Raw genomic sequence first — 126,605 nt, forward strand, 5'->3', positions numbered from 1 at the left:
TGTTCAAGTAAATGCATTGTAATGGAATAGAATCAATTTAACATGATTTGGTAAAGCTAATTTTATTTGAATTAAATGTGTAGCTTCAAATGGATTTGATCATTTTCCCTAAACCTGATCACTACTTAAAAATGTTGATGATATTAGTCATAATTATGTAGAACTTTGTCCATCATTTATATTATGGACAAGGTTCTATATAATTATTAATGTAAGCATGAAATGCTGCCATTTTCTACCTTTGTGCTTGTATTTATACTAATGAATAGGGAAGTGTAAAGTATACGCTAAGGATGTGTAACCAAGGAGCAAGAGACCATGTACAGTGACAGACCATGTGCATCAGTGACAAAGAACGCAAAAGGCATGTGCTAAAAAAGTTACTGTATTTTGTGTAACGGTTCAGCTCTTTGGAATGACAAATGCCCATTGCCTGACATTCAGTGTGCAATGAATTGCACAGGTCTAAATCACAGTAATGTAGGCTTTATATAAAAAGAGTTGTCCTAACAATGATTGGGCATTCTCTAATGCATTTTGTCACAAAATTAGGTAGTTATTTATCATGAGGAGCAATAGACAAAATATGAGGTATGTATGTGTACATATTGATGCATGTTAATTATATTATAAGCAGCAAAGAACATTAAGGGCATATGCTCAAAACACCGTACAAAAATATCTAACAAATAGCAATAGCTCCATCTTTGAACATGCTCATTCTGTTTAGAGCTTTTGTAAACAATCTAACAAGTTCAACATAAGTCAAACATACAGTCTGAAACACACAACAAAACAGTTCACTGAAACAGCCTGTTTTTAAATGCAACAGATTTGTTAGAAAGTTTCTCAGTCAGTTCCATAAAAACCTTTTGAAATACTTAAGGTGTAGCGGAGCTCATTAGGGTAACTGAGGTTCATGGCATTCATGAGGCTGTTAATTGCAACAGCAAATGCTACATTGCCCCAATCCTGCAGCACCTTGACGGTTCCAGGACAATCCCAGTGTCATCTGGTTCCTCACTCGTAGCATGGTCTTTGAGAATACACAGTAGTGTCCAAAAGTTTTGAGAATGACACAAATATTAATTTTCACAAAGTCTGCTGACTCAGTTTGTATGATAGCAATTTGCATATACTCCAGAATGTTATGAAGAGTGATCAGATGAATTGCAAAGTCCCTCTTTGCCATGCAAATGAACTGAATCTCCAAAAAACACTTCCACTGCATTTCAGCCCTTCCACAAAAGGACCAGCTGACATCATGTCAGTGATTCTCTCATTAACACAGGTGTGTGTTGATGAGGACAAGGCTGGAGATCACCATTTCCTGCTGATTGAGCGCAAATAACAGACTGGAAGCTGCAAAAGGAGGGTGGTGCTTGGAATCATTGTTCTTCCACTGTCAACAATGGTTACCTGCAAGGAAACACATGCCGTCATCATTGCTTTGCACTGAAATGGCTTCACAGGCAAGGAGATTACTGCCAGTTGTTACGCACGCCTCCAAGAAGAGGGAACGCAACACCCTGCTACAACTCAACTCTCCGTGAAGTGAAAGAGGTATGGACTGTAGGTGTGAGTAAGGATGACAAAGGCAGAGAATTTACCGTTACTAGAAATTAATCCTTCACACAGTAATATGGGGAAAAGGGGCTGGACGGAACCAAAGCAAAGAAAGTACATCTCAAAGCCCCCTCTCCTACCTTACCTGCCTACCCACTACTTGCCTAATTTAGCACCACCTGGTGCCCTAACCAAAAAACAGGGAGGGGGGGGGGGTCTGCCCAGGTCTTACCTAGTGTGCCTAGACAGTGAATATACTACGGGTATATGCATGTCCGCGGGCCTCTTGCCTAAGCACTCCCTAGGTGCCTTTCCCTTCTCCCCTGGGAACAAATGAAAAATGAAACAGAATATTAAACAATCCACTTCACAACAAAACTGAGAAAAACTAACTCAGGCCATTAAAGAAGCTCTGACAAAGCAACAAACACAGAACATACCAAAACTGCTACCAAAAACAACTAACATAGTACATACCAACGACCAACATGCTATAACCCTCAGCCATCAACCTCCTCTCTCAGCAATGATCTATATCACAATCAATCTCTCTCCTGAACAACAGAATACTGGCTTTTATAACTGGAGACGGAGTCTAATGGGATACAGCTGTAACTTGACAAGGGGGCGGGGTCAGCTCCAGTTAGCCATGGAGTCAACCAATCAGCAGCTTGGGGGATTTCAGGAAGCCATTTCCTGAAATACACACATGCAAATACACAAACTACAACACAGAAACTGGGGAATGTAACACCAGTAAGATTGCACCTAAATCAAACATTTATTGTATCATCAAGAACTTCAAGGAGAGCGGTTAAAATGTTGTGAAGAAGGCTTCAGGGCGCCCAACAAAGTCCAGCAAGCGCAAGGATCGTCTCCTTAAGGTGATTCAGCTGCGGGATCGGGGCACCACCAGTACAGAGCTTGCTCAGGAATGGCAGCAGGCAGGTGAGTGCATCTGCACGCACAGTTCGGCGAATACTTTTGGAGGATGGCCTGGTGTCAAGAAGGGCAGCAAAGAAGCCACTTCTCTCCAGGAAAAACATCAGGGACGGACTGATATTCTGCAAAAGGTACAGGGATTGGACTGCTGAGGACTGGGGTAAAGTCATTTTCTCTGATGAATCCCCTTTCCGGTTGTTTGGGGCATCCGGAAAAAAGCTTGTCCGGAGAAGACAAGTTGAGCGCTACCATCAGTCCTGTGTCATGCCAACAACAAATGCTCTTCTCCCACACTAACTTTACAAAATTCAAAATTGTAATGCTTTTCTTTCATTATATGGTATTTTATGCATGAATGTGATGGCTCCCGGTTTGATGTTAGCATTTCATGTCTGAGTTTGCAATGGCATAAAGCCATTTAAATAATTTGCCACATCAAAAGGTTTTATGATGAATGAGCCATCTGATTCAATGAAAGTCTTTCTGCCCATAATTATATGTCAGGTACTCCAATGTTTTTTTTCCATCATTCTTTATATCACTGTTCCATCTTCAATTTGTTGAGTTTAGTAACATCATTTCTAAACATACAGTAAGTTTGCCAATCAGATGTGCAGCCAGACTTCTAGCCACTCCTTTCGCCTCTCATCTCTAACATTTTTCAATTCCTCATCAATCCATGGAGCCTTAACAGCGCTATCAGTCAGTTTCTTAACTGGTGCCTGCTTCTCAATGACTGGAAGAAAGGATTTTAAAAATGCATCAAGTGCAGCATCTGTATGCTCCTCAATACACACATCAGAACAACATTTTCAACATAGGAATCATTACAAAACATTGTGTATGATCTCCAGCGGTTCAGTTGAACTGAAATAGTCTCTGTTAATCATTTTGGGAGGTGGTAATAGAACAGCAGCGTTGACTGTGTGTGTGTGTGTGTGTATATATATATATATCTATAACTCTCTCTATATACAACTCTATATACTGTATATACAGTGCCTTGCGAAAGTATTCGGCCCCCTTGAACTTTGCGACCATTTGCCACTTTTCAGGCTTCAAACATAAAGATATAAAACTGTATTTTTTTGTGAAGAAGCAACAACAAGTGGGACACAACCATGAAGTGGAACGACATTTATTGGATATTTCAAACTTTTCTAACAAATCAAAAACTGAAAAATTGGGCGTGCAAAATTATTCAGCCCCCTTAAGTTAATACTTTGTAGCGCCACCTTTTGCTGCGATTACAGCTGTAAGTCGCTTGGGGTATGTCTCTATCAGTTTTGCACATCGAGAGACTGAAATTTTTTCCCATTCCTCCTTGCAAAACAGCTCGAGCTCAGTGAGGTTGGATGGAGAGCATTTGTGAACAGCAGTTTTCAGTTCTTTCCACAGATTCTCGATTGGATTCAGGTCTGGACTTTGACTTGGCCATTCTAACACCTGGATATGTTTATTTTTGAACCATTCCATTGTAGATTTTGCTTTATGTTTTGGATCATTGTCTTGTTGAAAGACAAATCTCCGTCCCAGTCTCAGTTCTTTTGCAGACTCCATCAGGTTTTCTTCCAGAATGGTCCTGTATTTGGCTCCATCCATCTCCCCATCAATTTTAACCATCTTCCCTGTCCCTGCTGAAGAAAAGCAGGCCCAAACCATGATGCTGCCACCACCATGTTTGACAGTGGGGATGGTGTGTTCAGCTGTGTTGCTTTTACGCTTAACATAACGTTTTACATTGTTGCCAAAAAGTTAAATTTTGGTTTCATCTGACCAGAGCACCTTCTTCCACATGTTTGGTGTGTCTCCCAGGTGGCTTGTGGCAAACTTTAAACAACACTTTTTATGGATATCTTTAAGAAATGTCTTTCTTCTTGCCACTCTTCCATAAAGGCCAGATTTGTGCAATATACGACTGATTGTTGTCCTATGGACAGAGTCTCCCACCTCAGCTGTAGATCTCTGCAGTTCATCCAGAGTGATCATGGGCCTCTTGGCTGCATCTCTGATCAGTCTTCTCCTTGTATGAGCTGAAAGTTTAGAGGGACGGCCAGGTCTTGGTAGATTTGCAGTGGTCTGATACTCCTTCCATTTCAATATTATCGCTTGCACAGTGCTCCTTGGGATGTTTAAAGCTTGGGAAATCTTTTTGTATCCAAATCCGGCTTTAAACTTCTTCACAACAGTATCTCGGACCTGCCTGGTGTGTTCCTTGTTCTTCATGATGCTCTCTGCGCTTTTGACGGACCTCTGAGACTATCACAGTGCAGGTGCATTTATACGGAGACTTGATTACACACAGGTGGATTGTATTTATCATCATTAGTCATTTAGGTCAACATTGGATCATTCAGAGATCCTCACTGAACTTCTGGAGAGAGTTTGCTGCACTGAAAGTAAAGGGGCTGAATAATTTTGCACGCCCAATTTTTCAGTTTTTGATTTGTTTAAAAGGTTTGAAATATCCAATAAATGTCGTTCCACTTCATGATTGTGTCCCACTTGTTGTTGATTCTTCACAAAAAAATACAGTTTTATATCTTTATGTTTGAAGCCTGAAATGTGGCAAAAGGTCGCAAAGTTCAAGGGGGGCGAATACTTTCGCAAGGCACTGTATGTATACACAGTTGAAGTCGGAAGTCTACATACACTTAGATTGGAGTCATTAAAACTATTTTTTCAACCACTCCACAAATTTCTTGTTAACAAGCTATAGTTTTGACAAGTCGGTAAGGACATCTACTTTGTGGATGACACAAGTAATTGTTCTGACAATTGTTTACAGACAGTTTATTTCACTTATAACTCACTGTATCACAATTCCAGTGGGTCAGAAGTTTACATACACTAAGTTGACTGTGCCTATAAACAGCTTGGAAAATTCCAGAAAATTATGTCATGGCTTTAGAAGCTTCTGATAGGCTAATTGACATATTTTGAATCAATTGGAGGTCTACCTGTGGATGTATTTCAAGGCCTACCTTCAAAATCAGTGCTTCTTTGCATGACATCATGGAAAAATCAAAATAAATCAGCCAAGACCTCAGAATAAAAATTGTAGACATCCACAAGTCTGGTTCGTCCTTGGGAGCAATTTCCAACTGCCTGAAGGTTTAAAAAATATATATATATATTTCACATTTATTTAACCAGGTAGGCCAGTTGAGAACAAGTTCTCATTTACAACTGTGACCTGGCCAAGATAAAGCAAAGCAGTTTGACACAAACACAGAGTTAAACATGGAATAAACAAACATACAGTCAATAACACAATAGAAAAGTATATATACAGTGTGTGCAAATGAGGTAAGATAAGGGAGGTAAGGCAGTAAATGGTGGCGAAAATATTACAATTTAGATATTAAACCCTGGAATGATAGATGTGCAAAGGATGAATGTGCAAGTAGAGATACTAAGGTGCAAATGAGCAAAAAATTACATTATGGGGATGAGGTAGTTGGATGGGCTATTTACAGATGGACTATGTACAGGTGCAGTGATCTGTGAGCTGCTCTGACAGCTGGTGCTTAAAGTTAGAGAGGGCGATATGAGGCTCCAGCTTCAGTGATTTTTGCAATTCGTCATTGGCAGCAGAGAACTGGAAGGAAAGGCAGCCAAAGCAGGAATTGGCTTTAGGGGTGACCAGTAAAATATACCGCTGGAGAGCAGATATAGATGACCTGGAGCCAGTGGGTTTGGCAACGAATATGAAGTGAGGGCCAGCCAACGATAGCATACAGGTCGCAGTGGTAGGTAGTATATGGGGCTTTGTTGACAAAACCGATGGCACTTTGATAGACTGCATCCAATTTGCTGAGTAGAGTGTTGGAGGCTATTTCGTCAATTTTATCACCTGAAGTCAAGAATCAGTAGGATAGTCATTTTTATGAGGGTATGTTGGGCAGCATGAGTGAAGGATGCTTTGTTGCGAAATAGGAAGCCAATTCTAGATTTAATTTTGGATTGGAGATTAATGTGAGTCTGGTTGGAAAACCAGTTTGAAATATAAACTGGCAAACTTCCGCACTCGCCTGAGAAGACTGGGATGTCCAGAGGTGACAATAAACTCCTTGAAGCACAAACCTGCCTGTAAAGTCAAGTGCAGGCTATGGAACCAAAGTGAACTTTTCCCCACATATCCCTCAGGAGAAACACAAGAGAGCCTCTAGGACATGCGGAAAGCTCTGCTGTCTGATGTGAACAAAAGGAACAGCAGAAAGACAGTGAAGTTCAAAATGGAGAAGATGTTTGCATACAGGAGACAAGAAGTTGTCCTATGGTAGAGGACTTCATGGCAAGATGGCCTGCTCTCTTTGAAGTCATTGAGGTAAATTAGCTATGCTTGTCTTAGTGTTGATCTATTGGGTATGTTATTTGGATTTGTTAGTGAAGGTAGAAGATTATTTTTCTTCAGCTTGCCACATAAGTAAGTCTTATTCAGAGTTATCACCATTTTTGCTGACTGCCTAGTTATTTTTCTCCCTATAGAGAACCCTCTAGTTTGCTGCTTGTGTGATCATCTCCAGTCTATTTTCCTACATGCAGTTTTTAGTCTAATTTTTTTAACTACTATTTTCAGGTCAATGCTGAGTTTAATTAAAAAGTTCTTAGGGATAGACACTTTTTTTTTTCAATTTTTCCCTAAATGACATACCCAAATCTAACTGCCTGTAGCTCAGGCCCTGAAGGATATGCATATTCTTGGTACCATTTGAAAGGAAACACTTTGAAGTTTGTGGAAATGTGAATTGAATGAAGGAGAATATAACACAATAGATCTGGTAGAAGAAAATTCTACCACCATCTTTGAAATTGAAGAGAAATGTCATAGTTGTAGCCATCACTCTGGTTTTAATTCCGATAGTGTCCAGAAGATGGCAGCAGTGTATGTGCAATGATTCAGATGGATAACTTGAAAAATGAGTGAACAACAATAATGTGAATATTGTGAAGTCCCCAGGTTTATTTGGGCAAATCGTGAAGGAGACATTCGCATGCATATTCCATTTTTCTGCAAGAATATCGTCATATTTGTATACTTGGACTTTTATTTAGCTTTTCAAGTATTAGAAGCCATATTTTAATTTCAGCAGTTTCAAAACAACCAGTTTTTATAACTTTATAACTCTTAAAAAACGTCTTATGGCTGGGGGGCAGTATTGAGTAGGTTGGATGAATAAGTTGCCCAAAGTAAATGGCCTGCTCCTCAGTCTCAGTTGCTAATATATGCATATTATTATTAGTATTGGATAGAAAACACTCTAAAGTTTCTAAAACTGTTTGAATGATGTCTGTGAGTATAACAGAACTCATATGGCAGGCAAAACCCTGAGGAGAAAGGAAACCAAGAAGTGAGACATCTGAGCTTGGTATGTATTCACCACAGTTCCCAATGAAATCCCCTTGCGATATTAATGATCTTTACTTCCTAGGGCTTCCTAGGGCTTCCACTAGGGCTTCCACTAGATGTCAACTGTCTATAGAAATTTGAATGAGACTTCTACTGTGTTGTGGGACTGAATGAGAGCAGAATCTATCAGGTGACTGGCAGTCAGCCATTTTCTGATCACGCGCATTCCTTGTGGTATCCACTTGCGTTTCATTGCTCATCAAGACACAAAAGGAATTGGAACTTTATTGAAGCTATATGTTAAAAACATCCTAATGATTGATTCTGTACTTAGTTTGAAATGTTTCTTCAACCTGTAATATAACCTTTTGAAGTTTTTGTCCGACGTAACGCTGACCAGAATGAGCGTTTGGATATGTATAACAAACATTTATTGTGGACCTGGGATTCTTGGAGTGCTTTCTGATGAAGATCATCAAAGGTAAGGGAATATTTCTCATGTCATTTCTTGTTTATGTTGACGCCAACATGGCGGCTATTGTGACTATTTTTCTGAGCGCCGTCACAGATTATTGCATGGTTTGCTTATTCCGTAAAGTTTTTCTGAAATCAGACACAGGGGTTGCATTAAGGAGAGGTATATCAATAATTCCATGTGTGTAACTTGTATTATTATCTACATTTATGATGAGTATTTCTGTGGAATGATGTGGATATGCAAAATCACTGGATGTTTTTGGAACTAGTGAATGTAACTCGCCAATGTAAACTCATATCTTGATATGAATATGAACTGTATCAAACAAAACATACATGTATTGTGTAACTTGAAGACCTATGAGTGTCATTGGATGAAGATCATCAAAGGTAGGTGATTAATATTATCTCTATTTGTGCTTTTTGTGACTGCTATCGTTGGCTGGAAAAAATTGCTGTGTTTATTGTTGTTTGATGGTGATCTAACATAATCGTTTGTGGTGCATTTGCTGTAAAGCATATTTGAAATCGGGACACTGTGGTGGGATTAACAACAAGATAACCTTTAAAATTGTATAAAATACATGTATGTTTGAGGAATTTTAATGATCAGATTTGATGTTTTGAATTTGGCGCCCTGCACTTTCACTGGCTGCTGTCATATCGATCCCGTTAACAGGATCGCCCTAGTTAATATTCTTATATGTTGTGTCCAAAAGGAAAAGGCATGCTGTCGCAAAAGGTTAGCTCCTACATTTTGAGACCGAGACAGGGTTTCCTGAGACTCCCGTAAAGCCCAGCTCATTGGCTAGCTAGAAAGCTTTATTTGACAAAGATACAGTTGTTCAAGTGATGTCACGCCGCGTCATCGCCGCTCTCTGACCAAATATGGTGTCCTATACGATATATTACACCCCTAATGAATTAGTGAAACAATTGTTTTTTATAAGAAGAAGATTGTGGAAGCTGTATTGTTCGATTTCAGTGCAGTCTTTGATATTATTGACCATAATTTGACCTAATGCATTATGGCTTTTCATCGCCTGCTATGGATAATGAGCTATCTGTCTAATAGAACACAGAGGATTGTCTTTAATGGGATCTTCTCTGATGTAAAACATGTAAAGTGTGGTATTCCACATTGCAGCTGTCTTGGTCCTTTACTGTTCTTTATTTTTTATTCATGATTTATCATTAGCATTAAACAAAGCCTGTGTGTCTATGTGTGCAGATGATTCAACACTATAAATGTCAGCAACCACAGCTAGTGAAATCACTGCAACCCAAAGAGTTGCAGTCAGTTTCATAATTGGTGGCTAGGAACAAACTAGTCCTGAACATATCTAAGTATTGTACTTGGTACAAATCATTAAGTTCTTAACCTCCGCTGAATCTGGTAGTGCATGATGTAGGTTTTGAGCAAGTAGAGGAATATAAACTAATTGGTGTTACCTTGGCTTAGATTGTAAACTGTCATGGTCAAGACATATGGATTCTATTGTTTTAAAAATGGGGAGCGGTCTGTCTGTGATAAAGATATTCTCAGCTTTTTTGATCACATTAGACCAAACAAGTCTGGTTTTATCATATCTTGACTATTGCCCGGTTATTATGGTCGAATTGTATAGAACCATGGTTACATGGAACTGCCTTCCATCTACAGGACTGTAGCTCTCCAGGAACAGGGTTAGAGGGAAAACCTACAGGACGGTAGCTCTCCAGGAACAGGGTTAGAGGGAAAACCTAGCTCTCCAGGAACAAGGTTAGAGAGCCCTGACCTTTTGTATAGATATCAGACTATTACTTCACATACTGCTGTTTCTATTGTCATTATCCATCAGACTTTCTATTATGGATATTGGTTATGGAACTGCAATGTTGAGGGAGCTAGCACACAAGCATTTAGCTGTGTACGTGACGAATACAATATGATTTGATGCATCTGTGATCTATTTACATGGCTCCTGGGAACCTTCCCAGCAGCATTTATAAAGCATTCACTTATACAAACATACATATGAGCACACTCGCACAGACGCACACACACACACACAAAAAAGCTTCTAGACACAAGGGAAGAGGTTATCACTACCAGTGGAAATGCGTGGTTTGTGATTGATCCATTGGAATGTCATGATACATTTATGAGCTTAGGGGAAAGCGAGTTAATGATCAGTGGCATATGGGCGATCTGTCTTACGGCATTGATAATTTCCTAACCACAATGCTTCCCCCATGAGGATGCAGTCAGTGCTGGATGGGTTTCAACCACTCTGGGGGACGTCTGAGATGAGTGATGTTTTAGCAGCTTACTGGAACAAGACCGAAAAGAGAGCTGGTGCATTCAGCAAGAGTTTTTTATTGGAACAGGGCCATACATATTTGAATGGCACATTTGCATTGATAGTTATGCCACTGTAATCCCCATTCAATAATAATGTAAAGCAATCGTATATCAATACAAGCATACATTAATAGTACAACCCCGTGTACTGCTCCTGAGTGGGGCAGCGGTCAAAGGCACTGCATCGCAGTGCTAGCGGCATCACTACAGACCCTGGTTCAATCCTGGGCTGTATCACAACCGGCCGTGAGCAGCGCACAATTGGCCCAGGGTCGTCCGGGTTAGGAGAGGGTTATCCGGAGTAGGCCGTCATTGTAAATAAGAATTTGTTCTTAACTGACTTAGTTAAATAAATAAAGGTTAAATAAATAAAGGTTAAATAAAATAAAATAAATACATCACTGAAGTACATTTAAATATATTTCCCTTACATTGGGGCACCTACAGCCCTGGGACAGATCCTGCTGAATTTCACATCACAATCACATGTGTCTGCCTGTACACACAAAAGCCAGGAAAAACTATCACTGGAATCCTCTTAAATGTAATCGAAAATGTAATCTATGTAATCCCCAAAACGTATTATTTATCATGAGAAGGCCATAAACAACAACTAGTCATGCTCCATACTACAATAAAGGTTAAAATCTCACCTTTCAGGTAAAAATAGTTAAAAATAGCTGGTGTAGTCACTTTTGTGGACACAAGCTCAAGAACACTGTACAAATATGAAAAAACTATGAAAATATTAATTATTTTATATGATGAACTTCCTATTCAACAAAACAGTATGAATAAGGCTTGAAATGTCATATTTTTTCTAAATATAGTATAATATAGTATAACATTTCACCTTCCTTATAACTGTAAAATACATATTTGTATATTTACTGTTAAAGAAAATGTGGATATTTTCTAAAGGCCTTTCTTGATTAAAACCTCTGCCCCCATCGCTGTGAATGTCTCACAGAGCTCACCTTTCATCTCATATTGATCTTGTCTGTGTATGACAAACAGAAAGTGTTTTTTATTTCAAATCTATGAATTATTTTAGATTACGGGCTATAAATCGATCTCTGAATGTGCTACAGAGACATGGCCACTCTCTCCTGGTGCTTTACACAGTAAGTATTATGGGCATATGCGTTGTTAGGGGCTCTGACAGGGTTTAGCCAGAAGTTGATGGACAGTAGGAAGAGCGAATTAAATGGTAGGAGGGACATCCCAGCTTGAAGTGGCGTCAGATTTCATGTCCTGCTTCATTTAGTCAGAAGAGACATTCTCCTTTGTCCATGAGAATCAGAGCTACCGCTCAATACAAGCCATTTTGTTTCCACAGATCGATTTATAAAAGAAAATGTCGGTCAGAACCAGTACCAGAACCATGCAGGTCCCCTACACAGGGGACTTTACCTTCGAAGATGTTTAAGAGGAGACGAAACCATTATTTACCTCAATTATTGCAGACATTTTTCAGTTTCCTGAGAGGATTGACATCACAGCATCATCAATCAGGCCAACACAAAGAGTCCCTGAGGGGAGTAATAGTACTGTGATGGGAAGGGAAAATGCTTCCCCCCTAAGAAGACATGCCTTAAAGATGAACAAACACACACACAGTAACTGGGTACCTCTCAGATAGAGAGAGAGAGAGAAAAAAGAAGATAACACGAATATAAAAGGAAAATGTAAGATCTGAGTGGAACTCTACCCTCTTTTACAAGAGTCACAATTGATAGAACAGCTAGCACCTTGCCATACACCATTGTGGTTGTTTACAAGTGATAACATTAGCTAGAGTTTATGGTACCAAGCAATATGAGTGTTTGGCCAGTAACAGAAAGGTAACAGGAAGTTTTGAATCCCCGAGCCGACAAGGTGAACAATGGATCAATGTGCCCTAGAGCAAGGCACTTAACCCTAATTGCCCAAGGGTCGCCGTTGACAATGGCCGACCCTGCATGACCCCACTCTCCAAGGGTGTCTCAGGGGGCGATGGGATATGAAAAATAACACATTTCCATTTCACACGTGCGTGTTAATACACATGCGTGAAACAGGACAAATATAAACACCCACCATGTTATTACTAATGTTATTCACCCTCTAATAAAAGGTCAAATTAGGTTCTTGTGAAAGGGAAATGTGGCACAGTTTTGGAACACAAACCCTAATTCCATCAACTTATTGACCTATAACATTTATGAACTATCCCATTGCTTCCTATCCTGTCCATTTTACCTGACCTTGCTTTCTGGTGTGTTATTGTGATCAACACAAACAGTTATTGAAGGTTAAAAAGCAAAGTAGAGCTGTCAGATGTTCCTATGCAGGAATCTCAGACCCTAAAATGTACATCACTCACAGTTGGCCATTCAGTTTTATGCAAGAAGCTGTTTCCTCCACAATATGAATAAATAATGATGAAACGTCAAGATACATTGAGACAAAGAGAAATACAGATATAGACAAAGATCCACCTCAGCAGACTTGGCAAAATAGTTCCTGCAGGTACAGTATCTGCTAAATTAGCTCTAAAAGTAAATAAAGCAGTCTAAGCATCAGAAGAAAGTTTTGTTTCTGACCATTTTGAGTCTGTAATTGAACCCACAAATGCTGATACTCCAGATACTCCACTAGTCTAAAGAAGGCCAGTTTTATTGCTTCTTTAGTTAGGACAACATTTTGCAGCTGTGCTAACATAATTGCAAAAGGGTTTTCTAATGATCAATTAGCCTTTCAAAATGATAAACTTGGATTCGATAACACAATGTGCCATTGGAACACAGGAGTGATGGTTGCTGATAATGGGCCTCTGTACGTCTATTTAGACATTCCATATAAATCTGCTGTTTCCAGCTACAATAGTAATTTACAACATTAACAATGTCTACACTGTATTTCTGATCAATTTGATGTTATTTTAATGGGCAAAAAAAAAGTGCTTTTCTTTCAATAACAAGGACCTTTCTAAGTGACCCCAAACTTTTGAATGGTAGTGTACATGTGTGAATAACAAACTTACTAACATTTACAAATGCGGTAGTAATGATTCATAAATGGTGAGCAAACAGTTTGTAATTGTCACGGCTGATTGAAGAGAAGGTGTAGCAGGGATCAGACCAAAATGCAGCGTGGTAAGTGTCCATAGTTGTTTTTAATTAATAAACCGAAACACTACAAAACAATAACCGAAACGTGAAATAACCAAAACAGTACAGTACAGTGTAGTGTAGTGTAGTGTAGTGTAGTGTAGTGTAGTGTAGTGTAGTGTGGTGTGGTGTAGTGTGGTGTAGTGTGGTGTAGTGTAGTGTGGTGTGGTGTGGTGTGGTGTGGTGTGGTGTGGTGAAACAGACGCGGAAACAATCACCCACAAAGTACCCACAGAATATGGCTGCCTAAATATGGTTCCCAATGAGAGACAACGATAGACAGCTGCCTCTAATTGAGAACCAATCTAGGCAACCATAGACATACATTATACCTAGAAAGGAAACAGCCCCATAAACATACAAAACCCCTAGACAAGACAAAACACATACATCACCCATGTCACACCCTGACCTAACCAAAATAACAAGGAAAACAAAGAATACTAAGGTCAGGGTGTGACAGTAATTGCCTTAAATGTTTTAAAAATGGTTTAATATGGACCCTTAAAATAAAGTTTTGCCAACGCTTAATTCATAGTCCACAAATTTAGTGGTACGTAAAGTTAGATAGAGGCTGAACTGATTTATTCAGTTTGAAAACAACCCTTTCAAGTCATTTAGTACTTATATAACCCTCAACTCTCCTCCTCCTCATCCTTCCATCATCCTCCCTCCCTCTCTCCCCTCAGAAATCAATATCAGTTCAACAAGTGCGAGCCCCTGTTAGAGGATTTAGTGGGTAATGGAACTGGTAACTCCTGACAGCTTCTCCTGTGTGTTTGGGCAGACCAGTAATGAATCCAAGGAACAAAGGCAGAAGGGCAAGTATTTACCCTGGCTATAAGGCAGCAAGCTGCCTGCAGCACGTCCTGTCCATCTAAAAGGCTTTGCTCCTTCCCTAACTGAAATTAAACCTCAGTAATGAGCTGACAGGTGCAACGTTTGTGCTTGATACCAGCAAGGCAAATGTGTAGGGGGATTCACATGATGTATGATGCATATTAGGAGTTCATATTCATTAATGCCTCTCTCATCTCATCCAAGCCAGATGTGTACCCTTCAAAATGTGTTCAGTGGCTTCTGCAGCATTAAAGGTGCAGTGCAGTCAAAAACATAATCATTTTTTTAATGATAGTTCCACTCTGAGGTCAAAGTAACATTAATAATGACATTTTAGTGTAATCACTTACTGTTCATGTGGGATGGAGTTTTTGGGCCACAGCATGACATCACAATCAGATTTGATTATTCTGACCAATGACCAAATATTGTTTAATCAAAAATATTAAATAAATACATAAACATTGAAAAAAGATTTATAGAATACCAGTCAAAGGTTTGGACACCTACTCATTCAAGGTTTTTATTTATGTTTTACATTTTAGAATAATATTAAAGACATCACAACTATGAAATAGCACATATGGAATCATGTAGTAACAAAAAAAATATATATTTTATAGTTGAGATTCCTTGAAGTAGCCACCCTTTGCCTTGATGACAGCTTAGCACACTTTTGGCATTCTCCACACAGCTTCACCTGGAATCATTTTCCAACAGTCTTGAACGAGTTCCCACATATGCTGAGCACTTGTTGGCTGCTTTTCCTTCACTCTGCGGTTCAACTCATCCCAAAACATCTCAATTGGGTTGAGGTAGGGTGATTGTGGAGGCCAGGTCATCTGATGCAGCACTCCATCATTCTCCTCCTTGGTAAATAGCCCTTACACAGCCTGGAGGTGTGCTGGGTCATTGTCCTGTTGAAAAACAAATGATAGTCCAAATAAGTGAAAACCAGATGGGATGGTGTATTGCTGCAGAATGCTGTGTTAGCCATGCTGGTTAAATGTGCCTTGAATTCCAAATAAATCATTGACAGTGTCACCAGCAAAGCACCACCACACCATCACACAACCTCCTCCATGCTTCACAGTGGGAACTACACATGTGAGATCATCTGTTCATCTACTCTGCGTCTCACAAAGACACAGCGGATGGAACCAAAAATCTCAAACGTGGTTTCATCAGACCAATGCTCATGTTTCTTGGCCCAAGCAAGTCTCTTTATCACGTTCGTCATAATGAGGAGACGAAGGTGCAGCGTGATAAGCGTACATAACGCGTTAATTATAGAGAGAACACTGAACAAAACTATACAAAACAACAAAACACACCGTGAAGCTATATGACTAGTGCAAACAGGCAACTAAACATAGAATAACAAACCACAAACTATCCAAGGAATATGGCTACCTAAATATGGTTCCCAATCAGAGACAACGATAAACAGCTGCATCTGATTGAGAACCAATCTAGGCAACCATAGACATAAAAACACCTAGACTAGAAAACCCCATAAACATGCAAAAACCCATAGACAATACAAAAACTACACAAACCACCCTTTTCACACGCTGACAAGGGAAGACTATGGGTCTTCCTTTCCTGTGGCTATTGTTCTACAATGTAGAAAGTAGTAAAGATAGAGAAAAACCCTGGAATGAGTAGGTGTGTCCAAACTTTTGACTGGTACTGTAATTGTCTCATGTAGTTCTAGTTCAGAAACTACCCCTTGACTTTTTCCACATTTTGTTGTGTTTCAGCCTTTTTTTTTGTTATTGATCAAATGTAGATTTGTTTGTCACTGGCCTACACACAATACCTCATAATGTGAAATTGGAATTATGTTTTTCAACATTTTTACAAATGAATAAAAAATAAAAAAGTACAATGTCTTGAGTCAATAAGTATTCAATCCCCTTTGTTATATCAAGCCTAAATAAGTTCAGCAGTAAAGATGTGCTTAACAAGTCTCTTAATAAGTTGCAGGGACTCACTGTGTGCAATAATGGTATTTAATATAATCCTTTAATGACTACTTCATCTCTGTGCCCCACACATACAATTATTTGTAAGGTCTCTCAGTCGAGCAGTGAATTTCCAACACATATTCAACTACGAAGAGCAGGGAGGTTTTCCAATACATCTCAAAGACGGGCACTCAAAAAAAAGCAGACAATGAATATCCCTTTGAGAATGGTAAAGTTATTAATTACATTTTGGATGTTGTATCAATGCACCAAGTCACTCCAAAGATACAGACGTCAATCCTAACTCAGTAGCCGAAGAGGAAGAAAACCTCTCAGGGATTTCATCATGAGGCCAATGGTGACTTTAAAGCAGTTACAGAGTTTAATGATAAGAGAAAACTGAGGATGGATTAACAACATAGTTACTCCACAATGCTAACCTACACTGAAAAAAAAATGTGGCAAATAAATTCGGGGCAAATCCAACAACACATCACTGAGTAGCATTCTTCATATTTTCAAGCATGGTGGGGGCTGCATCATGTTATGGGTATGCTTGTCATTGGCAAGGACTAGAAAAATCTTCACGATCAAAAGAAACAGCATACAGCTAAGCACAGGCAGAATCCTAGGGGAAAACAAGGTTCAGTCTCCTTTCCAGGTTCAGTCTCCTTTCCAACAGACACTGGGAGACAAAGTCACCTTTTAGCAGGACAATAACCTAAAACACAAGGCCAAATCTACACAGGAGTTGCTTACCAGGATGACATTTAATGTTTCTGAGAAACGTAGTATACATTTTGGTCTTAAATCGGCTAGGAATCTACAGCAAGACTTGAAAATGACTTTCTAGCAATGTCAACAACCAACTTGAGAAGCTTGAAGAATTTTAAAAATAATAATGGGCAAATATTGCACAATCCAGGTGTGCAAAGCTCTCAAAGACTTCCTCAAAGAGACTCACAGCTGTATTAGAATTCTTCTTCCACTTTGACATAAAGTTTTTTGTGTAGATAGTTGATCAAAAATGACAATTTAATAAATATTCATCCACTTCGTAACATCAAAATGTGGAAAAGTCAAGAGGTGTGAATACTTTATGAAAGCACTATATGTTGCCTTTTGAGGTCAGGATTGTGTTCCGTTCACAAGAAAGAAACCTCTAAAAAGTCTTACTTCTTGTTGGCACCTGCTGGTCCTCACTCCCACACCCTCGCCCACTCCCAGTGTTTGCCACAAACCTTTTGCATCTCCTCTGCAGCTGGTGAGTGGACCTCATCACCATCCTCACCATGCCTCCCTCCCTCCATCCTCGAAACCCCCTCCCTCCATCCTCAAACACCCTCACTCCCTCCCTCCCTCCATCTTCGAACCCCCCCTACCTTCATCTTAAAACCCCCTACCGCAAACCCCCTGCCTCCTTCCTCCCTAACGCCATTATTTGCCACAGGCCAGTTTGTAGCTCTGTGTCTGGTGAGTGGGCCAGTTTGTATCTCTGTCTGGTGAGTGGGCCAGTTTGTAGCTCCTCCATGGTGGGTGGGTGGTGAGTGGGCTAATACCCCTCATTAGAGAGGTGACCTTTCTGGGAATTGCAGCTGTGCTCTCATCCTCGGCTCATAACCCCCTGACTACCTGTGTTACTGCAGCTCAAATCAAATATCCCAGTCGGCAGTCACTGTTCGTGGCGCTCACAGACCAGGCCAGAAAAATAATGCATTTTATTGATGCCTCTCCTGGCAAGCTTACTGGAAATGGTTGAGGTGGTTGAAGGATACACAATACCCCGTAATGATAAAGTCAAAACATATTTTTTGAAATGTTTGCAAATGTATTGAAAATGAAATACAGAAATATCTAATTCACATAGGTATTCACACCCTTTTACTATGACACTCCAAATTGACGTCAGGTGCATCCAATTTCCATTGATCATCCTTGAAATGTCACTACAACGTGATTGGAGTCCACCTGCAGCCAAATCAATTGTTTGGACATTATTTCTTAAGAAGCACACCTGTCTAGGTATATAAGGTCCCACAGCAGAAACTATACTATGAAGTCCAAGGAACTGTCCGTAGATCTCCAAGACAGAATTGTAATGAGGCATACAGTGCCTTAAGAAAGTATTCGTACCCCTTGACTTATTCCAAATTGAGTTGTGTTTCAGCCTGAATTCAACATGAATTATGTATTTTTTTCACAACCATCTAAGACAATACCTCATAATGACAAAGTGAAAACATGTTCTTATATTTTTTTGCACATTTATTGAAAAGGAAATACAGAAATATCTAATTTACATAAGTGTTCACACCCCAGAGTCACTAATTTGTAGAAGCACCTTTGGCTACGATTACAGCTTTGAATTGTCTTGGGTATGTCTGTATCGGATTTTCTCCCATTGCAGATTTTCTCAAGTTCTGTTATTTTATATGGGGAGAGGCAGTGAACAGAAATCTTCACGTCTTTCCACAGATTTTCAATGGGATTCATGTCTGCGCTTTGGTTGGGCCACTCGAGGACTTTTACATTCTTGTTCTGAAGCCATTCCAGTGATGCTATGGCTGTATGCTTGGGGTCATTGTCCTGTTGGAACGTCAATATTCTACCCCAGTCTAATGTTGTTTGCACTCCTGAGCAGGTTCTCATTAAGGATTTGCCTGTATTTGGCCCCATTCATTATTCCCTCTATCCTTATCAGTCTCTCAGTCCCTGCCCCTGAAGAGCATCCCCATTGCATGATGCTGCCACCACCATTATTCATTGTAGGGAATGTGTTAGATGGGTGATGAGATGAGCCTGATTTTCTCCAGAAATAGCACTTTGCACTCAGGCCATAATAGTAGTTTTTTGTCTCATCAGACGACATAATCTTTTGCCTTATGATCTTAAAATATTTCACGTGCGTTTTTTCAAACTCCAAGCTAGGTGTCATGTGCATTTTTCTCAGGCATGGCTTCTATCTGGCCACCAACTTATTGTGGGAAGCTTGTGGAAGGCTATCCGAAACGTTTGACCCAAGTAAAACAATTTAAAGGCAATGCTACCAAATACTAATTGAGTGTATGGAAACCTCTGACCCACTGGGAATGTGATGAAATAAATAAAAGCTGACATAAATCATTCTCTCTACTATTATTCTGACATTTCACATTCTTAAAATAAAGTGGTGATCCTAACTGACCTAAGACAGGGAATTTTTACTAGGATTAAATGTCAGGATTTGTGAAAAACTGAGTTTAAATGTATTTGGCTAAGGTTTATGTAAATTTCCGACTTCAGCTGTAACTGAGTACCACTCTTCATATTTTCAAGCATGGTGGTGGCTGCATCATGTTATGAGAACACATGTCATTGGCAAGGAGCCAAGCACAGGCAGCATCCTAGAGGAAAGCATGGTTCTGTCTGCTTTCTAACAGACACTGGGAGATGAATTCACCTTTCAGTGAGAAAATAACCTAAAACACAAGGCCAAATTATACACTGGAGTTGCTTTCCAAGTCAACATTGAATGTTCCTGAGTGACGTACTTCCAGTTTTGATTTATTAAATCGGCTTGAAAATCTATGGCGAGACCTGAAAATGGCTGTATAGCAATGATCAACAACCAACTTGACAGAGCTTGAAGATAAAAAATAAAAATGATGTCAAATATTGTACATTCCAGGTGTGCAATGGTCTGAGACACTTACATTTGAGTCATTTAGCAGACACTCTTTTCCAGAGAGACTTACAGGAGCACTTAGTGTTTAGTGACTTGCTCGAACCTGGCACAATACTCTTAACCGCTAGCCTACCTGTCTATCTTACCCAGAAAGAGTCACAGCTTTAATCACTGCCAAAGATGCTTCGACAGAGTGTGAATACTTATGTAAATTAGATATTTATGAATTAAATGTTCAATAAATATGCAAACAATTCTAAAACATATTTTCACTTTGTCATTATGGACTAGTGTTTGTAAATGGATGAGAGAAGAAATCAATTTAATCCATTTTAAATGCAGGCTGTATGCAGCAAAATTTGGAATTAGTCAAGGGGTATGAATACTTTCTGAAGGCACTGTATATAATAGACCTGGACTGCATGGAGTAATTTTGTAATCGTACTAGATGTACAGTACTCAAGAACTTTGAATTGCATAACTTCATTAGCGGTTCCTGAGAACCGAAAGGGGAATAAGTCACTGGAAATGTTTTAGTAAGTTGAAAAATCCCCAATTATAGGATTTACTGAGTCAGGGCTACTGCAGGGGAAAAAGACATGAACAGAAATGCAGGCTAAACATTGTCAATGTTATCCCAAATGAAGTGTAGTATGACTTGAACGTCACCCTTTCGTTCCTGGATCAGTTCTAGATTTTCAGCAACTGTGTATATGTCCTTTATGTTTTCTGTCCAGTTACAACTTATCATTCATTATTAATTAATTATTAAGTACAATTATTCAAGAATAACATTCAGTAGTATATCAAGAGGAAAATGAGCACACACAAAGCTGACCTCGGTAAGAGTGAAGTCCAAACACTGTAGTTATCGTCCAATTTCTGTCTTATTTCTTGTTTTGAGCCTGGTTTTCTTCAGACAGATCTGGATGATGTTGGGGCCAATCATAACTTTTCTGACATATCGTGATATTTGAGCTTATAGAAAGCCCCTACAACAGCTACAACATTACAGTGAAATGCTTACTTACAAGCCCTTAACCAACAATGAGAAGTTCTAAGAAAAAGAAGTGTTAAGAAAGTATTTACTAAAATAAACTGAAGTAAAAAATAAGAAAATAGAAAAATAACTAATTATTAAAGACAACAAAATAACAGTGCAAATCATAGTGCGAGTGGACCAGTACATCACTGGTGCCAAGCTTCCTGCCATCCAGGAACTCTAGACCAGGCGGTGTCAGAGCAAGGCCCTGAAAATTGTCAAAGACTCCAGCAACCCTAGTCATAGACTGTTCTCTCTGCTACCTCACGGCAAGCGGTACCGGAGCGTACCAAGTCGAGATCCAAGAGGTTTCTAAACAGCTTCTAACCCCAAGCCATAAGACTCCTGAAAACTTAATCAAATGGCTACCCAGACTATTTGCATTGCCCCCCCCCCCTTTTACACCGCTGCTACTCTCTGTTGTTATCATCATTGTATAGTCACTTTAATAACTCTACCCACATGTACATACTACCTCAACTAACCGGCGCCCCCGCACATTTACCCTGCACCGGTACCCTGAACCCTGAACCTAGCTATTAGTAGTCTAGCTATTGTTATTTTTCTGCTGCTCTTGAATTACTTGTCACTTGTATTTCTTATTCTTATAAGTATTTTTTTTAACTGCATTGTTGGTTAGGGGCTCGTAAGTAAGCATTTCACTGTTGTATGCGGCGCATGTGACAAATACAATTTGATTTGATTTGTTACATCTTATGGAGCTACACTTCATTTCTGTATGATCAGATCAGAAATCCCATGGTTGGACTTAGCTTGTGCGTTGTAATGTATGAAGCCATTTAGAGCTGTCTCCTGGTGATACAGCATGTGTGGCTTGGCAACGATGCGTACCTTTGTGTATACATACACGTCGGTATGTTTGTATTAGTGTAGCACGGTGTTAGATGAGGCTTGGCTCAGTACAATGAAACTCCCATCGCCGCCTCAAAAGGTCTGTCCAATACTACAAATAGGAGCATACTGCCTTGAACCCATAATCAAAAGCAACGTCAGAAAGTAGATGGACTTTATTGAACGTAAGATGTTTATGTTGCACAATGCAACGCACTCAATGTGTAATTGGACTTTACAGATCCAAGTAAAACTGTTTTACACCTAATTTCAAAGTTTCTCATTATGATTGGATAATTGTCCTGGAACCTTCCCAAAAACAGGGGTGCATTGACCGGTCAATAGCGTCTAGACAATGGATGTACAGTAAATGTGTCCCTTTAGAGTGAAGGTAAAGTTGCTAATCAGTGGAGGCTGTTTAAAACCTTTCACCTCAGATGATGCACCAGTGAACTGGGAATCTATGGTAAGTGTCATTTACACATGAACCAGATACACAGATTGTAAACTATGGAAATACTGCATGTAATGAAACCTAAGATTACCTGAGATAACAATGTAAGAAATAACACGTAAAAAAAAACTAAAAACTGCATAGTTTCCTAGGAACGCGAAGCGAGGCGGCCATCTCTGTTGGCGCCGGAAGTAGACAACACTGAAAGGAACGATACCTGCAGCGAGATCATAATTAATATCACGGTAAATCTGCCTTGTGTGCCACCAGGAATTGTAGCTGACCTCAGAAGAGGGGTGAAAGTAAGACCATGGCTGGTGCTTTCTTCCACATGCTGAACCCCACAAATACACACAGTAGATAATTTTGTACCTGTTTCCTCCAGCATCTTCACAAGGCCCTTTGCTGTTGTTCTGGGATTGATTTGCACTTCTCGCACCAAAGCATGTTCATCTCTAAGAGACAAAACGCGCCTCCTTCCTGAGCGGTATGAAGGCTGCGTGGTCCCATGGTGTTTATACTTGTGCACTATTGTTTGAACAGATGCATGTGGTACCTTCATGTTTTTGTAAATTGCTCCCAAGGATGAACCAGACTTGTGGAGGTCTACAATTTTGTCTTCTCTAAGTTCTTTTGATTTTCCCATGATTTCAAGCAAAGAGGCACTGAGTTTGAAGGTAGGCCTTGAAATAAGTCCACAGGTACACCTCCAATTGACTCAAATGATGTCAATTAGGCTACCAGATGCTTCTAAAGCCATGACATCATTTTCTGGAATTTTCCAAGCTGTTTAAAGGCACAGTCAACTTAGTGTATGTAAAAATTGTATCTACTGGAATTGACAGTGAAATAATCTGTCTGTAAACAATTGTTGGGAAAATTACTTGTGTCATGCACAAAGTAGATGTCCTAACCGACTTGCCAAAACTATAGCTCATTAACAAGAAATTTGTAGAGTGGTTGAAAAACGAGTTTCAATGACTCCAACCTTGTCAAGTGTATGTAAACTTCCGACTTCAACTGTATTTCACTGATTTTACAAACACGCAGGGACATGCACCGGCCCCAATCTTTCTGTCAACACCTATAGTTGAGTTACTGTACTATACTCAACTCTACTGTACTGAGCTGTTACTGTACGTCATTAGCTGACTCACTGTTCCCCCAGAGTCTACAGCTCACTCTCTCAGTGTCCCTAAATCAGATGTCACTTACCTACATTGTAAATAATTATACAACATAGTATTAATAGAAGACATCCATGATGTTGGTGATGAAGAGGAGGAGGGGGAGGAGGTTCGGGAGAAGGAGAAGGAGGAGGAGCAGGGGAAGAGGAGGAGGGGGAGGAGGAGGAGGAGGAGGAGGAGTAGACGAAGGAGGAGTATGTTAGGAGGAGAAGCAGGGGGAGGAGGAGAAGGAGGAAGATGGGGGAACGTGTAAAGAATGTGTATATTGACTACCTTTTATTTGTGTTTGTGGCTCTTTGAGTAATATGTTTTCACTGTGATAAAATACATAACATGACAAGGATTGATTTGTAGCAGTGTCCCATTTTCTACTGGACCTTTTTTGTCTAGCAGCTAGTCAACACAGTCAACATGATTTTGTTCAAGTGCCAAGCTTGAGTGTGATGTTAAACCAAGCCAGCGATCTACAAAATACTTTCCAGCCGAAGCCTTCAATATGCGACGGACTTAAACTCCCGGCACCGTCTGTGTGTAATAAAGCAGGCTCAGACAGTAGTAAAATATAGATGCTTCTGGAACAATCGGCCTTGTTTACCAAAAGCCCTTGGCCCCGGAGGACCAGAAACATTCTGCTGTGAATTCTGATGTTCTAAATCCCAGTCCAATAAATTGCCTACATTTTTGTCAAACATCAAAACACCTCCGGTCGATGTGCCACGGGCTGTATTTTTTTAAGTAAGTGAGAGAAAAGAGAAAGGGCCTGAGAAAGACATGTAGGACTCGGAGTTTAGTTTAATCATGTCTCTCTCTCACGTCTATTTCTATGACTCCTCCAATAATCTCTGTACGTACAGTGGCTTGCGAAAATATTCACCCCCTTGGCATTTTTCCTGTTTTGTTGCCTTACAACCTGGATCTAAAAAATATTTTATGGGGGTTTGAATCATTTGATTTACACAACATGCCTACCACTTTCAAAATGCTAAATATTTTTTATTGTGAAACAAACAGGAAATAAGACAAAAACATAACTATTCACCCCCCAAAAACATAACTATTCACCGCCCAAGGTCAAAACATTGTAGAGCCACATTTTGCAGAAATTACAGCTGCAAGTATCTTGGGGTATGTCTCTGTAAGCTTGGCATATCTAGCCACTAGGATTTGTCCCATTCTTCAAGGCAAAACTGCTCCAGCTCCTTCAAGTTGGATGTGTTCCGCTGGTGTACAGCAATCTTTAAGTCATACCACAGATTCTCAATTGGATTGAGTTCTGGGCTTTGATTAGACCATTGCAAGGTATTTAAATGTTACCCCTTAAACCACTTAAGTGTTGCTTTAGCAGTATGCTTAGGGCCATTGTCATGCTGGAAGTTGAACCTCAGTGCTAGTCTCAAATCTCTGGAAGACTGAAGCAGGTTTCCGTCAAGAAGGTTTCTCTCAAGAACATCCCTGTATTTAGCGCCATCCATCATTCCTTCAATTCTGACCAGTTTCCTAGTCCCTAATGATGAAAAACATCTCCACAGCATGATGCTGTCACCACCATGCTTCACTGTGGGGATAGTTTTCTCAGGGTGAGGAGAGGTATTGGGTTTGCGCCAGACATAACATTTTCCTTGATGGCCAAAAAGCTCACTTTTAGTCTCATCTGACCAGAGCACCTTCTTCCATGTTTTGAGGGAGTCTCCCACGTGCCTTTTGGCAAACACCAAACGTGTTTGCTTATTTTTTTCTTTAACTTCTTGGTGACAGGGGGCAGTATTTTCACGTCCGGATGAAATGCATGCCCAAATTCAACTGCCTGCTACTCATTCCCAGAAGATAAGATGTGCATATTATTAGTCGACTTGGATGGAAAACACTCTGAAGTTTCTAAAACTGTTTGAATCATGTCTGTGAGTAAAACAGAACTTACAGTAATTAGCAGGCGAAACCCCGAGGACAAACCATTCAGATTTTTCTTTTTGAGGTCACTCTCTTTTCAATGAGTTTTCATTGGGAATCCAGATTTCTAAGGGACCTTCTTGAGGTAACTCCTTCACGGTTATGTTTGGTCTCTTTGTTGCCTCTCTGATTAATGACCTCCTTGAGTTTTGGTGAGCGGCCCTCTCTTGGCAGGTTTGTTGTGGTGCCATACTTTTTCAATTTTCTAACAATGAATTTAATGGTGCGCAGTGGGATGTTAAAAGTTTCTGATATTTTTTTATAACTCAACCCTGATCTGTACTTCTCCATAACTTTGTCCCTGACCTGTTTGGCGAGCTCCTTGGTCTTCATGGTGCCGCTTGCTTGGTGGTGCCCCTTGCTTAGTGGTGTTGCAGACTCTGGGGCCTTTAAGATCTTTCATGACGGCGACAACAGAGATGGTCGCCTCGCTATGGGTTCTTCAAAAACTATGCAGTATTTTGTTTTGTTATGTATTATTTCTTACACTGTTACCCCAGGAAATCTTAAGTCTATTACATACAGCTGGGAGGAACTATTGGATATAAGAGCAACGTCAACTTACCAACATTACAACCAGGAATACGACTTTCCCGAACTGGATCCTCTGTTGGACCACCACCCAAGACAATGGATCACATCCCATTAGGCGACCCAAAACAACGGCGCCGCAGAAGGAGCAGAAGGAGCGATCTTCTGGTCAGGCTCCGTAGACTGGCACATCGCTCACCGCTCCCGAGTATACTACTCGCCAATATCCAGTCTCTTGTGTCGTGTCTTTACTATCATTAAATTGAAGACTTAGTTTTTATCAAAGATTCTCTGTAATTATTATTACGCAATCAAACTGATTAATCATGTAACTGTAATTAACTGGGAAGTCAGGGCACCAAGGAAAATATTCAGATTTCAGATATTTTATATCTGATCAGTAGTCCTCACGTTAGTCTCATTCCAAACGTCGTAAATTGTTGGTTATCTCCACGAACCCAGTCTTCACTATGAGTCATCCATACATCAATTGTCTTAAATCATTTATTTATTAACTAACTAAACAATCACAGAAGTGCACACACAAACAAACAAAGTAAATATGGTTACAAGAAATTATAGGGAAATGTGCCCTAGTGGGCTGAACCGGCATGACGGCTTGTTGGACAAATGGGGTCGACTAAGAAGTCACTACAGAGTTAATAATTATAACAATTGAAATGCTAATCCTTTACACATGAACGCTCACTCATTCGGGAACAATTGCAATCAATATATATATTTACGCTCAGTGTGTCGTCTTGATCGCTGTTGAAAAGTTCGTTTCTTTTGTAGAATTGTCTTTCTCTCTCTCTCTGTCATGGTTATATTGGATAGTTCAGAGTGACATTCATTCATGTTGTTGTAGAATGGATGTTTCGGCGGTTGTCGTTCTTCGTGTTCAATGATACCGAATTCCTAGCTGCAGACTAGTAATTAATATCAAAGGCTTGTTCTTATTCTGTCGGTATCGATAGTCTAAGAGTTTAACCAAGTGGTATGGTTAAAAGATTCAGCAATGGTCTGCAACCTTTGTCCTCCAGTGATTGAGAGAAACATGGTCTACTGAGAATTTCTCAAAGTTGGGTTTTATTCGGATTTGCAGAAAAGGGGCTGTCCCAGGATGCCTGACCCTAACTGGGCTCATGGGCGGTCCTCTGATTTAGTTAAACTCTAAAGGGAATTGGAGTTTCCTTCATTAAACAGTCCAAAATCACATTACACAATTTTACAAACAGGCTCATACTCACTCATTTATCTTATACAACAATTAGATGTAAACCTCATTTCTGAGGCTATTATACAAACAGCGTTATGGTAATGTGGCCACACCGTCTCCCATGAGCTTCCCCAAGTTGTAGCAAATGGACCAGTTTGTAGCTGGATTCTTCACCAATCTTTGATACCTTCTCCGGAACGTAAACGTTGTTCGGACCTCAAGTTCTGTGAGGAGGAAGAAATTCCTTTGTTTTCTATGAAACTTCACTCTCTCTCTATACTGTGTGGCCATGAGGCAGGGTCTCCCCTATGAATTTACGACCTCACTCTGACCACAGCAGTCTGCTTGTAGAAGCAGAGAGCGGGGGATGGTGCTCGCTGTACCCAAAGAGGGCAACGTCATGACACTTGACAACAAGGTAGACGAAATTCGAGCAAGGGTTGCTTTCAAGAGAGACATCGAAGATTGTAACATTTTCTGTTTCTCGGAAACATGGCTCACTCGGGATACGTTATCAGAGTCGGTACAACCACCTGGTTTCTTCACACAACGCACTGACAGAAACAAACATCTCTCTGGTAAGAAGAAAGGTGGGATTGTATGCCTTATGATTAACGAGTTTTGATGTAATCATTACAACATACAGGAACTCAAGTCCTTTTGTTCACCTGACCTAGAATTCCTTACAATCAAATGCAGACCGCATTAACTACCAAGAGAAATCTCTTCGATTATAATCACAGCCAAGCAGACGCCTCGACGGCCCTGGACTCTATGTAAACTGTAAAGCATATATCCTGAGGGTCCATTTATTGTAGCTGGGCATTTTAACAAGGCTAATCTGAAAACAAGGCTCCTTAAATGTTATGAGATGCGCATTTTATCAAATGTGCATCCCGGGCTGGCAAAATTCTGGATCATTGCTACTCTAACTTCCACAACGCATACAAAGTCCTCCCTCGCCCTCCTTTTGGCAAATCTGACCACGACTCCATTTTGTTGCTCCCAGCCTATAGACAGAAACTAAAACAGGAAACGCCCATGCTCAGGTCTGTTCAACGCTCGTCTGACCAATCTGATTCCACGCTTCAAGAAGATTGCTTCGATCACGTGGACTGGGATATGTTCCGGATAGCCTAAGACAACAACATTAATGTACATGCTGATTCAGTGAGCAAGTTTATTAGCAAGTGTATCGGTGATGTTGGACCCACGGTGACTATTAAAACCTTCTCCAACCAGAAACTTTAGATTGATGGCAGCATTCGAACAAAACTGAAAGCGCAAACCACTGCTTTTAATCATGGCAAGGCGACCAGAAACATGACCGAATACAAACAGTGTAGCTATTCCCTCCGCAAGTCCATCAAACAAGCTAAGCGACAGTATAGAGCCAAAGTAGAGTCTCAATTCAACGGCTCAGACACGAGACGTATGTGGCAGGGTCTACAGTCAATCACGGATTACAAAAAGAAAACCAGCCCCGTCGCAGACACTGATGTCTTGCTACCAGACAAACCAAACAGTGCCACTGACACGGCCCGCTACCAAAGCCTGCAGGCTCTCCTTCACCACCGTCAATGTGAGTAAACTCTTTAAATGTGTTAACCCTCACAACGCTGCCGGACCAGACTGCATCCCTAGCCGCATCCTCAGAGCATGTGCAGACCAGCTGGCTGGTGTGTTTACGGGCATATTCAATCAATCCCTAAACCTGTCTGAAGCATCCCACATGCTTCAAGAGGGCCACCATTGTTCCTGTACCCATGAAAGTTAAGGTAACTGAGCTAAACAACTATCACCCTGTAGCACTCACTTCCGTCATCATTAAGTGCTTTGAGAGACTAGTCAAGGATCATATCACCTCCACCCTACCTGACACCCTAGACCCACCCCAATTTGCTTACCACCCCAATAGTTCCACAGACGACGCAATCACAATGCACACTGCCCTAACCCATCTGGACAAGAGGAATACCTATGTAAGAATGCTGTTCATCGATTACAGCTCAGCATTTAACACCATGGTATCCTCCAAACAGCGTGGTGAAGGAGGCGCAACAGGCTGAAGAAATTTGGATTGTCACCAAAAACACTCACAAACTTTTACAGATGCACAATTGAGAGCGTCCTGTTGGGCTGTATCACCGCCTGGTATGGCAACTGCTCCGCCCACAACCGTAAGGCTCTCCAGAGGGTAGTGAGGTCTGCACAATGCAAACTACCTGCCCTCCAGGACACCTACACCACCTGATGTCACAAGAAGGCCAAAAATATCATCAAGGACAACAACCACCCGAGCCACTGCCTGTTCACCCCACAATCATCCAGGAGGCGAGGTCTGTACAGGTGCATCAAAGCTGGGATTGAGAGACTGAAAAACAGCTTCTATCTCAAGGCCATCAGACTGTTAAACAGCCACCACCAACATTGAGTGGCTACTGCCAACATACTGACTCAAATCTCTAGCCACTTTAATAATAAAAAATTGGATGCAATAAATGTATCTCTAGTCACTTCAAAACAATGCCACTTTATATAATGTTTACATACACTACATTACTCATCTCATATGTATATACTGTTCTCCATAACATCTACTGCGTATTTCCTATGCCGTTTGGCCATCGCTCATCCATATATTTATATGTACATATTCTAATTCATTCCTTTACACTTTTGTGTATAAGGTAGTTGTTGTGAAATTGTTAGATTCCTTGTTAGATATTACTGCACGGTCGGAACTAGAAGCACAAGCATTTTGCTACACTCACATTAACATCTGCTAACCATGTGTATGTGACCAATAAAATTTGATTTGATTTGAACAGGTGTATAGGTATACTGAGATCATGTGACAAATCATGTGACACTTAGATTGCATACAGGTGGACTTCATTTAACTAATTATGTGACTTCTGAAGGTAATTGGTTGCACTAGATCTTATTTAGAGGCTTCATAGCAAAGGGGTGAATACATATGCACGCACTACTTTTCAGTTTTTTCACTTCACCAATTTGAACTATTTTGTGTATGCTCATTATATGAAATCCAAATAAAAATACATTTAAATTACAGGCTGTAATGCAACAAAATAGAAAAAACACCAAGGGGGATGAATACTTTTGCAAGGCACTGTATAGTGCCCTGGTCACTCGCTGAGCGTTGAACACTGACATGCATTTTTTGATGTAGGGCCTGTGCACCACTTTCTTAATTCTCCAGCTGGTAGTTAAGAATGAATACAAGAAGATTATCTTTGAGTCAACTTTCAACCATTGTCTTCATCTTACTGAATTGTTTTCACCGAAGTGTCATTTGTGAAAGTAAGTTCTTTGAGAGAAGTAGTTTTTAGTGTAACAGCCAGACTGCATACAATTCCATATCTGGAATGAATAGCAAGGATGTGTTTGTTAGGCTCCATTTCTTGATTAAACCATTGTCGTGTGTGTGAAATCTCGATTTTACCGCTCCTCTGTCCTTTTGCCGGCTAATTTAGTCAGATAAAAGTGGGAAGTAAAAGTGTCAGATTGAGCTGTTAAAAAGTGATTAATAGCTCAAAGCTACAGTTACTGTTTGGGACATCTGCTTGCTTGTTATTTTCTCTAATTAAAATGATAAATAATTAGTCATGTAAATCCATCAGCATATCTTTGGATTTTTCCTGCTACAACAAAATGTGTGGTTGGATTCAAACCACTCCTCTCATCTGCATATATTAGATACACTTGGAATGGAATATGCCAATAGGATGTTGAGTAATTAGTGATGTTTCCACTGGCGAAGCTTAGGCTGCACAAACACCAGAACCAGAGGTCCAGAGGAGGGTCATACAGCATGTGGGTGTTAGCAAGGCTTTCATTGTAATACTAGTCAGGTTCAAGTGGTGGGCCTAGTGCTTGTTATGATTTAGTTCAAACTATTAGCTAACATCCTACATGAATTTAAATATTAAAACATACCGATCTATCCTTTGTAATGTGTGCACTTTAGTTGTTCTGCCATCACAAGATGCTGCCTTGTTCTCAAAGATGGTCCTTCAACCTGGACTATGGAAACCCAGAGCCTCTGAGCAAAAGGCAGGATTTGACCCCCATTTTACCTAGTTTCCGGTGAGATACATTTTGTCCTGATTAGCCAGTATTCTATAATATGTGTATAAGGTTTCAACTGAACAGATGGGTGCCAAATGCTCTGACAACAGCAAATAACCTTTTTTTCAACATCAGAGAACTATGACACCCAAACTTGGGCTTATCCAACATTTCAGCAGATTATAGCAGTAAAAAAAACAAGTTTAGATATGTAAAATATAGTTGCATTTCCTGTGTGCATATTTAACGATTGTACACTATATATTTGCCGCCATGTATGTGTTACATCTGCTCCTGCCACGCCATCTACTGCTCGTCCTGTCTCTTTGACCTGCAGCCCACTCCCCCAGTGCTCTCTCCCTCTCGCTCTCCCTCTCTCTCTGTTTGTGTGAGTTTGTGGGTGGAGACAGGTGTGCTGGAGTCAGAGCAGATCCCCACCAGCTGCAACCTGTTCCATAATCAAGAGCTCTACAAATACTCAGTCTTGCCACTTCCACACTGCCAGATTGCAATCTTTGCTTCGTCAGTCTACGTTTCTAGCCGTTTATTACTATTTAGATCCTGTTATCCTGTTGTGCCTCTTTTCCTTGCTAGACAAGGTTTTCCTCTCTGCTACAGTTCTGCCCGCTCTGATCTCTGGTCCCACGTCCCAGTCCCACGTCTCCTCATCCTGCTACTCTGCCCTGGATTCCCCACTCTACTGCTCCCTTGGATTCCCCTCTGGACCTGCTTACCCTGTCCCAGCCCCTCTCACTCCAACCTCAGCCTCCGCACCTGGTTTCCTGCAACCCGCCTGAGTTTCCCCTGGCCTGCACTCCATCTTCCCCCTGTGTTTCAATAAATATATTGATTTCTTCATCCCAGTCTCCTCGTCTGAGTCTACTCTTGGTTTTCCCTGTTCCACTCCACGTAAAAGTATGAGACATATTATGTGACCGATGGGCTTGAATTTGTCTTATGTAGCAAAATTTGAAATTAGGTTTTTTACATTGGAGAAAAGTAGATATTAATAGCTAGAAAATTTTATACACCACAGTTGAGGAAAAATTGGAAGTAATTCTGCTTTGAAAGTTGATAAACTTGCAACCTACATTTTTTGAAAATGGCATTTGAATGTTTTGGTACCTACTGGAGAGCTCTTCTTTGTCTACACCCATTCAGCATTGTTCACTCCCTTTTAAGCTTTAGCCCCACCCATCTCTTTAAGGATTCAAGTGAGGCTATGTACTAAACAAACCAAAGACTTCAAACAAACAACAGCAGTCAAGCACCCAAGCTAACATTGGCTAGCTACTTCCAGACACAAATGAGAGAACAGCTCACTCTGACCATTTTACTTGCACTAGCAGAGCTGGTTAGGCTGTTTTCACGTTATCCAGAGTGTTGGTGACTGCAACTGTGCTTCTGGCAACAATTTAATTAAACTTTTTTACTGACTTATTCAATGGGTCTTGAGCATTTGTAAATTCATCAGTTATTCTGCACTCTGAAACACTCGGAAAGGAGTACTTTGAAATTGGAGTAGATAGCCATAGTGAATTTACCAGCTACGTCTATCTACTGTTGTCGCAGTGACATCAATATTCTATTGAAATAGTTACTTGATTAGTGGAGTCTTTTGTTTAGACATGTAGCTAGCTAAAAAATGAACCATAATCCCAACTGCAAGAATCTGCAGGTAGCTAACCAACCAGGTTCAATGTTAGCTAGTTAACATTAGGCTATAACTAGCAAAGCAAATGGCACTGAGATACGAATAATATTACTACACAGATCATACACGTAATGTTAGCTAGCTAGCTAACCAGCCAGCTAACGTTAGCTAGCTAACGGTACACTTTAACTTGAAATGAAAACGACTTTCTGACAAAATTAGAAACGTGTAATATCTGAAAATGTAGCTAGCTAGACTCTCTGTTCCATATACATGGATGGACGCTTCTCCCTCTCTGTCACGGATAGCATGGTTGCCCTTAGTTTGAAGATGTAATCCGGGGAGATATGTGTCTTATACAACAGCCTTCTGTGTGTTCCCTTTTCAACTCCGTCTGCAACTCATTTCCTTAGCTAGTATACTCTAATTCCACAGATTTTCAAAACTTGGTCCTCCAGAAAGTGGAGAGCAACACTTATGCAGTTTTACTATGTGATATATATATTTTTTAAACTGCATTAGAAAGGATTACCTGCACATACTGACCAGCTCACATTATAGACAGAAGCGTGCTTCATGGCAGACCAATCTGAACTCATCTCTCAGCATGTCCAGCCCACTCATTATCTTAGCCAATAATGGCTAGTGGGAAGGTTGCTCACTTTTTATGTGGCTAAACCAACTAGGCTCGTAATTTAACAATTGTATTTGTATTTACAGATGGTTTACAAGTTTGTTAGTAAGGCACATGAAAATTCACATGTTCCAGAAGGCATTTTGCTAAAAAATAAAAGTACATTCCAATGTCTCTCCTGTGAAGTAGTGACACGCAAAACATGCTTAGTTTCCCAAAATGAGTCACATATTGTAGACTGACTGAAACTGTTGAACTGTTAGATTTCGCTGGAATCAAAACAGTGTACATACTGTCCAAAATAACACTCTCAGATTATGCTTTTTAATCAGATATCCATGCGTTCCCACACAAGCATTAAATTATGGACCAGGATCTCCTTGCATTGACTAAGCATTGCATTAGAAGTCCCAGTTTAAGTGGATGGATGGAATATTTCATTATTATTAATTTTGCTGTCTATCCAGAACATACTCTGCTGTTGACTGTCTCATAACAGAGAGGAGATGACTGGCCAGACGATGTTCATAAAATCAAAACAAATTTGGTAGATCACATACACGTGTTCAGCAGATGTTATTGTGAGTGTAGCAAAATGCTGGTGCTTCTAGTTCCGACAGTGCAGCAATATTTAACAAGTAATATCTAACAATTTCATAGCAAATACCTAATACACACAACATCCATCAGTACAGTGTAACTGGTGGCTGTGCTGCTTGCAATCAGTATAGGAGTGGTTTATAGATGGCTGGTGATGGTGTGGAAAAGGATGGGTCTGCCTCCCAAATGGCACCCTATTCACTATATAGCGTACAAAAAAACATTTGGAAGACCCATTTGCGACCAAGCTTTAACTTCCTAACTGACGTCTTGAGATGTTGCTTCAATACATCCACATCATTTTCCTACCTCATGTTGCCATCTATTTTGGGAAGTGCACCAGTCCCACCTGTGGCAAAGCACCCCCACAACATGATGCTGCCACCCAGGTGCGTCACGTTTGGGATGGTGTTCTTCGACTTGCAGATCTCCCCCTTTTTCCTCCAAACATAACGATGGTCATTATGGCCAAACAGTTCTATATTTGTTTCATCAGACCAGAGGACATTTCTCCAAAACGTACGATCTTTGTCCCCATGTGCCAACATGTGCCAACATGTGCCAAGTTACAACCCGTAGTCTTGCTTTTTTATGGCATTTTTGTAGCAGTGGCTTCTTCCTTGCTGAGCAGCCTTTCAGGTTATGTCGATATAGGACTTGCTTTACTGTGGATATAGATACTTTTGTACCTGTTTCATCCAGCATCTCCACAAGGTCCTTTGCTGTTGTTCTGGGATTGATTTGCACTTTTCGCACCAAAGTACGTTCATCTCTAGGAGACAGAACGCGTCTCCTCCTGAGCGGTATGACGGCTGCGTGGTCCCACGGTGTGTATACTTGCGTACTATTATTTTACAGATGAACGCGGTTCCTTCAGGCGTTTGGAAATTGCTCCCAAGGATGAACTAGACTTGTGGAGGTCTGCAATTTTTATTCTGAGGTCTTGGCTGAGTTATTTAAATTTTCTCATGATGTCAAGCAAAGAGGCACTGATTTTGAAGGTAGGCCTTGAAATACATCCACAGGTAGACCTCCAATTTACTCGAATGATGTCAATTAGCCTATCAGAAGCTTCTAAAGCCATGACATAATTTTCTGGAATTTTCCAAGCTGTTTATAGGCACAGTCAACTTAGTGTACGTAAACTTCTGACCCACTGGAATTGTGATACAGTCAATTATAAGTGAAATAATCTGTCTGTAAACAATTGTTGGAAAAATTACTTGTGTCACGCACAAAATAGATTCCCTAACTGACTTGCCAAAAATATAGTTTGTTAACAAGAAATTTGTTGAATGGTTGAAAAACGAGTTTTAATGACTCCAACCTAAGTGTATGTAAACTTCCGACTTCAACTGTATATCTCCAAACACGCAATGTCAAGTTATCGTACTGTGTGTAATCTAGCTGTAAAGACCGAATGAATGACATTTTACTTAAATGGAAGTGTAAACCAAATGTTGATGTTGTGGTTATAAAAGTTGCAATAGTATTAAGTGTCTATTGGAGGATAGTTATAATCAAGAGAAAACTAATGAGAAAGACTCTGTTACAGTTATAATCATTAATCATGACACAGCCGATAAGGGAATCATTAGCCATTGTCTTATTTTGTCATTTTTAGTGCTTGGATGAGAGGTTTGCCCTTCACCTCTTCTCTCCTTTCTTTCTAAATGCCCCTGTCTCTCTTTCTCAGTCTCTTTTCACTTTATCTGTCTGCCTACCCCCTCCGTCCTTACTCTCTAAACACCCAGTAGGGATGAGATTGGGGAACCTGAGCCAAGAATGTGCACACAATGGGGTGTGCGGATTGGGGAGAATCAGTCATAGTTACTGGAGTGAACAGTGGGATGGATTGTCCCGTGCCCAGGCACCTGCAGGCCATTGGCACAGCAATGGTAGGCTTGCCACAGTATATTCCTCTGATAGAATAGAGAATAATAGCCTGTTGCTCTCTGATTGAAATATGCTTTGTTATTGTGTTATTGTGAGTCAGAAGGTTCTATAAATAATTTATTTTGATGGGGTCTGTATTATTTTGTTTGTTTATACCACAGCATTGTTGAATACTCGTTTCTGATTGGTTAGAATCACATTCTATACTGGACATTAAAACCAGATAACAGGACAGTTGGAAAAGATATCGGGACAGTTGGAAGAGAGGAGTGATGAACATGAATTTCTCTGGTCCCTAGTCATACTGTCAAATACTCCCACGTTTCTGGTTTGACCAGCTGTTTTAGGCAACTGATATTGTTTTGTTCACTTGTCATATTCGCAGTTTTGCTAGAAACAAACTGGTGTCCTGATGAGAAGGTAAACTGTTCGATCTACGCCAGGCAAAATCAGGCATTATCAGCTCATTGTTATGGATGTACTCAAATGACTGTCAATAGAAAACAGCTACTTTGCTGTTATTCTGGCTGCAGAGGTCGTGACTGTGTTTATCCCTAGCTATCTGGTTAGCTAGCAAGTAAGGGATAAGAATGTTGCCAGAGACCATGGCAACAGAACATAAAGAACAATCGACTGGGTAGCATCCATAAATATGATGAGAAAGTATGAATTCCGTTATATAAATGAAAATATCTACAAAAAAATATTGTTTCTACTCGTGTGCTTATAGTATTGTTTTCTTGGGCAACTGTTGTATAAGCAGGATAAACAGCTTAAACAAACGTAACTGAATACACTGTTGTTATTCTGGCAGCAGAGGCTATGACTGTGTAGCTATAGCTAGTTGGCTAGCTAACAACAAGCAAGGGATAAGAATGTTGCCACTGAGCATGGCAACGGAACATAAAGAACTGTTTTCTGTCAAAAAATATTGAACTAATCTCAAGAACGACTGGGTCACGTCTCTATCAAAAAAAGATTAGATTGTTTACCTTGGAAAAATTAACTCTGCAAAGGGACTCAGCTCCCCCTCTTCCCGCTGCATCGTCCATTTTTTTGTTTCTTGACATTTTACACAATGTAGTCATTTAGCAAGGTAATGTACAGAACGGAGCCGCTTATCCCTTAATTACAACTATGTATCTATACAATCTAATCTATCTATACAACTATGTAAGAATAAAGTTATCTGACAATGCATTTCCAATGCCTTTTTGTGACGCAATCTTGAGTGGTACTTAAAGGTAGCTTAGTGCACATATAGTATTTCAATAGTAGAGAATTCTGTAAATCCCACAGTGTGGTAAAAATAATTATATTGACGCAACATGCGTCAATCTAAATAACATAATAAAAAATTTCCAGCAAAATCTGCCAATTTAAGCTAGATATACAGTGCCTTTGTAAAGTATTCAGACCCCTTGACTTTAAAGGATGGAGGCAAAGATGAACTGAACAAAGTACAGAGAGATCCTTCATGAAAACCTGCTCCAGAACGCTCAGGACCTCAGACCCTGAGCACACATTCAAGACAACAAAGGAGTTGCTTCGGGACAAGTCTCTGAACGTCCTTGAGTGGCCCAGCCAGGGCCCGGACTTGATCCAGAATCTAACATTTCTGGAGAGACCTGCAAATAGCTGTGCAGAAATGGTCCCCATCCAACCTAACAGAGCTTGTGAGGATCTGCAGAGAAGATTGGGATATTCCCCAAAAACAGGTGTGCCAAGCTTGTAGCGTCAAACACAAGAAGGCTTGATGCTGTAATTGCTGCCAAAGGTGCTTCAACAAAGTACAGGGTCTGAATACCTACAGTATGTAAATGTGATATTTATGTGTTTGTTATATGTTTGTTATTGTGTAGTATCGTGTGTAGATCGATGAGGGAAAAAACAATTAATCAATTTTAGAATAAGGCTGTAAAGTAACAAAATGTGGAAAAAGTCAAGGGGTCTAAATACTTTCCAAAGGCACTGTAGTTGTTTTTTAGCATGTGCTGTGTCTCAATCCACCGCATCTGCCTAAGCCCCCTAAGCCGGCCTTCAGCATCTGTGGTGGAACATGGACGAGCTAGAACAGTGTTTGTCAGACAATGAGCCATCCGGAAAATTGGTCTTCTCACAAAAAGGTTTTGCTCTACGACCCCCACAAGTGTCACAGGTATCGTCTGAAGGTAACTGGTACCATTTTTTTTTTTATGAATGGAAGTACAGTGGCTTGCAAAAGTATTCACCCCGCTTGGCATTTTTCATATTTTGTTGCTTGAGGTTGTATCATTTGGATTACACAACATGCCTACCACTTGGAACATGTAAAATATTTTTTGCATGGTGTACAGCAATCTTTAAGTCATACCACAGATTCTCAATTGGATTGAGGTCTGGGCTTTGACTATGCCATTCAAAGAAATTTAAATGTTACCAATTAAACCACTCGAGTGTTGCTTTAACAGTATGCTTAGGGTCATTGTCATGCTGGAAGGTGAACCTCCATCCCAGTCTCAAATCTCTGGAAGACTGAAACAGGTTCCCTCAAAACTTTTCCTGTATTTAGCGCCGTCCATCATTCCTTCAATTCTGACCAGTTTCCCAGTCCCTGCCAATGAAACACATCACCACAGCATGATGCTGCCACCACCATGCTTCACTGTGGGGATGGTGTTGGGTTTACACCAGACATAGCGTTTTCCTTGATGGCTAAAAAGCTACGTTTTAGTCTCATCTGACCATAGTGCCATCTTCCTTATGTTTGGGGAGTCTCCAACATTCCTTTTGGCGAACATCAATTTTTTTATAAAACCATATTTTTTTATAACCCATCCCTGATCTGTACTTCTCCATAACTTTTTCCCTGTCCTGTTTGGAGAGCTCCATTTTAATTAAGAAAATGTACACCTACCACGCTGAACCTTGGTCTCATTCGAGCGACGGACATTACACCTTGATCTTAATGTGCCGCTTGCCTGGTGGTGCCCCTTGCTTAGTGGTGTTGCAGACTCTGGGGCCTTTCAGAACATATACTGATATCATGTGACAGATCATGTGAAACTTAGATTGCACACAGGTAGACTTTATTTAATTAATTGTGTGACTTCTGAAGGTAATTGTTTGCACCAGATCTTATTTAGGGGCTTCATAGCAAAGGGGGTGAATACATATGCATAGACCACTTTTCCGTTTAATATTTTTTTTTTCATTTCACTTCACCAATTTGGACTATTTTCTGTATGTCCATTACATGAAATCCAAATAAAAATCCATTTAAATTACAGGTTGTAATGCAACAAAATAGGAAAAATGCCAAGGGGGCTGAATACTTTTACAAGGCACTGTATGGAGGTAGTTTTCTGTCAAAAATGTGTGTCCCTCAAAGGCTTAGACTTTTAGAGACTAACCATAGAGATGTTATTAAATTACTAGAGGGGCTATGTCATAAACCATCAAAGTTCTATAAAGGGATCGAAATGAAAGTCATCTTGGTCAGAGAAAAATCCAAAACCAGTGTAATTGGAATGAATTGAAGTAGAGGCATAGGTCATGCATTTCCTGCTTTTACATATGCAGGGGGAAAAAGTAAGGCATGTGATGTATCAGAAATTGTGTTCTGTAGTCAACCTAAAATATTGTCACATAATAAAAATATGTATATGTATATGTATATGTATATGTATAAAATAGTATAAATAGCCTCTAAAATATATGTAAACAGACTATACATGCCTGTTTACATATATAGCTGTCACGCTATTATATGATACAATATCTATACTTGTTGCATTTACAACTTGTTTAAGTCCTATCATCAACTGATTTCCGCCAGTGTATTGACTGCATTGTTTGAATGGAATGTTGGCTTATTGGCAGTGAATTATAACAATTAATAGAATAATTCCTCTAAAACTGTCTGGCTAGCTAGTTACAGAGACATAGCGCAGATAAATTCTTCACATTCATTGTTTTACACAATAACTTATCACAGCACTGGCAAACCATAGTTGACCAACTCCCTGACCACCATGGCTGACCTTTGGACCATCATAAGAAGGTTCATGTCCGTTATAGTATTCTAATTTCTAATCCTATGGGTTTAACATTAGCATAGTAAGACCCTGGCTGTCAGGAAGAACTCTATTTTAGAAATCCTTAGCTCCGGAACATGCTCAGCTCCATTAGAGAGTGAAAATTGGAGGCAGGGACGTGTACAGAATTGCACACAACCCCTCTAGCACCCCAGAAGTACCTCAAGAGCCTAGGCCTGCCATCCCTCCTGTTTGGGGGTAGAGCATGTTATTCCCACGAAGATGCCTCCACAGTATAATACATTAATGTAACACATTACTGTGTTAGAGATGGATTTTCCCTCCATATCTCCTGGGCGCTAGGGGGCTAATTAAGAAGGATTGGGGGCTAATTGAGAAGGAGGAAAGGAAGACATTTTGAAAAGTTTTCCTTTATGTTGGAAACTGTTATGTTAGTTTGAATGTTAAACCAAATTATTCATGGATTACACATTCCGTCACAATATTGTTTTGGAAGTTCATTTTAAGCCTGATGCCCAACTGAGCATTCTTCTCAATGCATTCTCAATGGGCACGGACTAAAATTCTGTCTAAAGTGCATTACTGTGGCTTGGAAACAAAATTATATTTCAAAGGAGGCAAATAATTAATTGGAGAACCTTTTGTCATCATTGTTATGTCGCCAGATTGACTTTAGATATAGCATAACTTTAGCTATCTAGCTAATCGTGAAAGGACAGCACCAAAATTTAGCTAGTTAACGTTAGCATTGCTAGCTATTTTTGACGAACTTTGCTAGCCAATGGCAACTATAGCCATCTCTCTGAAATAAATTTGACAACACCATAAGGATGGCAAGTTGTTACCTACTAACTATTGGTCTACTTTACCAATGTCATAATTTTCCAGGCCACTAGAGTACAAATTTGAAAAAGTCAGTAATTAGCCCAACATGCAGAATGACTGAGCACCAGTCACTTTCATACCTGTAGGGCACTAATATGCCGGAGATGTTTTAAAAACCTTCATAACAATGGCTTGTAGCAACTGAGTGACGGAGGTGCAAATCCATGAATATGGTCCGTGGTAGAAATTATCTTTCGAGCCAAGTCTGTCATGGTTACATCTCATTATTTTCTGAAAAGTTCATTAGTGTGAGTTCTCCGAGTCAAATAAAGTATATCAATATATAAGCATTTTTGTTGGTGAAAATGTTTTTAAAACCACAGTGTTATGGTTTCAGTCCAGCCCTCAGATGTTCTCTGAGGCATCTGGTTCAGAACAGATTTGACATTACTGACTGTGTTCTGCCTGCCTGATTGCTGATTGTGTGATGCCTGCCTGATTAATGACTGTGTGCTGCCTGCCTGATTACTGACTATGTGTTAACAGCCTGATTACTGACTGTGTGCTGCCTTCCTAATTACTGACTGTGTGCTGCTTGCCTGATTAATGACTGTGTGCTGCCTGCCTGATTACTGACTGTGTGCTGCCTGCCTGATTACTGGCTATGTGCTGCCTGCCTGATTACTGGCTATGTGCTGCCTGCATGATTACTGACTATGTGCTGCCAGCCTGATTACTGACTGTGTGCTGCCTGCCTGATTACTGACTATGTGCTGCCAGCCTGATTACTGACTGTGTGCTACCTGGTTGATTACTGACTATGAGCTGCTACCTGATTACTGACTGTGTATTGCCTGCCTGATTTTTGACCATGTGCTGCCTGCCTGATCACTGACTATGTGCTGCCTGCCTGATTACTGACTGTGTGCTGCCTGCCTGATTACTGACTGTGTGCTGCCTGCCTGATTACTGGCTATGTGCTGCCTGCCTGATTACTGACTATGTGCTGCCAGCCTGATTACTGACTGTGTGCTGCCTGCCCGATTACTGACTATGTGCTGCCTGCCTGATCACTGACTGTGTGCTGCCAGTCTGATTACTGACTGTGTGCTGCCTGCCTGATTACTGACTGTGTGCTGCCTGCCTGATTACTGGCTATGTGCTGCCTGCCTGATTACTGACTATGTGCTGCCAGCCTGATTACTGACTGTGTGCTGCCTGCCTGATTACTGACTATGTGCTGCCAGCCTGATTACTGACTGTGTGCTGCCTGCCTGATTACTGACTGTGTGCTGCCTGCCTGATTACTGACTATGTGATGCCTAATTATTGACCATGTGCTGCCTGTCTTATTACTGACTGTGTGCTTCCTGCCTCGTCAGGATTTACAGCTGTGAGAATGAGAGCTGCCCAGCTGTACTGATCCCTCTGCTCTCTGGCACGTACACAGTCATGGGAGAGTAGTGTGTGTGTGTGTGTGTGTGTGTGTGTGTGTGTGTGTGTGTGTGTGTGTGTGTCCATCCATGTACACGCATGTGTGTATGATTTATTATTTTTAATAACGCTTAGATGGATCATTAGATGTACCAGTACTACTGTGGTCGTTTCATGAGGTGAAAACTGTCAAATCCTATTGGATATCAGCATAATCTACTGCAAAAGCTCTTCAGCCTCGTACTACAGCGTGTCAGTGGTACGCTGTGTCCCAGACTAGTAGGAATGGCTCTGAAATAGTCTATTAATCTAGGGAATTTAGCTAGAGAACAAATTGCCACTCTACATTCCAAAATCCTAACTGATTGAGAAAAGATGATCAGCTCAGCCCTTGATAAATGGTTTATGGGATTACCCCTGTTGGATACTACACCTCCCCTGTGCAATGAGACGAAAAATGTTTAATTGTCATAATTTACTGTACATAGATATTGTACGCATGTAAAGGCTGTCATAACATGGCAACATAAAGACTGTTTTGAAAGATGTGTTGGACATTTGGTCCTCTTCAAAGTTCCATTCAAGATTCCTCATACAGGGCACCAATATACAGTGCCTTTGGAAAGTATTCAGACTACTTGACCTTTTCCACGTTTTGTTACGTTAAAGCCTTATTCTAAAATTGATTAAATTGAATCTACAAACAATATCTCGTAATAACAAAGCAAAAACAGATTTTTAGAAATGCTAGCAAATCTTTTAAAATATAAAAACAAAAATACCTTATTTACGTACAGTGGGGAGAACAAGTATTTGATACACTGCCGATTTTGCAGGTTTTTCTACTTACAAAGCATGTTGAGGTCTGTAATTCTTATCATAGGTACACTTCAACTGTGAGAGATGGAATCTAAAATCTCAAAAATCCAGAAAATCACATTGTATGATTTTTAAGTAATGAATTAGCATTTTATTGCATGACATAAGTATTTGATCACCTACCAACCAGTAAGAATTCTGGTTCTCACAGACCTGTTAGTTTTTCTTTAAGAACCCTCCTGTTCTCCACTCATTACCTGTATTAACTGCACCTGTTTGAATTCGTTACCTGTATTACCTATAATTTAGCCCAAACAACTACCTCTTTCCCAACTGTATTTAATTTATTTATTTATTTTGCTCCTTTGCACCCCATTATTTTTATTTCTACTTTGCACATTCTTCCATTGCAAAACTACCATTCCAGTGTTTTACTTGCTATATTGTATTTACCTTGCCACCATGGCCTTTTTTGCCTTTACCTCCCTTCTCACCTCATTTGCTCACATTGTATATAGACTTGTTTATACTGTATTATTGACTGTATGTTTGTTTTACTCCATGTGTAACTCTGTGTCTGTCACACCCTGGTCGAAGTATTTTGTGTTTATCTTTATTTATTTGGTCAGGCCAGGGTGTGGCATGGGGTTTTGTATGTGGTGTGTATGTATGGGGATTGTAGCTAGTGGGGTGTTCTAGCTAAGTCTATGGCTGTCTGAAGTGGTTCTCAATCAGAGGCAGGTGTTTATCGTTGTCTCTGATTGGGAACCATATTTAGGCAGCCATATTCTTTGAGTTTGTCGTGGGTGATTGTCCTTGTTGTCCTGATGTCATTGTTCTGTGTTAGGATACACAAATATAGGCTGTTTCGGTTTTCGTTAAGTTTATTGTTTTGGTAGTGTTTGTGTTTAGTGTGTTACTTCATTAAACATGGATTGCAATAGACACGCCGCATTTTGGTCCGACTCTCCTTCTCATAAAGAAAACCGTTACAGTGTCGTTGTATCTGTCGAACTGCTTTGCTTTATCTTGGCCAGGTCGTAATTGTAACTTGCCTACCTGGTTAAATAAAGGTAAAATAAATAAAATAAATAAATAAGACACCTGTCCACACACTCAATCAAACAGACTCCAACCTCTCCACAATGGCCAAGACCAGAGAGCTGTGTAAGGACATCAAGGATAAATTGTAGACCTGCACAAGGCTGGGATGGGCTACAGGACAATAGGCAAGCAGCTTGGTGAGAAGGCAACAACTGTTGGCACAATTATTAGAAAATGGAAGAAGTTCAAGATGACGATCAATCACCCTCAGTCTGGGGCTCCATGCAAGATCTCACCTCGTGGGGCATCAATGATCATGAGGAAGGTGAGGGATCAGCCCAGAACTACATGGCAGGACCTGGTCAATGACCTGAAGAGAGCTGGGACCACAGTCTCAAAGAAAACCATTAGTAACACACTACGCCGTCATGGATTAAAATCCTGCAGCGCACGCAAGGTCCCCCTGCTCAAGCCAGCGCATGTCCAGGCCCATCTACAGTTTGCCAATGACCATCTGGATGATCCAGAGGAGGAATGGGAGAAGGTCATGTGGTCTGATGAGACAAAAATAGAGCTTTTTTGTCTAAACTCCACTCGCCTTGTTTGGAGGAAGAAGAAGGATGAGTACAACCCCATCCCAACCATGAAGCATGGAGGTGGAAACATTATTCTTTGGAGATGCTTTTCTGCAAAGGGGACAGGACGACTGTACCATATTGAGGGGAGGATGGATGGGGCCATGTATCACAAGATTTTTGCCGACAACCTCCTTAGTAAGAGCATTGAAGATGGGTCGTGGCTGTCTCTTCCAGCATGACAACGACCCAAAACACACAGCCAGGGCAACTAAGGAGAGGCTCCATAAGAAGCATCTCAAGGTCCTGGAGTGGCCTAGCCAGTCTCCAGACCTGAACCCAATAGAACATCTTTGGAGGGAGCTGAAAGTCCGTATTGCCCAGCGGCAGCCGCGAAACCTGAAGGATCTGGAGAAGGTCTGTATGGGAGGAGTGGGCCAAAATCCCTGCTGCAGTGTGTGCAAACCTGGTCAAGAACTACAGGAAACGTATGATCTCTGTAATTGCAAACAAAGGTTTCTATACCAAATATTAAGTTCTGTTTTTTGATGTATCAAATAATTATGTCATGCAATAAAATGCAAATGATTTACTTAAAAATCATACAATGTGATTTTCTAGATTTTTGTTTTAGATTCCATCTCTCACAGTTGAAGTGTACCTATGATACAAATGACAGACCTCTACATGCTTTGTAAGTAGGAAAACCTGAAAAATCGGCAGTGTATCAAATACTTGTTCTCTCCACTGTCTGATGAAAACAACTTGAACTCTTTGGCCTGAATGCCAAGCTTCACGTATGGAGGAAACCTGGCACCATCCCTATGGTGAAACATGGTGGTGGCAGCATCATGGTGGGGTGTTGTTTTTCAGTGGCAGGGACTAGGACACTAGTAAAGATAGAGGGATAGATTAATGGAGCAAAGTCCAGAGAAATCCTTGATGAAAACTTGCTCCAGACCCCTCAGGACCTCAGGGTGGGGTGAAGGTTCACCTTCCAACAGGACAACGACCCTAAGCACACAGCCAAGACAACGTAGGAGTGGCTTCGGAACAAGTCTCTGAATGTCCTTGAGTGGCCCAGCGAGAGCCCGGACTTGAACCCAATTGAACATCTTTGGAGAGACCTGAAAATAGCTGTGCAGTGATGCTCCACCTCCAACCTTACAGAGCTTGAAAGGATCTGAAAAGAAGGATGGGAGAAACTCTCCAAATACAGTTGTGCCAAGCTTGTAGCGTCATACCCAAAAAGACTCGAGTATGTAATCGCTGCCAAAGGTACTCCAACAAAATACTGCGTAAAGGGTCTGAATTCTTATGTAAATGTGATATTTCAGTTTAGAATTTTGTATAAATTAGCAAACGTTTCTAAAAACCTTTTTTGGTATTGTTTGTTGATTGATGAGGGACAAAAAAATATTTAATCAATTTTAGAATGAGGCTGTAACGTAACAACATTTGGAAAAAGTCAAGAGATCTGAATAATTTCCGAAGGCACTGTACGTAGGGTTAGATTAAAGCAGTGGTTTTCAAATTTCTCTTCTGAGACCCCATGATGTTTCACAGTTTTGTTGTAACCCTGAACTAGCTGACCTGATTCCCCAAATCATGGGCTTTATAATTAGTTGACAAGTTGAATGAGTTGTTCTAGCTCTGGAGCAGTTCAAATACATGGAATGGCTGGGGGTCCCCGAGGAAAGGTTTGAAAACCCCTGGTTTAGAGTAAGGACTTACCAAATGTGTCCACTGTAAGTGGATGCCTCATGGACAATCCTACAGCAACAGAAGCCGCGTTTATGGTGGTGTTGCTGTTATTGTTGGTGTTGTTGTTGTTTTTGATGCTGGTGTTGTTGCTATTGTTGGGTTGTTATTGGTGTTGTTGTTCTTGGTGTTGTTTTGGTGGTGGTGCTGTTTTTATTGTTGTTGGTGTTGTTTGGTTTGCTGTTGTTGGTGGTGGTGCTGTTGTTGTTGGGTTTGCTGTTATTGTTGGTGTTGTTTTTGAGCCACGTTGTTACCTTCTCACCTGTTCGCCACATTGTGTCTAAAACATTCTGTTAGGAATTTACCCCATGATACCATTCCTCACCCCATGCCCCTTTAACCCATTAATATCACCTTCCTGTCTTTCTCTCAGCAGTCTGAGAACTGATGAAGGTTAAAGTTACACACTGATCCCAGCAAATATTCACAAACGTGTCAAATGCTCACAAATTATTTAAATGAGGCTGCTTATTCCACTGTGCCGTGCGGACATCAGAGAGGAGAAGGGTGACATTGATGAACCATCTGCTCACCGAGTATCACCCTAGGCAGCCATGCTGATGGACAGAGCCCTGGGCTTTCTGACTCTGGAAAATACCAGCTCAGCGACTTTGGTGTAATAATTATGTACCAACTGTGAAGCCATCGCGTACTGTGCCCCATCTCTCTGGATTACAGAAAGAAAAGTTGAAAGAATATTTTAGGAAGTTTGTGAGCAATTTTGTTTTTGTGGAGGCTGTCATTTTCTTTGGGACTGCTTTATGCCACCACTGAACCTATCAGGGCCTTTGTGTGTGTGTGTGTGTGTGTGTGTGTGTGTGTGTGTGTGTGTGCGTGTGCGTGTGTGTCTTATGTGTCTGAGGTCCTTTAGCGGTGAGCAGCATAAACTTTCTCATATAAGCCTACGCCCCGGGCCATGAACTCTAATATTTCAATCACATTCAGTGGAGCTTAGAAAAATGTCTTATTACTCATGATCAAAGGGGTTCTGCGAAGGAGATGTGGAGAGTCAAAGAGAATATGCATGGAGAATTGTAGGCAGATCACTTTTATTGAATATTGAAGAATTTTGCTGGACTGCTGATATTAACCGTTTGTTGTTGTAAAGGTCCTTGTTACTTTGTCTTTGAAGCAAGCTGAAATTAATTAAAATATGCTAAATATAAGCAAATTAGAAAAAATAAACAACAAATAACTGCGAGCACTCCCCCCAAAAATTTGAATAAAAATGTAATTCCAAATGGCATTGATCTGGGCAGTTATTGCAATATTGAAAATGATCTGTGAGAACGTTTATTGCCCTTCCAGAAAATGAAACTTTAAAGTAACTTAAAGTAAAATGATGGCTCTCCTCCCAAGTATGTTAGTGGAAGTTACAATAAATACACATTTAAGTGGAAACTAAGATATTTCTTTGTGGTTAGTAGCGAACAATAAAACTAATAAACATTGAACAATATTTTTTACCTTTGCTCATCAAATTTAATTAAACTGTTTACATCTGTCATCTGAACAAATCTAAAAGAGCTACTATGACTACCAAGCAATACCATAACTACCAAGAGCCATTACAGTATGGCTGCACATCAGCTGCATGGTGGGCACTGAAAACGAGTTAAATGCTACATTTAGCTATTTTCCTCCTTCCAACACCAGATAACTTCCCTAGCCCTGAGTTATTTTCCACCTCTACCAGCAAGGTGCCTCAAAAACTGGGTTCAAATACTGTTTGAACTATTTAAAATAATGTGAGCATTTATTTAGCCTCCCTGGACTGCCAGATGGAAGGGATTTAAGTTCCCATTACTATCCAATCCATTCCTATTCCTATTGCGCCAGCCAAAGACGTCAGATATTATTTTAACACAGGTTTGTTAATTTAACAATGAGTGGAAAAGAGAGTTAGTCTATTAGAGGGGAGGTAGAAGAAGACCATGCCTATTTCTCCTGTTGATTCCCTCTCCAGATTGATATCTCCATGGCTCGCTTGGGTCCTCTCCTCTTTCTCTCCTCTTCCTCTCCTCTTGCTCTCATCTTCCTCTCTTCTTCCTCTCCTCTATTTCCTACTCTCCTCTTCCTCTACTCTCTTCTTCCTCTCCTCTTCTTCAATGAAAATTGCCACGTGTTTTTTTTTTCTTTGAATATACAGCCAGGTTGTCATATGTGTTGAATCTTTTCGTGAAATCATGAGCAATATAGAGATCATGGATCGCAATATACAAAAACCTTTGTGTTCCTGTCATTTGCCCTGAGGCATCTTATGCAAGTGTCATACTGCGTTTGAAGTTACTGATAAAGCAAGATCTTGCCGCACGCAAACCATATGAACAAAGAAACAGTGGCATGGCTATTCCAAATGATATTTTAGGACATATTGGTCCGTATAGATCTTTTTCAAATAGCTTTCCGAGGTCATACTAAAATAATATTTGGACAGGAGGTGTACGAATAAGTCTGTGTGAATCATTTCAAGTCACTTTTAGAGGTAACACCAAAAGCACTTTGATGAAAGATGTGTAAGGGCAGGCTTTCTCTTTACAGACATATCAGCGTTGGTGACATTAGACCAGATCAACTCCCCCCACAAAAGTAAAAAGCAGAAAATATAAAAACTTTTTAGGGGTCATATGGAAAGCATTCAGGGCAATCCTGTAGACAAAAGGTGTATGGGTACTCTTTTTAGTCATGTCAGCATTGGTGGCATAAGAGCTGGTGCCCTTAGACCCCCCTACAAAGTACAGAAATGAAAAAGACAAAATATAATGAAAGACAGATAGGATATGTGGTCTCTAGGAAGATTGATGCAGTCCAGTCCTGCTTTAGTAGATTAATGAAATCTGTTTCATGAGCGGGATATGGGGATAGCTAGTCAGTTGTACAACTGAATGCATTCAACTGAAATATGTCTTCCGCCTTTAACCCTGAATTAGAGAGGTGCGGGGGCTGCCACAATCGACATTCATGGCAATCGGCATCCACAACATCCTATTGGTTACTGGCCCATCGCGCTAACCACTACGTTACCTGCCACCAAGTGAGCTCACGCTGGTGACACACACACACACAGCAGAGCAAGCGCGTCACTCACCCGGGCGGCGGGTGCCAGTATCCCGTGGAGGACCGAGAGGAGAAAGAACTAAATGCAGAGTACTACCGGGGCTGAGATACCGAAATCAGGCCAGGGTTGACAAAGCACCACAAAATATGAGCCTGCCCTGCCGCTGTAGGCCAGGCCCAGATAGGAACAGTCCACAGGGCAATTCAGGCAAATGCCAGATGGGCTGGTCCATCTTTGGCCCAGTGGGCCTGTCAATACTGTTTATTGTAAGAAAAAATTGCATAGAATAGTTGTTATTTGGCTAATAATTGGGGCCTCCTGGAAACAAATTAGCTGGAGTAAGGGCCTCGAAGGAAATAAATGGGCCAGTATGTTAGAAATGGGCCGATTTGTGGTCCCAGTCCATCCTTGCCTGGCCTGCCATCTGTTTAGAAGGAACTTGGGGAAAAGTTAGGGTCTACTTACTGTACGCTTAGGTGATATGTTATGTGAGTGAGGTGACACTAGCTGCTGTTCACTGTAGATCTCAGGGCCATTTTTTTTACAACATCTGAGGGATCTTTTTATAGCATTATGGGGCATGTATTTTTCACATACCTCATTAAAATAGCATAACAGAATGTTGTTGTACATTTTTATGAGTGTTGATGATGTAATCCCTGTGTTAGCAGTGCAAGAGGAAACCTGCCTCTGCTATTATTTATGTTATGCAATATGTCCTTGTGTCCTTTAGATCATAGATCATCAATGTACGTTAAGGTTTCATATGTCTATGTGCGAAGAAATTCAGACACTGCCAAAGGCCTACTATACTTTTTGGACATGTATTACATTACATCGTGTTCATGAACAATAGTCTGAAGCAGCAAAATACGATTGAGCAGTTATGAGTGATTCTGTGTTAGGCTGTTGAATTCTGTGTGATTGTGTTACTGGTTATACTGAAGAGCTATTCTGAAGACTATACCTCTAATGCCTAAAAAGAACACATCAATAACCAACCAGTTATATGAAAGGAGACCTTTTATTCATAATATATTCATACTTGTACACAAGTAAAATAAAATGCATATCTATGATTCCATTGCAATCTCTGTAAAACATTTAGCCAGCTTTCTATTAGCCAATGCTACCTGTATCCATACTGTGATGAAAACAGAACTCAAACTGGGGAACAATAAACATTTGTCTTTACTGAAATACGTATAAACATAAAAAACATAACAGTACCCAACAAATGCATCACTTTTTTAAAAATAAATAATGGGGGGGAGGGCATGAAAATCTATTTTTTAATAAACGTTCTTTGTGTGCGTTCAGCCGGCCCTCGGAATTTATGTTTTTTCCTATTTTTTCAGTGGTCTGTCTCAGCAGTCACTGTTGTTGCAGTAAAAGCTTTTTGAGAGGGAAATAGGAATAAGGAGAGTCTCCAAAGTGGTGTAGCTTAGACACGGTACAATAAAGTACATACAGAACAAACAATTTGGGCACCGATTTATTATATACATTAGATATGATGTGTTCTGTAAAGGCATCCATTTTGTTAAATTGTATTTTAACTTCTTTTGTAGTTTAACTTCAAGGACATAGTCCTTGTTACCCTGGTAATCTGTCCAAACCTGACCTCCTGGTTATCAGTCTCTAGGCTATTATTGGAGGTCAGAGGTCACTGCAGAAGGATTCTGTATTATTGTCATGAGCATTAATAACAATCTGTGAGTCCCAGCAATGTATATTTAGCATGTGATCTAATCCCAGCCAGGCCCTAAGGTCCTAAGACATGGCCAACGAGAACCAGATCCAGACTATGGACATGAAGAGAGAACTCAGTGCCACCTGCATTGTAGATCCATGGCCTTTGAGACACTGGGCATCAGATTTGGGCTTTTTAGTGCACTTCTTTTTCTTCCTGGTTGGGGCTGTAGAGGGTTCCAGGTCTTCAATTTGAACCAATGACTGGTCAAGGTTGTTGGACAGGGTCCCCAGAGGCCCATCATTGAGACTCTGCTTATTCCGGATGGTCTCGTTTTTCGTTCGCTCATGCTCTCTGAATTTGGTCTTGGATATGTTCTCCTTCTCCTTGAGGGGGTTGTTGGTGATTTGACGGCTGTTGTAAGATGAGGAGTCAGCGATCGTTTTCCCGGAGATGATAGAGGACTTATCGTTGTCTGGAAGACAACATCTGGGAATTCCATCTCCCAGAGGATTTTCAGTGGAGGGGAATTTTCCGGAACGCGGCTTGGAGCTGAAGAGCTGGGTCTGGATCTGGGGTGTCTCCACACACCCTTCCAGGTCGTTACTCTTCAGCCGTTTCAGGTCCTTCCCGAACAATTCCAGGGGGACGTTACATTCGAGCTCAGAGCTGGAGCCCTTGAAGCGTTTGAACCAGTCCCATAGGGTACTGGCCCGACAGTCACACACCCACTGGTTCCCATTGAGACGCAGGTATTGCAGGGACACCAGCGGGTCCATGGTCTCCCCGGTCAGCACGGTAAGGTTGTTGTAGAACAGGAACAGCGTGGTCAGCTTCCCCAGGTCGCTGAATGCCCTCGGCTGGACGTAGATGACCCGGTTCTGGTGCAGCAGCAGGCGGTCAAGGTTGATGAGGCCGCGCAGCATGTGGTCTGACACGGTCTTGATCTTGTTGTTGTGCAGGAACAGATAGGTGAGGTTGGCCAGGTCCAGGAAGGTGTCGTTGTGCAGGGCCAGCAGGTTATTGTCCTGCAGGTAGAGGTACTGCAGGGAGAACAGTCCCTGGAACGCTCCGACAGGTAACTCCGACAGGCCGCACCTGTGCAGGTGGAGGGTGTGAAGCTTGGACAGACCCCTGAAGGCTGTTGGGCTGATGATCCTCAGGTTACTGTTGTCCCCAATGTCCAGCTCCTCTAGCCGCTCCAGACCGTAGAAGGCCCCGGCCTCAATGTGGCTGATATTGTTGGAGTACATCCAGAGGACGGTAAGGTTGTGCACGGAGCTGAAGCTGGTGGAGCGGACCACGGTTAGCTTGTTGCTCTGGAGAAATATACGCTGGCTCCGCACAGGGATCTCGGTAGGGATGGAGAACAGTCCTTGCTGCTGGCAGGCCACGGTGGGCCGTGGTTCGCTGTAACACACACATTTGGCCGGGCAGCCATCCACTCCTCGAGACACCAGGTTTAGCCACACAACCAGGAACAGGAGTCGCCCCCCTGGAGGGAGGGAGGGAAAGAGCGAGAGAGAGGGGGAAAAAGGTGGAGGGGGAGAAAGAGAGAAAGAGGGTCAGTTTTGGAAACTACGTAAAAAAATACTTAATCTTCATCTTCATTTCCATGTAAACGTTGCTCCTAGAAGGTTTCTAAATGTGATTTTTGTCATTTTAACACCTCTGCCTATCTCTTGATTGGTTTTTGATTGTTATTTCCTGTAAAGCAAATCAGCAATATTGCTCTCTGGTAGCAATGGTAATCTTCTGCAATCAGACACTGCCCTAAGATATTCACATTTTTACATCAGTACATATCCCTTCCCTCAAATCACCAATGCAGTGCTTTCCTTCACATTTACAAATGGCATATATACAGTTTAAGCAACATCCACCTTCAAATCCAGTATAACAGGGAAATAGCTCTGAAGGGAAATAGCTCTCTTTTTACTAGTGATGCAGTGTGATGCAGTGTGTCTATAAAGAGAGAGCAGTCGGTGGTTATTTGGCCCTGGGGACCCATTTCCTCTCTGCTATCGACGCAAGCATGAAGCCTCGGGCAATCGAGGAGAGGGGTCCCGAGAAGCTGATTCATTAAATATGGGTGGGTCGATTTTATGCTGAATTAGCCAGCACTAATAGGTTGGACGTAACTAATGGCATCCTAGAGATTTCTGACCTTTTGACATATATCTTGTCGTGTAAAGATACGTGTAGTGGGGCTTGGTGCTGGTTGCCAGGGTGGAGAGCTGACCTAGGTTTAAATATTGGAGATCACTTAAATTATGTTATTTGTGTTTTACTGTGCTTGTCTGTTGCAATATACAGTGGCTTGTGAAAGTATTCACCCCACTTGGCATTTTTCCTATTTTGTTGCCTTACAACCTGGAATTAAAATAGATTTTTGGGGGGTTTGTATCTTTTGATTTACACAACATGCCTACCACGTTGAAGATGCGAAATATTTTTTAATGTGATACAAACAAAAAACTGTCAATTTGAGCGTGCACTACTATTCACCCCCCCTCCCCCCAAGAATGTCTCTAACCTAACAATAGAACAGTGTTCTATCTCTAGTAGGAAGATAGGAAGGGAAGCGCTACTAAGGTACACAATAGTACATTTTAGTAGATAGAAGGTGCTCTTTGGTAAAAGGGGTAAATTGGTTATCAAAAAGAAAGGAGGACCAAGGCACTCTTAATAGAATTCATTAAAATGCCTTTATTAGTATGGCATGTTCAATAGAAACAAAGGTTTTTAAAAACCGACGCGTTTCGGCTGCATGGCCTTCGTCAGGGAGCACAAAAAAAATGAATACAATGTCCTCTTTTGAACAGCTTTTCCAATTAGCCCTAATTGGAAGAGGGAGTGGTTACACAATTGACACTATACACATTAAAAGGTGAAATACTGTAGCTATGTTATCATAAAAATACAACTCCAAGCTAGAAGTATCAGAACACTTAGAAAGGTAGTTCTAACCTTAAATATGACTGGTAGAAGTGTCAAGAATAAGAAAGCAATATATTCCATAGTACACTAGAACACAGCAAAACATGAACAACAACAGTCTAACCATAGCTGAGGGCAATTGAGCAAAATGTCCACTAGATGACAGCAAATGGACCCATCACAACCCTACAGGAAGGGTGAGAAATCGATATCTTCATTTAAACCAGGGTATTTAGTGGTCTGTAGTTTGTAAAACCAAAAACTTTCCCTTTGGTTTAACTGTTTAAGACGGTCCCCTTTTCTAATAGAGAACGAAATATGATCAATACCATAGCTTGTAGAGAGGCAGGGTTTCCATGATGTAAGGACTTGTAGAGCCTTGCCATGGGGTAGTCTTCATTGCCTACACGTATGGCGTACTTGTCTTCCGCTAAGCGGTCTTGAATGCATCTCTTTGTCCGTCCAATGTAGAACACCTTGCACTGTTCAATCTCTAACCTAAAAATAGAACAATGTTCTATCTCTAACCTAACAATAGAACAATGTTCTAGCTCTAACCTAACAATGGAACAATGTTTTAGCTCTAACCTAACAATAGAACAATGTTCTATCTCTAACCTAACAATAGAACAATGTTCTATATATAACCTACAATGGAGCAATGTTCTATATATAACCTAACAATAGAACAATGTTCTATATATAACCTACAATGGAACAATGTTCTAGCTCTAACCTAACAATGGAACAATGTTCTATCTCTAACCTAACAATAGAACAATGTTCTAGCTCTAACCTAACAATGGAACAATGTTCTAGCTCTAACCTAACAATAGAACAATGTTCTATCTCTAACCTAACAATAGAACAATGTTCTATCTCTAACCTAACCATAGAACAATGTTCTATATATAACCTACAATGGAACAATGTTCTAGCTCTAACCTAACAATGGAACAATGTTCTAGCTCTAACCTAACAATAGAACAATGTTCTAGCTCTAACCTAACAACAGAACAATGGTCTATATATAACCTAACAATAGAACAATGTTCTAGCTCTAACCTAACAATATAACCTTTTTCTACTGTATATATAACCTAACAATAGAACAATGTTCTATATATAACCTACAATGGAACAATGCTCTAGCTCTAACCTAACATGGAACAATGTTCTATCTCTAACCTAACAATAGAACAATGTTCTATCTCTAACCTAATAATAGAACAATGTTCTATCTCTAACCTACAATGGAACAATGTTCTAGCTCTAACCTAACAATAGAACAATGCTCTATCTCTAACCTAACAATAGAACAATGTTCTAGCTCTAACCTAACAATAGAACAATGTTCTATCTCTAACCTAACAGTAGAACAATGTTCTATATATAACCTAACAATGGAACAATGTTCAAGCTCTACCCTAACAATGGAACAATGTTCTATATATAACCTACAATGGAACAATGTTCTAGCTCTAACCTAACAATGGAACAATGTTCTATCTCTAACCTAACAATAGAACAATGTTCTAGCTCTAACCTAACAATATAACAATGTTCTAGCTCTAACATAACAATAGAACAATGTTCTATCTCTAACCTAACAATAGAACAATGTTCTATATATAACCTACAATGGAACAATGTTCTAGCTCTAACCTAACAATAGAACAATGTTCTATCTCTAACCTAACAATAGAACAATGTTCTATCTCTAACCTAACCATAGAACAATGTTCTATATATAATCTACAATGGAACAATGTTCTAGCTCTAACCTAACAATGGAACAATGTTCTAGCTCTAACCTAACAATAGAACAATGTTCTAGCTCTAACCTAACAACAGAACAATGGTCTATATATAACCTAACAATAGAGCAATGTTCTAGCTCTAACCTAACAATATAACCTTTTTCTACTGCATATATAACCTAACAATAGAACAATGTTCTATATATAACCTACAATGGAACAATGCTCTAGCTCTAAACTAACATGGAACAATGTTCTATCTCTAACCTAACAATAGAACAATGTTCTATCTCTAACCTAATAATAGAACAATGTTCTATCTCTAACCTACAATGGAACAATGTTCTAGCTCTAACCTAACAATAGAACAATGCTCTATCTCTAACCTAACAATAGAACAATGTTCTAGCTCTAACCTAACAATAGAACAATGTTCTATCTCTAACCTAACAATAGAACAATGTTCTATATATAACCTAACAATGGAACAATGTTCAAGCTCTACCCTAACAATGGAACAATGTTCTATATATAACCTACAATGGAACAATGTTCTAGCTCTAACCTAACAATGGAACAATGTTCTATCTCTAACCTAACAATAGAACTATGTTCTAGCTCTAACCTAACAATATAACAATGTTCTAGCTCTAACCTAACAATAGAACAATGTTCTATCTCTAACCTAACAATAGAACAATGTTCTATATATAACCTACAATGGAACAATGTTCTAGCTCTAACCTAACAATAGAACAATGTTCTATCTCTAACCTAACAATAGAACAATGTTCTATATCTAACCTAACAATAGAACAATGTTCTATATATAACCTACAATGAAACAATGTTCTAGCTCTAACCTAACAATGGAACAATGTTCTAGCTCTAACCTAACAATAGAACAATGTTCTAGCTCTAACCTAACAACAGAACAATGTTCTATAGATAACCTAACAATAGATTAATGTTCTAGCTCTAACCTAACAATATAACCTTTTTCTATATATAACCTAACAATAGAACAATGTTCTAGCTCTAACGTAAGAATAGAACAATGTTCTAGCTCTAACCTAACAATAGAACAATGTTCTATCTCTAACCTAACAACAGAACAATGTTCTAGCTCTAACCTAACAATAGAACAATGTTCTATCTCTAACCTAACAATAGAACAATGTTCTATATATAACCTACAATGGAACAATGTTCTAGCTCTAACCTAACAATAGAACAATGTTCTAGCTCTAACCTAACAATAGAACAATGTTCTATCTCTAACCTAACAATAGAACAATGTTCTATCTCTAACCTAACAATAGAACAATGTTCTATCTCTAACCTAACAATAGAACAATGTTCTATATATAACCTAACAATAGAACAATGTTCTATATATAACCTACAATGGAACAATGTTCTAGCTCTAACCTAACAATAGAACAATGTTCTATCTCTAACCTAACAATAGAACAATGTTCTATATATAACCTACAATGGAACAATGTTCTAGCTCTAACCTAACAATGGAACAATGTTCTATCTCTAACCTAACAATAGAACAATGTTCTATAAATAACCTACAATGGAACAATGTTCTAGCTCTAACCTAACAATGGAACAATGTTCTAGCTCTAACCTAACAATGGAACAATGTTCAAGCTCTAACCTAACAATAGAACAATGTTCTATCTCTAACCTAACAATAGAACAATGTTCTATCTCTAACCTAACCATAGAACAATGTTCTATATATAACCTACAATGGAACAATGTTCTAGCTCTAACCTAACAATGGAACAATGTTCTAGCTCTAACCTAACAATAGAACAATGTTCTAGCTCTAACCTAACAACAGAACAATGGTCTATATATAACCTAACAATAGAGCAATGTTCTAGCTCTAACCTAACAATATAACCTTTTTCTACTGTATATATAACCTAACAATAGAACAATGTTCTATATATAACCTACAATGGAACAATGCTCTAGCTCTAACCTAACATGGAACAATGTTCTATCTCTAACCTAACAATAGAACAATGTTCTATCTCTAACCTAATAATAGAACAATGTTCTATCTCTAACCTACAATGGAACAATGTTCTAGCTCTAACCTAACAATAGAACAATGCTCTATCTCTAACCTAACAATAGAACAATGTTCTAGCTCTAACCTAACAATAGAACAATGTTCTATCTCTAACCTAACAGTAGAACAATGTTCTATATATAACCTAACAATGGAACAATGTTCAAGCTCTACCCTAACAATGGAACAATGTTCTGTATATAACCTACAATGGAACAATGTTCTAGCTCTAACCTAACAATGGAACAATGTTCTATCTCTAACCTAACAATAGAACAATGTTCTAGCTCTAACCTAACAATATAACAATGTTCTAGCTCTAACATAACAATAGAACAATGTTCTATCTCTAACCTAACAATAGAACAATGTTCTATATATAACCTACAATGGAACAATGTTCTAGCTCTAACCTAACAATAGAACAATGTTCTATCTCTAACCTAACAATAGAACAATGTTCTATCTCTAACCTAACCATAGAACAATGTTCTATATATAACCTACAATGGAACAATGTTCTAGCTCTAACCTAACAATGGAACAATGTTCTAGCTCTAACCTAACAATAGAACAATGTTCTAGCTCTAACCTAACAACAGAACAATGGTCTATATATAACCTAACAATAGAGCAATGTTCTAGCTCTAACCTAACAATATAACCTTTTTCTACTGCATATATAACCTAACAATAGAACAATGTTCTATATATAACCTACAATGGAACAATGCTCTAGCTCTAAACTAACATGGAACAATGTTCTATCTCTAACCTAACAATAGAACAATGTTCTATCTCTAACCTAATAATAGAACAATGTTCTATCTCTAACCTACAATGGAACAATGTTCTAGCTCTAACCTAACAATAGAACAATGCTCTATCTCTAACCTAACAATAGAACAATGTTCTAGCTCTAACCTAACAATAGAACAATGTTCTATCTCTAACCTAACAATAGAACAATGTTCTATATATAACCTAACAATGGAACAATGTTCAAGCTCTACCCTAACAATGGAACAATGTTCTATATATAGCCTACAATGGAACAATGTTCTAGCTCTAACCTAACAATGGAACAATGTTCTATCTCTAACCTAACAATAGAACGATGTTCTAGCTCTAACCTAACAATATAACAATGTTCTAGCTCTAACCTAACAATAGAACAATGTTCTATCTCTAACCTAACAATAGAACAATGTTCTATATATAACCTACAATGGAACAATGTTCTAGCTCTAACCTAACAATAGAACAATGTTCTATCTCTAACCTAACAATAGAACAATGTTCTATATCTAACCTAACAATAGAACAATGTTCTATATATAACCTACAATGAAACAATGTTCTAGCTCTAACCTAACAATGGAACAATGTTCTAGCTCTAACCTAACAATAGAACAATGTTCTAGCTCTAACCTAACAACAGAACAATGTTCTATAGATAACCTAACAATAGATTAATGTTCTAGCTCTAACCTAACAATATAACCTTTTTCTATATATAACCTAACAATAGAACAATGTTCTAGCTCTAACGTAAGAATAGAACAATGTTCTAGCTCTAACCTAACAATAGAACAATGTTCTAGCTCTAACCTAACAACAGAACAATGTTCTATAGATAACCTAACAATAGATTAATGTTCTAGCTCTAACCTAACAATATAACCTTTTTCTATATACAACCTAACAATAGAACAATGTTCTAGCTCTAACGTAAGAATAGAACAATGTTCTAGCTCTAACATAACAATAGAACAATGTTCTATCTCTAACCTAACAATAGAACAATGTTCTAGCTCTAACCTAACAATAGAACAATGTTCTATCTCTAACCTAACAATAGAACAATGTTCTATATATAACCTACAATGGAACAATGTTCTAGCTCTAACCTAACAATAGAACAATGTTCTAGCTCTAACCTAACAATAGAACAATGTTCTATCTCTAACCTAACAATAGAACAATGTTCTATCTCTAACCTAACAATAGAACAATGTTCTATCTCTAACCTAACAATAGAACAATGTTCTATATATAACCTAACAATAGAACAATGTTCTATATATAACCTACAATGGAACAATGTTCTAGCTCTAACCTAACAATAGAACAATGTTCTATCTCTAACCTAACAATAGAACAATGTTCTATATATAACCTACAATGGAACAATGTTCTAGCTCTAACCTAACAATGGAACAATGTTCTATCTCTAACCTAACAATAGAACAATGTTCTATAAATAACCTACAATGGAACAATGTTCTAGCTCTAACCTAACAATGGAACAATGTTCTATCTCTAACCTAACAATGGAACAATGTTCTAGCTCTAACCTAACAATGGAACAATGTTCAAGCTCTAACCTAACAATAGAACAATGTTCTATCTCTAACCTAACAATAGAACAATGTTCTATCTCTAACCTAACCATAGAACAATGTTCTATATATAACCTACAATGGAACAATGTTCTAGCTCTAACCTAACAATGGAACAATGTTCTAGCTCTAACCTAACAATAGAACAATGTTCTAGCTCTAACCTAACAACAGAACAATGGTCTATATATAACCTAACAATAGAGCAATGTTCTAGCTCTAACCTAACAATATAACCTTTTTCTACTGTATATATAACCTAACAATAGAACAATGTTCTATATATAACCTACAATGGAACAATGCTCTAGCTCTAACCTAACATGGAACAATGTTCTATCTCTAACCTAACAATAGAACAATGTTCTATCTCTAACCTAATAATAGAACAATGTTCTATCTCTAACCTACAATGGAACAATGTTCTAGCTCTAACCTAACAATAGAACAATGCTCTATCTCTAACCTAACAATAGAACAATGTTCTAGCTCTAACCTAACAATAGAACAATGTTCTATCTCTAACCTAACAGTAGAACAATGTTCTATATATAACCTAACAATGGAACAATGTTCAAGCTCTACCCTAACAATGGAACAATGTTCTATATATAACCTACAATGGAACAATGTTCTAGCTCTAACCTAACAATGGAACAATGTTCTATCTCTAACCTAACAATAGAACAATGTTCTAGCTCTAACCTAACAATATAACAATGTTCTAGCTCTAACATAACAATAGAACAATGTTCTATCTCTAACCTAACAATAGAACAATGTTCTATATATAACCTACAATGGAACAATGTTCTAGCTCTAACCTAACAATAGAACAATGTTCTATCTCTAACCTAACAATAGAACAATGTTCTATCTCTAACCTAATCATAGAACAATGTTCTATATATAACCTACAATGGAACAATGTTCTAGCTCTAACCTAACAATGGAACAATGTTCTAGCTCTAACCTAACAATAGAACAATGTTCTAGCTCTAACCTAACAACAGAACAATGGTCTATATATAACCTAACAATAGAGCAATGTTCTAGCTCTAACCTAACAATATAACCTTTTTCTACTGTATATATAACCTAACAATAGAACAATGTTCTATATATAACCTACAATGGAACAATGCTCTAGCTCTAAACTAACATGGAACAATGTTCTATCTCTAACCTAACAATAGAACAATGTTCTATCTCTAACCTAATAATAGAACAATGTTCTATCTCTAACCTACAATGGAACAATGTTCTAGCTCTAACCTAACAATAGAACAATGCTCTATCTCTAACCTAACAATAGAACAATGTTCTAGCTCTAACCTAACAATAGAACAATGTTCTATCTCTAACCTAACAATAGAACAATGTTCTATATATAACCTAACAATGGAACAATGTTCAAGCTCTACCCTAACAATGGAACAATGTTCTATATATAACCTACAATGGAACAATGTTCTAGCTCTAACCTAACAATGGAACAATGTTCTATCTCTAACCTAACAATAGAACGATGTTCTAGCTCTAACCTAACAATATAACAATGTTCTAGCTCTAACCTAACAATAGAACAATGTTCTAGCTCTAACCTAACAATAGAACAATGTTCTATCTCTAACCTAACAATAGAACAATGTTCTATATCTAACCTAACAATAGAACAATGTTCTATATATAACCTACAATGAAACAATGTTCTAGCTCTAACCTAACAATGGAACAATGTTCTAGCTCTAACCTAACAATAGAACAATGTTCTAGCTCTAACCTAACAACAGAACAATGTTCTATAGATAACCTAACAATAGATTAATGTTCTAGCTCTAACCTAACAATATAACCTTTTTCTATATATAACCTAACAATAGAACAATGTTCTAGCTCTAACGTAAGAATAGAACAATGTTCTATCTCTAACCTAACAATAGAACAATGTTCAATCTCTAACCTAACAATAGAACAATGTTCTATATATAACCTACAATGGAACAATGTTCTATATATAACCTACAATGGAACAATGTTCTAGCTCTAACCTAACAATAGAACAATGTTCTATCTCTAACCTAACAATGTAACTTTAAGCATCAGCTGTCAGAGCAGCTCACTGCACCTGTACATAACCCATCTGTAAATAGCGCATCCAACTACCTCATCCCCATATTGTTATTTATTATTATTTTTCGCTCCTTTGCACCCCAGTATCTCTACTTGCACATTCATCTTCTGCACATCTATCACTCCAGTGTTTATTTGCTAAATTGCAATTACTTCGCCACTACGGCCTATTTATTGCCTTACCTCCCTTATCTTACCTCATTTGCACACACTGTATATAGATTTTATTTTCTATTGTGTTATTGACTGTACGTTTGTTTATGTGTAACTCCATGTTGTTGTTTGTTTCGCACTACTTTGCTTTGTCTTGGCCAGGTTGCAGTTGTAAATGAGAACTTGTTCTCAACTGGCCGACCTGGTTAAATAAAGGTGAAAAAAAACAACAACAAAAAACATGCAGACACAGTACAGTACAGACACAGATACAAGTACAGAGATTTCACTAATTCATCAAAGGTGGATCAAGGTGTCAAAGTGTGACAGCAGGAGAGTCCGAATCCAATATGCCATGTCAGGTGGCAGGTGGCAGTGCCAAATATTTCCCAAATCTCAGTGAATCCGACCCTAGCCCCTATCATAAGTGAGGATTTCCATTCCCAGCTGCCACAACCATCACGGGAAGCCCAGTCTCTCTGCTGTGACAGGTAGTGAAGTACTGGAAAATGCATGAGCTTTACCCCTTCCGTCCTCTCCATCCCTCCATCTCTTTCCTTCTCTTCTTCCTCCCCTGCCTCCCTCCATTCCCTGTCCCTCTCTCTGCCTCTCCCTTTCAACTCCTCGCTCCCTCTCACTTTTTCTACCACACCCTCTCCCTCCCTCTCCCATCCCTCCATCCTGCCTTCCTGCTGTTCATGCAGAAGTAGCAGCTCATCCCTGGCCCTTGTTAAACGAAGGCTGTGGTGTGGCCTGACAGCAGCCCTCTGTTGCACTTTCCCTCCAACCTCCCTGCTCAACCTTCAGTCAGATATACTCTGCCACCGGAAAGCTGTCAAGAGTTTTCTTCCACTACTCTTTCGTTCTGCATCGCATCACTTTTTTTCTCTTCCCTCCCAGCCACAGCTCCTACTTTCCTAACAATAGCAATTTATATATATATATAAAATGTTACTGCTGCAGATAGAGCACTCTTCGTATCTCCTCACTGTATGTCCACTCACTGTCTTATTTTTTAATGTTCATTAACAGGCTACGTCCACCAATTCGCTTTATTTCGGATATCCGGTTTTCTGAGCTCCCTGCTTCATTTTATCTTCATTAGCATCTTCTGACACTAAGCAAGTCAGATGTCCTCAGTTTTTTTCTTCACCAATTATTTTCCTATATATAGTACTATATCAATTGCCTCGCCATTAGTTCCTGTCAAAACAAAGGAACTATCCAAAGCCATTTTGCACTCATCACGTTGACCTCCTTGGACTTTGTTTTTACTGTGCTGTACTCTTCTGTGATTAAAGTGGTACTTTTCACTCTGGTCTTTCAGCATGACCTCTGTGTGATTTGATAGTTCACAGAAGTTCTCTCACCTTCTTCTTTTGGGAATTACACCATGTCTCAAAACATAGTAATCGCTGTAAAAGTTTGCACTCCCACGCAGTGTTGACCTGCTAAGTCTACTAAACTGTACGTCCTGACTTATCTACCGACCTCTGATTGGTCCCTCCCCTTTTACCTTTGGGAGTTTCTCTTATTTATCACAACATCATTGCTAATAGTTTGCCCTCGCTATTGAGCTGTTGGGTATATCAAACTCTATCTTTCAACCTTTCTGCTCAATTCCAATCAACTTTACAGTACTGATATACTAATGTAAAATATTTACGTGGCTAAACTGACATAATGAATGCATATACAGAACCAGTCAAAAGTTTGGACACACCCACTCATGCAAGGGTTTTTCTTTATGTTTACTGTTTTCTACACTGTAGAATAATAGTGAAAACATCAAAACTATGAAATAACACACATGGAATCATGTAGTAACAAAAGACATTGTCGTGTCTTTGTGAGCCGCAGAGGTGTGTGGTTCCCACCGTGAAGCATGGAGGAGGTGGTGTGATGATGTGGGGGTGCGTTTTTCAACAGTACTATGACCCAAAACACACCTCCAGGCTGTGTAAGGGCTATTTGACCAAGAAGTGGAGTGATGGTGCTGCATCAGATGACTTGGCCTCCACAATCACCCAACCTCAACCCAATTGAAATGGTTTGGGACCCAATTGAGGAGTTGGACTGCAGAGTGAAGGAAAAGCAGCCAACAAGTGCTCCTTCAAAACTGTTGGAAAAGCATTCCTCATGAAGCTGGTTGAGAGAATGCCAAGAGTGTGCAAAGCTGTCATCAAGGCAAAGGATGGCTACTTTGAAGAATCTCAAATTCTGATTTATTGAACACTTTTTTGGTTACTACTTGATTCCATATGTGTTACTTCATAGTTTTGATGTCATTGTAGAAAATAGTACAAATAAAGTAAAACCCTTGAATGAGTAGGTGTGTCCAAACCTTTGACTGGTACTGTATAACATTGCACTGGTGCTAACAAATAACAAAAAAGCTATGTATCTTTATCTTATTTGGCCAACTTTGGTTTCAACATGTTCTCTCCCCTATCTGTTGTGTCTAATTACAGTCCTGACACACCAACAGTCACAAATCCAAATCTCTGGTGTTCCAGTAAACTGGCCTCCCTGTCCCTCTTGAAAAGTCCATTATGATCTAACAACAATCTTAACTCTGTCTAAGATGAGACAACAACCTCTTTGTCTTGCGGAGGCCAGACTTCCTTCCAAGCTCTTTATAAACTAACGCACATTGACTCAGGCTCTCCTGCATGTTTGAGAAGCACTTTTCCTCACAAAGGCTGAGTGCTATATGGCAGTCTATTTCCTGTGTCGTGAATTACTTTTGACTAGAGCCATATGGATCCTGGTGAGAAATAGTGAACTATATATAGAACAGGGTGCCATTTGAGACAAAGACTGGCAGACAGACAGAGAGACAGACAGAGAGACAGAAAGAGAGAGACAGACAGGGAGACAGACAGGGAGACAGACAGGGAGATAGACAGAGAGGCAGACAGGTAGATAGACAGAGAGGCAGACAGGGAGATAGACAGAGAGGCAGAAAGAGAGGCAGAAAGAGAGGCAGACAGAGGCAGACAGAGAGGCAGACAGAGACACAGACAGAGAGGCAGACAGAGAGACAGACAGAGACACAGACAGACAGAGAGACAGACAAAGATGCAGATGGAGAGATAGACAGGGAGGCAGAAAGGAAGGCAGACAGAGAGGCAGACATACAGGGAGAAGGACAGAGAGGCAGGCAGAGAGACGGATAGGAAGACAGAAAGAGAGCCAGACAGAGAGGCAGAAAGGGAGACAGACAGAGAGACAGGCAGGGAGACAGACAGGGAGACAGACAGGGAGACAGAAAGAGAGCCAGACAGAGAGGCAGAAAGGGAGACAGACAGAGAGACAGGCAGGGAGACAGACAGGGAGACAGACAGGGAGACAGACAGAGAGGCAGACAGAGAGGCAGACAGAGAGGCAGACAGACACACAAACAGACAGAGAGACAGACAATGACCCAGACAGAGAGACAGACAGGGAGACAGACAGAGAGTCAGACAGGGAGACAGACAGGGAGACAGACAATGACGCAGACAGAGAGACAGACAGGGAGTCAGACAGGGAGACAGAAAGAGAGGCATACAGAGAGGCAGACAGAGACACAGACAGACAAATAGGCCAACAGAGAGACAGACAAAGAGGCGTACAGAGAGACAGACTGAGACAGACAGACAGACAGACAGGGAGGCAGACAGGGAGGTAGTCAGAAAGGCAGACAGAAAGGCAGACATACAGGGAGACAGACAGAGAGGCAGACAGAGAGACAGACAGGAAGACAGAAAGAGAGGTAGACAGATAGGTAGACAGAGAGACAGACAGAGAGCCAGACAGAGAGCCAGACAGTAAGAAAGACAGGGAGACAGACAAAGAGGTAGACAGAGAGGCAGACAGAGGGGCAGACAGAGGGACAGACAGGGGGGCAGACAGGGAGGTAGACAGAGAGGCAGACAGAAAGGCAGACATACAGAGGGGCAGACAGAGGGACAGAGTGAGAGACAGATAGACAGACAGACAGAGAGACAGACAGAGGGACAGAGAGGCAGACAGAGTGGCAGACAGAGGCAGACAGACAGAGGGAGACTGACAGAGAGATAAAAAGAGAGACAGACAGAGAGGCAAACAGAAAGGCAGACAGAGAGACAGACAAAGAGGCAGACAGAGAGGCAGACAGAGGGACAGACAGGGAGGCATACAGAGACACAGACAGACAGAGAGACAGACAAAGAGGCAGACAGAGAGACATTTAGGGAGGCAGACGGGGTGGTAGACAGGGCGACAGACAGAGAGACAGACAGAGGCATACAGGGAGATAGACAGAGAGGCAGACAGGGAGGCAGACAGAGGAGGCAGATAGAGAGGCAGACAGAGAGACAGACAGAGGGAAAGAAAGAGACACGGACACAGAGAGACAAACATAGAGGCAGACAGGAAGACAGAGGTAGAGATATGTTCAGACAGTTAACAACCTAGTGATGAATGGCAGACATCAAGGTTGCTCCTCACTCGTCTAATTGTGTTATTTGCCAAAACAAAAAGAACAATGTGGGAGAACAGAAAACACTTGCGATAATAGCGAGGTGTGAGGAGGGTCGAGGAGGACAGAAGTGGGAGCAGCCAGCGAGAGGTGTTTACTTAACGCAGCAGTGCATGACCAGCCTGACACCCTCCCGGATCATTTGCATACGTCCCTGGCTGTGTGTGTGTGTGTGTGTGTGTGTGTGTGTGTGTGTGTGTGTGTGTGTGTGTGTGTGTGTGTGTGTGTGTGTGTGTGTGTGTGTGTGTGTGTGTGTGTGTGCGTGTGTGTGTGTGTTTGCTACTTCACTACTTCACTACTCCAGGCCCATCCGGTGCTTTGTCTCAGCATGATGGAGGCATCCCAATCTGACCCAGCGACCCGGCCAAGTGCCCTGAGAGCACAAAAGGGCATGTAGGGACAGGGAATCCACAGGGTCTGCAATTCATCACGCAGGCTTTACTTTGGAGAGAAATAGATCGGGCCCAGATGGGTAACATGACAGTGTTATCCCTTAGCTGAGAGGAGAAGGGAAGAGAAGTCTATCTAGGAGATGTATCACACAATTCATCTCAGGGGATGCAATGGCCTCTTTCCACTCACACAGCGTTAGGGATTCTTGTTGCTGTGTGGAATTTAACATGTTCCAAATATAGTCGACATCTGTGTACTTTAGGCTGTTTGATTGTTGTAAATGCATTCATGCCTCCAAATCAGCCTAATATCATGTATAAATCAATAAGCTAAAGGCAATGTTCTCAAAGCGCTGTCACAAAGTGGCTCTAAACCCAAGTGATTGTGTATGGTGATAACGTGCATTACAACCATTGCCGGCTGTCATACTAGGACCAACATCTTTGACTGGTGGCATTTACTCTTTCAAGGGGAATTCACTCAGTATACGGCATAATGGGAAACCGGATTTGAAGAGTTGGTACCGCTCCTAAATGCTTCCCCCTTTAACACGGATGGAACTATAGTTCCTAATGTCTTCCCACATGAACCTACACAGAGACAGAACTACAGTTCCTAAATGTTTCCCTGGCATGAACATACACCGAGACAGAACTACAGTTCCTAAATGTTTCCCTGGCATGAACATACACAGAGACAGAACTACAGTTCTTAAATGTTTCCCTGGCATGAACATATGTGACTCATTTCAGGAAAATAGCGTATGCCACTACTTTACGGGATTGGCATTTGAATGTTAACAGGTGTGTTTTATCAAAATGCATTTTCTGGCAGCAATGCAGTCTGGAACATGTGAACTTTTACGTGCATGAATAACATACCTGTATGCCTTCTGTAAATACAAATATGATTGTGAAATTACGAGCCACGTTGGTTTAGCCACAGAAAAAGTAGGGAACCTTCCCGCTAGCCATAATTGGCTGAGATATTGGATGGGCTGGACATGCCGAGAGATGAGTTGGGATTGGTCTGCCATGCAGCAAGCATCTGTCTATAACATGAGCTAGGGCTGGGCGATATGGCCAAAATCTCATATCCTGATATAGCTCATTTCATATCCTGATGAAGATACATATAGCGCATTTTCTGTAAATTCAATTAATTAAAAAAAATTTTTTTTTACCAGATGTAAAGGCCTATTTCTTATTACATTTTGAAATATAGTCAACAAATAAAAGGTACTTAGTCATGTTTGATTATTTCTCCTTTCATTTGGAACCTTTGCGCAACTGTTCAATTAAGCATGTAGCAAAATAATGATGTATAAATCTGAAAAGGTAAATAGAAAACAAAATAAATATAGGCCTAAAATATAAAATATATATGTTATTTTGGCATTAATATGTGTAATATATCAATTTTAATTTTGTACCTTGGGTCGAGTATTAGCACCAAGTCACGAAACCCCTGTTTCTCGACCATGTAAATTGGGGCCATGTCTTTGTAATGGCAGCTGTTTTCTCCTTCCATCTTCATGATTCTTTGCCATATGATGTGCCACGGACAAAAGCATCTTGCAACCTCTGAGTCTGGGGTTTGTTTTGAGCACTTGACTGTACTTTTCTGGGTCTCACCCGTAGACTCTCTCCGTACTGTTTCACATGATTCTTGCGTAGGTGGTAAAAGAGGTTAGTGATGTTTGAGCCTGTTGTCAGGACCGGCCTGTTCCACATGATTCTTGCATAGGTGGTAAAAGAGGTTAGTGGTGTTTGAGCCTGTTGTCAGGACCGGCCTGTTCCACATGACTCCTGCGTAGGTGGTAAAAGAGGTTAGTGGTGTTTGAGCCTGTTGTCAGGACCGGCCTGTTCCACATGACTCCTGCGTAGGTGGTAAAAGAGGTTAGTGGTGTTTGAGCCTGTTGTCAGGACCGGCCTGTTCCACATGACTCCTGCGTAGGTGGTAAAAGAGGTTAGTGGTGTTTGAGCCTGTTGTCAGGACCGGCCTGTTCCACATGACTCCTGCGTAGGTGGTAAAAGAGGTTAGTGGTGTTTGAGCCTGTTGTCAGGACCGGCCTGTTCCACATGACTCCTGCGTAGGTGGTAAAAGAGGTTAGTGGTGTTTGAGCCTGTTGTCAGGACCGGCCTGTTCCACATGACTCCTGCGTAGGTGGTAAAAGAGGTTAGTGGTGTTTGAGCCTGTTGTCAGGACCGGCCTGCTGCATATTTTGCAGAGGACGGTTTTCTGGTCCTTTCAGACTTTTCATACCCAAACCACATCCATGCGACCGAAGTAGCCCCTATTTTGGGTATGAGCTCCGTGTCTCCTTGCCTCCATGTTTGTTTGTGTTGTAAATTTCCTTCCACAAGAACGTAAAGCGCCGTCCAATTGATAAAAAATATTGCCGTAAAGAGTGATTTGTGAAAGAGCATCATTTGAAACAAAATAAATGTGTCTATCGTCACACGATATATATCATCACATCGCCCAGCCCTAACATGGTCTGCTCAGTATGTGTAGGTAGTCCATCCTAAAACAGCTATTTTGAAAGATATCATGAAGAGCCGCGTTTTGACATCAGTGGAATGCCCGGTGGAAGCAGAGTATGATAGCTATGAAGATGGAGAAAATTCTGGTGTTTGATTGCAAATAATACGGAGGGAGTCTAAAATAAAACACACAGAAGAAGGCTGTTGTATAAAACTCCTGTGTCCGGAGGATATCTTCAAACTAAGGGCAACCATGGCATCCATGAAAGAGAGGGAGAAGCGTTCATCCATGTATATGGTTAAGAGTATAGCTAGCTACATTTTCAGATATAATACATTTCTAATTTAGTCAGAAAGTCTTTTTAATAGAAGTTAAAGAGTATGTTAGCTAGCTAGCTACCTTTAGCTGGTTGGCTTGCTAGCTAACTTTAAGTATATGATCTGTTTTAGTAATATTAATCGTATCTCAGAGCCATTTGCATGGCTAGTTATAGCGTAATGTTAGCTAGCTAGCTAACATTGAACCTAGTTTGTTAGCTTTAGCTACCAGCAGATTCATGCAAAGTATTAATTTTAAGAGTTGGGATTATGGTTCATTGTTTAGCAACCTAGCTACATGTCTAATTAAAAGACTCCACTATGCAAGTAACCATTTTATTTTATTGTTTACACCTTCTGTATCCTGGGCCTGTGACAAATAAACTTTTTTATTTAATATAATGTGTGTTTATCAGAGACGGTAATATGAAGAACCAAATGACCTTCACCAAAGTCAAATTAGGACATAACACTAGGCAAACACGAGTCCAAGTTCTAAAATTCTCCAGTAGAATGCCCTGCTTTTATTTCATCATACTCACAACTGTAAGCTATTTTCTGTAATTATCTTGTCATTAACTTGTAAATAATGATCTTGTTGTGAGTTTATTTTCCTACAATATTGAATTCAAATGAGCTAAAGTTAAGACGTTGTCGGGTATATGATATGGTAATTTTTAACGTTAGCTTGCTAGCTAACAAGCTAGAAAGGAACCAAAACATTGTTTAGAAAATTGCTTTTAGTTGCCTGGTTTGCTAGATTGACATGTACTACATTCATTTTTGAACGGATGGCTTGATTGGTGTTAAATACACCATTTATACTATTTTGGACCAACAGGCTGCTGATGTCATGTAGCTTGTCGTTTTTGTGCTTATACTTTTTCATAATGACAACGACAAGTTTGATGTCGGACGACAATAGAATGTTCATGATGTCACTGTGACAACTGTCTACAGACATGTTGATGGACGTAATATAAACCAGCCGTTAATCTTGGTTTCTGCGGTCGTTTAGTACACTACAATACTCACTCTGTTTAGCACATGGCCTCACATGTGAATCCTTAAAGAGATGGGTGGGACTAAGGCTTAAGAGGATGTGAACAATGCTGAATGGATGTAGACAAAGAAGAGCTCTGCAGTAGGTGTACCAAAACACTCAAGGGCCATTTTCTCAAAAGTGGGGTTACAAGTTTATCAACTTTCAAAGCAGAATTACTTTCCCATTGGTCCTCAACTGTAGTGTACAATATACCATGTTCTAGCTCAGAGTCAATTATTTTATCTCATATAAAAAACACAATTAAACATTTTGCTACGTAAGACCGAATCGAGCCGGTCGTTCACATACGCAGGGAGAGAACTACAGTTCCTAAGTGTTTCCCTGACATGAATATATGCAGGTTGAGAACAGGTCATCTAACAGCACATAAAGCCATGTGTATCCTGATCAGGCTGTTAAGGGTAAGATCGCTTATAACTAGCTTTGGATTGTGAGCATTTGTTTGTTTGTGTGTGTGTGTGTGCACACGCCTGCATTTGTGTTTGCACGTGCATGTATGTGTGAGTGTTTGTGTTTGTGTTTGCACTCATGTGTGTTTCTGGGAGAGCCCATGGTCTAGTATGCAGACAAGGACACAATTAGCAGAGCGGCAGAGGGACAGATCAGGTCCTGTCTGCCACACATCTGCCACAACACTCATCTCATCCAGACAGATGGCTCATGAATAACTGAGGAAACCGGAGGTCGGCGGGAGAGAGAGACAAAAGAGAGAAAGAAGGGAGCAACTTTGTGTGTGTGTGTGTGTGTGTGTGTGTGTGTGTGTGTGTGTGTGTGTGTGTGTGTGTGTGTGTGTGTGTGTGTGTGTGTGTGTGTGTGTGTGTGTGTGTGTGTGTGTGTGTGTGTGTGTGTGTGTGGTTTTACTATCCTTGTCGGGACCAGAAGTCCTCACAAGGATGTTAAAACAAGGGAAATGATATGCGAGAGGTTAGAAGAGAAAACATGAAATAAATGCAAGATTGTCAACTACTTGGATTGCTCGTCAGTCGTAAAATAGGAAACATGACACAATTTAACTATCGAGGGACAAAATGTCAGGGCTGAAGTTGGAAAAACATGTAAGAACTAAAAACTTCACACCCTGTTGTGTCCACATCCACAACAAACTAGAATGGTCCAAACACACCAAGACAGTCGTGAAGAGGGCACGACAAAGCCTATTTCCCCTCAGGAAACTAAAAAGTTTTGGCATGGGTCCTGAGATCCTCAAAAGGTTCTACAGCTGCAATATCGAGAGCTGCAACATCGGACCCAGTACATTACTGGGGCAAAGCTGCCTGCCATCCAGGACCTCTACACCAGGCGGTGTCAGAGGAAGACCCTAAAAATGGTCAAAGATCCCAGCCACCCCAGTCATAGACTGTTCTCTCTACTACCACATGGCAAGCGGTACCGGAGTGCCAAGTCTAGGACAAAAAGGCTTCTCAACAGTTTTTACACCCAAGCCATAAGACTCCTGAACAGGTAACCAAATGGTTACCTGGACTATTTGCATTGTGTGCCCCTCCAACCCCTCTTTTACTCTGCTGCTACTCTCTGTTTATCTTATATGCATAGTCACTTTAACTATACATTCATGTACATACTACCTAAATTGACCCAACCAACCAGTGCTCCTGCACATTGGCTAACCGGGCTATCTGCATTGTGTCCCACCACCCGCCAACCCCTCTTTTTACGCTTCTGCTACTCTCTGCTCATCATATATGCATAGTCACTTTAACGATACCTACATGTACATACTACCTCATTAAGCCTGACTAACAGGTGTCTGTATATAGCCTTGCTACTCTTTTTTCAAATGTCTTTTTACTGTTGTTTTATTTCTTTACTTACCTACACACACACACACATACCTTTTTTTCACACCATTGGTTAGAGCCTGTAAGTAAGCATTTCACTGTAAGGTTTACACCTGTTGTATTCGGCGCACGTGACAAATAAACTTTGATTTGATTTGATTTGTAGACCTGGCATTCAACCAACCCTCACTGCAAATTATGATCACTTTGACATGTGATTTGAAGTCTCTTCCATGCAGTTCTCTCTCTGCCCCCTCAATCCCACCGGCATTGCCACTTCGCACATTACATTGTGTAGAATGTATCAGGCAAGCAATGTGAGATGAAAGTAATGCAGGCCTCAGTCGAGTGCGTGTGTGTGTGTGTGTGTGGGGTGGGGGGCTTCCCAATGCACTCTCCAAACCCCAAAGGAGCCAGCATAGAAGAGTCATCCTATACCATGTGGTTGGACTATAGAGTTTGTAGCCCTTAGCACATCTCTTAACAGCAAGCCTCATTCTGCATGGGCCTATTTCTTCAGTAAATGTAATATGCCATGCAGAAGCATGTATGTATTACCTAAATATAGCAAGAGTATTAAGTTGCACAAATCCTACTGTATTTAGTATAGTTGCCATCTTCCAGATGTGAGTTTTAGGGAGATACTAAGCATTGCTTTTCTTTCTCTGTAAGAGCATAATTCTGGTATTGACATAATAAATATTATTTTCTTCAGCAAACAGCAACTTAAATATACCAGGTAGCAGTACAGAAGATACTGTATTAAGTTTTAAGTGTGTATTAAGATACTGTATTAAGTATTAAGTGTGTATTAAGATACTGTATTAAGTATTACGTGTGTATTAAGATACTGTATTAAGATACTGTATTAAGTATTAAGTGTGTATTAAGATGCTGTATTAAGATACTGTATTAAGTATTAAGTGTGTATTAAGATACTGTATTAAGTAAGTGTTGAAATGTATCACCAGGTAACTCTTTAGGGGATACTGGGCAAAGGTGTTGGTCCATCTCTGTAAAAGCTTCGTTCTGCCTGGTCTATATCACGCAGGCAGAAGCACCGAAGCTACATATATGTAACTGCCAAAATAATGGAAACACTTGAGTAAATAAAGGAACACAAAGTACATTGAAAGCAGGTGCTTCCACACAGGTGTGGTTCCTGAGTTAATTAAGCAATTAACATCCCATTGGACGACAATGTGCCATGGCCGTCTCAGTGACCCGATCTCATCCTGATTTAACACTTTTGGGAGATTCTGGAGCAGCATCTGAGACAGCGTTTTCCACCACCATCAACAAAACACCAAATTTTTTATTTTATCTTTATTTAACCAGGCAAGTCAGTTAAGAACAAATTCTTATTTTCAATGACGGCCTGGGAACAGTGGGTTAACTGCCTGTTCAGGGGCAGAACGACAGATTTGTACCTTGTCAGCTCGGGGGTTTGAACTCGCAACCTTCCGGTTACTAGTCCAACGCTCTAACCACTAGGCTACCCTGCCGCCCCGGAATGGTGGAATGGAATGTCTCATGGAAGAATGGTGTCGCATCCCTCCAATAGTTCCAGACACTTGTAGAATCTATGCCAAGGTGCATTGAAGCTGTTCTGGCTCGTGGTGGCCCAACACCCTATTAAGACGCTTTAGGTTGGTGTTTCCTTTATTTTGGCAATTACATGTGCGATTATGACACACCATCTAATGCATTTAGAGTGCTGGCCAGATGTGGAACGTGTCACCAGCAGCTCAGAAGAGGCTACTAGGCACAGGTGTTAGTCCTCTTCTATCTGGGGACCACCGTTAATCATCATTTAGATGAAGCCATCACACCTTAACCCTTAAAAAAACATGCCCCTCCTCCCCAGCCAAAAATGAAATCACTGTCTCGCATTGCAGACTTTTATTAGCAATCAAGCCTCAATTTGAAATCTGTGAGGCTGCCAGACCTGCAGGGTTGAGAGAATACATTACCCTGAAATAAACGAGAATGTGAACTAATGATTTACCGTTGTATTATCAGAGTGCCGTACCACCGGTAGTGTTCAATTAGGGCTGTGATAGGATAGCAATGCTAACACCTCTTGATTCAAAGTGTCTCGTGTGAGAGAGCCATGATAAGGTTCACTGATTCACTGACAATTGTCACACACGGTGCACACAGTTTGTGTGGATGACTTAGAATACTTAGAATACTTAAATACTTGGAATATGGAATGTTTATGCTGCTGCTTTGTTGTCTGTCACAGTTATGCAGTGCAGCCAGCTAGATCCTATGTAGAAGTATTTTCTGCCCCCAGACTAGACAACCAAGCAGTCCCAATGAAAGTAGTTAATCAAGCTGATATGAATCACAGTGAGATCTCTAACATGATCTACTCTGTTCTATTCTGATGGGTACATTGTGGTAAAATCCTAGTGTTCTAGTGTTTGGCACAGTTACGCAGTCAGTTAGAGGTTATTTAGAAATATTTTCTGTCCCAGAACAAACCAACCCAACAGCTCAAATCAAGTTGTTTGTTATGCTGATAGCAACGCTTACACCTCCTTGTGTGAAGTGTTTCATCAAGATAGAGAAATAATCATAGACTATTTAGAAATGCTTTCTGTCCCAGACTCAAACAACCAAGAGGCCCAATAAAGTGGCACTTCATACTGAAAAGAACCACATTGAGACCTCTAATACTATCTACTCTGCCTGCAATCTCTGCATCTGTCTGAAAGGTTCATTACCGAACCATTCTAGTGTTTTGGCACCAGACTGTTTCAGACTGGTATTTGTTTTCTGCTTAACATTTAGAGACTGTTAACAAATGTTTTCTGCCCAGAATAAACAAGCCAGCAGCCCACATTATCTACTCTGTTTGCAATCTCTACATCAACATGACAGGTTAATTATGTCTTTGGCACCATTTTAGACTGGCACTTGTTATTTTCTTCATTGTCTTGGGCATAGTTATGCAGTTAGTTAGCCTATTTAGAAACCGTTTAAGCCCCAGAAGCCCAATAAAACAGTTGTTCATGCTTAAAAAGGCATTACAGTCAGACCTTTAACATTGTGGACTTCGTCCAGAACACTTTGATAGGATCAGTACCGCAACATTCTAGGGTTTTTGCCGTTTGGCACCTAGTCGTTTAAGAATGCCACTTCTTGTCTGCTTGTCAACAACAGAGAGGGAAGTTGAGATGAACTCTGTTTGCGGTCGGGTTACAAATTGGAGGACAATAAATCAAACAAGGCACTAACTCTCGACCTACACACTAAATCTCATCCACTTCTTAAGTGTTCAATTTACAGAGCATTGTGAGCGGTAGACGGTGATAGAATTGCCCGGTTGCACGCTGCTTCAACTCTTTCTCTGGAGCTCAACGTGATCTTTCAACCCCTTATTTTCTCATACAGGATGGAAGCATTAAACGTGTGCAGTACCAGCCATTTTAAAAGTTTCAGTTGCACAAAGAGTTTCAGGCAATTACTGTTCTGTCTCCTGGTTTTCAACGTGACAGGCTGAAATCTGAACTGTGAATGGTTTGAGAGACACACCACTATCGACGCCTCTCTTATCTATTTAATGTGTCATGTAACCGCTCGCTGTCTGCTCTGGTTCTGCCAGCTCTGCACTTTGGTGGAGGGCTGCGCTACTTTAGCTGACTAAGCAGGGATGCGACAAACGTCTCATCCACAATCATCTCAGGCTTAGCCAGATTGGGACAGGCCGAAAGGTACGATTCAACTGATGAACCCAGATGAAGTACGTCAGCAAAGCCTAACAAACGGCTAATCCTTCTGTGATGGCTATAGTGTCATACTGGGGTTCAACTTAGAAGCCACATGAATAACTCGAAAGCATAAATAAAATGAACACACACACCGAGTTCTGTATGGTTTAGAAATGTGCAGCTTCCACCAGCATCTGCCATCCCAACCTCCACATGCAAGCCAGAGAATGAATGATACAAACGTTTGTTAAATTTAAAGAGTTTTGCTATTCCCCAGCCAGTCAGCGATAGATTCATTGGACTTAAAAGCCTGCAATGCTGTAAAAAAGACAAATTAACCTAGCTTTATTAGATCCAGCAATCTACATGGAGCTGATTGAAGCTTGATTGACATAAAATGTGTGCGTGTCTGTGTGTGTGAGTGTGTGTGATATTTGTGTGATATTTCACCCTCAAGGTAGCAGTAGCACTTGGTCTTGCATCGTACATACAGTAGAATAGAACACAATGCTACCATGCCGATTGCTAAGAGGCTTGCTTTACATACCACACAATGGCATGCAGCTGACAGATGGTCTGCCTTGTTTTTGAAAAAGGAACTGAACTGAAGTGACATCTCAGATTCCTTTGTCCTGTCTCTCTGCTCTGGTATTTTATGGGTCAATTCCATTTCTTATCCAACACTTTATGTGCCTCTCTGCTTTGTTAGGAGTGTAATGGACAGGCACACAACTGGATGAATGGGACAGATGGATTGCATAGTGTAGGTGTAGGGATTGATTTACAAGGTTACAAGCTCTTGAGGTGTGTGTGTGTGTGTGTATATATTTTTGTATGAGAATGTTGTTGTTGACATACCGACTCTGCAATAGTTATGGTACTTCAAGTACTGCTATAGCGATGGTATTACAAGTCACTATCCAGCCACCTCAGCCTACAGTAGAGATCCTCATCTCTTCTACAGCATTAGAACCAACAAGGCTTAACTCACATTTGTATTTACATTTTTTAGTCATTTAAGAACAAATTCTTATTTACAATGATGACCTACCTCGGACAAACTCTAACCCGGACGACGCTGTGCCAGTTGTCCAACGCCAACCACAGCCAGTTGTGATACAGCCTGGAATTGAACCAGGGTCTGTAGTGACGCCCCTAGCACTGAGGTACAGTGCCTTAGACCGCTGCGCCATTCAGGAGCCCAAACCTAACAAATGTGTTTACTCATGTGGCATCTCAATTGATATCCTTTAGCTATCCATTGCCTAACACAATGGATATGTAATATGGTTGCACAGCACAACTGGAGTCCCATCATGTCTCATCACCAATGTGGATGGCTATCTATGCAGCTTTAAAGGCGCAATCTGTGATTTTCATATACATTTTTGGTATTTTAAATATACAGAAGAATAACACCTATACAGTAAATGCTTCATGAGATGAGGTCAACATTAGTGGAGAGCAAACATCCCTTAATAATCGTAATATGGATATACAGGGCATTTGGGAAAGTATTCAGACCTTATACCTTTTTCAACATTTTGTTACATTACAGCCTTATTCTAAAATGGATTCAAATGAGTATGTTTTCTCATCAATCTACACACAAACCCCATAATGACAAAGTAAAAACAGGTTAGTAGAAATGAATACAGGAGGAGTGATTCCCACAAGGCTTAGCCCCAACGGATACAGTAAGCTCCCCATCACAGATCTCTACTTATTCAAGACCATCTATTTCCGATCCTCAGGCAGCACCCTTGAGGCACGTTGACCTGGAAAAGACAGACCCTCTCTCTACTTTCATCTCTGCAAGCTAACGCATTAGGACCAACCATACAGTGGGCCTTAGTTCTGTTCTGTGATTCTGTCCAATAATATCAGAACTGTTCTCCTCTCTGCTGTACTGTGGAGTTTGATGAAAAATATTTCCAAACTCAAAGATGTTTCCACCCAAGATGATTTGTGAAAATTAAACTTAAATGTCTACTATATTAATGTCAGGCCATATACTGTAGGCCCAGTAATAAGAGAACTGTTCTCTCCGTTACTGTGGTATTTTCCAACGGTTTCTCTTTTCAAAATAGCAATGTCAAACAGAACATTGACTGCTTTGTGCCTGTAAATCCCATTTGTGTTTGCTCCATACTGAACTGTGTGTGTGTGGGTGGATAGCTGACATCACGGGGGCATACGTTCTCATATCTAGTCTTCTGCCTCCACATATCTCAACATATCGCCATTTACAGTGCCCTCTGGAATAATTTGGCCAGTGAAGCATTTTCTCTTCTTTGGCTCTAAACTCCAACAGTTTGTATTTGGAATCAAGCAATGAGGTTAAAGTGCAAACTGTCAGCTTTCAGCTTTAAATTGAGGGTATCGGGTGAACCGTTTAGAAATTACAGCACTTTTTTTATACATAGTCTCCCATTTCAGGGGAGCAAAAGTATTGTACTACAAATTCACTTATTTGGATTAAAGTACTAAAAAGATGAGTATTTGGTACAATGTTCATAGCACACAATGACTACATGAAGCTTGTTGGATGCATTTGCTGTTTGATTTGTTTGATTTTCAGATTATTACTATGGAATAGAAATTAATGGTAAATAATATATTGTGTCTTTTTCAAGTCACATTTATAGTAAATAAGAATAAAATATGTTTCTAAAGACATCTACATTCGTTATGTCTCCTCCGTTCTCCTGCTCTGGCGCTCGATGTCACCGGTCTACCATCCACCTGTCCTGGCAACCCATCTTTACGCATACCTGGCAACCATCATTACGCACACCTGGCAACCATCATTAAGCACACCTGGCAACCATCATTACGCATTTATCTAGCACTCTGTTTTGTCAATCATCTGGTAGCATTGTTTGTGTTTCCATGTCAACGCTTCTCCTGTTTTGTATCATCTGTGTTCGTTATCATTAAACTCACTAATCGCACCTGCTTCCTGACTCACTGCGTCTACGTTACAACATTAATGTGGATGTAGCCATGATTACGGATAATCCTGAATGAATTGTAAAAATATCATACCCCCAAGACATGCTAACTTCTAACCATTAGTGTATAACAGGGGAGGTTGTGATTTTTGGGGAGTTGTGATATCCATGCGTATATATTCAGGATTATCTGTAATCATGGTAGTATCCACATTTATGTAGAAGTGTTTAGAAACATATTATATTCTTATATACAATAAAAGTGACTCCAAAACGACACAATACATTATTTACCATTCATTTCTATTGGGCACAAAATAATCTGAAACAACCAAAACAAAAAGAAAATGGAGATTCTTTATCCTCAAATTCTGGGCTCATCTTTACCAGGCTAAAACTATTTTGAGGAAGTGATGAGAAAGGGACCACCTAGGGATGTAGTGAGAAAAGGAGAAGAAAAGAGGAGAAATCTCCCTCTTCGTGCTGAAATATGACAGAATGACAGGCGGGAAGACAGAGGTTGTAAGTCCCAGACTTGAATTCGATCAGTCCTGCTCTGTTCTGCTCTGAATTCCTTCCAGAGCAGGATGCCTTAATGTGGACGTACTGTACGTCACAGTCGCCATCTGCTCCTCTTTTTGATGTTTGCTGCTGTCGACACACTGCATAGCATCAAGTTGGCCTATCTGGCATAGCATCAAGTTGGCCTAACTGGCATAGCATCAAGCTGGTCTATCTGGCATAGCATCAAGCTGGCCTATCTGGCATAGCATCAAGCTGGCCTATCTGGCATTGCATCAAGCTGGCCTATCTGGCCTATCTGGCATAGCATCAAGTTGGCCTAGCTGGCCTAGCTGGCAAACGGTGCTGGGAACAAGACCCCATTTGTACCGGGACTAGAGCTGGGGACTCTTCAGCGAATGATGCAATCCTAACATCTCCTCGGTGCTTCACAGTAGGGAAACAGGGGGCACTTAGGAGGGAAGAGAGGGGACGGAATGGGCGGCAATCCGCACCACAGGTTCTGATTCTCAATTTTTTTGTGAGGGCTGTAATAATGACCGCCTTTGGCCCCCATGCAGCGTGAATTTTGAGCAAGGGATTTTTTTGGGAACGCTGCCCCAAAACACAGAGAGAGAGAGAGCTGGGCTGGTTTAATGAGCCCACTTCAGAGGTTCTGTTGTAGCGAACAGAGCTGAGCGGTCGGTCTCCTTTAGAAGGATGAAGAGAGAAAGACGTGCATTATTTACCAGCTGTCTCTGTATCGCCACGCCCCGTACAGACAAAGAGCCCTGCTGCAGGAAAATAGATTTTCTGCAGAGGAGACTGTATGATGAGGGTGAGAGAGAAAGAGACCTGATCTGCTGTCTCCTCTGCCTCCTAATCTGCTGTCCCCTCTGTTTCCTAATCTGCTGTCTCCTCTGCCTCCTGATCTGCTGTCTCCTCTGCCTCCTGATCTGCTGACTCCTCTGCCTCCTGATCTGCTGTCTCCTCTGTCCCCTAATCTGCTGTCTCCTCTGCCTCCTGATCTGCTGTCTCCTCTGTCTCCTAATCTGCTGTCCCCTCTGTCTCCTAATCTGCTGTCTCCTCTGCCTCCTGATCTGCTGTCTCCTCTGTCTCCTAATCTGCTGTCCCCTCTGTCTCCTGATCTGCTGTCCCCTCTGTCTCCTAATCTGCTGTCTCTTCTGTCTCCTGATCTGCTGTCTCCTCTGTCTCCTGATCTGCTGTCTCCTCTGTCTCCTAATCTGCTGTCTCCTCTGTCTCCTAATCTGCTGTCTCCTTTGTCTCCTGATCTGCTGTCCCCTCTGTCTCCTGATCTGCTGTCCCCTCTGTCTCCTAATCTGCTGTCTCTTCTGTCTCCTGATCTGCTGTCTCCTCTGTCTCCTGATCTGCTGTCTCCTCTGTCTCCTAATCTGCTGTCTCCTCTGTCTCCTAATCTGCTGTCTCCTTTGTCTCCTGATCTGCTGTCTCCTCTGTCTCCTGATCTGCTGTCTCCTCTGTCTCCTAATCTGCTGTCTCCTGATAAGGCAGATGAATGTGTTCTTTACATCTGAGCCCTCCATGGATTAGTCACCTATTTCATTCCAAAGGTGGAGTCCTGGCCATTTGCACGTCAACGATGGGAAGCCATCATCCCGCCACCTCTCTTTATCGCCAGTGTGAAGGATGAGCCCAGACCCAGGGTGATGCCACATCGCCCCCCTCTATCCGCCCATGCCCCCTGGGCTGCATTCAGCGAGATAGAAGAGGGAAGGAGGGAGGGAGAGAAGGGACAGTGAGGGGTGCAGAAAGGAAAGGCAGTTTGGAGAAGCTTTGTCGAGGAGGGTGGCTATCTGATAAGGGCAGGATCCAATGGCAGCGAGAAGGGAAGGAGTGTCTGTGTCGCACCGTGGCATCTCCAATCCGAGCGATGAGACCTCGTTTTCTAGCTAGCTATCTCCCCAAATCCGACATGACACAACTCGGCTTGTCGCAAGTGGAGTCTGAACAAGCCATGGCGAGATGAGCTGGAAGGATAAACATGTCAGCGACTCAGCTGGCATCCTTCTGAGACTTCTCCAAAGCTTTTATTTTCTTTCACCATGGCCCCCCTCAGGTCTGATCTAGGATCAGGACCCCCTGTGCATACTATCTCATTAATTATTCAACTCCAACTATGAAATGCTTTCTGAATACTGGCCCAGGTGTTTGTCCCTGTTCCAAACAAACAGTATACAGTACTGTAACCATGTGCCAGGGTACTGTAGGACGCCCCAGATGATATACAGCACTTGCTGCTGCTATGGAGTCTGGGTAATGAGTCACTCTACCCCTGGAGAAAAACAATTGTGTATTTTTAAACTGCATCCTTCAGCTGTTCTTTGCTCCCAGGAGCAGTGCCTAGCTGCCTGCCTGTTAGATCTTGGTTGGCTGTGAAATTAATGCAATTTTCAGCAGTTGGCGCTAATGGGCACACGTGGACCCACTCCTGGTCCAACCAATGGACCTGTTGGTGAGAACTCAACTCTCAACACATCACAATGGGCATGAGATTGCATGTATGAGTTCTAGAAGTGACACGTGTCGAAAGCACTGTACTGTAAGTTGTTTGGACAAAACGTCAGAGAATTTAGAGTGCTGATAATGGAAGCTCCAATATTAGTACAGTAAACATGTATGTGAGCGAGTACTTTCCCTAAGCAATGGTTCAATGGGCAGGGGGGCATATGAATCCAATTCCAAACTCATTACAACTGTCATCTGACCTCTGAATTCAATACTTTCAAGTTAATTGCACCCCACCCTGCTCTTTCTGGCAATCGTCAGCATCTGACATTGTTTGACTGAGTATCTGTGTACGCTGATGCTTGCATGCCTGTGTACCTGTGTGCATGCATGAAATATGAAATAGCAGCCAGCCAGCAGAGGCGACAGACACACAGAGCAACAAAGCCCACTTGATCTCCACTCATAAACAAAGCTGTGCTCTGCAGCTGAGGATTCTGCTTACAGAGGCTGTCTGCATTCCCGCCTCATCACTTGGGCAGACATCACCTGACAGCAGGGATTTCCATCATTCTGCTGAGCATCAAACACAGCGGTTCCCACTGGGCAAAACTGGTTGAATCAAAAACAATTCTCCGTCATTTCAACCCCAAAAATCATTGTGATGATTTTGAATCAACGTGGAAAACTTATGTAATCAATTTAAGGGCATTTAGTATTTTTTTCATCCTACTTTTATCTTAAGCATTTGACATTTGTTGTTGATTTCACGCTGAATTCACTTGAGTTGACAACTAACACATGAGCGTGCACGCACACATACACACAGACACCAGTGCCAGTGCTACAAGCCCCTGTCCCGATGATGTGAATGCTCCAGTTTTAGAGTTTTCACAGGTTCCCTAATGCAAACAATACTTATTTGGGACTCGCTGAAATAGATCATGTGTACCCCCTCATCAAATCCTCATTAGCAAGCCTTTCTTAATGACCAATATGGGTATTCTTATTTATGCACAGTTTTCTTTGCAGGAAATGTCTTTTTAACAGAATCAGGGACAATAGCAGGGCGATATACAACAGTCACTTGATAAGCATTAGAGAACAATCACAATGCCTTTCTACGTCTATGTATGAAAAGAGCGACCTTGCAGTACAGCATCGTGGTTGGTTTCCATAGTTCCATTAGCTATATGGAGGGAGTTGTTGGGGATATACACTATTCAGCTGGATAAGATACACATCCCTACAGTATCCCATTCAACTAGGACTGAAAAGAGCTCTGTACAGTATCTTTGGCTAACAATAGAACATACATTTTCCCATCCCCTTTCTACATTCATTATCTTTAGTGGACGTCTGTCAATGCAAACTGCCTGTTGTACGACAAAGAAGCAAAGATGGTATATCATCAATTACAGTGTATAAGTGTACAGCCAAATAACGAAAAACAAACACTTAAAGTATGTATTTTTTATAGGCACAAAATAACTTCAAAACAGCGAGCCAGCGCTACAAACAACATAAATGTTTAGATAATTTATACCTACTCATTCAACTTCTTTTATCTTACTAGCCTGCTGCTAGCATTAATATCTCACAGTTGCCAATGAAACCAACAACTGTTAAACACAATTTCATGCCAGCTAAATGTTTGGAGTTGATGTCTTCATATATCAAAACAACAGAGATGAAAATATGCTAAAGTAGGTCTTTGTCACTTAACAAATGCCAAAGTCTATACTTTAAAAATATGCTACTGCTTTTTCACTTCAGAAATGCCTTAGCCTATACTTTTTAATCAGTTTGAGGACCTGTGTAGCCTCGATACATAAAGGAGCTTGACAAGCACATTATGATTAATGATGCATTACCCTCTGGGTCTGAATAAGAGCTCAATTAGCCGCCAGGGCTAGGAGGGCTAAAAGCTTGTCATTAGCTCCACAGGCTAATCCCATGTCTTTTGTTACACTTGCTAACCGCATGGGGTTAGAAGGAAAACATGTCCAACATCTGTTAAATACATAGCCTGGTAACTGCTTTTATGAACAACTATTCAACAACATAACAACATACTGTTCGTAGCACAATCCTTGTAGTTGCCATTTATGTGACGGTGACTGTGTGACATGATTTACCCATATTCCCCATCTACCAGTGCTCTCCTCTCTTGCCCTTGGTGGCTGCCCGCCTGTGACAACAATCACTGAGAGAAATTAAATTAAACTATTTTAAGTTAAATTAGTTCCTCCATGATGTTAATATTTGATGGAGGCTGGGCCTTTCTGGCCTCCTGAGAGGAATCAGCCATGCTTAATCCACACTCCTTCTCCCTGGGGTCTTTCCGCACTGCTTTAAGTGATAGAAGACTTGTATCTTCTCCTCATGAGGCACAACAGGGAAAGGCTGAATAGGCTGAATATTTCATATACTTCATATAGTGTCCCAAATGGCCCCTTCTTGCCTACAGCATGCACTCATTTTGATTAGTGCCCATAGGGAATAGGGTGCCAAATGGGACACAACCATAGCTACAGTAGTCTGCACCAGTTATACAAGGACAGCTAGTACATCACATCACAGAACACCAACAATACAGCACAGTTGAGTACAGTTTGTGCTGTTCCCTCTAGTGAGGACCATGCCCTCGTGGGAAAACATGGCTTGCCATCTGCTCTACCTGCCTCAGTGGAAACAACAGACAGAAGGAAAGACAGAGAGACAGAGAGAGAAGAGAGAGAGAGAGACTGACAAAGACTTAGACAGAGAGAGAGAGAGGAAGACAGATAGACGCAGAGGGAGCACCACTCCAGAACAGATTGCAGAGGCAGTGGCACAGGTACAAGGCAACTAGCTAAATGCAGGATGAAAAGAGCCGTCAGAGTGAGAGGATTTGATCAGGGGGGCTGGGCTGACACTGTAGACCCATGACTGAAGCATATTGCGGCAGGCACAGAAAATGAGCCACTGTGCAATGGGGGAGAGAGCAGAGGAATTAGCTTCGATAGAAAATGTAACCATGAGGAGAGACACCAGAATCATGTCCACACGACTCGCCTCAATCAGAATACTAAGTAGCCCGCTGATATTTTTAATAGATTAAGATTAATGTGGGCCAACTGACTCACACAGCCGCGCATGCATTCACGCACACACATATGCACGCATGTAAGCATACTCACACACCCCCTCACCCACCACCCCAAACACACACGCACACCCCCACCCTCACCCACTCACCACCCCAAACACCCTCCCTCCCTCCCTCCCTCCCTCCCTCACCCACTCACCACCCTAGACACACACTACATAGATAGCAGGCAAGTATTATGAGACGGTGGAAGAGATCCAAGCGTCTCAATGTGTCATGTAGTAAAGTTGTGAGAAAAGCTCAAGCTTGCCCCCTAGTGGTCATCCCAGTCCCACCGGACCAACTCTTAACATGGTCTCTGCTCCACAGGGTGTCTTGGATGTCCTTCTTCTGATTGGGTGGGCTTGCTGTTACTACTTTATAATGAAATACCCTAACACATCTCTGATCAAAAGCCTTAATAAGCATTTTGTCCTGTACAGACCTAAATCCCCACTCTCCAAACTCCTATATAGGTTAACATTGATTACGATTTCATATGAGACTCCATTCCATGTTTGTAGTTTAGTTAATAAGTCCTCCATGGCAGTAGTATAAGATGTCTGAGAGCCACTGTGACTATGTGATCACATTCTCTGTGCCTTGGTCTCTGTAGCTCGTCTGAAACATGCCTTTCTGTCAGAAGGAAGGAGTGTGTGCGTGTATGCGGCCTGTGTCTAAACGAGGAGGGGCAGAGATGTCAAAAAGCTCATTATATGGTCTGCGATGAATCCATTAGAAACGGTATTCATTGATTGATGATTTGATTCTGCTTGACATATTTCTACGAATACGTTTCTGCAGTAAATGGGGCAATCAACAGCACTAACACACACACAGGCACGCACGCACACACACACACACACACACACGCACACACAATACACACACACACACACACACACACACACACACACACACACACACACAGAGAGGCATGTGTGCACACACACACAAACACAAATGTTCTGGCATCATAAGGTACACTAGGAAGACAGAGGGAGCTAGGCTGCAGTATTTAACAACAGTAGAAGGATACAACAACCTGTCAAGAGAGGTGTTGCTTATAAAAGTATATGGTAATTTATTGCCCAGCAGCTTACATTAAGTGAAGAAGTAGATGAATCCTATGACAAATACAATTAAAAGGATAAAAAAAAAGTGATCTACTCTATCAAGAAGGAACACTTTGAAAATCCTCCATAGTTCAACAACACATCAAAATAGTGCTATATGGTTCTTTGTCACAAGGCAACTGAAACCGGAACACAAACCAATGCCAGAGGATGAGCTTTACATCACACACATGATACAGTGCTTTATGTGTTGTGAACATATACAGTAGCAACACAAGAGGCGGATGGCACTGGTATTCATTCAAATCTTCTGCAACCTTCAATTCCTTGCTCTGGCATCACCTGTCACTATAATGTGATGTGGGAGTTTAGGGAATCTCACCCTTACATCCCATCCCTCTATGGGGAATCTCTACCTCACATACTATCCGTCTTTGGAATATAGGAGAACACCTCGCCCTCACGTCACATTAATTTGAGGAATATAGGGGATCACCTCGCCATCACGTCCCATCCATCTGTGAAATATAGGGGACCACCTCTCCATCACGTCCCATCTACCTGTAGAATATAGGGGACCACCTCTCCATCACGTCCCATCCATCTGTAGAATATAGGGGAACACCTCGCCATCACGTCCCATCCATCTGTGGAATATAGGGGACCACCTCGCCATCACGTCCCATCCATCTGTGAAATATAGGGGACCACCTCTCCATCACGTCCCTTCATCTGTGGAATATAGGGGACCACCTCGTCATCACGTCCCATCCATCTGTAGAATATAGGGGACCACCTCGCCATCACGTCCCATCCATCTGTGGAATATAGGGGACCACCTCGCCATCACGTCCCATCCATCTGTGAAATATAGGGGACCACCTCGCCATCACGTCCAATCCATCTGTGGAATATAGGGGACCACCTCACCATCACGTCCCATCCATCTGTGAAATATAGGGGACCACCTCACCCTCATGCCCCATCCATCTGTAGAATATAAGGGACCATCTCGCCCTCACACCCCATCCATCTGTGAAATATAGGGGACCACCTCGCCCTCATTCCCCATCCATCTGTGGAATATAGGAGACCACCTCACCCTCATGCCCCATCCATCTGTAGAATATAAGGGACCATCTCGCCATCACGTCCCATCCATCTGTGGAATATAGGGGACCACCTCGCCCTCATGCCCCATCCATCTGTGGAATATAGGGGACCACCTTGCCCTCACGACCCATCCATTTGTGAAATTCAGGGGACCACCTCAACCTCAAACCCCATCCATCTGTGGAATATAAATGACCACCTCACCCTCACGTTCCATCCATATGTGGAATAAATATAAGGAATTCTTGCTGACCCTCATGTCCTAGACGGTAATCCGAGGGGATAAGGTAAACACGGCTTGTCTCAACCATCAGCAGTACGTACGGCCATGGTCTCTATATTTAAGGGTCCAAGCTAGCAGATAGCTGACAGCTCAAATCCCAGCAGTCAATGGACTAAATATAAAACAGCATCGAACCACATCGTCCGACCGTTAAATGTGGAAGGAATGTCTTCTCTGCTGCCAATGAATGTTTATGATTGTCAATAGAGGGTGTCATTAGATATAATAAATCCCTGAAATCTACAGTTGAAGTCGGAAGTTTACATACACCTTAGCCAAAAACATTTAAACTCAGTTTTTCACAATTCCTGATATTTAATCAGAGTTAAAATTCCCTGTCTTAAGTCAGTTAGGATCACCACTTTATTTTAAGAATGTAAAATGTCAGAATAATAGTTGAGAGAATTATTATTTTCAGCTTTTATTTCTTTCATCACATTCCCAGTGGGTCAGAAGTTTACATGCGCATTGCCTTTAAATTGTTTAACTTGGGGCAAACGCTTCGGGTAGCCTTCCACAAGATTCCCACAATATGTTGGGTGAATTGTGGCCCATTCATCCTGACAGAGCTGGTGTAACTGAGTGAGGTTTGTAGGCCTCCTTGCTCGCTTTTTCAGTTCTGCCCACAACTTTTCTATGGCATTGAGGTCGGGGCTTTGTTATGGCCACTTCAATACATTGACTTTGTTGTCCTTAAGCCATTTTGCCACAACTTTGGAAGTATGCTTGTGGTCATTGTCCATTTGGAAGACCCATTTGCAACCAAGCTTTACCTTCCTGACTGATGTCTTGAGATGTTGCTTCAATTTATCCACATAATTTTCCTACCTCATAATGCCATCTAGTGGCATCTGCCCCTCCTGCAGCAAAGCACCCCCACAACATGATGCTGCCACCCCGTGCTTCATGGTTTGGATGGTGTTCTTCGGCTTGCAAGCCTCCCCCTTTTTCCTCCAAACATAACGATGGTCATTATGGCCAAACAGTTCTATTTTGGTTTCATCAGACCAGAGGACATTTCTCCAAAATGTATCATCTTTGTCCCCATGTGCAGTTGCAAACCGTAGTCTGGCTTTTTTAAGGCGGTTGTGGAGCTTTGGATTCTTCCTTGCTGAGCGGCCATTCAGGTTATGTCGATATACAACTCATTTTACTGTGGATATAGATACTTTTGTAGCTGTTTCCTCCAGCATCTTCACAAGGTCCTTTGCTGTTGTTCTGGGATGGATTTGCACTTTTTGCACCAAAGTAAGTTCATCTCTAGGAGACAGAACACGTCTTCCTGAGCAGTATGACGGATGCATGGTCCCATGGTGTTTATACTTGCGTACTATTGTTTGTACAGATGAAAGTGGTACATTCAGGCATTTAGAAATTGCTCCCAAGGATGAACCAAACTCGTGGAGGTCTACAATGTTATTTCTGAGGTCTTGGCTGATTTATTTTGATTTTCCCATGATGTCAAGCAAAGAGGCATTGAAATACATCCAGAGATACACCTCCAATTAACTCAAATAATGTCAATTAGCCTATCAGATGCTTCTAAAGCCATGACATCATTTTCTGGAATTTTCCAAGCTGTTTAAAGGCACAGTCAACATAGTGTATGAACATCTTCTGACCCACTGGAATTGTGATAAATTAAATAATCTGTCTGTAAACAATTGTTGGAGATTTGACTTGTGTCATGCACAAAGTACATGTCCTAACCGACTTGCCAAAACTACAGTTTGTTAACAAGACATTTGTGCCGTGGTTGAAAAATGAGTTTTAATGACTCCAACCTAAGTGTATGTAAACGTCCGACTTCAACTGTAGGTATTACAGACTCGGTCAGAGGGTGGTTGAAAATGTCAGTGAAGACACTTGTCAGTTGGACCGCGCATGCTCTGAGTACACTCCTGGTAATCCGTCTGGCCCCGTGGCCTTATGAATGTTGACCTGTTTAAAGGTCTTGCTCACATCGGCTACAAAGAGCGTTATCCCACAGTCGTCAAGAACAGCTGGTGCACTAATGCATGTTTCAGTGTTGCTTTCCTCCAAGCTTGCATAAAAGGAATTTAGCACGTCTGGTAGGCTCGTGTCATTGGGCAGCTTGCGGCTGGGTTTTTAGTCCATAATAGTTTGCAAGCCCTGTTACATGTAGTGATTCCTATGTTGATGATGTAAAGAATATTTGCTGGTCTGTGGTGTGTAATGAGGAGTAACCAGACGCCTCACTTGACGCATTTATGAAACTACTTACTCCAGTTACTAATAAGCACGCAACCGTTACGAAAATGACTATAAACAAAACTGTTAAATCCCCTTGGATTGATGAGGAATTGAAAAAATGCGTGGTTGAGAGGGATGAGGCAAAAGGTAGTTAAGTCTGGCAGCCCAACTGATTGGCAAATGTACTCCTGCTTTGGCAGCAGCTAATGGGGATCCATAATAAGTACAAATACAAGTTCATCAGACGAGCGTCACAGGCGGTGTGGTAGGATTCAATCTTAGTCCTGTATTGACGCTTTGCATGTTTGATCGTTCGTCTAAGGGCACAACGGGATTTCTTATTACCATCCGGATTAGTGTCCCGCTCCTTGAAAGTGGCAGTTCTAGCCTTTAGCTTGATGCAGATGTTGCCTGTAAATCCATGGCTTCTGGTTAGGATATGTACACACAGTGACTGTGGGGACGACGTCCTCGATGCACTTATTGATAAAGCCGGTGACTGAGGTGGTATACTCCTTAGTGCCATTGGATGAATCCCGGAACATATTCCAGTCTGTGCTTCCAAACAGTCCTGTAGCGTAGCATCCACCTCATCTGATCAATCATCTGACCAATCATAGATATAAGAGGGTAAATAGAAAATATTCACTAGAATGGTGATATTTTGCAGAGTTGGGGACTTGACGAATTGGGGACTATTTGGCATAATTGGAGACTTGAAGTTCGTACTCAGCCGACAGTGAATGAATGACAAGTCTGATATTTGGTATCTGAGCCTGAAGTTGGACTACTGTGCAAGTCTGCCATGTTCCACCGCAGTCCCCAAGCAGTGCAGCGCACATGCCTTACAGCAGGATATCACCACCACTTTGGAGACCTGGCTGTCAGACCTTGGCTCAAAGTCAAAGTTTATCTCTCAGAGGCCAAGTCTTGGCAGGGGCTGAGAATAGCTACAGTTTTTGCAACAGGAGCCTTAGTTGTTTGTTGCTTCATTCAGTTGATTGGATTTATGTGGTTTGACGAGAGGCTTACTTCCCTTCCTTGCCAAATACTTCCCTTGTTTCCGCAGGTCTAATGGGGTAGAACATGTTTCGAGACGGTATTTCTTATCAGAAACAACAAGGGCCCAGAATTTTTCCCCGGTCAGGTCATGTAATCAGGAAAAAATGTAAATCTTTGCAAGATTCTTATTTCTTGTATCCGGAATTATTATTCTCTCATTCACAAGAGTTTCTGGTCAGGAAAACCTGCTGGCGCTAAATCATTTTCCAGGTTTTTAAAGTTTCTTATTTGAGGTATAACAAATTGTCATAATTTAATTATAAAGCACTGTTAGGTTATCAGTGACTGAAACCAGATGTTGCCCTTTGCCTCTCTCAATAGGATACATGAGATTTAACAATAGCATGTTCTGACAGAATGTTCTGTAAACTTTCTGCACTCCCTTTCTCACTCAGTAACTTTCCATACACCTAGTTCTGATCCACCTTCCAATGACCCCAACATATACATTTGTTATACATCTATAAATCGTAGTATGGAATCCAACAGTACAATGTGGAGAAAGAGTAGTGATTAATGGATATGAATCAGAACCCAGCGGTCTGATTGGCACCTAGCTCAGAGTCCCACACCTAAACTTTAAGACTTCTCCTATAACTAACTTTAAGACTTCTTCTAGCTAACAGTAAGACTTCACCTAGCTAATTTTAAGATCTCCTAGCTAACTTCAAGACTTCTCCTAGTTAACTATAATACTTCTTCTATAGCTAACTTTGACTTCTTCTAGCTAACTTTAAGACCTAGATAACTTTAAGACTTATTCTAGATAACTTTAAGACTTTAAGACTATCTTGCCTCCATCATGATTTAATAAGACATGGTAAACAACTCTGACTGACAATCCTGATACACCAACCCATTATCTTAACATTTCTGCTTCCCATAGCGTAACAAATTGGTTGTCCTAACCACGACACCCCTACAGAATGTAGGATACATTAGGATAAAAAGAAGGAGGGGATAAACATATATTTGTGAAAAGAGAATCCATTTGACCTATTCATTTTCATGGATTTCATCCCAAGACAACATTAGACTACATCCATCAGATGAGTACGTATCACAACAACTACGTAACACACAGACAAGCAGACAGAACAACCAAACAACAGAGAGAGACTGAACAACAGAGATTTTTTATTTAATCTTTATTTAACTAGGCAAGTGAGTTAATAACAAATTATTATTTACAATAACGGCCTAAGAACAGTGGTTTAAGTGCCTTGTTCAAGGGCAGAACGACAGATTTTTACATTGTCAGTTTGGCGATTCGATCTAGCAACCTTTCAGTTACTGGCCCAATGCTCTAACAACTGCCTGCCGCCCCGATAGAGATAGACAGACAGCCAGGCAGACAGACAGAATGAACGACAGAGCGCCAGACAGACAGACAGACAGACAGACAGATAGACAGACAGACAGACAGACAGACAGACAGATAGACAGACAGACAGACAGACAGACAGACAGACAGACAGACAGACAGACAGACAGACTGAACGACAGAGAGATAGACAAACAGACCAAACGACAGAGAGAGACAGACAGACAGGGATCAAATCATATGGAAACAAATAGGATGAGCAACTGCCCTTTACAGTTAAAGTGCCCCATTACACAAGGTTACTATCGACCTTATGCGGCAGGCTGATGCTGCTCTACCATTGAGCAAACAGGGCTTAGTGGGGAGGAAAGCAAAGCTAGCTATCGCATTATTGGGAGGAAAAAAGGGACTTTAGGGATTAAAGTTTTTATTTTTTGAATTGAATATCAGAATGTGGGAACAGGCTGGGATAAATAAACAAAAGCAATGAAATCCTCTTGTCCTTTTTGAATATTTTATATCATCGTGTCTGCTTGTGTTTAAAACAGATTTCTTTGTTTTGTTTGGTGACTGTTGTGTATGTATGTGAGTGTGCCTGACAAGGGATTTAGTCCTTTGAAGGCTTGTTTCCAATATGAGATGACCAGGTGGACCATATCGGGAGAGAAGGAGAAAGAGAATGGAGATAGAGAGAAAAGGGAGAGAGAGAGAGAGAGAGAGAGAGAGAGAGAAAAGGGCGAGAGAGAAAAAAAAGTAGAGCGAGAGAGATTGAAGGCAGAGAGAGAGAGAGAAGGGAGAGAGAGAGAAAGATAGAGAAGGGAGAGAGCGAGACAGAGAGATAGAGAGAGAAGGGAGAGAGCAAGGTATTAATTAAGCATGCACAGGGATACAGGGAGACTAGCAATAGAGTAATATAGAGAGAAACTGAATAGAAATAGGTACTCTTAAATGCCCACCGCAGTCAAAAACATGTGTTTTATATATATTTCTACACTATGAGGTTGGAATAATACTGTGAAATTGTGAAAATTATGATAATGCCCTTTTAGTGTAAGAGCTGTTTGAAAAGGCTGCCTGAAATTTCAGCCTGTTTTGGTGAGATGGAGTTTTGGCCTGCCTGGTGACAGCACCAGGCAGTAAATGAGTTACTAGGCCAACGAGAAATAGAGTTCTAAACCTCTCTGCCAATAACAAGTAGTTTTCAATTGTTCCCTCCCCACTCAGACCACTCCCAGACAGTCCTACTGTAGCTACATTCTTGCTTGGGAAAATGCTCTTTGCTAAGAAGCTATTTTTCTTTCCATTAGACCATTTTAATTGAAAACAATCACATTAAGGTACTTAATTATTACCCAGAAATTATTTGATATTGAAATCAAAACAGCTGCATTGGACCTTTAACAAAATTACCTTATTCACACTGGAGTATTTGCCTTTAAGCCTGTGTAAATGTCAGTTGGAATTGAACACCACCATGCAGAATGACATGATGAATCTCAGACAGTCTCTCTCCACTCTCTGTAAGACCCAGATCTTATCAGGAGGACAGAGGACTTAAAGTCAACTTATGCTTAAAGGTGTAACAAATCAACACTTTGAAGATGAAGGCGTAGGCTTATTTTTTGTGTCAGTACCACATTCCCAACGGGAGTCAGCCAGGCCTGCTACTTCAGTTCAGTCCCGTAGAAGGCCCAGACCCCCAAACCTGAGAAGATAAGATATCTGCTTTTCTCTTCAGAAGAAAGGTATCTGAGCTGCTTGAAAAGATAAGGTGACATCACTCCGCCAGACCTCAACGGTCAGTCTGGTCAGCAGCTCAGATAACAACCTGGATGGAGCCGTGCCGCTGGAGTGGTGACTGGCAGCCCCTTGAGTAGGCAGCTAAGAAGGTAACTGGATAAATGAGCTGTCGCTCATGTTTGGGGAGAGGTTGAAATGGTCCTCATATACACTACAAGCACCTTGGCCATTCAATTCTTAAGCTGCCCGAAGAGAGATAGTGAGTGATAATACTATGGTAAAATGTGAAACGTTTTATGTATTTTATTTGTGTATTCTTCAGCATTTCCTTTGCAGCTGTATTGATTTCTCAAGCAATAGACACAATATCCAAACATATTTTGAAACAATGAATCATTTTCGGTTGTGAGGTTCACTGAGAACCTAATTCTCCTTTCGCTGACTTCTAACTTTACTGCACCCTCTGTATTATCAGAAGCCATTACCATGGCAACATACTTTTGAGGGATTACAAAATGGAGGGCACCAAAGTACAGCAGTAGAGATCCAAACCAACGGAAGCTCCAGTGACTCGGGCAACATCAGAAAGGTAGTAATTCACGGCAGCAAGTGTTTTGTGATTTGGTAACCGTTGAACCCAACATGTCCGAGAGTTATTTCAGAACAGTGCGGTGCATCTGAAAGTCTTATGTGAATTGGCTTCAGTATGTTTATTGGTGTTTGACTCACTTGGCTCCTTCCTTTCAGCTCCTAGTGGAGCAGAGGCCCAAATGCATGTCAAAAATGTGAGAGTTTTACGTAGTCAAAACTTTAAAGCAGAATAACTAAGCAGGGCACTAACACGCTCCTTGGCGTCATCAGTTTTGTTTTGATTTCACCTCACAGTAGCGAAAGCCAATTTGAGTGCAACTTTTCATTCATCATGCCATTCTAATTACCCCGAAAGCAATTAGCCGAGCCAATAAGTTGGGTTAGCTATCACCCTTAGTAAATCATAGGCTAATATCCTCATGGCATGCTGTAACGTCTATCAAGATAACAGGCAATGGCGGGCAGGTATATGACATGAATGAAGGGAACCGATTGGAGCAGAGCCACAGATATATGTAAAAATGTACTGTCCATATATAGCTCTGGATGGGAGGCTTCTTAAAAACTGAGAGAGTGTACCAAGAAGTATGTAGTGTCTTTAAAAGGGCATGTAGGAGGTATAGATCTGTTGAAAGATAACTTCTTTGGTTAAAGACGTAAAGACTGGGTTTGAAGAGGAGAGATGAAAGCAGGTGGAGAATGCTGTGGAGTGTATCAGTATTCACACACTCCTCCATCTCTCTCTCTCTCTCTCTCTCTCCCTCTCTCTCTCTCTCTCTCTCTCATCCCCCATTCCTTTTCAGAAGCGTATCTATCTTCTCTCTGTCTTCAGTCTCTCTCTCTCTCTCTACCTCCTCCTCTCTCTCTCTCTCTCCCTTTATTTTCTCCCGCATAGTACATAGGACCACTTCACATCATAATGCACCTTCAGGATTATTTTTTGTTGTTGTTGACTTCACTGTTTGCTGCATCTTAAACATGGAATATGAGGTGACAGAAAAGTTTGGTGGGAAAGAGAGGGAGGCAGGGAGGATTGAATGGTTGAAGTTCACTTTGAAAACCTGGAAAACTTACTCTGACTGACTGTGTTCGGCTGAGTCCCATATGGGAGTATTGTGCCTCGCCTATTGTAGCTAGGGACATGGTTGAAATGTACTCAATATTGAAAGAAAGAAAACAAAAACAGTTGGCTGGAAATCTTTCAAAGAACGGCTACAGTGATGAAATATACATGGGGTTCTGCTACTGCGCAGGGAATGAGAGAGAGGCGTTTGTCTGTTAGGTGAAGAGGATGAGGTGTGTGTTGCTGTGTAAGGGGCAGAAGTTGGATCCACCAAAATAGATGATATTCCCATCTCCCTGATGCTGTGGGAGGGAGGCACGAAAACAACGTACCGCTGTTTGTGTTTTCACACATTTTGAGTTTTGCTTTTCACGCTCCTCCCCTCTTAGATTCATGCCACTTTGAGTTCCTACCCTAACAGCCCTCCCATGTCAGCTCAACCCACTGAACTGAACTGAGGCAGACAGACAGGCCACCTTTCTCAGCCTGACTGTTGCTGCTTACAGTGAATATGTGTGTTATTATCACGATAGTGGTACAATGACGTACTAACAGGCCCACCTTGGAATTACATGCAAATCACAAACCATGCTGCCTATATTCATGTTCTTTCCCTATAGTTACACCTGTGTTTTACACCTGTATCACAAACTGTATGCTACAACTATGACAACATAGTTCACACATAGTGACTGTTGGTTGTGAGAGCGTCTGTCTGTCTCTCTCTGTCTGTCTGAAATAGAGGATACAGTTTATTTTCATTTACATTTTTATTTTTTTCCCCTCCCTCTCTTTTTTCATTCTTTATGTGTCTGATATTTTTTGGCCGTTTTATTCTCACTGAATTTTTTTGGGGCTGGCATTATTGAAATTAACAGAAGATAAAAGGGCTCCGGCGCTTTGTTAATATCTCTTTGAAGATGCAGTCAAATTGGCAGTAGAATCCCTGGCCCTTTTGGTCTCCTCCTGTATTCAATACGTTGAGTAGAGAGGAGGAAAGATACTGCAGACTCAGCGTGGCAACACAGCTCCCCATGGCTCTCTCTCTCTCTCTCTCCCTCTCCCTCTCGCTCTCTCTCTCCCTCTCTGTCTCTCTCTCTCTCAATTACATTTCAATTTAAGGGCTATATTGGCATGGGAAACCTATGTTTACATTGCCAAAGCAAGTGAAATAGAAATTAACAATACAAAATATACAGTAAACATTACACTTACAAAACTTCCAAAAGAATAAAGACGTTTGAAACATCATATGATGTATATATGCAGTATTTTAATGACGTGCAAATAGTTAAAACACAAAAGTGAAAATAAATAAACATAAAAATAGGTTGTATTTACAATGGTGTATGTTTTTCACTGGTTGCCATTTTCTCGTGGCAACAGGTCACAAATATTGCTGCTGTGATTGCACACTGGTATTTCACCCGATAGATATGGGAGTTTATCCAAATTTGATTTGTTTTGGAGTTCTTTTGGGGTCTGTGTAATCTGAGGGAAATATGTGACTCACCACCTGGATTTGATGTAGCAAAATTTGAAGTGGTGTTTTATTCATTGGATAAAAGTAGAGCTACAAACTGGTGTAAATCTGTATTTTTGAGGAACAATGGAAAAGTAATTCTGCTTTGAAAGTTGATAAACTTGTAAACTCACTTTTGAGAAAACGGCCTTTGACTGTTTTGGTATCTAGTGAAGAGCTCTTCTTTGTCTACACCCATTCAGCATCGTTCACACCCTCTTAAGCTTTAGCCCTACCCATCTCGTTTTGCTCTCGGAGCGTTCAGAGCGCACACTTGACTCTCTGGCCGATGATTTATTTATCTATAACATGAAAACAGCCTAACCAGCTATGCTGGCAATAATTTCATTACAGCCAGCTAACATTTGCTATTTAAACAACAATGATCATAGTTCCAAATCATGTCGTTACTACCCTGCATGAATCTGCTGGGAGCTTACCAACCAAGTTCAATGTTAGCTAGCTAAAATGAGGCTCTAACTAGCAAAGCAAAAAGCTCTGGGATATGAATAATAATGCTCATAAACGTAACGTTAGCTAGGGAGCCAGCCAGCTAACGTTAGCTAGCTAGCTAACAGTACACTTTAGCTTAATAGAAGTAGCTAGCTAGCTAGGTAATTTTTTTTATTATTTTTATTGTTTTTATTTAACTTTTATTTAACTAGGCAAGTCAGTTAAGATCAAATTCTTATTTACAATGACGGCCTACCAAAAGGCAAAAGACAAAAGGCCTCCTAGGGGGATGGGGGCTGGGATTATTTTTTATTTCACCTTTATTTAACCAGGTAGGCCAGTGGAGAACAAGTTTTAATTTACAACTGCGACCTGGCCAAGATAAAGCAAAGCAGTGTGACAAAAACAACAACACAGAGTTACACATAAACAAACGTACAGTCAATAACACAAAAGAAAATAAAAATAGAAAATCTCTGTACAGTGTGTGCAAATGTAGAAGAGTAGGGAGGTTGGCAATAAATAGGCCATAGAGGTGAAAATAATTGCAATTTAGGATTAATACTGGAGTGATAGATGTGCAGATGATGATGTGCAAGTAGAGCTACCGGGATGCAAAAGAGCAAGAGGGTAAGTTATAATATTGGGATGAGGTAGTTGGGTGTGCTATTTACAGATTGTCTGTGTACAGGTACAGTGATCGGTAAGCTACTATGAGAGGGAGATATAAAACTCCAGCTTCAGAGATTTTTGCAGTTCATTCGTCATTGGCAGCAGAGAACTGGAAAGAAAGGCGGCCAAAGTAAGTGTTGGCTTTGGGGATGACCAGTGCAATATACCTGCTAGAACACGTGCTATGGGTGGGTGTTGCTATGGTGACCAGTGAGCTGAGATAAGGTGGGGCTTTACCTAGCAAAGACTTATAGATGACCTAGACCAGTGGGGTTGGCAACGGATATGTAGTGAAGGCTAGCCAACGAGAGCTTACAGGTCGCAGTGGTGGGTAGTATATGGGGCATTGGTTATAAAACAGATGACAGTGTGAAAGACTACATCCAGTTTGCTGAGTAGAGTGTTGGGGGCTATTTTGTAAATTACATCACCAAAGTCAAGGATCGGTAGGATAGTAAGTTTTACGAGGGTATGTTTGGCGGCATGAGTGAAGAAGGTTTTGTTGCGAAATAGGAAGCCGATTCTAAATTGTAATTTGTATTGGAGATGCTTAATGTGAGTCTGGAAGGAGAGTTTACAGTCTAATCAGACACCTAGGTATTTATAGTTGTCCACATATTCTAGGTCAGAATTGTCCAGAGTAGTGATGGTAGTTGGGCGGTGAGGGTGCGGGCAGCAATCAGTTGAAGAACATAGATTTAGTTTTTAAAAGCAGTTGGAGGCCACGGAGGGAGTGTTGTATGGCATTCAAACTCATTTGGAGGTTTGTTAGCACAGTGTCCAAAGAAGGGCCAGATGCATACTGAATGGTGTCGTCTGTGTAGAGGTGGATCCGAGAATCACCAGCAGCAAGAGTGACATCATTGATATATATAGAGAAAATAATTGGCCTGAGAATTTAACCCTGTGGCACCCCCATAGAGACTGCCAGAGGTCTGGACAACAGGCCGTCCGATTTGACCCACTGAACTCTATCTGAGAAGTAGTCGGTGAACCAGGCGAGGCAGTCATTTGAGAAGCCAAGGCTATTGAGTCTGCTGATAAGAATGCGGTGATTGACAGAGTCAAATGCCTTGGCCAGGTCGATGAAGACGGCTGCACAGTACTGTCTTTTTTTGATGGCGGTTATGATATCGTTTAGGACCTTGAGCGTGGCTGAGGTGCACCCATTACCAGCTCGGAAACCAGATTGCATAGTGGAGAAGGTACGGTGGGATTTGAAATGGTTGGTGATCTGTTTATTAACTTGGCTTTCGAAGATTTTATAAAGGCAGGGCAGAATGGATATAGGTCTATTACAGTTTGTGTCTAAAGTGTCTCCCCCTTTGAAGAGGAGGATGACCACAGCAGCTTTCCAATCTTTGGGGATCTCAGACGATATGAAAGAGAGGTTGAATAGAAAGAGATGGTCCAGATTGTCTAGCCCAGCGGATTTGTAGGGATCCAGATTTTGCAGTTCTTTCAGAACATCAGCTGTTTGGATTTGGGTGAAGGAGAAGCAGGAGGGGTTGGGTAAGTTTCTGCAGGTGGTGCTGAGATGCTGGCCGAGGTAGGGGTAGCCAGGTGGTAAGCATGGCCATCCGTGGAAAAATGCTTATTCAAATGATTGATTATCATTGATTTATCGGTGTTGACAGTGTTTCCTATCCTCAGTGCAGTGGTCAGCTGGGAGTAGGTGCTCTTATTCTCCATGTACTTTACAGTGTCCCAAATCTTTTTGGAATTAGTGCTACAGGAAGCAAATTTCTGATTGAAAAAGCTTGCCTTAGCTTAGTATATTGGTTCCTGACTTCACTGAAAAGTTGCATATTGCAGGGGCTATTCGATGCTAATACAGAACGCCACAGGATGTTTTTATGCTGGTATAGGGCAGTCAATCTGGGGGGAACCAAGGGCTATATCTGTTTTTAGTTATGGCTTTTTTGAATGGGGCATGCTTATTTAAGATGGAGAGGAAAGCACTTTTGAAGAGCAACCTGGCATTCTCTACTGACGGGATGAGGTCAATATCCTTCCAGGTTATCTGGCCCAGGTCGATTAGAAAGGCCTGCTCGCTGAAGTGTTTTAGGGAGCATTTGACAGTTATGAGGGGTGGTCGTTTGACAGTAATGAGGGTTGGTCGTTTGACTGCGGACACATTACGTACGCAGACAATGAGGCAGTGATCACGATCGATCCTGGTTGAAGACAGCAGAGGTGTATTTAGAGGGCAAGTTGGTCAGGATGATATCTAAGAGGGTGCCCATTGTTATGGATTAAGGGTTGTACCTGGTAGGTTCCTTGAAAATTTGTGTGAGATTGAGGGCATCTAGCTTAGATTGTAGGACGGCCGGGGTGTTAAGCATGTCCCAGTTTTAAGATAGATATGGGGTCCAGGGCACAGCTGGGGGCTGAAGGGGATCTATAACAAGTGGAAATGATGAGAGACTTGTTTCTGGAAAGGTGGGTTTTTAAAAGTAGAAGCTCGAATTGTTTGGGCAAGGACCTGGATAGTATGACAGAACTCTGCAGCTATCTCTGCAGTAGATTGCAACTCTGCCCCCTTAGGATAAGACAACATAGCATGGTAGAAACACAACATGACAACAAAATGGTAGCAACACAACATTGCAGCAGCACAACATGGTAGCAGCTCAAAACAGGGTACAAACATTGTTGGGCACAGACAACAGCACAAAGGGTAAGAAGGTAGAGACAATAATACATCACGCAAAGCAGCAACAACTGTCAGGTTAACACAACTGTCAGTGTAAGATCACACACCTTATATAACGTTAGCTAACGAGCCAGCAAGCTGACGTTAGCTAGGTAAACAAAATGAACATAGTGCCAAATCATGTCGTTACTACCCTGCATGAATCTGCTGGGAACTAACCAAAAAAGTTCAATGTTAGCTAACTAACATTAGGCTCTAACTAGCAAAGCAAACAGTTCTGGGATACAAATAATAACTTCATAAAAATAACATTAGCTAGGGAGCCAGCCAGCTAACGTTAGCTAGCTAGCTAACAGTACACTTTATCTTGAAATTAACCACTTTCTGTCAACATTAGAAACATGTAATGTCTGAAAATGTAGCTAGCTAGAGAATCTAACCCACATTCATCATCATGCATCATCATGCATTACGGATACAAGTCATTTTTCCAACAATTGTTGACAGACAGATTATTTCACTTATAATTCACTGTATCACAATTCCAGTGAGTCAGAAGTGTACATACACTAAGTTGACTGTGCATTTAAACAGCTTGGAAAATTCCAGAAAATGATCTCATGGCTTTAGAAGCTTCTGATAGGCTAATTAACATAATTTAAGTCAATTGGAGGTGTACCTGTGGATGTATTTCAAGGCCTACCTTCAAACTCAGTGCCTCTTTGCATGACATCATGGGAAAATCAAAAGAAATCAGCCAAGATCTCAGAAAATAATTGTAGACCTCCACAAGTCTGGTTCATCCTTGAGAGCAATTTCCAAATGCCTGAAGGTACCATGTTCATCTGTACAAACAATAGCACGCAAGTATCAACACCATGGGACCACGCAGCCATCATACGGCTCAGGAAGGAGACGCGTTCTGTCTCCTAGAGATGAACGTACTTTGGTGCGAAAAGTGCAAATCCATCCCAGAACGACAACAAAGGACGTTCTGAAGATGCTGGAGGAAACAGTTACAAAAGTATCTATAGCCACAGTAAAATGAGTCCTATATCGACGTAACCTGAATATCCGCCCAGCAAGGAAGAAGCCACTGCTCCAAAACCGCCATAAAAAAGACTACGGTTTGCAACTGCACATGGGGACAAAGATGGTACTTTTTGGAGAAACGTCCTCTGGTCTTTGAAACCAAAATAGAACTGTTTGGCCATAAGGACCATTGTTATGTTTGGAAGAAAAAGGGGGAGGCTTGCAAGCCGAAGAACACCATCCCAACCGCGAAGCACGGGGGTGGCAGCATCATGTTGTGGGAATGCTTTGCTGCAGGAGGGACTGCTCCAGTTCACAAAATAGATGGCATCATGAGGTAGGAAAGAAAATTATGTGGATATATTGAAGCAACATCTCAAGAAATCAGTCAGGAAGTTGGGTCGCAAATGGGTCTTCCAAATGGACAATGACCTCAAGCATTCTTCCAAAGTTGTGGCAAAATGGCTTAAGGACAACAAAGTCAAGGTATCGGTGTGGCCATCACAAAGCTCTGACCTCAATCCCATAGAAAGTTTGTGGGCAGAACTGAAATTGTGTGTGCGAGCAAGCAGGCCTACAAACCTGTTTAGTTACAACAGCTCTGTCAGGAGGAATGGGCCAAAATTCACCCAACTTATTGTGGGAAGCTTGTGTAAGGCTACCCCAAACGTTCTGACCCACTGGGACTGTGATGAAAGAAAAAAACGCTGAAATAAATCATTCTCTCTACTATTTTTCTGACATTTCACATTCTTAAAATCAAGTGGTGATCCTAACTGACCTAAGACAGGGAATTTTTGCTAGGGTTAAATATCTGAAATTGTGAAAAACTGAGTTTAAATATATTTTGCTAAGGTGTATGTAAACTTCCGACTTCAATTGTATATTGTAGACCAATCCTCTCTCTCTTACACACAGAGGATGTTTTTCCAGAATTATGCATGCAGAGTCTCAATTTGGTGTTTGTCCAATTTTGTGAATTATTGGTTGGTGAGCAGACCCCAGACCTCACAAACTTAAAGGGCAATGGGTTCTATGACTGATTCATGTATTTTTAGTCAGATCCTAATTGGGATGTCATATTTTATTTTCCTTTTTATGGCATATTAGGCCCTTCTTACGAGCTTTGTGGTGCTGATGTTATCGGTTGCGCTGATGTTTAGGCCGAGGCATGTACTATAGTTTTTTTGTGTGCTCTAGGGCAACGGTATCTAGATATAATTTGTATTTGTGGTTCTGGCAACTGGACCTTTTTAGATCACCATTCTTTTCGTCTCACTGAGATTTACTGTCAGGCCCCAGGTCTGACAGAATCTGTGCATAAGATCTAGGTGCTGCTGTAGGCCCTCTTTGGTTGCAGACAGAAGCACCAGATCATCAGTAGACATTTGACTTCAGATTCAATTAGGGTGAGGCAAGATGCTGCCGACTGTTCTAGTGCCCTTGCCAATTCGTTGATATATATGTTGAAGAGGGTGGAGCTCAAGCTGCATCCCTGTCTCACCTCACAGCCCTGTGGGAAAGGGGAAAGTGGGATACCTAGTCAGTTGTACAACTGAATGCATTCAACTGAAATGTGTCTTCCACATTTAACCCAACCCCTCTGAATCAAAGAGGTGCAGGGGGCTGCCTTAATCGATAGCCATGCAATCTAAATAAATATGTGTGTTTTTTGCCAATTTTAAATGCACACTTTTTGTTTGTGTACATGGATTTTATTATATGTCGTATGTTTTTCCCCTAACACTGCTTCCATTCATTTGTATAGCAGACCCTCATGGCAAATTGAGTCAAAAGCTTTTTTGAAATCCACAAAGCATGACAAGACATTGCCTTTGTTTTAGTTTGTTTGTTTGTTTGTTTGTCAAAGAGGGTGTGCAGGGTGAATACATGGTCTGTCGTACGGTAATTTGGTAAAAAGCCAATTTGACATTTGCTCAGTACATTGTTTCACTTAGGAAATGTACATGTCTGCTCTCGCTCTTCCACATGTTGTATTTATTTTTCAGAATGTTGTTTTGTCTTGTCACTTCATTGTTCTTTCTGTCTTAATCTCTAAAACCCAGATAAGTCGTCTCAGAAAACAATCAGACATCTGGAGTTCATGGATGGTTCAACAGATGTTCTAAATACACATCCTCCCATGTGGTGTGACGTTCCACTACCAGTTTAAAGTGAACAAATTGAAAACGGCCAAATCTCTGCTTCGTGAGAACCATGTTCCTCGAATAAGCTCTCTCTCTCTATCTCTCTCTTAGTCATTAGCTAAATGCTTTACGGACGCCTCAACTTTGTGTCATTACAGAGTTGAGCAACAGAGAGACAGGGAGAGAGAGAGAGACATGCGTGCCTGATTTTTCAGGAATCCTCAAGTAGAGCTTAAAATTAAAGTGTGGGAACCACTCCAGAAGCTTTCTCCTCCTCTCCTCGATGTTGCCCCAAATGGCACCCTATTCCCTACAGTGTGTACTACTTTTGACCAGAACCCTATCTTTATAGGAAATAGGGTGCCATTTTGTACGCATCCTGTTTCTCTATCAGCGCTCAGAAGCCCAGTCCGTCATCCATCTCCTCCACTCTGAGAGAGAGCTGTTGAACCAACCAACGTGGCATCACATCTCGCTGAGACGTTAATACTCCGTTAATTACTCTCATCTTGACCTGGGACTAAAAGGAGACCCTGTGTTTCCATGATCTAGCGTAGAAAACGCATTAGCTCACGCTCTCTTTAATAGCTTTAATTAGGTGTTAACGGCAGACGGTTTGCCGCTAAGTGACTGATGAGTCAATATGGTAACATGTTTCTAATATGTATAGCTATGGCCCTCAATGTTTGTCTAAAGAGATGCATTGGGATTGTGTTTTGTATGGAGATGGCGGTGATAATATGCCAGATGAATCTATCCAATTTTAACAAATTAATATCCTATCCTGTAACAGGCAGCGAGGCAGCAACTCAGACAGGCCATATCAAATGATTACGCTGACCTAGTATCTGTTTTCATTTTCAGATCATAATGAATAAAACAGTGGGGACCTGATCCTAGATCAGCACTCTTACGCTTAGACACTTTGTGAATAAGTGCCCAGAACTTTTGGCTCTTGCTTCAGCAAAAAACTATTTCAGAGCATGATGGTGTTGATAGCAGAACCTTCACTGCTCTAGCCATCATAAGTAATGTAGTTTCTAGTCTATAATTTATCCATTTGCTGGATGATGGCCGGCCCAGTCAGTGGTGAACTCTATTCACACTGGATGATGGAGCTAATGGGTACTGATGGTTTTTAATGTAGAGTGATATTCCACTCAATACAGGCCAGCACCACTGATATTATAACTGGGTTGGGCCTCTGAAACTGTTTCAGGGAAAAGCAACAAGCGTGGACTTATGGGAAATTAAAGCAGCACTTCTCAATCTCTGCTTCCGCCCTTCCGCCTGTTCGAATCCCTAAGCTAGGCAAAACATCTGTCGATGTGCCCTTGAGCAAGGCTCATAGCCCTAATTGCTCCTGTAAATCGCTCTGGATTAGACCATCTGCTAAATTACTATAAGTGTAAAAGTCTAAACCTAATAATAAACCGAACAGTGAGTCATAGCACCTTTATCACACAGAGGAGGGTGTCGCTTTCATTGTGTTTCTCCCGAGGAGTCACGAAAACACCTCTTTCTATCATGGTGTTTTTCCTGACACAGGAGCAGTGGGAGATGCCAACATGATGCCTATGATATTTACTGTGAATCTCCTTCTGACAATATGCTCTCTCTACTCTACCGCCTAACCCATGTGTGAGTCAGTGTGCAGGCATACATGCATGCCTGTGGGAGTAAACAAAGGGAGAAAAACACTGTGAGAGGGAGGGACAAGAGGAGGTCCATGCATGCTGTCTATCCTGGCTCACATCGCTCTGTGTTGTAGAACGGTGTGCCGCATGGTGGGAATCGCTTCACAGTCAGGCACGGAACTCAATATGGAGAGAGAGAAAACATAACATGTCAATTATCTACGGCACAACCGCTGAAAGATTCATTGGAAATCGCCGGAATGTTCCACAAGACTAAGCATCTCTCAGAACAGAGAAGAAAGATCAGCAGTAGTGTAAGGCTAGCTGAATAATTACCATGTTAAGTCAACAGCATTAACATCGGATCTCACGTAATAATAGTCTGGGTGAATTATATATAGTATAATTAAGTTGATTACTTGAATTATGAAAAAAGGTAGTCAGATGTTAAAGCACTGGTCATTTTCTTTGAATAAGCAAAATCTGAAGTAATATCTGCAATGATTTCATTGGTTTCTGGGAATCCAGAATGTTTAGGGATCCCTACCATCCAACAGCATGCATGATGTATCATAAGAAGTCATTTCCAACTAATTTTTTTTTCCTGACATTTGGAGCATTGTTTACTGGGAGCGATTGTCTTTCTCAGTCAAGTTAATTGCTGCGATGATTGGATTAACTCAAAACATGAACAGACAAGTGAACAGGAAAAAACAAGTTCCGATTTTGATTAGCAGTATGAATAACTGAGCCACCCAGACATCTCCTCTGAATCTCTGCTCTCATTAGATCGATTCTTCCAGCGTCACCATCACACACAGACCGCAAAATCAGAAAAAACGAAATAATCCCACACAGCATGTCATGAAGCCCACACACACACACACACACACACACACACACACACACACACACACACACACACACACGGACACACGGACACACGGACACACACACATGGAAATGGCTTAAAACGGACACACAAGATGATGTTCATAATCGTGTTCCGACAAAGCTGTTGAACTGGACCAGGGTTCATCATGACCCAGGCTTCAGGTCAGGAAGTCCTGGCCATTGGTTCCCATGCAGAGGGCAAAGTTGAAATGATGTTAATACAACCAGCTGCTTTGCCCTGCCTTGTTGGAAGTGATGTTGAATGTGATCTGACTCTGGCCAGGCCATGGATGGGATCAATGGGTGAGGTGAGGTCAATGTGAAAACAGCACGCACGCACGCACACACACACACACACACACACACACACACACACACACACACACACACACACACACACACACACACACACACACACACACACACACACACACACACACACACACACACACACCATCTTATCTGATGAGGTAAAAGCCATAGCTCTGGTTGCATGCTCTCCTGCCGGCCAAGCCAGGCCATCAAGGCAGGCCTCCTACTGAAAAGGATCCATGTTCAATCCTCTATGATCCCCCCCTTAGTCCCCGCCCCTCCCACTGAGCACACCAGATTACTGATATCATTATAATGGACGGTCTGGCAGAGTGGCTGCGGTCACATTTAATTTGGCATGTCCTGATATCTACACTAGATAATCAGCCTTTACACCTGAGGGAGGGAGGGAGAGTGTATCCAAAAGACCTAGAGAGGTAGAGAGACAGAGAACGATGGAGAGAGCACGTTGAGTGAGAGAGACAGTGAAGGAGAGAAAGAGAGAAAGGTATAGCATGAGGGAGAGAGAGAAGAAAGAGAGTGTTATTCAGCATACACACCAAAGGGGCGAAGGGAGTCTGGCTGCGCTTGTCAGATTTACATTCTAATGAGAGTAACCTACTTTAGGCTTCTCAGAAGACGCACAGTCGAAACTGATTCACTTGGACATCTCTCAACACTGATGAAACATTTAAAGGTGCAATCTGCAAAATTTTCACCTCTTCAATGGTCAATTCGATTAACAATACCTATTATATTCTTGAGGAAAATAATATGTGCCTCTCGAGCTTAGTACAACTGCCTTAGAACAATAATGGTTAAAACAATGTTGTTCTCATGGACTGATCTCATTCATGTAGCTTCATGATAAATCAAGTGGAAGGGCTGTCGTTTGGCTGAAAAACTAGTTATGGATTGTTCTTTTAAAGGGGGGCTGGTGTTTGTTTCCTTATATAGTGCATATTTTTCGAATATCCAACACCGAGATCCTATAAATATGTCATTCTATGGGTATCAATATTGCACGAACATATGATTTCCTATGTGATGACTGGGCTGAATGTACTGTATTACTGATGACATAATCTGACTTCATTCATTATACTTCAATACTATGATTTGATCAATACACAATCAGTATTGAGTCATCCCTACTGAGGTCAGTAGAATTGAAACTATCTTGTTTGTTAATGTGAGGGAAAAGTTCCTATCAACTGCACCAGGATTCCTTCTCTTGCAGGCTGCTCTCTTGCAGAAACATATTGGATATATAGGCTATTTTAACTATACAAGGTGCATTTCATTTACCACTTTATCCGTATTGGCATTGTTGAGAAGAAGTGTCACAGAACTTCTAGCATTCCATTTAGTTTGTGCATTTAGTAAACTCCATCTTCACCATTCTCCATCTAAACTATTCCTCGATTCCCTTGGAAAGAGTTTTATTGAAGACATTCAGCCCAGCTAAAGAAAGTTATTTATCAGTTGGTGGAAATGTGAATTCTTGTTTGAAAGATACTGGCATCTATGTTTTGCTGTTGCTCCCTCCCGCAGAATGGGCTTTCAGTCCTACAACAGATACATTTCCCCAGAGCAGCAGAGTGACGGCCTGAAATGCTATTTCCTTTGAAGGGCTTACCATACATATTTCAACTGTGCACTACCAACAACGCTCAGGGAGCAGAAAACACATCGCCAATCTCCTCCACTGCACTGCAATGTGATTCTATTCATCCAAGCTGAGCATCAATCCATTGTTCTATCAATCTATTTACAGTGTCTCTCTGCATCTCTCTTTCCACTCATCTGTCAGAGTTTAGGACTAGAGACTTGAAAGCTACCATTTTGAAAGTGTGACGGAAGAAATCAGCATACAGAAATGTATTTGTTCTTCACAAGAAAAAAAAGATATATTATATATGCAGTGATACATACAAGTCAAGAAGCCCCTTTAAAGTGATCTTTTGAATGTCATTTTTAATGAAGATGAATAGAACGCAGAACAGGAAGGTTCTAAGAGTGAATAGAATAGAACCACAAAAAAAATGCAGAGTTCTTCGAACAAAGTTCACAGGGTTGTAAAAGAAAAGATTCACCATTGGTCTCTTTATTTTCCAGTAGCAAGTCATGCAAAATAGAGGAGGTAGATCAGAGGAATTCAGAGAGAGACCAACGTTTTCGCTCAATACTAATGAGATGAACACTGCCAGAAATATATCTATGAATATCTATCTTTCTGTAGAGAAAAAAAAAACAGTTTGAGTTCTTTCCCTTAATCCATTCCCTATCAGATCTAGGCTAATCATCACTTCACAGCCTTCTTGTTGCTGGAAACATCTCAGCTAATAAAACACATCCAACATCTAAAGATCAGAGCTGCCTGAGCTGCAAAGCCAGTCGAAGCAGGTCAACTCTGATATTAGAAATGGACATTCTTTCCAGCTGACAGTAATACTCAGTCATTAACATATTATTATCATCATAACAAACTGAGATTGACACATATAAACCATCATCGGTATTAGGAACATATCTCAGTTATGACTGATCAATAAACATGATTGATCAGATATGAAGGGCACCATATACTATGTATGGGGGCTCTGTCTGGATCAAACATCACTGTAGAACAGGGGTGTTCAAACACAGGCCTTTAGGTCTACAGTACTGCTGCTTCTATTCCGTCCCTGGTAGTTGATTGATTGTAATTATATTTATTGAACTAGAGTTCACTCACTAGGACATACACCACTGGCAAAGATTAAACGTAGCAGTGTAACAGCCTGGATTTGAGCACTCTGCTGTAGTTTGTGGGTTCTGATTACACCATAGTTACTTTCTCCTCTTTACAAATAATCTAGGATCGGTTCTACCTAACCTCTGTCTTAACCTTCACCATTGTGATCTAAAGTACCAGGCCAGTATGGCTACACTAAAGGCAGGAGAGTATACACAGACTGACTAAAGAAGGATCAGCGCTAGGCTACGTGCTGACTGAGTTATCAGCCTGACAAAGGCTCTGTTCAACCATCTAATTTAAGAACTGCTTCTTCTCTGCCTAATTAACAATTTACTAGGCCATCAGTCAGCCCCTCCATTGTGGCATAATCAGCGTCACAAACCGACCCGATCGCACCGGCACTCTGAAATACACCCTTTCATGAGAAGTACATACACCAGGACATGCAGCATTCAGCCACCATAAGGTTGACTTGTCATTGTGTTGGATGTGCTCGTGCCATAACATTAACCCTCTGTGTCAAATGAACTGGTCCCAATAGGCTTGGTTAACTAACTCTGTGTCAGATAGGGTTAACTTCATAGACATGGTACAGTACTACACAGCATTAACCCTCAGTGTCAGATAGGATTAACTTCATAGACATGGTACGGTACTAGATAGCATTAACTAGCTGTGTCAGATAGGGTTAACTTCATAGACATGGTACAGTACTACACAGCATTAACTTAATTTATGTGTCGGGGGGCTGGAGTCAGTTTGTTATCTGGAGTACTACTCCTGTCCTATTCGGTGTCCTGTGTGAATCTAAGTGTGCGTTCTCTAATTCTCTCCTTCTCTCTTTCTTTCTCTCTCTCGGAGGACCTGAGCCCTAGGACCATGCCCCAGGACTACCTGACATGATGACTCCTTGCTGTCCCCAGTCCACCTGGCCGTGCTGCTGCACCAGTTTCAACTGACCTGAGCCCTAGGACCATGCCCCAGGACTACCTGACATGATGACTCCTTGCTGTCCCCAGTCCACCTGACCGTGCTGCTGCTCCAGTTTCAACTGTTCTGCCCTATTATTATTCGACCATGCTGGTCATTTATGAACATTTGAACATCTTGGCCATGTTCTGTTATAATCTCCACCCGGCACAGCCAGAAGAGGACTGGCCACCCCACATAGCCTGGTTCCTCTCTAGGTTTCTTCCTAGGTTTTGGCCTTTCTAGGGAGTTTTTCCTAGCCACCGTGCTTCTACACCTGCATTGCTTGCTGTTTGGGGTTTTAGGCTGGGTTTCTGTACAGCACTTTGAGATATCAGCTGATGTACGAAGGGCTATATAAATACATTTGATTTTGATTTGATTTGATTAACTAGATGTGTCAGATAGGGTTAACTTCCTGGACATGGTACGGTACTAGATAGCATTAACTAGCTGTGTCAGATAGGGTTAACTTCCTGGACATGGTACGGTAATAGATAGCATTAACTAGCTGTGTCAGATAGGGTTAACTTCCTGGACATGGTACGGTACTAGATAGCATTAACTAGCTGTGTCAGATAGGGTTAACTTCCTGGACATGGTACGGTACTAGATCGCATTAACTAGCTGTGTTAGGTTGGACCCAGATAGATTAAACCACACAAGTTACATGGTATACATGGAACAGTCATTCCAAATGGGCCTGTTTGACTTCAAGTATAAAGTTTCAACTCTTATATGTCACATACACAGGATACAGCAGCTGTAAAACAGTACCGTATATACAGGGTGAATTGACTTGACATGGAACCTGTCAGATAGGGTTGACATGGTACTATACTGTGTGTGCCTTGTGCCAGTACACATGACTCAGCATTACCTCTCTGTGTCAGACAGACATGCACTGGTTAGTCCTGATAGGGCTGGTTATCCTTGACTTTACATTGTGCGTGCCTCATGCCAGTAGAGAACACACTATTAACCCAATGTGGCATATAGCGTTGATTTAGTTGACATGGTACTCCACTGTAACTAGCTCATGCCAGTACCGATAACATCGTATTAACTATGTGTGTCAGATGTCAGATAGGCCTGTGCTCTGCTGAAGCCCCTGAGAGTGGCTGTGTGTGTGAGGAAAACGAGATGGTCAGGCCGATCAATTAGCTAGCTAACAGAGCCATCCACCTATGTATAAACACATGCTAAAGAGTTAAATGGTTATATCTGATAGAACAATACAGCGAGAGGAGCATCAGATACAAAAGATGTGATGGATACTGGAGATCAGGGGCGCAACTTTCACTGGGGACCCCCTTGTGAAAACACTGGGGGGGAAGAAAATGCAATTTTAGAATGTGGCATGTCCCCCTACATAGTGTGTGCAAAGTGTGTGCTTTAGGACCATGCGGACGGCTCCTAGCGGTCGGGTAGGCTGTTTGGAGGGTTTGTCCGACTGGATTAAAAATGTAATAAAAAGATGACACCCCCACTTGTAAAACCAAAGTTGCACCCCTGCTGGAGATAGTGACATAGTGGATTGCCCCAGGGGCGTTTGTGTGGTTAGTCTGTTTGTTGGCTGTATGGTGTATCATATCTAAACTGAGCATCCGTTCTGCATACGGCTCCAAATACGGTACGTCCCTTGCATGTGATGAGTCCAAATTGGGTAGCCTAGTGGTTAGAATGTTGGACTAGTAACCGAAAGGTTGCAAGTTCAAATCCCCAACCTGACAAGGTACAAATCTGTCGTTCTGCCCCTGAACAGTTAACCCACTGTTCCTAGGACATCATTGAAAATAAGAAATTGTTCTTCACTGACTTGCCTAGTTAAATAAAGGTAAAAAAGAAAATAATTGCACAATGTAACTGTTGGTGAGGTTTTGATCTTGGATGCCACGCGTAGGCATCTTTAAACTATTACGATACCGCTTCTGTCAGAGTGGAGGTTTTAAGCACACTAATAAATGTGCCACTAATGTTGTGTAACTGAATTTTCAGTTGGAAAGGATATTGGCCCTACCCAGAAGAAACAGCCAAGGCTCATATTGTATGACCTACGTCGGTCAGTCGAAGGAGGCACATTATTTCTCATAGGCTGTAGCATCCTGGAAATTCTAATTCTAGTTATCCCTTACAAATTCTAAATTCCAACAGTCAGGCAATAACCCAGAAAGGGGATTAGAACCCTATAACCTAGAGAGGGGATTAGAAACCTATAAACTAGAGAGGGGATTAGAACCCTATAACCCAGGGAGGGGATTAGAACCCTATAACCTAGACAGGGGATTAGAACCCTATAACCCAGAGAGGGGATTAGAACCCTATAACCTAGACAGGGGATTAGAACCCTATAACCCAGAGAGGGGATTAGAACCCTATAACCCAGAGAGGGGATTAGAACCCGATAACCCAGAGAGGGGATTAGAACCCTATAACCCAGAGAGGGGATTAGAACCCTATAACCCAGAGAGGGGATTAGAACCTGATAACCCAGAGAGGGGATTAGAACCCTATAACCCAGAGAGGGGATTAGAACCCTATAACCCAGAGAGGGGATTAGAACCCTATAACCCAGAGAAGGGATTAGAACCCTATAACCCAAAAAGGGGATTAGAACCCTATAACCCAGAGAGGGGTAGAAACCTATAAATCAAAGAGGGGATTAGAACCCTATAATCTGCATGAGTTTCAGATTCTATTTACTCAGTTCAACCTTTGGTTTTTCTTCCACATAAACAAATATAATTTTCTTTGTTCATCCTCTTAGTCTCTGTCTACTGATTAGTAATGACGGGTTTGGAAGACATGGGCTAACCTTCAGGATGGTTCTGGGGCCTCTCTCTCTCTCTCTCTCTCTCTCTCTCTCTCTCTCTCTCTCTCTCTCTCTCTCGCTCTCTCTCTCTCTCTCTCTCTCTCTCTCTCTCTCTCTCTCTCTCTCTCTCTCTCTCTCTCTCTCTCTCTCTCTCTCTCTCTGTGTAAACAACACTGCGATTCATGAGGGCTAGCCTGCTGAGCCAATTAAAAGGGTTCCCCTGAAGAACTGGGGCTCATTAGGATTCACTGAACATTGACTGTGTCGCAAATGGAACCCTATTCCCTATATAGTGCACTACTTTTGACCGGGGCCTATAGCGCAGTATATAGGGAATAGAGTACCATTTGGGATGCAGCCAGTATCCTTCAGATTACCAATCTATGGAGACTTTCTGCCAATGCAATCGAAAACTAGGCACTAACTACGACCTCCTGCACACGTCTAGGACCAAGGGTATTCCCTATGGGAGGGCATCATCTTGCTGGCCATTTAGGCACATGGGAAGAAGGAGGTGTCTGGTGTCGAATGTGATTCTGTTACCCAGGATTTAGGTCACATTTCAAGACACTTGACTTTAAGACACACCCCGTGAACGAGCTACATCAATGTACAATCGTTGGGAAATTGCCACCCACTGCCTTTAAGCGTTCGTTGTCACTGTGTGTTTTGTCTATTATAGCACAGGAGATTGGTGGCACCTGCATTGGGGAGGATGGGCTAGTGGTAATGGCTGGAGCAGATTCAGTGGAATGTTATCAAATACATCAAACACATGGTTTCCATGGAGAAGGATTCACTCTGATGGTATCAATTTAAGAGCTATAAAACCTGTTGTATACCGTACTTGAAAAAATAAAAGTTGAATAGTTGTTGTTACCTTGCTTTACAGCCAAGGTGCACAAACACAAGGGCAAGCTGAAGAGAGGAAAATACCAGGTTAAAAAAGGCTTCTAAAGTTTGTAATTTCCACTTTAAAATTATAGACTTGATTTGCCCTAATGACAAATGCATCAACCCCTACAAAAAAATCCATTCATTATAATCCACATAACAATTCACATTACCCGTTGCTGCAGGATTATTTTCCTGCAGTAGCAAACCGGCTCAAATTAAGATCCTACATCTGTAAATTCCTATAGCTATTGAAGAAGACTCACTTCCCACTGGGCAAAGACATCACCAGATCAACCTTCAATTCATTCAAACATGAATTCAATTTGAAATCAACCAAATCTCGAAACCTGTTTAAATTGAGACAAGCTATGAGCATTGATAACGTCTAGCAAATTAAATGTAAAAAATGTAATTTAATGCAACGTGATAGAATGTGATTACGTTTTTTAAAAAAACTGGTGAAATAGCGTGAGAAGTAACTCAACCAATCGTTTCCAGCTGCAGCCAGTCTGGTCTTTTTCATATAGCATACAGTCACTTTTCCAGGCTAAAGTGTTGTGTTTCCTTCCTCCAACTGTAATTGGGTCTCGGTTTGCGTATCAGCTTAATGCCAAAACATATGTTGTGTTGAAGACAATCCTGTTGACTGCAATTGACCCCTGGGAGGTTTATCTCAAACCTCACGGGAAGAGTTCTGCCTCTGTTTCATTGGCCGTATGCCAGTCACGGCCAATCCAGTTTAGCCTTGCTGCCTTATCTGAAGAACCTCAATTAGAGCATCCTGGGTAGGAGCACACGCATGCAACACCTTTTCTCAGCACTATATTGATCCACATGGGAAGGCATTGCATGGTGGGGAAATGGTGGAGGCAACCTGTTTGTTCTCTCTCTCGCTATATCTCTGTCTCTGTCTCTCTCTCTTTCTCTCTGTCTCTCTCTTTCTATCTCTCTCTTACGCTCTCTCTCTCTTGCTCTCTCTCTCTATTGTACTCTCTCTCTCATGCTCTCTCTCTCTCTCTCTTTCTCTATTGTACTCTCTCTCTCATGCTCTCTCTCTCTCTCTCTTTGTCTCTCTATCTGTGTCTATCTTTCTATCTCTCTCTTTCTCTCTCTCTCTCTATTGTACTCTCTCTCATTCTCTCTCTCTCTCTCTCTCTCTCTCTGTCTCTATCTTTCTCTCTCTCTTGTGCTCTCTCTCTCTCTCTCTCTACTCTCTCTTGTTCTCTCTCTCGCTCTTGTTCTCTCTCTCTCGTTCTCTGTCTCTTTCTTTCTCTCTCCCTCCTGTTCTCTCTCTCTCGCTCTATGTCTCTCTCTCTCTCTCTGTCTATATGTCTCTCTCTCTCTCTCTGTCTCTATGTCTCTCTCTCTCTGTCTCTCAACCACATTGTTCATAATATGCCCCCTCCAAAGCTTCAAGATGCTTGACTAACACATTGGCAGAATGTATTGTCTTCTAATAGGAAAACATTGAGGAGGATTCACTCACATAGAATTTGAGCTAGGTAATAATAATCTCTCTCACGAACACCTCTCATACACACCTCTCATACACACCTCTCATACACACCTCTCATACACACCCCTCATACACACCTCTCATACACACCTCTCATACACACCTCTCATACACACCGCTCTCACGGCTTCCCTTGTCTCTCCTTCTTTCCGTCCAGGCTCTCTATCGCTGTAACCTCTCTCTCTCTCAAACGCGGGCATGCAAAACACAAACCATTTAGAGTACAGCAGCTGCCATGTCTCATTGTGAATTTATACCTATGTGATGTTTGATCAAACCTAATGCAGCTTATATGCTAATCAAACTTTGTTTTATTAATTTATGTGCAATCTTTTTTTCAGCTCTAATATTCCAAACAATTAATCCTGCTTCCTCATAACTGGTCACTTCAAGCAACCTATTTACAAAGATAGTGCAAAAAGTCAGCAAAATGTATATTTTCCTTGCACAGTGTTGCCAAAACCCAGTGCTGCCAAAAAAATAACTAATTGAAAAAAGCCCTCATTGTTTGGTTTCAAAGCTCATGAAACTAAAGCATTCAGCTCCATATAATGGTTTTATCCATTTGTTTGTCTTCTATTGGCTTTGCTTGACAGGAATTAAAGAAAGAATCCCCAGAGCAACAGCTCAAATGAATTCAAATCAATGTTTCTTAGTCGCGTACACAGATTTTCAAATGTTATCAAGGTGCAGTGAAATTCTTGTTTTGTTATCTCCAACATTGCAATAATACCTAGAAAGGACGACTAGAAAAATACACAGATAATCCAGAAAAAGTACAAAATTAAGAAAATTAAGAAAAATCAGAAAGAGCAATGTCAGAGATCAGAATTGAAATGTACTGTATATACACATAATGGTGTTATTCCAGGAGAGGTGGCTGATATTTGATCATATGCTGTCTGAATGAGAAATTGCATACATTACACCTGCTTTAGCTGTGACAGTTCAATAAACACACGACCTGACAGCCTTATTAATGAATCTATTCAAAGAAGGCCTAATGGCCTTTGAGGTATACAAATTACACAACCCCACTGAAATATCAGCAGACATTGTCTGGCATTTCTTTAAACTTACTACTAGATCACAACAGAAAGTGAATGATGAATGAACCTTAGCTCATAGAACAATGGGGAGCATTCCAAGTTCCATGCCAATGAGATGGGATACAAATGAATTAGCATTAGCTGTGGGAATATCAAACAGAATAAACAAACAAATGCCTGTTTGATTTGTAGTTGTGGAATACAAACACACTGTTGTCCTCTACTGTAATCTGCTGCTTTCCTCCTATAATCCTCTGTTTTTAGTAATGAACAACATGAGGCCATAGGAGTGTACACGACATATTGCGTAAGCAGAGTGGGCTTGAATGTCTGTCTGTGTGTGTGTGTGTGCGTGTGTGTGTGTGTGTGTGTGTGTGTGTGTGTGTGTGTGTGTGTGTGTGTGTGTGTGTGTGCCCGTGAAGTTATGATATGCCCCCTCTTTCGACACACACACCATCCAGTCATTACATGATTCATTTTACTGCTACATGATCACCAACACAAATCTGGATCTCTCCCGACCCACATTCATTAAGAATCACCTTCCCTCTAAACCCTAGTGCCCCCTGTTGTCGCACTGGTTACAGACATAGCCCAGGCCACCACTAAACCATTAATTATGGGTAAAGCAGTTAGAAAAGAGCGATATAATCCGACCGGTATGAGCATTAAAGCAGACCATCTGCAGACTTCATCAAAGAGCAGCTCCTAATGGCCATGGCACAAACCGCAAAAATAGAAGATACGGGCGAGGCGCGAGGTTGCTAAATCCGCTCGGGCATGTTGTTATTCCAAACTGTGTGTAAATATACTGACGCAACTGTCCCTTGGCCATAGTCTAGTGGTAGAATGTCATATCTATATAATCATTATTGATAACATCAAAGTCATTCATGGTGTGAGGATGTGTTTTACGGTAATCAATTAATGATGACTAGCCAACATGAGATATAGACCTACTAATTACCCCCCTCAATGTTCATATTCAACGTTATTGATCCAATACTGTCAGAGCTAGATTAACATATATTATTCTATTTTATAAATATATTGTTTTATGAAGGTAAGAGTAGCGCAAATATAATGATAACTTTTCTTTCACAAAGCACTTATTCAAGTTGCATTACGTTCACCAAGTCGAAATCCATTGAGAAATGTTTTCTCTTAGTCCAAATCATCCAAACAACCTTCCGTTGATTTCTAGGGGTTCCGCGCGCTCTCCTCCAAGTTACCTTCTTAAGGTAGTAGCATGCGGAGGGCAATGACGGTGCTCGATTTCGATTATATTGGTGTCCTAATTTACAATCACGTACCTGTATCATTCTAGTCAATGCAACCTATAATCAACTTTATGGGATGTTGCCTGTGTACTTACCCTCAACAAGACTGGTCTTCATGATTTTTGAATACATCCAGTAGTTGAATAAATCCAACAGATGAAGCCTGTTTGCGGAGACTGTATATCCGCTCTTTAGTTGCAATCGATAGATAATTGCAAATCCAGGGCACGGTGTTGTCACGGACCTCCCAGTCACCGTTACATTCAAACTTTAGCCGGAGGTTTTCCTGCTGAAGCCGACTGGAGAACAACGTCTCCGGCTGGAACGGCGCACAGTCATCTGGGCCAGTGGGAGCGAGACAAGAAGTGTATAGTATCCAAACTCAACCAACACACAACGTAGGCTACGGGAGCGCAGAGCGTAGAACAACACCCCAAAAGGACGCGCGAACAATCAACAAAAAAACACACAATGAGCACTAAGTTCCAAAATTGGTCAAGTCTAAAAGAGACAGAACAAATCAGAAAGGAATCCATGGACAGGCTACTGATGTACACATCCTGTCTGATTTCTAACTGACTGTATTCGGAAGTACATCTATATGTGTTTGGATATTGGCCGCATTGCCCAGCGCAGTACAACATGGGTTTGCATGGGGGTCGCATAAAAGAGAGGGCGGTGCCGTGAGAGAGAGAGAGAGAGAGAGAGAGAGGGGGTGGCGGTGGGGGGGGGGATTCAAAGATTAATGTTTTATGGGTCTGGATCAGGGACTGCGCGCTAATGAATGTTTTAGAAGATACGGGTGGTTTGACGTGCGGGGAATCTGTTTTGGATCAAACATGCTCAAGCACGCACATGCATACGAAAATACACAACAAAATACACCTTGCAGGTGAACGGCTAGCCTACTTATGGGACAAGGCATAATGGTTGGGAAGGGGCCACGCAGTTCTGACCGAAAAGCATTATAAGCGGAAAAGGGAAATTTGAGAAGCAGCATTTGCCTGAACATGGTTTTAATTTCCTTCCTTTAAATATACAAGCTTTTGTTATTACATTCAAATGTAGTACACAATTCTAGTCTGATAGAAATCTCCCAAATCTTCATCACCGTTTAGCATTCGCCAAATTAACCATCAAGGTAAAATGGAGACCGTAGCTTATTGTTTTATCAATTTGCGCACCGTCATTAGGTTACAATTACACGACGGTAGTAGGGTACACAGGAATGCACAAAAAGCTTGAGGGGATCATGCGAAACGTTTGAGTGGATGCGCCCATTACACCTATTTGATGTAATAAAGACCGTAGTTAAAAAGTGATTGAATATTAAGCTCCATTGATGCATGCATGCTGCGGAGACTGATTGGACCGAGAAAACAAATTCCCTTCGCTGTGCACTCTGCAGGCTAGATGTACTGAAACCCAAGGGAATTAGATCAGTACCGCCCGCGCCGTTATTTCTAAGTGCCATGCGCCTCCTAGCGGTAGGTCAACATGGTAAGGATGTCCTTTCAGCCCATGCACAGCAACAGCGCAGCTTCAGTGGTGAAAATGCTCTCACCATGTAGCAGCCTAGGCTACTCTTAGGGCAACAAAGTGGATCCAGTGCAATTGAAGCTTCAGATGTCATAGTAACATGCATGCCGTTTTTTAGTACCCTTTCTACTATCCATTTGTTAATGGAAACCAAATGCAGTAGAAGATGCAAAGGACATGATGAAATATGAATGCAATTGAGCAATCATCTCCTGAAGCCTGTGGGCTAGCACTCTGCAAAAAGTGATTTTAGTTTACACTTCTGACATATTAATCAACTTACAGTTCCCTCCGTAATTATTGGGACAGTGAAAGATTTTTTATTATTTTGGCTCTATGCTCCAAAAGTTTGGATTTGAAAAGTTTGGATTTGAGACTGTCAGCTTTAAATTGAGGGTGTTTTCATTCATATCTGGTGAACCATTTAGAAATTACAGCAGTTTTTGTACATGTCCCCTATTTTAGGGGAGCAAAAGTATTGGGACAAATTCACTTATACTGTATGTGTATTAAAGTAGTAAAAAGTGAAGAATTTGGTCCCATAGTCCTAGCATGTTATGACCACAGCAAGCTTGTGACTACACATTTGTTGGATGCTGTGACCAATTGAAATTAATAGTAAATAATATATTGTGTCATTTCGGAGTCACTTTTATTGTATATAAGAATATAATATGTTTCTAAACACTCGGCAGTTGACATTGTAACATACACAACCTTCATAACCAGGAAGGTCAAAGGTCATATGTTGTACAAAAGCAAGGAGAGACTTTAACCTCTGTTTCCACTTACACCCTGTGTCTCAATTCAATCAAATATGCATTGTTTGTTTTACAATAGCTGTTTTTCCCATCGTAAATTAAAATCCCAGATGGGTTCTGGGTAGCTGCTATGAAAACCTACTTCTACCCTACATGGCAGACTCCCTTCACGAGTAGATCATTTCTATTTTCTGAATAATTAGTGTTTATATGTGCAGTAGTTTGTAAATAAATACACTGCGTAAACATGCCTGTGGCCTAGGTTACTCTTTCCTATTTTTTCAATACGCTTGTTAGTGGGTGGCGATATACTATTACTGATCACACTACTTCCACTCACCTTATTATCAAATGTAATCAAATTGTATTTGTCACATGCTTGGTAAACAACAGGTGTGGACTAACAGTGAAATGTTTACTTATGGGCCCTTCCCAACAATGCAGAGAGAGAGAAATGTTTACTTATGGGCCCTTCCCAACAATGCAGAGAGAGAGAAATGTTTACTTATGGGCCCTTCCCAACAATGCAGAGAGAGAGAAATGTTTACTTATGGGCCTTTCCCAACAATGCAGAGAGAGAGAAATGTTTACTTATGGGCCCTTCCCAACAATGCAGAGAGAGAGAAATGTTTACTTATGGGCCCTTCCCAACAATGCAGAGAGAGAGAAATGTTTACTTATGGGCCCTTCCCAACAATGCAGAGAGAGTGAAATGTTTACTTATGGGCCCTTCCCAACAATGCAGAGAGAGTGAAATGTTTACTTATGGGCCCTTCCCAACAATGCAGAGAGAGAGAAATGTTTACTTATGGGCCCTTCCCAACAATGCAGAGAGAGAGAAATGTTTACTTATGGGCCCTTCCCAACAATGCAGAGAGAGAGAAATGTTTACTTATGGGCCTTTCCCAACAATGCAGAGAGAGAGAAATGTTTACTTATGGGCCCTTCCCAACAATGCAGAGAGAGAGAAATGTTTACTTATGGGCCCTTCCCAACAATGCAGAGAGAGAGAAATGTTTACTTATGGGCCCTTCCCAACAATGCAGAGAGAGAAAATAAAGGAATAATAGAAAATAGATAAGACATAATAAGAAAGGTAATAATGAATACACAAGTAACAATAACTTGGCTATATACAAGGGGTACCAGAACTGAGTCGATGGGAAAGGGTATGAGGTAATTGAGGTAGATACGTACATATTTATTTACAAAATGTTACCTCTTTTTCGCCCCAGTTTCGTGGTATCCAATTCGTAGTTAAAGTCTTGTCTCATCCTCAACTCCCGTACGGACTAGGGAGAGGCGAAGGTCGAGAGCCGTGCGTCCTCCGAAACACAACCGAACCAAGCTGCACTGCTTCTTGACACAATGCCCACTTAACCCAGAAGCCAGCTGCACCAATGTGTCAGAGGAAACACCGCACACCTGGCAACCGTGTCAGCGTGCACTGCGCCCAGCCTGCCGCAGGAGTCGCTAGTGCACGATGTGACAAGGACACCCCTGCTGGCCATACCCTCCCCTAACCCAGATGACGCTGGGCCAATTGTGTGCTTCCCCATGGGACTCCCGGTCGCGGCCGGCTGCGACAGAGCCTGACCTCGAACACAGAATCTCTAGTGGCACAGCTAGCAGATCACTGTGCCACTTGGGAGGCCTGTAGATATGTACGTATAACTTGGTTTAAAGTGACTATGCAACAGGATAGATAATAAACAGTGGCAGCAGCGTATGTGATGAGTCCAAAAATTGAGTGCAAAAAGGATAGCTATTTGGTCAACTATTTAACAGTCTTATGACTCTGGGGTAGAACCTGTTCTGGGTCCTGCTGGTTTCAGACTTGATGGATCGGTACCGCTTGCCTTACAGTAGCAGAGAGAGCAGTCTATGACTTGGGTGGCCGGAGTCTTTGACAATTTTTAGGGCTTTCCTCTGACACCGCCTAATATAAAGGTCCTGGATGGATGGTAGTTCGGTCTCAGTGATGTACTGGGCCGTACACACAACCCTTTGTAGTGCCTTGACGTCAGATGCAAATCAGTTGCCAAACCAAGTGGTGATGCATTAGGTAAGATGCTCTCAATGGTGCAGCTGTAGAACTTTTTGTGGATCTGAGGGCCCATGCCAAGTCTGTTCAGCTTACTGAGGGGGAAGAGGCGTTGTCGTGCCCTCTTCACGACTGTGTTGGTATGTGTGGACCGTGATAGATACTCAGTGATGTGGACACAGAGGAACCTGAAGCTCTAGACCCACTTCACTACAGCCCCATTGATGTGGATGGGAATGTGCTCGGCTCCTTTGTCTTGATCACGTTGAGGGAGAGGTTGTTGTCCTGGCACCCCATTGACAGGTCTCTGACCTCCTCACTATAGGCTGTTTCATCATCGTCGGTGTTCAGGCTACCACCGTAGTGTCGTCAGCAAACTTAATAATGGTGTTGGAGTCGTGCGTGGCCACACAGTTGTGGGTGAACAGGAGGGGAGTGCAGGAGGGGACTAAGCACACACCCCGGAGGGGCCCCCGTTTTGAGGGTCAGTGGGGCGGATGTGTTGTTGTCTACAGTCTCTACTCTCCAAGATCCCTACATTACCACTGTAGTGGATTTTTCATAAATATCTATTCCAAGTTGCACCCTATTTCCTATATAGTTCCCTACTTTTGACCAGGGCCTGTAGTGTGCCATCTGAGACTCAAACAATGGTACAGCAGGACTGAGAGGGACACAGGTATTTTGTGGGAGAGGTTGGAGTCTATAGACTCCTTCGTAGAATAAGAGACTGTACATTACTGCAGGTGAGCATCATCACTATATGAATGAACGTTAGGGACAGAATCTAAAAATATTTAATTCATGAACGTAATGGAACGAGTGGAGTCAAGCTGTTGGAGTTTCAAAGCAGATAGCTCTGGTTCTATACTATGCTCTCATCAGCAACCAGAAGGATCAAGCATAAGAGCTGGATCAGATAAAATACTTCATTTGATATTGCCACTGGAGGGATATCATTAAATAAATGATATGGGCAGTACTAGCATTATTTCTGTCCAAATTGTAATAATTAGTGTCTTGTGCAGTGGTGCTAGCTAGTAGGCAGCGGAGATGAGTTGTATTTGGAGAGTGTTATTCCCCACCAAAATCACTGGAATCATCTTCATTTTGGCTGTTCATTCTGTTGATATCAATCTTTTTACAAGGTACCCTGAATTGATTACATACCAGGCTCCATAACAAAACACTCTACATTGAAGCCATGCAAACCCATCAAGATGTCCTCCTTCCAATCCTTCTCTCTCAACAGCAGCTGTTAGGATCACAATATCAATGTGAGACATCAAATCTTTTCTGTCAACTTAAAAACACACTTGTAGGACACTCACCGTTGTGTCTTCATTAAAATGTGACTATGTGTGCATCACAAATGGCGCCCTATTCCCTATGTAGTGCGCTACATTTTACCAGTCCCCGGGTCAAAAGTACATACTGGCATGCCCTGACCTTAGAGATCCTTTTTATGTCTCTATTTTGGTTTGGTCAGAGCGTGAGTTGGGGTGGGCATTCTATGTTTTGTGTTCTATGTTTTCTAATTCTGTGTGTTTGGCCGGGTGTGGTTCTCAATCAGAGGCAGCTGTCTATCGTGTTGTCTATTGTGTTGCTGCCCTATGCTCTGATTGAGAACCATACTTAGGTATACTTAGGCCTTTTACCACCTGTGTTTTGTGGGTCGTTGTTTTCTGTTTTGTGTCATTCTGCACCAGACAGAACTGTTTCGGTTTCGTTCATTCTCTTTGTTATTTTTGTTAATCAGTGTTTAGTTCCATTAATAAAAGTACGAACACGTACCACGCTGCACCTTGGTCCTCTCCTTCCGTTACACATACATTCAGGGTGCACAGCTCGTCATATATTACCAGTGCCCCAGCAGACGAACCCCTGTTGTCATTAAGATCCTCCTGACAGCTCATTTTCTCTCACTGGTCTGTAGAAGACAAAAGCAGTGATGGAATTGTTTTTGCACTCTGTCCAGAACCTCCAACTCATTGGAATAAAGGCAACGTGAACTCATTCACATTAAGCTGTGCATACACTGACCCCCCCCTCCCCTTTCCATTTGCTGTTTTAATTAGATTGTCCTTCTAAAACATGGCGACAGTGTGGATTGGATTGACATTTAAGACTCATAAATTAAGATGCAGTTGTCCGCTGTATGTACTTGAGTGTGGCTGACGACGGGCAGGAAAAGGGTCCCAAATGGCACCCTTTTCCTATGGAGTACAGTACTTTTGATCAGGGGCTCACAGCGGTCTGGTCAAAGGTAGTGCACTAGGTAGGGAATAGGGTGCAATTTGGGAGGTAGACAAGAAATTATATGACGCCTGACGGCCACAACGTTTTGAAGAAGGGGATATGCAAACATGTCATGTCATCCTCACCGGTGCTGAAGTCATACGTTATCGGCTCACAAGGCTACATTCCTTGAGACTGTCACTTGGTTTTAAAGGACAAGAATATTTATTTTCTCTCTCTCTCTCTCTCTCTCTCTCTCTCTCTCTCTCTCTCTCTCTCTCTCTCTCTCTCTCTCTCTCTCCTCTCTCTGTCTTTGCTCTTGCTCTCTCTCATCTATCTGTCTGTCTTCTCTCTCTCTCTCTCTGTCTTCTATCTGTCTTCTCTCTCTCTGTCCTCTATCTCTCTCTCTCTCTCTGTCCTCTATTTGTCTCTCTCTCTGTCCTCTATCTGTCTCTGTCTGTCTCTCT

At 41.2% G+C, this 126,605-nt stretch overlaps 1 protein-coding gene across 1 annotated transcript; it reads right to left on the minus strand.

Moving 5' to 3' along the window:
• Positions 1–50,977: 50,977 nt before the first annotated feature.
• rtn4r (reticulon 4 receptor) lies at positions 50,978–120,192 on the minus strand. The gene is made up of 2 exons (XM_021622125.2): positions 119,652–120,192; positions 50,978–53,160 (listed from the first exon to the last, which is right to left on the minus strand). The coding sequence occupies exons 1-2, from the start codon at positions 119,686–119,688 to the stop codon at positions 51,746–51,748; spliced, it is 1,452 nt and encodes a 483-aa protein (XP_021477800.2). The 5' UTR covers positions 119,689–120,192; the 3' UTR covers positions 50,978–51,745.
• Between the last annotated feature and the right edge of the window lie 6,413 nt (positions 120,193–126,605).

The sequence above is a fragment of the Oncorhynchus mykiss genome, chromosome 11, assembly GCF_013265735.2.
Source record: "Oncorhynchus mykiss isolate Arlee chromosome 11, USDA_OmykA_1.1, whole genome shotgun sequence".
NCBI lineage: Eukaryota > Metazoa > Chordata > Actinopteri > Salmoniformes > Salmonidae > Oncorhynchus > Oncorhynchus mykiss.

Coding starts and splice junctions, on each gene's coding strand:
- rtn4r (XM_021622125.2), bottom strand. CDS start 119,688: ATGTATTCAAAAATCATGAAGACCAGTCTTGTTGAGG. Junction 53,161..119,651: donor GAAGACCAGTCTTGTTGAGG/GTAAGTACACAG, acceptor CCCTCCCTCCAG/GGGGGCGACTCCTGTTCCTG.